Source organism: Oculina patagonica, chromosome 6, assembly GCF_052425735.1.
Source record: "Oculina patagonica isolate OP01 chromosome 6, crgOcupat, whole genome shotgun sequence".
Taxonomy (NCBI): Eukaryota; Metazoa; Cnidaria; class Anthozoa; order Scleractinia; family Oculinidae; genus Oculina; species Oculina patagonica.
Genome location: NC_135763.1, coordinates 3,717,952 through 3,859,773, shown reverse-complemented (window position 1 = coordinate 3,859,773; position 141,822 = coordinate 3,717,952). Strand labels below are relative to the sequence as shown.

The following is a 141,822-nucleotide window of genomic DNA, read 5'->3' as shown; positions in this document are numbered from 1 at the left end:
ACATGTGACGAAATTCCAACAATAAAAATAAAAATAAATCACAAATTGGACATATGTCAGTTCTTTGCGTTTTTCATGCGATTAACTCGTGTGCGGGGAAACATCTTGATTCGATGAATAATTAATCATTTAAGGTGCTTTCCGCAAAACAAAGAATATACGTTTTGAGTAACACTCGCATACCGCAAGAAAGGCCAAGATCGCCGGCGGTACAAAACGAAAAACCAAAACAAAACATTCAACCAAAAAGCTCAAGTCATTCTAACTCGATTAAACTCTTAAAATTTGTGTTTCTTACCTGATGAACAAAAACGTCCTCTTTGGCATCGTCTCTTGTAATGAAACCGAACCCTTTGACAAGGTTGAACCATTTTACCGAGCCAGTAATTAGCTTGCCTCCTTCGGTCTTCCCGCTCTCTGAAAACGGTCAACCGAAAAACTACTTTAGTTACTGCCGTTAGTCTGACAGAAAAATTCTTTGTTTATAAACTTTAAGTTCCTTTTGTAGCTGGAAAGTTTTACAGAATCCTGTGTATGATATTATGAACCTCGCTTTGTAATCATAATACAATGAGATTTAATTTTATCAAGTGGAGATCCAAATTGGGAAAATCCTTGTAAAACACACCTTTACTAAAAATCTCACTCGTATTTAAACATCACTTAGAAATATAGGAACTTTCAAAGAAAAAAAGCGGATGTTTTCGCCGTAAACCGTGAACAAATATTGTCCGCGATAAAGGTTTAATTTAAAAAAAAAACTGCATCTCGGTTTATATAATGTTTCAAATTATAAACCAAAGGAAAGCTATAGGAAAAAGAAAGCGGGACAACTGCAAAAATGTAATTCTATAACAACGTAAACAATGTACTATATACCTGTCATTTGAGCAAAGAACTTTGACGCAAACTCTGAGAGGACTCCTGGGTTTTTGTGAGCGACTTTAGCCGTGAACAAATTTAGAATTTATCAGCCACCGCAGCGTAAATCCGCGAAATGCTGTCACCCGAACCTCGAAGACAAGCAGCTAGTATTTTGAAATACGTCTTTATCTCTCAGTACAACGTGGTATATTTAATAACTAGAAGCCTTCAGGCTTGCGTTCAACTTTGAACCAATCAGATGGCTTGTGTATGCTCTCTAATTGATCTTATTTTAGCGCCACAAAGATAATTCTGTCAACAGTAATATAAAAGAATAACTGATTTATCTCATGGCTTGTGAAATCCTGCGTTCTATTGGCTTTATCAGATTCCGGTTTTGACCACGGCTCTACCGATTATTCAAATCTATTGAATGTTTTTCTGAGTTATTTCAAAGCCATTCTGTTTTTCACTCACAGTACATATATAAATATTGTTATTCAAAAACAAGTTGTTTTAAAACAATAGCAACAGAAAGCAAGCCTAAGATCGTCAATTCCAGTCGGGCAAAGCAAAACGGAATGACAAAGAAAATATATCTCTCCACCGTCCAAATTGATTAAATCAGTATCAACAAATATATGAATAAAGAAAAGTATGGTTGCTTGCTGGCGGTTTTAAAATTTCGATATAATTTATTACGCCCTACAAAATGATGGCCGGCTTAACCTCTTTTATGAGGTTCATACAAGGCACAAAAGGCGATTTTTAGAGCATATGTTTGGCAAACACAATTTTCCGCGAGAAAGCCATAAAAACCACTTTAAATTATCCAGGTGTTACGCGCAATGCTTCCAACAGATTATCGGAAATGCAAAGCAAAAGTAATTTTCCATTCTTTAGTTTTTACGGAATAAAGAACTCGTTGCCTATACATTATTGATTTTCAATATCTGTTCGATGTGCCGCCGGATTAGTGCTTTCTAAAATTGTTTAGAACACCTTTTTTGTAAGAACCTTTTTATACGTGAAGGTTGAGAGGGGCCCAATATTTTGGAATATGCTTGGAACGTATCGGGCCGAGAACTTTATTTTTTGGCCATTTGTTGTGATAATGACAAATTCGTGTATGTCACGAATCAACTTTTGTTCACAAATTGGATTCTAGCAGTAATCAGTGAGTAACACAGCCATCACCTCAAAGTGACGTGAATATGTTTTGGATTGATTTATCGCAACACAACTACGTTTTTAAATTGAAAAAATAAGGATATTTTCTTGACCGTTTTCAGGTTCAAATCGTCGAAAAATTTAGAACGTTAAGCCTCTGTAAAAAACAAAAACAAAGAAAAGAACAGAACAGTGTACAGTGTAATAGAAAAATAACGCAAAAATCTCACACAAGAAAAGGCAATAGATTGTAGATCACCTCGAACAAAGAGGACCTGAAAAGTTCAATAAAGTTCTGAAACATAACAGTTAACGGTGACGGGCAGGTTGACCCCAGAAGTCTAGGGCTAGCCTGAAACATAATATTGCCACTACGGAATTATATTTAATGAATAAAATCAATTGTTAAAAATAAGGAAATTTTGTTTCTTTATTGGTTTGTTAAATAGCGGTTTAAGCTCAGTGTTGTCATTTGATTTTGTCTATCAAAAGCCGATGCAGAGCCTAAAGTTGTAGAGAAACGTCGCGGACACATTTTCTGGAGGATCGAGAACAGACAACCCATTGTCTTCCGAGGCAGGTAGATATCAGAAATACACGCGATTAGGGGGGTTTCATTTATAAGTGCATGGGGGGGGAGGGGGGGGAACAAGATTGTGTGTGTGTGTGTGTGTGTGTGTGTGTGTGTGTGTGGGGGGGGGGGGGGTTACGTTATTTTGGGAAGCAAAATATGGGCGGGATGTGACATTTTTACCTTCCAAGGAAGGCGTTTTTTGGAAATATTTGGAAGCCATTCCAAGTGATTTTGCCAACTCCTCCCCCCTGATGCACTAACAACTGAAAGTCTCCTTAATTCCTTCGTCATGATGTGCTTCCACCCTCCCCAGTGAATCCTTTTAAAAACTTAAGTCTGTATTTTTCCAGCAGTTTTCGAATAAACATCAAAGTAACACTTCTTCGTTCATCTTTGTTTTCTTCACCACAAGAGCTCAGTTGAAAGTCATTGTCGTCCGCTGATCCATAACCATAGTTCTCTACTGTTCTGTTGACTTCCTTTTGGAAGCTTACATGAACTTTTTGTTTGTTTAGTATGGGGACGATCATGTTGAATTTATCGATTTTCTGGTTAATGATACGCAACTTCTCCTCAAATTCCTTCAAGTTCTGCTCCCATTTGATAGTAGCTTCCAATGTCAACGGACTAGGTCCGAGTTTTGCCCTTTTTCCCAGCAGGTTTTCTCTTAGTCGGTTGATATCTTGCCGTATTTCCTTGTCGAGAGCAATCCATTCCGGTGCAAATCCTGAGTTTATCAGCACTTTATTGAGCCTTCGAGTTGTAGAGTCTAAAAATGTAAAGAAAAAGAGAAGATCCAGATACTAAGATACAGTTGTATTATTAAACCTAAAAAACATTCTCAAAGACATGAAAGGTTGTGGTCTTTAACTGGAAAATATTTCTTTAATTAAAACATTTTGTCAAGGCTGATGAAAATTGTGATGTAATTATAAAACAACTGTTTTCTAGACAGCAAAGTAAGATGCAGAATAACATGTAGTGAACTGTCTACCAACCCAGACATCTGAACACTTTCCCTTCCCATGATACTCCACTCGCGCTTCATGCTCATTCCCAGATCAAGCTGGCAATTCCTGTTTTAGAAGAGCCTGAGAAAGGGCCAGTGCAGTCCCAGCAACCATACCAGGCTACACCCATTGCTGTCATTTCCATAATAATTCTGATTGGTTTTTAGTTTGCACTTACGTATTTCATCTTTGATCACCATGCAAAATTTTAAGAAGAAATTAAAGCATGAGTGAAAGAAATGAGATTAAATTTCGATAAACATTTCAGAATAAAAATAAGCGACAGAAATTTTACACAACTTTAAACGTTGTGTAAAATTTCTGTCGCGCACATTTTTATTCTGAAGTGAAAGAAATGTATAACAATTAAATTTTGTTTGCTGGAAATTGATCAGCCTTTGAAATAGGCTTGAACACCTCTCTGAAGTGGACATGTTGGGTAAGGTTCTGACAATAGTTATTCTAGTCCCCCATTAGATTATATACAAGCATCTGCCACCCCAAAGGTCCCAAAGGGTACTATGGCTTTTAAGATGTTTAATCTTAAAAAATAGTAGCAAAGGAAAGTCATTGGACTCAACAAAAAGCAACCTAGTATCCAGGGCTTTAGGAATGGAATAGAGTGCAAATTTTAAAATTAGGAGAATTATCTAATTATCAGATATTTTGGTCTGCAATGAGGTGAGGGTTTTGAGAACTGGTCTACACACTCAACCAAAAGTTCAGAGATCCCCCTCCATTGGTTTGACTATATCCCTCTGAAACAACACGCTATTGATAAATTCAGAATTTGACAACAGGTATTGCACTTGCCAACATACTGCTCGTGGTCAAGCTTAAGTGGTTTTCCACTACCAGATAAATTTTTAAATTCTCCCTTAGACATGGCTTCCTGGATAAGATCTTCTACCAGTCTGTCAATGACCTGAGAGTACTTTGATCTCCTTATGGCCCTCTTTTCAGGTTCAGCAATGGATGTTTCTTGTTCTCCAAATTGTTGAGTCTTATGCTCAATCACTTTGTCTGAAGCTCTCTGTACCCTGTAGTTTTGATACTGTTTTTGTCTTTTGGATGGTGAACCAAACCCAATACCTTCATACTCTAGGTATTGCCTACAGGAACAAACAATTAAATTAAATACCAGGAGACAGAGCCCAGGGGGGGGGGGGTGGGGGTCTCCCCAAAATACCTATACAGGTATGTTTTTAATTTCTAGAACGAGGTATAACATTTTTAATGCATGAAAGTTTTAAATTATTAGCAGCTAAAACAGGGTGGTAAAGAATTGAAATCTTTCTAGAGCGGGGTATCATTTTGGATGCTACTTTGAAGACCCGGGCAGCATATACCCACCCAAAACATACCTGGGTAACCCTCTCCCTGCAAAACAGAGCCATGGCTAGTCTCTTTCTCAGCCATTTATTATTTGGCTCTTCATGCAACAAAGCTGGGTTTTAGTTAAGTCCCCGGGGGGGGGGGGGGGAGGGGGGTGCTACTCAAAAACGTTTTGTACGAGAAGGATCCGCCCCGAGGTCCAGCCCCTTACCCTTTTATATACCATTTTGACAGAAAAGACACCCCTTTCATATAACTTTTACTGAAGAAAGGTACCCCTTTCATATACCTTAAAGACATGGCATAGGCCTAAAACAGGAAGTCTTGATGCCATCTTTATGTAGCGTTTAATAGATTTACATGATACAGCCATAAGGTGTGTCTGTTCGAAATATTTTAATTGAAAGCCCTTTTTAATACCTAAATGGCCGATATCCCTACCCTTTCATATACCAAAACATGGAGCCTCCCCGTATAGGCCATTATAGGGAGTACCCCCCGGGATATTGCCTTGGGTACCAGTGACACCACCCCACCTCACTCCTCCGCCGTCCCCATTCATGTAGTTACCTTAAGTTAGTCTGGTGGTGCTAACTTTTAACTATTTCATTGAACAAATCAACAACCGTTTATATGATTCACCCCAAGCTGTCACTGGGGCAAGGAAACTCAGGAACCCTTGCAGGCAGAACAATTTTTCTCATGTCTCTCATGGGTGTGTTGTCTTGTCTCGGCCAAAATCTAGTGTAAAGGACTCTGAATTGAGAGGTACCGTTCAAGAAATTTTTACTATCCCAGTGCTTTATTTCATCTGGGAGTGTACGTAAATTAATACCTGCTAATACTGTATATACAATATAGTGATATGTGTCAGTACCTATGTTGTGGAGCTGTGTGATGGATATCAAATACTATCTCTTTCTCAAAATCCTGATCGCTCACTTCTGCACCTTCCTGGGACGCAGTCGTTACATGATCCATGACCACTCTGTACGCCTGTTCTATTCGCGCAAATCTTTCAGCATCGGCTGTTTTTCTCCCACAATCAGGGTGATACCGCTTGGCTAGGCTCAAGTACGCTTCGCGAACATCCACAACAGTTGCACTCCAGTCGACCCCGAGTAAAAGATAACAGTCCTTAACTTTCATGCTAGGCGCTCGTGTACACAGCATACGGCCTGTGTATTTAAGGATGGGATGACTTCGTAATATTGTCATGGATTTACACGTAGCATTGCTCGACAAAATGTGATAAAATCTCTGATAAAGACAGGTCGCCATGTTTGTTGTGATGTTGCATTACATAATCGTGGTATTACACGAAATGACTTATGTATGTGAAAGAAACCGCTGACAATCCACATTGCCTGCGCGGTTGCGCGTCATCTTTGTACCTTTGAACGTCAATTTTTAAACAACCCCCCTTCGGTAGATGGTAATTGATGCCAATTTTGAGGTAACTTTATGCTTCTAGAGTTATTCATCAACTACATTGACTATTTTACTGCACCAATAAACACGCAAACTCTGTTCAAACGTTTTTCGCTGCCGACAACAACAACAAAACCTTTTTTTGAATGTCTGGGGGTCAATCTCCTTAGAAGGGGGTAAGGGGTCACGCGCCTAGTTCACGACTATTAAAAATGGAAAGTCACGTTTCACCGAAAATAACATCATAGACGAGGGATTCTTGCGCATTGTCCTGCAATGGCGATTTTACGAAAATAACAAGCAAATTGTGTCCAAAAAGAATCTCTTCATTGCACGGCAGGTCAGTTATCACGGAAAAAGTGAAGAATTCTTGTCAGGTTTTAAGATTATCAAAAATTTTCTTGCTTTCACGTGTCATACCAAAATGTCATTCACACTTCACGGGCAATATTATTTTATAATCACGAATCACGGAGAAAAACCGTATAAACACGTTTCATGAGAAACCCCCTTACAGCCCCTCTTCTAAGCGTACTTCAGGAAACGGAAGCTCACTTCAAGTTTTGACCGGTTCAAAAGGTCACATCTGTCGCTTGTGATTTTGATTTTTCCTGCTTTTCAAGGCTGTTGCCATAATTATGATTGACGGCAGCGATAAACGCTATCGTCAGACTTCGCGTGTTGTTAGGCGCTGTAAACCCCGATAAACATTAAACTTGTTAATTCACAGGAGTCGTGTGAATTAACAAGTTCATGTCCCTGAACGGAAAAGAAAATGAACGGCGCGCAATGCATGGAGGCAATGACGTTTTCCAAGGGAATGTTAATTTTTTTAAGGAAATTTGTCAAAAAATTAACGTTAATAAAAATAGCTGACGACTTCTATGTTAAATAACGTTACCTTATAGCGCGACATCAGAAAAACGATATACGGTACAGTTCTTGCGAGCGACGTAAGTCAAGGGCTGTTTTGTAATTGCTTACACAGACCGACAACACAGGCGCATTGTATTAATAAAAGTGGAGATGTGATTATGTCTGTTGACTGAATTCAGTAGAACTCCTCAAATATAAAATTTATCTCTTTCGTTTATACTTTGCATCAGGCCTTTCTAACCTCAGAAGTATTTGCTTCGTGTTTTCGCGGCGATTTATTGTCAACTTGATCTCCGTTCGAGTGACATTTATTGCTATATTTATTTTTTAACGACTCCTTGGATAATACATAGACAACTAAGTGTTTCACTTGGCCATTGGTCTTTTGCAAAACAGAACGTTGTTTCTTGCACAATTCGTGGGAGGCAGTTCGGTACAGCGCGAGGCGAGTGTGACACGCGTGCACTAGCCTCGCGCTCCACCGCGAAAACGCGTTAAGTGGAAATGCTCGATAATTAATTAACAGCGTTTAACATTCATTTGCGAAAAGAAAACAACAAGCTGTCTCTTCTATGAAAAGGGATAAACCTAAATCCGAGCGTCTGTTTTGACTATTACTGAAGTGTTAAAAAGTTTGAGAGCAAAATGCTGATCGAGTAAAAGTGAACGAACTGTATCTCGTACCCAGTCTTCGAACTCTGGTGCGCGTCGGCGACCAACCGCTGATGGCGGAAGCTGATCCTGGGTACAAGATTGCAAGAAGTGCAATTAAAAGTTCTTTGACCATTTTGACCATTTGACCATTTGACCATTTGGCAGGCCGGTGGATTTTAGAACATTGACTTGCCCGTAAAATAAAACAAAAGGCATGAAAAATGCGTATAATTGCACGTGCAATGTATAAAATACCTCAGTTATAAAATGTACATCCGGCAACTTAGTTATAAGACTGTAAAGCCCTTTTAAGAAGTGATACCTATATATGACACAATATATAAGAAACGTTTGACCATATAGACACTATAATAAATATTATAACTTATCAATACTAGATCTGGATAAAATATTAACACTTCTAAGTTTAAGATTGTTTCAACCAACTCTACCTTTGGAGAAATGAACTGGCGAATAACTTTACAAAATGAGTTCTTCTTTTTACAACGAACCTTAAAAACACTAGGAACTAGTCAGTATTAGGTTACGAAGTAACGGGATACGAGCTGAGAATGTACTTTTAGAAACTACTATCTCGTGCTTTCAGTACGTAAAATGCAACAATTTGTGCTCGATCTTAAAATATATGTACAAAAATGACAATGCCATCGCAAAACTGATTGCCAGGTCGTCTGGTTGGGGTCGGGATGACCGGTCATGTACCCTGTACAATGAAGTGTCCTCGCGTATGAGCAAGTATTTTATGTCTTCACAAGAAGCAAGTACCAAGACTGCCACTACTACACGTGCTCTTTAACCATATAACACATGACAACTTTGTTGAAAGAGACGAAGATACCTCGGTTTGGTTTACTGCGGAAATACAAGAGGATTACTTTTCAATTTTCAACTTCGTCAACTCATTAACTAACGATGAAAGTAGAACCTCGCAAGTTACGATTCAGCTTAACATCGCTTAATTAAAGGAGAAGTTCACTCCAGAATGACCATTTATTTTCTTTACGCCAATAAAAGGTTTACACAAAGATATGTTATTCTCCAGACTTTCAGCCACCTACGTTCGCTATAACCCTACGAAATCTTTCCCAAAACTCGACAACTGAACGCCGCCATCTTGGAGCTGGTAATGTGTGCGTGACGTCAAAGAGCTCAGCCTGAAGTTTAGTGGGAATATTTTAATAGTCGAAACTCCTTGTTTTTTGTATTTCTTGGAGCTTTGTTTGAGTAAAATGGAGCTGCACAAACAGGCATTCTGACAAACAAAAGCCACTACGAAGAAACAAGGAGTTTCGAGTATTTAAATTTTCCCACCAAACTTCAGGCTGAGCTCTTTGACGTCACGCATACATTACCAGCTCCAAGATGGCGGCGTTCAGTTGTCGAGTTTTGGGAAAGATTTCGTAGGGTTATAGCGAACGTAGGTGGCTGAAAGACTGGAGAATAACATATCTTGGTGTAAACTTTTTATTGGCGTAAAGAAAATAAATGGCCATTCTGGAGTGAACTTCTCCTTTAAAGGAAGAGCTTTACTACAGAACACTATCCCTTGGGACTTCTTTCACTTCTTGCAAGGTCGAGTATAATTCTTAACTTACCAAGTAAACAATCTCTGTCCATTCAAAGACCCGTCGTGCTTTCCCTCTGAAAGAAACCAAACGTGTCAAAAACAAAAAAACGGTCGAACCTCTACAAAAAGATGCGTTTTGTCAATTTAAAAATTCTCCTTAACTTGTTAAGCATTTTTTATTATAGTACCAGCTGGGAGAACGACTTGTACACCTGAAATAGGCCACTTGATGGACAATTCAACTTTTACGAGAAATTACAAGGCAATCAATCAAAGATAAAGCAATTTTCAGTTGAGAATCGAAAGTAATGTGGGAGGCGCGGTGGCCTAATGGTTAGTGCACTGGACTCCGGATCGAGCGGTCCGGGTTCGAGCCTTTGCCGGGGTCATTGTGTTGTGTTCTTGGTCAAGACACTTTACTCTCACAATGCTTCTCTAAACCCAGGTGTATAAATGGGTACCGCCCATTCAAGGGGGAATAAAAATAAAAATATTCCTAGCCGCTTAATGCTAATGGAACCGGGATAAGCTCCGGCAAGTAAGGGCCACTTGGCTCTAGGCTTCCCTTTATCGAAAGTAATCCGAAATTGTTTTGGTTTTGTTTTATTACGCTTTATTACGATTGGTTTAATAAACTCGTGCCACTTTTTCAGCCAATCAGAAGTAAAACCAAAACCAATCTCGCACGTTTTCCCGCGTTTCTCGCAGGCTATACATTTGCTTGTTGCTAAAGTTCACTTGTTCACTGTGTTGTTTACGTTTCTTGTGATTGGCCAGTGTAATTGCTTTTCCGTTGGTTTTTGACACACAAACGAAAACCTGCCAACCACTTTAATGTGGAAGCACTGCATTTGTTACCATTTCTTACTCTTAATTCCTACTCTCGTAAGACGGATGGCTTTGCAGTCTCTCGCAAATGCATAACTGTTCGGCCAGTACATACTAATGTAAAGTACACCTTACCACCTACACGCCTACATAAACAAACTGGGTATACACCAGTGATTGAAGAAACGTTGGCCCATGTAAAGAAAAAAAAAAAAAAAACGATGCGCCCCAAATTGTAACTGGGAAATCGGAAAAAAGAAACTGTCGTCTGTGACAGGATAAACATTGTAATAAGACAGGTTGCATAAATCATGCTCTTTAGGCTCTCAAAGAAAGAAAAAAACTAGATTATTAGTAAATGGATAATTACTAAGCTTACTAATATGTCTACCCAGATTCCCATTCGGTCGGTCAACGTTTCTTCAATTTGGTGTATACGAGTGTATACGCACTCGTGACAAATGTGAGCTCACCTTGACCCGACCCCAGTTCTACTCCGATATACAAATTGTCTTTGCGGCCTGGTAACGGCCCGACATACTTGACTATTCCGCGGCCGATCTGTCCTCCTGCCCTAGTTACCAGTACCTCCATACCCAACTGAATGTCGCTGCTTGAGGTAGGCGCAAATGGCTTGGTGAACAGTTTTGTACTTGTATGAGAAGTGGCGACTGCTGAGTGGTATGGAGTCGTGGTGAGCGACTGTGAATCGGTGGAATAACTTGACGATGAGGTAGAATGGTGACCGACATCACGCAGTGAATGAGAGTACGGCGAAGACTTGACGTGGTATGAGGACGTGTACTCGTCTTTGCTCCCGAAAACATTGTTGAGGGATCCCGATGCTGAGTGGTATGGAGTCGTGGTGAGCGACTGTGAATCGGTGGAATAACTTGATAAAGAGGTAGAATAACTGGTATCATGCAGCGGATGAGAGTATGGTGATGTAGGCCTTAATGGCTTGGTAAACCGTTCCGTACTAGTGTGAGGCGGAGTACTGATTGCTGGAGGGTATGGAGCAGAGGTTTGCGTTGACCAATTGTCTAAAATAGAAATTAATTAAGAACAATAAAGAAAGCAATACATAAAACAAGGGCCACTTTATTTTATATCCACCCCCTCCCCCCCCCCCCCCTTATTGGTGAAGTAAGTCAAAAAAAAAAAAAAAAAAAAAAAAGGGGGGGGGGGGGGGGAATATATATAGTTGATTGTCCAAACTGAGACAAAATTTGCATGGGAATATAAAATAAAGTAAACCTAGCAAAATATTAATGACCTTTATAAATGTTCTTCAGAATTTACCTTTCATTTTTTTGCAGACAATACCAGCAAGACGTATGACCCTTGAATTAATTTAAAGCTAATTCAGGGCTTGCCAAAGTTAAGTAAAAAAATAAATCAACTTTGTTTAACGACCTTTAACGAGGGTTGCACATATAGTAACAGTCTTGCAACTGACAAACCTGTGGCCCTCGGATTCCCGATCCAATTGGAATTTAGAAGTGTTGGTTTGTGTACATGTGGAGGGAGGAAAACCGGAGAAACCCAGAGAAAAACCCTCGGAGCAAGGACGAGAACAAACAACAAACTCAACCCACATATGACGCCGGGTCCGGGAATCGAACCCGGGCCACATTGGTGGAAAGCGAGCGCTCTCACCACTGCGCCATCCCTGCTCCCCTATACTTAATGAACGGCTAAAAGCTAACAAGCTGACATATAATGTAAATTAATCAAAGTCTCTTCGAGATACCGACTTTTTTGCATGAAGTATGAGTCGAAAGTTTATCCTGAGCATTGTTCTTCGAACTTATCATTACAGTTGCTTTGTAGTTTAATTCAGTTAACAATTGCAATATCCTATCTTAGCGGAGGAAATGCAGCCATAAAATTTTGTCAAAAATGGCTTGTCCGCGCCGGGTATTTAGACACATATTCCTCAATATTAAACAAATTACCAGTGCAAATTTTACCGAGATCTGACAATTCTAGGGTTTTACTAAAAGCAGGCCCACAGCCCCCCCAATTCTGGCCCGCGGCCCACAGATTTTTGCTAATGCGCTAATAAAGAAAAACTATAATTTCAGTTGTCGGTGACGAGGCGCGTGTTTACAGGATCGAGTTCTCGCTGTTAGGACTACAATGATTTTAAATTTTGTTACCTATATGGGTCTGTAGGTCAACTGGAGCTCTTGCCTTTCTTTCAAGAATTCATGCTATAAATGTCGGATTAATTCAACTTCAACTTCAACTTAGCTTTCTGTAAGTTGTTTATCCATTTATCACGCTGTTTCTTCATAAAACGTCATAGGGCACCGAATAAAAGGACCTATGAAGGTAAACTTGAAGCATATGAGGTAAGAACACCATAAACTGGAAGACTACAAGATTTTCCGATGCAAACTTCTTCTTTTAAGTGGTAAAACATATCGATCGAGTTAAAGTTAAAAGTGACCCCCGAGGAAGAATTTTTACGTTCAGATCCCCCCCTCCCGCCCGAGAGGTGGTCCGCGGGCCGCCAGGCCGCGGGCCGTGAAGTGGACCGTGGGCCGCCGGGCCGCGGGCCTGCTTTTAGTAAAACCCGACAATTCTATACTTTAAAATTGCAAGGACCTTTCGAGGCAGTCGATTACGGCAGCGAAATTACCAAATGAAACAGCAAAATATGCGTTCGACGCTTTGTTTTTGCGACGCCATACGGTATTTTATAAATTGTTATAGGTAGACCGCTGTTCAATGTGTTCACGGCCGTATCTTTACGATTGCTCCACGAAAAAGCACGAAAAAATACGGATATTTCCGACTACTGTCGGAGAAAACATTGCGCATATAATTGCGGCGTAAACAAATTGATACACATGACAAGCTGCGTTTCTGGGCTCTGCGAGGGTCGGGTATCAAGACAGCTTCTTCTTGGGCTTAAGAAGAGGCCCTGCCAGGGTAAATTCTGACAAGCGACATGGCCCAAAAAGTAGCGACAGCATACTAATAAAATCACGACAAACGACAACCCTTTTGGAAAAACTTAAATTCCGACAAGGACAAGCAATTTTCCTTCAATTTAATTACCGACAGCGACATAAAGAGCGATAAAACAGCGACACGGCACATTTTTAAATTTAGACAAGCGACACAGGAACTCCCCGGCAGGGCCTCTAAGAAGGATTAAACAAAAGCCATATATACAGTGAATGCTTTCGAATTATATTTGAAGATGAAATACGAAATAATTTTGCTGTCTTTGACTGAAATTCCACTCGAACTGCGTAGACACCACAGGCAGCCCAGGCGTGTTATGTGTTTTTCTTTTGGGAAGGCTAAACCGTCGAAAGAGAAAATCGCTTAAATGGCCTAATTAAATCCCACCCTAGGAACACAGAGTAGGCAAAATAATGCAAGAAATACAAGAGGTAATTAAGCCATTTTTATTTCAGTTCCTTTACAGATGTAGTATTTAGAGCAAATTTCGAAAGCTTTCTCATACATTGTTTCAAACGGCTGAACCAGACTTAGGCAATCAACAAAATGATATACCGTAAAATTCCGGTTATAAGCCCCCCCGCTTATAAGCCCCCCGTTATAGGCCATCAACCTGGAAACAAAAAAATACATCCGGTTATTAAAGCCCCCCCCCCCCCCGGATATAAGCACCCCTCTACCGGATGACAGTACTGAACACGGGCTTAATGTTGCTTTTTTGTGCGTTTTTAACTTAAAAACGTATTTCGATCAACACTCCCGAGGCTCGTTTCGAAACGGTTTTTTTTATTCCGTTTATAAGCCCTCCCGAATATAAGCCCCTCCACTTATAAGCCCACACAAAAACCTTACGAAGTTGTATAAGCCCAGGGCTTATAACCGGAATTCTACGGTATTCACATTGATCACATAACACGCCTGGGCCGCCTGTGTAGACACGATCACATGTTGTAAAGCCAATTCATGCAACATTGCTGTCAACGCGAGGTCACACCCCTAACGACCTAGGCTGATGACAAAATAGAATGGCGCTTGTAGCAACCAAATTTGGCTTACTTTTTAACCGCTCCTAAGCTAAAAGAAGCCCCCATCTCTTACATTTGTTTTAACTTCAATAATATCTTTGAAAAGAGCGAGTTTTTTGGTATGGTTTATTTTTGACGTTTGTAATTTTTAAACGATGTAAGTGCTAGTGATTATTTATTCGTGTTTTAGCGTTAGTTACGCAATTCATTGTTTGTGAGACGCTTTTTATAGATCGCCTTTCAGACACACGTACGTTGAGATAAGAAAGCTGACATGTCACTTTTAGAATTGTTATAATAACGTTTGTAAATGTGACAAGTCACGTTTTTTACACGAGATCGCAAGTGATCACCCACAGCGGAAAGAAATCCCTTGAGAAATTAAAACAGTCCCTTGAGAAATTAAAAAAGTCCCTTGAGAGTTAACAAGAATGTGGTTCCACATTTTACCTCACATAACTGCTATTTTCCTACTTTCGCTTGTAAACAAGCAAAAAAGTCGAAAAAAGGCTAAATATGTTATTTTTCGTCCTCATCAAGACTGCTCTTTTTCCCTTAAATTAAAATAATTTTTCAACTGCTAACACTTCTTGAAAGAAAAGACTGTCAAATATCTTGGAATAATGATTGATTGACAGACCTCTAATGGAAAAATAATTTGGGAGCACGGATGGGGCAGTGGCAATGTGGCCCGGGTTTGATTCTCTGACCTTGCATCATATGTGGGCTGAGTTTGTTGTTGGTTCTCGTCCTTGCTCTGAAATTTTTTTCATGAAAATATTTGCTAGACATTTACGCAAGTTTCTCTTTGATTCTCTGTCAATACCTGAAATTTTTTATTCGGATTGAAAACCAAAGGGTCTCTCACACCAAAATTTGTTTCACAAAAGTTCTAGTGAATCATAACTGATAAGGTAGTTTTTTATTGATCAACGAGATCCAATTGATCTGGTTATGCCAACAAGAGAATATAAAATAATTATATTCAATTCCAGAGAAGTCGACAACAAAATCTTACCACTAAGCTGTTAGAATTTTTTCTGTAGTTAGAATTTCTTCCTTTCAGTTATACTTTTAAACATAAGGATCAAGATTCGTGGCTAATTTGTGAACGGAATGCATTTTGCTGACTCACCATGCCCCACACGCTCATAAAAACCTTATAATGTTAAGGCGGTGAGGGCCCTTAGGCCTCATTTCCATGCAACCTCCGGCTTAAGGTGCATCCGCATATTATGTGATTGTGGTGTTCGATCATTAACAAATTGAATAACATTTTTGTGAGCGAAAAGGAGTTATTCATTTTTATGAGAAAAATGCAGTTAAATTTTAACGGCGTGGTTTTAAGTTCTCAGATCTTCTTGTTTTATTGATGCACTGAAACTGCTAAATCTTTTTTAGAGAAGCAACGCAGATAAAATTGCAACAACAAAAATACCCTGAAGAAATAAATTTTGCCTGCTCTTGCCTTATGTAGAGAACATGTTCAATTCAACTGTCACGCACTCTTGTCTAAATGTTTCATAAAAAAAGAAGTAAAAACAATTAATCAAGTCATGTTAAAGGAGGGGCAAAATTTTAAACTAAAAATAAGTAGGTGCACATGAAGAACAGCGTATATTTCTACAACCACAGGGTGCTATAGCTAAAGGCGCGGCGGTGAATAACCGAGACAAGTAATATAACACCCGGATACCTGTATCTATTTTAAAAAAACTCACCATTTGAAGGTCTCTTTAAAGATCCAATTTCCTTGTTGTTTACAATGTCAAACAGTTCTTGATTTTCCACGAAAACCGGAAGACACTCGGGGTGACGACTCACCGGCTCGCCGCTTTCAGAAAAACTCGCAAGGATTGTTGTTTCGAGTGATTCCGTTAGTCCAACGATTTCAGCGTTTGTACTTCGCGTTAAAACTTTTTCAGACATTTCCAGCGACGATTCGATCTCCTGTATTTGATGCTCGATCTCAGTCTTCCGTGTGGTTAGACTTTCAAGTGACTTCTTCCTTTCGTTTTCCACTGCTGCGAAAATATTTGTCTTTTTCCTTTCAATGGCTGCTGTTAAGTTTTCGACAAATCTTTGAACATCTTCTTTCACGTTTTCGCCTTGTTGCACAAGTTTAACATATTCTTGGTCAGCTTTACACGCTTCGTTAATTTTCTCCTGTAATTTGCTTTTCTGTGTTTCAACCAGTGTTTTCATCTGGATCTTCTGTCTTGCAGCTTCATCTTCGATTAGTTTCATAGTGTGACCGCTGTGGTCCAATGTGACACAAATGTGGCAAACAGCAATTTTACAGCTCGTGCAAAAGAATTTCAACTCTTCTTTCTTCCCTTGCGAATTAACGTGACTTCGCTTCGGACAAAAGGCAGGTCGCTTCAATACATCCTCATAGTCCTTGTCTTGAAACTCTTTGAGCGCCAGAATACGATGGCCTTTATTGCTGCGGATGATATCGTGTCCATTTACGCATTCTTTACACCAAAAGATACAGCACTGGAAACAGTAGTAACTCTCAGAGCTTTTCTTGTCGCAGTTTCCACATCGCACTTGACTGTTGTCGCATTCTTTAATGGTCAGTGCGTCTATCATGCCGTTTAGGTAAAAGCTGGTTGGGAGATCATCTAGATCACCACTTGCAGGTACTCTGCTTAGGACTCGACATTCCGGACATTGAATTGTGTCTCGACGATCACTTCTTCTATGCCATTTCTTCAAGCAATGCAAACAAAAACTGTGTAAACATGGCAGTTGTTTCGGGTCCGTGAAGGTGGTCATGCACACAGAACATGACACTTCTTCGTGAAGATTGTTAAGTAATGATTCTCACAAGAAGTAGGCAAAAATCAACAGGCCGGATCCAAAAACAACCGTTTGGCATCACAGTGTTAATCCTTTAATTAAATAAAAATCCCTAACAGTGATTGGCTAATTACAATTGAAGCGCGAAATTTGAATTTCAATTCTTGAATTATTCACAACAATGGCATTTTCGATCGTTTGAACTATACGAATCGATTTTAAATGTTAAAAACTACAAACATGTCAAAGGACAAGGCCTTACAATATGGGGAAGACAACTTTTTCAATCAATGTTCGAACACAATAGCAATTAGAGTAATGCGACACTGCGCAAGTAGCCGCCTTCATTGTTCTTCGTCACTGATCTGTCAACAAGCGCGCGTGTTGTTGCGCGCACCATCAAACTGAAACTAGACTAAATATGTATCCACAAAAAGAAAAGACAGCAAAAGCCACAATTTGTTTGCCATCACCTCACAAATGTTCTTGAAAAAATGTCAATAAAAGTTCTTAATAAAAGATTTCACGTTGAAATGAGTTCACGACGTCCATAGCATTGCATCCTTCCTCCATTTCAAGACGTAACTCGCCGCTTCCAATTGTGTAGAATGTCTTAGATAAAAAAAGAGTTCTTCTGCGCTGAACTCGAGCCCATGTGCTTCTATCGTCACAAGTTCAGGACAGGAGCACAAACACGCGATGGCGAGAATAGTCAATTGCGTATTCCCGGAGATCGCGATGTTCACCAGTTCTCCTATGTTTTCTTTGGCCTTGAAAATGGCGATTTGTTCCAGCGCTGGGCAGTTGGAAATATCCAGGTGCTGTAGCCCGGTCGCAGATTCCATCATTTGCTGGAAATGACGATTTGTAAGCTGTGTGGAAGCCATATTGAGGTTTGTGAGCGCTTCAAATGCTCTTATCGGAATTTCCCCACGTGTTATGTTGCGGACAGCAACACGAAGCGTTTGGAGGCATTCTTCACTTTAAATTACGTTTTACATTCCGAAAATTAAATAATATGTCTATTCAGCTTCTATTAGTTTTAAACTCAAAAAAGATACTGAAATTTTAGCGAAAAATGCTGATATCAAGGTGAGAACTTCACGCTGATGTCTCGATCCAATATGGCGGCCGATATGAAAAGACAATTCTTCTCGATTAGAGCCAGTTCCCCATATCCCATGGTAACGAAACTCGGTATATACAATGAAAATGATGCTGGGACCTAGTTTATCGCCAAAAATAGAACAAAATTTAATTTCAAAGCCATTTTTACGCCAATTTTGACTTTTCAGCCAATCAAAGGCCAAGAATTTAATTCAATTAATGGATTAGCTGTTGACAGCTTTGGATTTCGGATGCCTACGTCTTGTGCGAATCATTACTTAAGCAGGGTCTTGATGTCCATTTCGTCCTCTTCAGAAATAACAACCAAGTAAAGTTGAACGATTCTATTTGATGACTCGCCGTATTTCTTTTTCGTGCTGCTCTCTAACCGAACGCCTGGAACAGGCTATATTTGAAGCGTTTTTACCTTCACAATCACAACCTTGTTCACAACGAAACAGCCCCTGATTTAGTAAGATTCTTGGAATGATAAGTCCGGTAACGCCACGAATACGAGCCAATCAACTGAGTCATGGGAAAATCATTTGCATTGACGTCATATGTTTGCGTAAACATGACTGTTGTAGTCATTGTAGGAATGTTTCATGTTTGTCTTTTATCGAAAGCATGTTTATTTAAAATCTATTTTTCCAGACCTCCTATCCAGGTCAAATGTAGCCTGTTCCAGGCTCTCGGTAGTTATGGGAGAGCGAATAATGCGCGCGGGTGAGCGAGGAAAAAAATGAGGCGTCCCCTCTCGTTTTTTTTTCGCTCGCCAGCGTTTTTCGCTTTCCCCTTCAACTACCGAGAGCCTGGAACAGGCTAGGTCAAATGCAGCTGTTCTTTTGGCTTGTCACGCAATCTTCCTTCCAAGCTCTCTCTCCTCTCGTATTACCCAAATCTTTCAGATCTTTTTACTCTTCGGTGAGAACACATCTGGGAACGAGATTACTTTCTCATAAACGTTTTGTAAAACTTTGAAAACTTTAACAAGTCTTTGACGTGATTCTAAACGCCAACTTGTCCAAGTATAACCTTAAAGTATATTTCTTACCTCAGTATTGAATGCAACAGGTTTTATAGTAAGGTCCAAAAAAATCCTTGTACCGGTATATTAATTAATATTTCAATCCTACCAACGGTTCAGTTTCGTATTCGGCTTGACTAAATGTCTCATGACGCTCAAAAGTATTCTGGTTGCTGTACCGATGACAAAGTGCCGTTGTTTCTCAAGTCTCTTCTGCGGCTGCTGAATCTGGTAAAGCTAACAGGAGTACCTTTAGTGCGGTACCTTTGAAATTCACGATCTCTCGCGGAATCTTATTCAGGGCTCAGTTTCCAACTTCAAGGCAAGTTTCCCCAGGCAATGGAGAGACATGACGTTTTTTACGAATGTGAAATTACCCTCATGTTCGGTGTCTATTTGTAGACTGCAGACTAAAATTAAAGGCTAACCGGAGTGTCATTTAGGCTAACGGAAGAAAAATCTGCAAGTCTGCAGCCTGTTAAGTCTGTACACCCCACTACGTTTGGTACGTCAAAAGCAAACAAAAACACAACTTCCACTTCCATCCCTGAGTGACTTTTCCAGGCGCTTTTCTTTGTCGCACACGATATTGTATTCCCCTTTGAAAGGAATTTTCAAATCATTTCTCATAAATAAAACTACAACTGGGGGCCGGCTATTTCACTGGTTTGGTAAAATTGACCTTTAATTTGTCTGCAAGAGTTTACGGTACCACTGTTTACATGCTTTCTACTGCTTATCAACCGCTTCTCGATCAAGAAAGAATGTTTGAGAAGCGGGCCTGTACTTGATGTGTACTCGTTCGTCTCTTCGATAATATTGTCGCCCTAGCACGGGAATGCACCGTTCAGGGTAAAACCAGAGAGTCGGTTTTTAGAACGGAACGTGATGTCACTGTTTATTGAAAATTAGTAAAATCATACAGTTGGACTGTATAATAATTCCTTTTAACGAATAACTATAATGATATAATCAACTTATTTTTTTGCCACTCTTGGAATAAATGCAGAGTTTTAGTGTCCAAGAATTAAACTTGTCACGCATGTTACAAGAATACAATTTCACAAGCGTCAAACAGTTTGGCAACTAATCCATATAGTATTTTGGGCCTGTTTATACAGAGACAAGTTGTCCCTAGTAAGAAGGTTACCTTCCATATCGACCCACCCAAGGCGAGAGAGCTTTTCATACACTTCTTTTAAAATAGCCACGAATCGTTTATATGAGAATCACAAATCACAACGTCTCGGGAAGGAGGGCAGGATGACCCTGGGTGGAGGTCACTCCCTTTGAAGGTAATTAAGGAGACGGGGCGGGGGGGGTGGGGGAGCTAACTCGTTTCCCACGTTAACAATTTCGCTATTTTGACTCGACTACCAGGGACTCAACAGGGACAAGTCTGGAAATTTTGGAGGACCAATTTTAGGCAAGGTTGGAAGGGACAACTTTTCTCATATAAATGTTCGGTATTTAAGATAGCTCGGGAGAAGAGGGAAGCCCTCAAGCCAAGGACTACTTTTCTCCGTGTAAGATTCTTTTAGCTAATTATGAACTTGAAGCAACAAGGTGTAATACACTGCATGCTTTGCAAATGCAACAGCTGACGACGCTTGCTTTTAGCCTTTCTCGAGGAGAAGGGCTAACGCTCTGGATTCAGCCTAACAATGAGGGTAAAACTCACTTTTCATTGTTGCTATTATTTCGTTTGACAACAAAATGCGCATTTAGAAGTGATCGACTTACACCTCGTACCTGCATACTCCTTGGTAAACAAAAATCACAGAAATGTGTACGATTGCACGTGCACTGCATAAAACACTTGTTACCTATCCCTATTGCGACTAAGTGTCGCATAAGGCCTCACTGCATAAAATACATCCGATATAAAATGTACACATTCGGCAACCTACTTAGTAGTAAGACTATATAACGAACTTTTGGTATAAACACTAATAAATAATTATAATAACTTATCAATACTAGATCTGGATAAAATATCAACACTGATAAATGTAAGATTGTTTGGAGATAGCATCTACTTGAGATCACTAGCCTCCTTGGAGACGCACGGCAGGCCAGTGATCACCGCCCTTTGGACAAAATGAATCGTATTTATATTACTCGAAACGTTTTACAAATGATTTCTTCTTTTTACAATGAACCTTAAAAACACTAGAAACTAGTTTGAAATCAGAATATGAAGTAACGAGACACGAATTAAGAATGTACTACAGAAACTACCATCTCGTTCTCTCAGGATGTAAAATACAACAATTTGTGCTCGATTTCAAGTTAAGGGTTTTAAAATATATGTTTAAAACTGACAATGTTATCACCAAATTGATCGCGTGATCGTCTGGTTGGTGTCGGGTTCATAAAAGTTGATGATCATGTATCCTGTACAACGAAGTGTCCTCGCGTATGAGCTTCACAAGAAGCAAGTACCAAGACTCCCACTACACGTGCTCTTTAACCATAACACATGACGACTTTGTTGAAGGAGACGAAGATACCTCGGTTTGGTTTACTGAAGAAATGAAAAAAAGAATCATTTTACAATTTTAAACTTTGACAGAGCATAAACTAACAATGAAAGCACAACCTCGCAAAAGATTCGATCAGTTCAACATCGCTATATCGTGAATTGAAAACGCTTAATAAAAGGAAGAACTTTACTGCCGCAACGTCATTCCCTGGCTGTTCTTTCATTTCTTGCAAGGTCGAGTAAGAGTATAAACTTTTTAACTTACCACGAAAACAATCTCTGACCATTCAAAGTCCCGTCGTGCTTTCCCTCTGAAAGAAACCAAACGCGTTAGTAACAATGAAACAGTCAAAACTCTCAGAACATCTACTAAAAGATGCCTTTTGTCAATTTTTATTATAGTACCACTTGGGAGAACGACTTGTACACCTGCAACAGGCCACTCAATAAATAATGCATCTTTCACGAGAAATTACAATGTAATCAATCAAAAGATAGAGCGATTTTTAATTGAGTATCGAAAGTAATCCGGAATTGTTTTGGTTTTACTTTATTACGCTCAAATGAAAACCTCCCAGCTACTTAAATGTGAAAGGACTGCATTTGCTACCATTTCTTACTCTTATTGCCTTCTCTCGAAAGACTGATAGCTTTGCAGTCTCTCACAAATGCATAACTGTTCGGCCAGTACATTCTAATGTACAGTACACCTTACCACCTACACGCCCACACAAAAAAGCTGGGTATACACCTGCTTGAAGAAACGTTGACCCATAACGAGCGTCCGTCGGACAGTGTAGTGTTTGATACAAATTGCTACTGAGGAAACATTCATACCCACCCCCCCCCCCCCCACACCACACCCCCAACATCCATCTCCTTTTCTCATACTTTTATTTTACATTTTTCCCCTCCCCCCTCCCCCTCATTTCATCTCTGTGGGGGGGAATTACTTCAATAAAATATTCTAAAAAAAAGGGTCACGGTGAGGTTTCTCGAAATAATACTTTGATTTACTCTCGGTTAGCTTCGCTTCCTACCACTTCGATACCACTCAGCTACTTTCTCCTCAAAATACCGTAGGACAAATCATCACTGATAATCTCGATTCCCGTTATTTATTCAATTCCCAGTTTTTTCCTGAGGTGAGGAACTAGAATTTATTTTTTTTCTCTATTTTTTAGACTCGAGAAAACTAGAAAATTCCTCGTGACGGGATGTTGTTTTTAGTAATCTCCGCACCGGGGCATCTTTTTTTTTTTTTTTTTTTTTTTTCTCTTCTGTGTTTTTCTGCGAAATCTTTTCTTGTTCCCAATATTGCTAACCTTTCGCGCTCGCTACAATTTCTTTATTAGTTCTCTTTCACATCATGATGCGATAAACGTATGACGGTCTTTTTCTTTGCGCTCGATTTTTTCTCGCGGGGGCTATCCTTGGTTCGAGGCCCGCTCCTTTCCTCAGCTTTCTTCCTTTTTTCTTAGGTCTGCTGTTGCTCCTTCTGCGTTTCCGGAAGCTTTTTTTTACATATAAGATTAATAATAACTTTCGGTTCTGGGCTGCCTTGTATGGATGAATTAATTTTTTGTGCATACTCAACTCTCTTTAGCTGTCTCTGACGCTGCAAATTCCTTGTTATAAGGGGGGGGGCAACCCTTAGTGGTATTAAAAAATAACTGATACATTGTTTTCTTTGTACACCTTTTCATTTTGTGGCATTAATCTGGTGATTCCCCCTTATCTTAATTTCATTTGTGCGTTAGCTGCAAAATCAAAAAAAATGCCGTGTTCAATAGGTTGGAGTAGTGCTTCACTTTAAAACATTATTTCATCCAAATCAAGGCGCTCAAAATGGTGTCGGGTCTTGGCGACGTTGAGTTATAATTTTTTTTTTCGTTTTGGCTTTTGCTTTTTTCTTCGGTTTTTGGCGTGTGAGGCGGCGTTCCCTCGATTGCCCAGATTTTTTTTGGTTTTTCAAACTTAGAGAGTCATATAAGATGTTTTGATTGCAGTGTGAAATCTGCGCTCTTTTCTGTAATACAGTTTTATCCAATAGGTGTGTTCTAGAGTATCGCGCAAAACTAACGATAATTACATCGAAATATTGACGTGCATATTATTCTTCGATAATTCGGTAAAACGAGTGTGAGGAAATCGAGTCAGAAATGGTGAAGTTATTAGATTTGACGGCATACAGCACGTCATTTATTTCGATCGAGTGTATACGCACTCGTGACAAATGTGAGCTCACCTTGTCCTGGTCTCAGTTCTATTCCGATATACATTTCTTTGCGGCCTGGTAACGGCCCGACATACTTGACAATTCCGCGGCCGATCTGTCCTCGTGACCTAGTTACCAGTACCTCCATACCCAACTGAATGTCGCTGCTTGAGGTAGGCGCAAATGGCTTGGTGAGTAGTTTTGTACTTGTATGAGAAGTGGCGACTGCTGAGTGGTATGGAGTCGTGGTGAGCGACTGTGAATCGGTGGAATAACTTGACGATGAGGTAGAATGCTGACCGACATCACGCAGTGAATGAGAGTACGGCGAAGACTTGACGTGGTATGAAGACGTGTACTCGTCTTTGCTCCCGAAAACATCGTTAAGGGATCCCGATGCTGTAATGGAACAAAAGAGAACTGTAAGTAAACATGCAAAAACTGTGGAGAGCAGTTGATTTCACATTAATAGGGACCTTATGATCGGAGTACGAGAACGAGAACGACTACGAGTACGACTTTCGAATTTCAATGCAGTTTCGTCTCCCAAAACCCTTCTCCTCCCTATTGCTGACCGGTTGAAAAGAAGACTATCGGTACGAGATTGGTGTAAAATGTGATTATCGAAAACATAAGAACAAAGTTAAAAAGTCGTACTCGTACTCGTATTCCGATCTGAAGGTCCCTTATATTGGGCACGACAACAACCATACATTGCCCGGCGAGCGACACTTTCAGAGCAGAGCACTTTTCGAAATAGCCAAACAGCTTAGCCGACTAAAGTTGTATCGTAAATGCATTTTTTGGACGTTCGGAGCACGTTTGGTCAAGACGCACTTTATGAGCAGTTTTCAAGTGAAACTGGCAATCCAAGTCTTGTTTTCCCTTTAAGCAACAGAAGTGTTCACGTTTCTTATTATTTATTCAAAAAGTAGCGTTAGACCTCACATCACCATGCCGTTACAAGGTTACGTGAACTTGTTTAAACAGACATCACAAAAACCGAGGGCTTTGGCAACTTTCAAAACTGTAGTCTCCGTCACAGCCGTCGTCACGCAATTCTATGGAGAGGGGCTGCTTGACGATGCAAATAAAGGCTTCACAGGAGGCTACCTGTAGCGTGACAGGTTCACAAAATTCACTTACCTCCATGATATGAATGCGGCCTCCTCCTTCGCCCGCCGACCCTGTCATCCTCCTGATGCAGAGACGAGCTTGGATTGTAGGCACTCGCTCTTGGCTGCCTCGCCGCCGCATCTGCACTGTAGTCGTGATCCCACGAAACAACTGACGAAGTGGAAGACTCGGAGCTCTGTGTACGCCATCTTGGTTGAGTTCCAGTATAGTACCCCAAACCATGCTCAAGATCATCAGAGACATCGCTGTCTTCCCCTAACGAGCCTACACGGTGCCTCGGGACTGTGGTCATGCTTCTGGGTGGGTCACGCGAGAGCCTGTCCTGGAGCGAGGTGTAAGACGACGGCAGCCGTTTAACTTCGGACCTTGGCGAGCTGTAACCGTTCATTATAACAGGGGACGAAACTCCAACATCATGGGATCGGGTGTAATTCGTATCTGACGAACTAAACCGAGTTGTTCCCAGCCCCAAGCCCTCGCCTCTTACGGCAAAGCTAACAGCCTTGGTAGGCTCATAATCCCCGTACTTATGTTTGTCGTAGGAGGTGTATTTGTCGAATTTCTTTGACAAGTCTGTTTCGCTCTTGGCTTTGCTAAGTCTTGTGCCCGTTCGTCTTGTTATTGCCTTCATCGTATCTATTTCTTGCTCTGCCTGTTTGAGTTTCGTTTGAAGACGTTCGTTTTCACGTTCAAGCCGTCTAACGTGCTGCTCGAGTGTTTTTTGGAGCACTTTAAGCTCGATGATTTTTCCCTCGGCTCTGGTTGAATCCAGAGATCTCCGCTGTAAATCTGACAACTAAAAGACAAAAGGACACCACAGAAACGCCAGTCAAAAATACGGTTTTAAAATTGACACATTCAAATGAAAACAAAGAAATGAATATGTCAGACTAAAATAGCAGTATTATAACCATGTGGAAGGGGAGTCTGTCGTGCAAAACTCAAGAGTGCAAACTATCTTAAATCATCACACCGAAAATTATCAATGCCAAGACTGACTAAGCGAAAGTGCAACTACACACATGCCCCGGGACACATGCTCCAGCTAGGTAACTAATGAAATGCTAATATTAGATGTAAAAAGAAAGTTGCAAGAACCCTACTTAATAACAGTTTCACTCTTTGGACATGCTACCTCTTGCTGAAGATCAGAGTTGAGCTTGTTCATATCTTCAAGTCTCAGTTGATTGACAGTTTTCAAACTCTCTTGCTCCTCTTTCAACTGCTGATTGGTTCTCTCCAGTCTCCTCACAGACTCCTGCAGTGAGTGCGCTTCCTCGTCCTTCTCTTGCAAAGCTCTGTTGAGATCCAGCACCTTCTGCTCTAGCTCTTGAGTTTTCTCGTCATCTTGTTTGGTTAGAGTGGCAACAGTCTGAACAGAAAACATCAAGTTTACACACGGAACGAGCAGGTCGAAAGTCTTGAGAAGCGACTTTCAATGTCTACCTTCATGATGGAAAAATTGTATTAAGGGACGGATCATTATTTTCTTGGATGGGGGGGGGGGGGGGTATGAAAAATTTTCCTCTAGAAACTTTTTTTTTAGTTTATTCACCTCTGCAAACATTTTTTTCGATATTCAAACTATATTTGTTGTTATACATAACGTGTTTGCAAACAATTTATTTTGCCTTTCTAATTCTAGGCCCTGCAAGCATTTTTTTCCATATTTTTCATACCTCTTCAAAAATAATGGTCCGTCCCTTTAAGCAGAATTTGGTCCTTTCACGTTATTGTTTTGCAGAGGATGAAAAGTAACATACAAAGATTTATAAGACATGCACAGAGCCACTGTACTGCTAAATAAATCTCGTTTGGCGACGTTCGCGATCGCGTTGCCGTCGCAGTTTGCTTTACCTACCTCAATGCTCAGCATCTGCTGCTCAAGGTCCTCATTCCTGGACTTGACCCTCCTGAGCTCTGATTCATAATGAGCGGCCCTCCGTCTGAGCTCATTGGCGAGAGTGTCCCTTTCCTGTCTGAGAGCCTCTAGCTCCGAGGATAGTTCCATTACAGATGGCCCACGCTCACCATTCACAGTGGCAAATGCACTTTCACGGCTTGGAATAACCGATTCATGCAGCAATGGAGGAGACAATATACGTGGAGAGGAATGTTCAGCTCGACTGCGTACTGAAGAAGCTGGGCTTTGCCCTCTGGATACCCTGCTGGAACCACCGTGTGAAGATACTGGAGGTGTACCTCGCCTGTGTACTGTCTCTGCAAGGAGCTCTGATGGGCTTCCTGCCCCTGATGTCCTATGTCTTGGACTGTGTACCAGTGGTGTGTTATTCTCACTTTCTCGATGACTCACCCTTGCACTTGTTGGTGGCATAACAGGAGTTGCTGCAGCAGATCCATTACGGGAGGCTACTGGAGGCGTACCTTGTCTAAAAGCTGTTTCTGCAAGGAGATCAGACGGGCTTCCTGGTCCTGATGTCCTATGTCTTGGACTGGGCACTGAAGGTGTGCTGTTCTCACTGTCTCGATGACTTACCCTTGAGCTTGTTTGTGGCATCACAGGAGGAGTTGCTGCAGCAGATCCATCACGGGATGCTACCGGAGGTACATCAGTAGCCTGTCTATAAACTGTCTCCATGAGGAGCTCTGTGGGGCTTCCAGCTCCTGATGTTCTATGTCTTGGACTGTGCACTGAAGGTGTACTATTCCCACTTACTTCATGACTCAAAGGTAAAGTTCTTGGTGGCGCCACAAAAGGACTGGCTGCTGGTGGAGGTCCACCATGGGCAGAGAGTAGAGGAGTACTCCTCTGGCTTGAGTGTCTGCTAGCATCACCTGCAAGGTCTGATTCTCTTTGGGGATGAACGCTGGTGCTGTGATTGGACCCTGTAGGACTCTGCCTTAGAACAGGAGACACTGGAGACTCCTCTGCACCAGAAACAGGTCCACGACGACTTTCCAAATGTGATGCAGAGTTAAGAGTTGTCAGCAGATCCATTGCTGGGGCCCTTTCTGAGAGGTTCACCGAGCCACCCAGGCTTTGGGGTCTCAGTGGAAGTTGTGTTTGGATGTGAATAGATCCAAGAGGGCTTCCTCTAGAAGTCAATGGCATGCCTGTATCGGACTGGCTGCAACCTCTTGGTGACATAATAGGAGTCGGTAAACCAGATGAAAACAAAGAACTACTGTGGACAGATCCTGCCGGGCTGTGTCTTTCAGGAGGTGAAGTAGCTTCATGGTCACTTGCTAATGCATCTGGTGTACTGGTTACTACATTGGCATCAGTGACAGGAGCGGTGACAGCGTCCAGAACAGACCCCAGAGGGCTGGCTCTGGGAGAGAATTGGGCATGTTCTGTTGGGTGCTCTTCAGCAGTAGTCTGGACTGTAGAAGGTACATGCTCTCTTTCCTCTGTGGAGGCGTGGTCTCTGCCCGGTGTGGCTTGTGGGGAAGTGTATCGTGGAACAACATTGGTGTGTTCTCCTTCAGTAAATGGGCTTTCAGTGATAGGAGGTGGGCTGTCATGCCTAAGGGCCTCATCTAGTAAGGGACTTATAACAGAGTCATCTCTTCCTCCTGCCTCACTAGGTACACTATAGATACAAATGACAGAAAATATGATATTTGATATTCCTTACAGCAAAGAGCCCATTGGGGTGTGCAGGTGGTTAACAATACAGGACGGAAATGGATTACAATATGGGCAAATCTACAAACATAGGGCTACAATTTCATATTTTACTCAGATTCCTCAGATTCAAACTTTGCAAAACTTGTATTTTTTATATTGAAGGACCCCCAGGGGGACTCCCCTATAAAGATGACAGGGTGCGCGTCATACCTTTTAGGTGGTAAACTGTGTGGATTGGTATTGCTTTGGGTGCTAAAACCTAAAATGACCACTAATAGAGTTGTCTGGGGTACTTTTAGGGGCTTTAAAGGTTATCGATCTGAAAAATGATGGAAACAGTAACTGAATTTGTTATGCAAATAACTTTTACTCCTGAATTATTTACTTGAAAACAGCCATCCAGTCATCAGTCATTTAAAACTGGTACCTATTATGGGTGACAATAAATTTGGACTACACCCACAAAATGAGATTCTGGTACCTTTTAGGGGTGTTTTAAAACATTTCCAACAAACAGCTCCCCCTCTCCCCCCAGGGGAAAGGACCATGTCTGGCCATTATTACATGTAAGTCCAGTTTTAAGCTAAACACCTGGCAACAATAATTAAGACACAAAGTTATTACGAACCTATTAACAGGACTGTCTCTTGATGACACTCGGCTGTCATGCTCACTGTGGCTGCTTGGAACTGGAGAGGCAGATGAGGGTGGTGCTGGGGGCCTTGTACTAGAAAGTACTTCTTCTGCTTCATTTTCTGCAAGAGAGAAACATATGAAAACCTCATGAAACTCGATAGAGATCATAATATAGAAGCTGATGCATGGCTAGTGTTGTTCTTCATTGTGGCATACAACTTTAATTCAGTGATACTGCAGGGATTAACCGAATTGTCATGAAAAATTCTAACTAAAATTACGATGGTTTATTTTTGTCATCTTTGCTTTTAAAGACAAAAACTATTTACCACCTTACATGCAGCTTAGTCAATTTATATATACTGCATAGATAACACAAAAAATATGTTCTCTCTACAAGCTGCTAGACTATAATTATACAGTCATTTTGCTTTCCCATGTTTAAGATGGTAAAATGAAACAAGCTGTAATTTAAGGTTGGCTGCAGCTTCCTTAAAGGTGCTAGAGTATGGTCTTATGCAAAGTACCTTATTACATGAAATTTTCGCGACACGTTAATTTCGCGATTTTGAGGGGCGCAACGACACTTAAATTTCGATCGTTTATTTTGATCACTTTAATTTCGCGTTTTTGCGTGACAAATATCTTTCCGTGGCAATATTATTAAACATGTCCTTGAATTAAATAAAACGACTTCATCAAAGGAACAATAACGTCAAAATTAACAAAAAACAAGGGCGGGTCTAAACGGCAATAGCAAAAAAAGTTCCCACTATGTCTACAAGTAGGTCAGCTATACGTGCTGAGTATTGTTTTCTCGCGACAACATCCATTTAATGAAGATTCTTTCCTTCATGGTTCTAACCTTATTCTTTCTTGATTATTGACATAATACATAGTTAATAATATGAGTCATTAATTTTCACGTCTGGTGCACTTATTGTTCGCGTCACTTAATTTCCGGTTTTTTTGGATCGCGATCGTAACGTGTCGCGAAAATTTCATGTAATAAGGTAGGTGGCAAAATGTATTATATTATGGAATTTCACAGCATTTACCACTCTGATCTCCAACATCTCCACCATCAGGAAGCGATGGAATGCCATCACTTTCACCTGACAGATCTCCTGGTCGACTGTCTGCCTCCAGTCCTGGATGCAATGGAACAGGACTTGATGGCTGCTGCTCCTCTATGGAATCTGGCTGTGGTGTCAGTATGGGAGGTTCATCATCATCATCATCTTGCCGACCAGCAAGGGCACTTAAGTCCACGTCTGACATCACAGGCGATTGAACTCCACTTCCTGGAACCCAAGAAGGCTCACCATGGCTGAGCTGGATTGGGAAAAAAAGTGGTGAATTTTGGTTAATATTTTTGCCTATAGCAAAAACACAAATTTAAACACCTTATTACATGAAATTTTGGCGACACTTTAATTTAGCGAATTTAGCAATTTTTTAAAAAAATCACTAATTAAATGTTGCTAAATACGATTTTCATGAAATTTTGGAAAATTAAGTGACTTACGTTCCAAAATTTACGAAAAATCGCTAAATTAAAGTGTCGCTAAATACGGATTTTTCAAAATTGCTAAATTAACATGTCGCCAAAATTTCATGTCATAAGTTAAGTAGGGAAAAAACCTGATAAGGTCACAAGCACGAGTGTCTTCAGCATAAGAGGTGCTGCTGATTAGATCCTTGCCCCCCAGGTGGGCGATAGGGCCAGCATAAGAGCCAGTTAGAATAAAACTAACTTTTAAACTTCATAGCAGGCAAATTATTTTGTAAATGACTGTTGGTAATAATAATTATTTATGGAAAAAGATAATTTACATCTGTACATTGTATTGAGTACCACAAAAATTACAGTTTTTTCGCCAGGGAAACAGCTTTCTTAATTTATCAGCTCACACGTACCACATTAACATACTGATCGAGTCAGGTATAGGAAAATTGTCTCAATTCGATAGCTGTGCACGAGAAGCCATTAACATATATCATGTGTTAAGCCCAAATTCTTCTTCTCTAACCTTGTTGTGTGCTGGTCTAGAATGAAATGTTCAGGGTTTCAGCGAGAATTTCGCATTGCCCTTAATTGTCAATTGCATGATTTAATTAGTTTAAGTAACTGTAACCACTACTTTACTGAAATCCAAAAACATTGTTGGATTGATTACCCTTATTTTCTTGAAGAGGGGGGTGAATAGGAAAATGGATAGACAGATTTTTACAATATTTTTGCCCGGCTTTCAGATTCAGAGCAAATTTTTAACAGATTTGCAGATCCTGCAATTGAAGCGGTCGGGGGATTTGCATACCCCTATTCTCTCCCCTCCTTAAAGCTGTGCTTCCTTTTTTAAATCATCGATACCTGTAGTGACCATAATTACAGTTTACTTTGCTACAATGTCACAATCTCTTATAGAAAAATCAAAACCTTGATCCAGTTTTAAAGGTATTAGCTGAAATGTCAGAGAAAATCAATGGCAAAAATTAAATATACTCAGTCAAAAAATGTGTTTCTGAATCATGGCTGGCCACAAAATAGATGTTCATGAGTACGACTCAATTTGGAAGACAATGTGTTACCAAAATACATGTCAGACTATTGCAATTTGAAAACTAAAGTTTGAGTATTTAGTACATAAGTTAAATCAAAGAAAATATATAAAACAAAAAGCAATTCCCATGAGACTTACTATCGCATTGTAAAACAAGACATCAAAACTTAACTGAATGCTTCTTAAAAATTTTTCAAGTTTTCACATTCAATTTTAAGTCACTGAACATAAATTATTTTTTAGAACACAAAGAAAGAATAAAACATATTGAATGAAGCATGCTGGAGTTCACATTGTTTACAAAAACTGGGCACTAACAAAATCAATTTGAAAAGAAAATTAAGAAAGATATTTACGTATTAAAGAGTTGATTGAACATAGTAATGAGATCATCATATATAATTCAGTACAACATAGCTATGTTTCAACATCCTTGCAGTTGTTTTTTTCTCTCTCTGAAATAATATATTAAGCTATTTCCCCAATTAATAAATATTTTTATTTAAAATTAAGCTACCAAGAAATATGAATTCATCACTTGCTTGGAACACACAAGAAGCCCAAGGAGCCTTATTATTTCTAACTTCAGCATAAATTAACAGAATCAATGCTAGCACACCATTGTTAATCAATATTTAATTACAAGAAGTCAAAATAAAAATTGTCAGATATATTTATAAAACAATATTAAGACATCAAAGCTAGCCATGCTGTCTTACAGTAAAATTCACACTTCTAAAAACTCAAAGAAAAATTTGATCTTTATTGTACAAGTCAAGTTCTATTAGAAATATACATATTTTTTGGTTTTTTTAATTTTCTTTCATTTAAAATTTTTCAAAAAGTTTGATTATTATTACCTTTTGTTTCAGATTTTGATAATGAATATGAGACAATGAAAAATAAAAATCAAACTGGCTTGAAAATTTTTGAAGCAAAGAAAAATTTAAACAACGACATAAACACTCACTAATAATGAAAGGTATATTTAAGAGTTATTCCACACATAATAAAAATTGTACTGAGTTAGTGTTGACAATTAAGGGTGAATGGAATATTGTTTTATTATTATTTCTAAAATAAGTAACCCTTGAATATGAGAAACACTGCACTTGAAAGAAGCACTTATTTTTTTCCATGTAGATTTTATGCAACTTTTTTATACATGGGGATCGAGTGTATAGCCTAATAAAATTAAAAGGGACATAATTTATCCAAATGCATACTTGGTGATATCCTTGGGTTGCCTAATACATGAACAAATTCTGCAAAGTATCAAATATTAGACCAAAAGGTGATTTTTTTATGAGTAAATAGTTAATGAGGCAGTCAGCTAAGTTGACTGTCATAAAGGTCGCAGTCCAAAACCTACAATTTAGGTACCGGTATTCTTAAAGCAACTTTAAAAACAAAGAATCACTTTGCCTTCAATGCGCAATGGGTGCACAATCATGCTCTTTCAATGAAAGACACCCAGGAGGGGTACTTGCAGTATTCATGACGGGGGGGGGGGCCGACAGAGCTTCATATTGCAAACCCAAAAAATACATGAGCCTGAATTTTACACCAAAAATACAAAACCTGCACCTCGATACTGATTTATTTAATCAAACAGACTTTAAGTCCTAAAAAAATACATGAGAGATCTCTGACCAAAAAATACCGAGGGTGTAAATTTTCAACCCAAAAAATACGTCGGACCTCCCCTCATGTATACTGCAAGTACGCCCCCTGGGGAAAGACATGGACTTCCTCCAGAACATAATTGGTGTCTACTACTAAATCTATTGAATGTCAATAATCACCCAGTGAATTGTTCTTACCTGGTGTTGGAGTAGCTCTCTGTATAGTGGACTCATTTCATTTGCAGAATCAGTTTGGTTCTCCCTTGATTCCATGTCTATAAATGTAAGAAATGATTTCTGAATCAATGATTGACATTTTCGTTACCAAGGTCAAATATGAATTCCCAGGAGTACTAGATTTTTTATTTTTATTTCTTTTTATGTTAGTTCAGAAAATTTGGTGTTACATCCAACCCTCCAAGTTAAGAGCATTTTAGTCGCCATGGCGACGCTAAATTGTAACCAAAGTCGCCAGCCTGGCGACTAAAATTGAGAAGAAGGATTGAAAGCGTGAGCTTAATTTAGTGACTAAAATTTTTCACTGGCGACCAAACCTGAGCAGTCGGTGGCCAAATGGTCACTAAGGAAAAAAAAATAAACTTGTAGGGTTGTACATCAAGGCAAATTTGATCATTAAAGTGTACCAGTAAATTAAGTATGTTTTTCTCACTCATTCTTGAAACCTGTCTGCTTGACATTACATTGACAAGAAAAATAAATAAAAATAAGATAGTGATATCTAACTGGTATGTACTATCAATCAGAGGGTACCACAATAATAATTGAATATCTTTTTTTTTTTTTTTTTTTCTTTTTTTTTTTTCAGTCCATTTTCTCTAATTATTATTAGTATATCTCCCCATAATTTAGTTAGGTTTACAGAGAATACACCATAATTGCAGCTAGCAGTAAGGGAAATGGTCAAACCTATTGTACTCAGACAGGACCCACCACTCTGCAAAAAGACATGTGGTCTCTTCATGTACCCACCCCCCCCCCCCTTTCCCCACCTTAAAATTCCCCACCATAAAAAAATATGGTGTCTTGTTTGTATATAAGCCCCCACTCTATCAGGAGAAGAAACTAAGAAAAAGATTCAAACCATTTTTCCAGCAATAAAACTTCGTGCACACCGAATATGAACGTCTCAACTCAAATTTTGAGGCCAGTAAATTTTGTCTTTTTGGCTAATCAGACAGGTGGTGTCTTGCATAACCCCCCTACCCCTACATAACCTGGGCTCTCGTCGAGTACCCACTTATGACCACTTCACTAAGTCATGTACCTCACACTGCTGAATGTCTTACCAAGTGGATGAGGAGGTCTGTCATGTGTATCAACTGGCAGCTCTGGTTCACCATCAGAGCTTATATCATCAGTTCTGATCCTTGCCCTTCTGTTATCATCATCAAATGTCATGTATCCATAATTGGCTGTGAGAGAAACAAGACAAGGTTAGTGCACCTTAGTGTAGTTAGGCAATAGTGTGTTACTGCAGTAAAGGTCTTGTAAAGCTGTTCCGTCTCATATATGGACCAGAGAAGGTTGAAGGTAATGTTTGTGGGCCACACTGACTTATATTAGCTCACATTTGCGTGGGGACTGGGTAATTTTCTTGTCACGCATTCTACCAAATTTTGTAGTGATTGATCAAAACCTAATTTTTGGTGAATTATTTCATTTATTTATCTTTCCTGAAGAAAGAATATTTAAAGGGCCGGACAGGAATGATTAGGGGGGGGGGGACCCCCCCCCCCCCCCCCCGGAATATAGGATATTCTTCGTAGTTATCAATATTTAAAATTGTATATTACCTTCTTGAAGTATGATAAAAATAACATCACTGTCTTCATTAACTTCAAATTCTTCAGTAGGGACGACATCACCTCCAACAGCTAACTGACAGATGTGTGGTCCGACTGGAACACCGACTGCGTCTGACTCATACAGCCCTTCATCTTCTTTCCAGTGGAGTTTCACAGAACCAGCCTAGAAATGAAAGATTGATACACAACTTGATTACACTTTCAATAATACAAATAAATAAATGGCATGCAGAAGCGATGATGTTTCCCAACAGGGTCTTAAATAATTTTCAGGAAATTACAAGTAAAAAAATAACGTAAGCTAAATAAAAGTAGCTGACAGCTTTTGTATTGAATGATTGTTAAAAACTCAGAGACTCAAAGGACAGTGCAGAATGCAATATGGCCAAACAATTGAAGTCTAATTGACAGCATGATAATAATTTTCCAGGGTTATTTCGCTTGAGAATAAGTCAAATGAGTTCACCTTTCAGTCTGAAACAGCGTTTCAGAATGAAACTAAATCACACGACACCTTCATCCGGGAGAAAGATTTCCCTTATTGAAAAGTCACACACGCGGCCGACCAGTTGACACAATTAAGAGTCGATTTTTTTAGTAAAGGAAGTTTTCAATCATTTGAACCGTTGTGTTTTACGTTAACTTTCGTTAATTTGAGAGTTTTTAAGCAGCAAACATGATACTTTTACCTTTCGTGCAAACTTATGTAACATGAGTCTAATTTAATTAAGTAGGAAGAGTCTACAAGAATCCTGCCCCATTGAAAATCACGTGGCATTAGGCTGAGATAACATTTAACTTTCGTTGGTTTGATTTTCAGTTGGGTATGGGTCGCACTTGTAGCCTTATGCTCCAGTCAGAGGAGCGAAGAAGATGAGTGATGGGTCGCACTTGGGAAAAGTTTTCATCTTTGCCGGCTTAAAAAAAAGGAAAAGAAAAAAACAGAAAAAACTTCTTAGACGTCAAAACAGCAAACGTGATACTTTTCCCTTCTGTGTAAACAAATGTAACATGACACGTTTGTTTTTCTCCTAAATGTATGTAACGCATCACTTGTTTTTGTGCATTTCTAGGGCAAACAGGGCGACATCGTTTGAAGTTGTTTTGCTTCATTTGATAAAACTAATTATAACACAGATATCGATAAATCCAAGAAATAGTTTTTCAGATTGGGAAATATAAAGTCACCTTTAAAAGACTAGTCGGTATGTTTTGGAGTTAAAATCGAATGAACTACAGATCGATAGCGGCAACAGAATTAAGCTGCGATCAGGCGTTATTTTTCTCGCGGCCGAGAAGCACAGTTACAACAGAATAAGAAAGTGCCATTTCGTGACAATTTGATAATTAAATTAGTTTGTTTTATAATTGAATGAACTGATTTCTTTTGTGAACGAAACAAAATCTTTGTTGTTATAGTTCTGACCAATGAAAATGTGCATCAAAATTGTTTTGTTTCCGCTAAAGCAAATGTTATGAGATTTTTTTGTTTATTTGCGAACGATAACTTGGGTTCTGTTTTTCACGTAGGAGTGTAGTTTCAATTTGAACTGTTCCCGCAAGAATATTAAACAAACAGGAAGCGAATTCAGTGGTATTCTCAGATATTTTAACTGAAATGTTCGAATACTTTTTAGTGTGTCTCCATCAAACACCACTTGTGTTCCTTCCCGGGAGTTCCTTACTGTTATCTTTTCAACCGTAACACGATTGCTATTTGCTTGTAATAAGACACTTGTTTTCCTTTGCAAATGCTGTAACATGATACTTTTGTTTTCCTTTACGCGACATCGATGGCAGCTGTTTTGTTTTCAATAATTAAGCCAATTTTTCACTTTAATTTAATTAAGTTGCGGTTTCAACTGCTTGAAAGACGTTTCCTCGAAAAGTAAAGAACAAATCAAATAAAAAAACATCTCTTTTGAAAGGTTTTTAAAAGCGCGTTACAGCTTGGATATTTGTTTCCTGCTTATTAGGGGTTTCGTGTCGAAAATCACGGAGCAAGTTTGTGCATGCTTGATTACGACACCGCTGTGAAAGTCTCAAAATCCAATTTAATTAATTTGCGGTTTTAACTTGGCGTCACGGAGTCTGCAGGAATCCTACCGCAAACGCACGATGCACGCAATGTTCCTGAGAATAAAACATAGTCGAATCTGCGCATGCGTTTGGCGCAAAGTACTTTGCTATCGAAAGAATAGTACCACAAAGAGAGCAAAAGGTTTTCTGAAACAAACATATACCTTTGAAATCTTCACATGAAAGTAACGTAGAAATGCGCATGCAATTGGTGCAAAGTACTTTTACTCTAGAATAATACCACAAGGAGAACAAAGGGTTTTCTGAAACAAATATATACTTTGGAAATCTTCATATGTAGGTAAAGTAGATATGGTCCACGTTTTACCTGGGGCGTACGGTCAGGGGCTCCCCACCCCCTACCCCTTCCACAAATAATAATTAATTAATTGATATTAATTAATAAATTGCCGATTAAAAGTTTACACCATAGTGCTTTAACGCCTGAGGGGTTTATCACACGACTGCCCATGAAACCATCACAAAAGTGCATTCTGCACTAAAAAGTTGCGTTATCTTGATGCATGACATCTGTACAGCAAGAGATGCAGTCCTATGCCATGTTATCTGTTTAAAGGTTACGTGCTTGCAGATGGTGGTCGAGCTTTTTGGTCTGTGTACATTGTACATTAGACGTGGTGTACAGTAGCATGTGCAGCAGCATGGGTGACGATATGCGAAAGTTCCTGGTACTACTGTTTAGTACCTGTCAGAGGTGTGTACCAGGAGATCTCTAAGGCTACAATCATGGGGACCAAAGAGCTCAACCAATATAAGTTATATCTCTTAAATAACAATAACTTCTGTTTATCACCCCCAAAATGCGAAAATAAAAAAAAAAAAAAATTTTTATTCAAAAAAAAAAAACCGGGTATTCTAAGTTTACCTGTTTATCTCATAAAAAACCTGATGTGTCCCAAATGAAACTTCTTGTACCCGTGTTGGTCTATTATGTGGCTTTATAATTGTGCAATGATTTTCATAATTTTCTTGTTAATGAGCAACTAAGATGTCAGGCTTAACAAAATTATCTTTTTCCGTAAATTATAATCAAGCTTATTTATCTCGTGTTGTAAGCAATAGATTCGGAAAAATCAATTAATTAAGTTGACAATATTGCTCAAAACAATGTCTCGTTTAACATACCGTATATTCATCTACATTGTGCAGTTTACAGCTGAGTTTATACGACGACGAACAACCGGTTACCCCATTAAAATTTAATGAAGAACCTTCTTGTTAAGTTAAACACGTCTAGCCAAAAAAAAAGTTGTTTTGACTTGCCCATTTAAACATTTTAGCCAAGACTGTCCATGACTCGAAAGCGAAAGTAGAGGCAAAATAAACAGTCTTTACAGCGAAGTGCTAAAATTTATACAACGATCAAGCTTGCATAAAAATAAAATGGGCTTCTGAGGTAAATTGACACCAATACCCGTTGTATTCATTAAGCTTTTCGAGTCACAATATTTTCAATAACCTTTCCAACGAAAACCTTGCTTTTACTTGAGCTGCTCGACAAGACCAAAACGCGTTGTGAAAGGTAAACAAACGAAAGCACAATCGGTTTCTTCAGTTCAACTTCCGGATATCTTCCAAATCAGATTATCAAACTAATGTAAAAGACCACGAAGATTCAAACGATATGCTTCAAAAATCCTTAGCTTTCTAAAGCAATACTCTAGATATGTGCTATGTGTTGTTCTCGACTTACCAGCGAGCTTATGAGATGAACCTCTCTGTCGAAGCATGGCCTTGACTTTACCCAGCGAAAACGAACAACAACACTGTCCACTCTGGGAGGTCTCGGAGCGCTACCAGGCTCTGTAAACCAAAAGTAAGTGTTCATTAAAAGAGGCAATTGTCTTTAGGCGCCTTATTCCCAGCGGAGTCAACCGTCAAGCGTGCTTTTACAACTCAAAACATTGAACTTTTTACACACAGTGAGCAAAAACTTAAGTTAATTATCTACATGCACATCGCTACCTGCATAGGCCGACGAGCAGACCAAACAATGTAACTGCAAGTCATCTTCGCTTCCAACTTCTTCTCGGCAGAAGGGGCACTGCATCTCACAGCTTTAGATCTTCATCTGCTTTTACTACAAGAACATTTCGTGTGTTTGTTGAAAGAGAGAAATGTGAGCCATTACCCGTTTTGGCTTTGACAGGAAGTTTCGTTCATTTGCATGTAATCTGATACACTCGTCACCATGCCTCCCTATCCCTGCGTGACGTGGGAGGGGACAGGGACGAGCAAACGAGGGAAGTTAACCTGGGAAAGCGGGGGAAAACCCTCCCAAAAAAAAAACGCAAAAAAACATTTGACACACCTTATAAAATTTTTTAACCCTACGAAAAAACACCTATCTTAGTTAAGGCAAAAAAACAACAAAAAAAATTCCATACAGATCCTGAAGCCCCTGGTTTCACATCGCTGACAAGATAGTAGTAGACTCACTCTAGTCTACCTTTCTTCTTGTATAAAGTTTGGTTAGTTTTGCTGGAACTCATTATAGCCTGTGTACAGGCTGTCACAAAACAAATTAGGCTTTGTCGAACACTCATCCCGATATCCGATATAAAAATTCATGTGAAATTTAAAGGCTCGCTAAGAGCAGGATACTGGAACATCTCAATGCAGAAGGTTTGTTAGTTATTTAGGGGCGGATTTGGGGTCCACCATGGAGACTCAATCAGTCCACAGCCTCATCGATTTTCTCAACGCAAAAAAGAAGAGGGCGAAGTTAGCGCGAAGCGCGAGCGCGCGGGGGAGGGGGGCAGGGAAGCGACAAAAAAAAAAATTTTTTAACCCTACGAAGGAAATTTTCTAATTACTCCCCGCCCCCCGACCCTCTTGCTTCTTCCGAAATACTTTTGCGTTCTGGCGCTCCAGTTCTCTTGCCGTTCTCACCGCGCGCTCATCGATCGAAAAACACGAAAAAATTTAGAGGGCTGTGGGCAGGTCTATGTGGGGTCCACCATGCACCACATGACGCAGAGGACTTTTTGCTCGTAAGATTACCCACTTACACCTATGGGGGGCCCAGTGGGGGTAATCATCACACCTCCTAGGGGTAAAACCTCCTGGGGTAAGACAAAGAAAAACCAAGAAAACAAAAAACCTTGAAACAATGTAGTGCAGAAAAACAGCAGCTAACGAGAACAAAGAAAAACGTCACAGATAAAGAAAAAAATCCTCCTCGTTTTTGATTGGCTAGGATTTGCGGATCAATTACATAAAGGAAAACACATTTCAACGCTGCCGCTGCAATTTGCGCGGGCTCACGACGGCATGTGCAGCTTCGAAAAAGAAAGAAATATTGTACAACTCGATTGTACACGAAACCGGGGCTTCTCTTTATTTACTTAGCTTCGAAGGCAACATTGGAGACCAAAGCTGTATGCAGAGGCTTTTGATGAGTTAGAGGTTCGTTTTACAAGATGGAAAGGTACTTAAGGCTCATTTTGCCGTGGGCGACTCGCTGATGATGAGGAGATGTCCCTATAAAACATCTGCCGTTTGCTATTTAAACAGCAGTTCTTTAAGATATGCGGCTCGTAGCCATGGTTTTGTTTGGAATGGTATTAGAATTACGCAGTCGAAGTTGGAAAATTAGCTACGACTGACAGTGGTTAAATAAGCAGAAAAAAAAAAGACAAAACAAACACAGTCAGGGCGACGAAAAAGGAACCTTTTATTTAAATTCGCTTGTGGTATATTGCACTTTCCGCGTTTGCGGTCCGTATTTCATCACGTGAACTGAAAGAGTCGGAAAAAGGACATTTCTTGATGCAACAGTGGGAAGCAGATTACTCCTATCAAAGCCGAAAGCCTGCTGTTGACAGGTTATGGTGAACGACACAGTATCTTCCACATACAACGAGACGAGCAATGCGTTAACGAATGCAAGCAATACGTCGAATACAGATCAAGTTTATACCCCTGATTTTTCGCCATTCTCGACAGCATGTGTGGTATCGCTGGGTTTACTGTTTGTTTTGATGTTTCTACTCAGTATTCTGGGCAATTCTGTCGTTTGCTACATCGTTTATCAAAAACCGGCGATGCGATCGGCCATAAACATTTTGCTGGCAACATTGGCGATGGCGGACGTGCTCACAGCGACTTTCTGTATGCCGTTTGCTATCATCTCTCTCATCGCCCAGAAGTGGATTTTTGGCGATGTGTTTTGCCAAATAAATGCCGTTTTGTTCAGTTTCTTGGTGACAGAAGGAACTTTCGTGTTGCTCACGATCTCAGTCGATCGATTTATGATAATTGTTCAACGAAAAGACACTCTCACTCCACGGAGGGCAAAAATGTACATTGTAATTTCTTGGGTTTCGGCTTTTGTGATAGTTCTACCGCCGATATTTGGCTGGGGTAAATATGATTTTGAGCGCGGTCAAATTCAGTGCTCACTGCAATGGCCTAGCCGAGACGCTGTTGATTTATCTTACGGGCTGTTCTTCTTTATTTCGACGTTTTCCATTCCGCTTATTTTAATGGCATATTGTTTTGGATCTATTTTGAGAACGGTGCGAAGAAATTCGACGCGAATACAGAATCACCCGCCTGTACCTGGTGGTGTTATGACCAAAATGCACCGACCAGGCAAAATGAACATCGACTACAGTTTCAAAACAAGAGCTTTTACCACCATACTAATCCTGTTCATTTTATTCGTGGTCTGTGGCTTGCCTTACACAGTGATCCGGTTTCATTTACTTTTCAAAGGATATGCAGATTCGCTGTCCTACACTGCGGATGTTGTGGTTATATTAATAGCCTACTTGAACTCGACTTTAAAACCCATCATTTATTATATTCGGATCGGCAAATTCCGAGAAGCCTGCCTGGACATTATGCCTTCATGGTGTCATGTCCCGCATTGCTTGCCGGGAAGGACTATGCGGCGCATAAGGCCTCATGTAGTATATGAAGTGGATAAAAAATTCGTAACGTCAACACTCTAAAGGAAATTTCTATTTAAAGGTTCAGTTTATGTATTTTACAAGTGCCTATCTGCTAAGTTCCGAGGTTTGATATACATTTTGTGAATGTGGCTACCAAGCAGAGGGTGACAATCCGAGAACAATTTGTTGACACTCTAAGGCAGTCAGCAAACAGTATCTATATTTAAGAGGAATAATTAAACTTACGGCAGTTGTGAATTTTAAACTGTTATGAAATAATTTTTCACTTATGGTGTAAAATTAATGTATTGTTTTATTATTAATAGCAGCTTCAATCATCCTACATGGCATTTTAATAATTGATCACCTTTTTGGCTAGCTGTACTAATAGTTTTTTTTTATGTCAAATAATGACAAGGTTTTAATATAATTGTTATTTTAAAAGTACATTTCGATTTGCAAAGAGAAAAAGGCCCGGGCCAAAAGTCGAACTTCACATGAGTGGAACCTAAATGTAAATGAGCATTTGCATTGGGTTCGACTCATGTGAAGTTTAAAGTCTCGCCCAGGCCTGAGAGCAGATCAGCTTGGAAAAAAGTGACATAGTCCCGAGCCAAGAAAGCCAACAAATGCTTTGCTTAAATTAAATAATAGATGAAATTTTAGTGCCCAAGAAAAAATATATAATGGTTTAGTGGAATAACAGCATAAGGATTCTTGACAGGATTTTAAATTTAAAGAAAAATGTATGAAATTTATGATAAAAGGTCAAACCTCCTGTAAGTGGTCCACCCTTGAGACCCAAGTAATTTAGGAGAGGCATCTGTTAATGGCAGGCTAAATATGAAATGTTAGTGTGTACAGTCAACTCTCCCCTTCGGACACCTCGCTTTGCGGCCTCGCTTCGGCAATCCAGATCCCCGGTGAAGGGTTACTGAAAATGACTCCCGCTATTCGGCTCTCGCTAACGGACAAAAGGACACCCCGAGCGTGTCCGCTAAATGAGAGTGACTGTAACTGGGAGAGTGTCAAATTTAGGAGTTGTTTCCATTTACAGGAAGTTTGACTTGATTGTATATGAATTAAAGAATAAATAGTATTATTAAGTAATAAAATCAGGGAATATATTCCAAGAATGTTTTGCTTCTTGCCTTGTTTTTATGACAAACTGAAACAAAATAAAAAAAAATCTCACAAAAGTTAATCATTCTGATCATAAGCCCCTCCAAATATTAGTCCAAGAAGCTTCTGATCAGCGACGATTTCTGCCTTTTTCATGCAGCGTAAACAACATAAATTTATCTGCATTTACAGGCTACAAGTCCATGAGCTTAGATTATTTTCTTTGTAGCTGTAACTAGTCTCCCTTCAGTTAGTAGAGCAAGTGCAAGCAAATGCAGTAACAAATCATGTCTACCAAGCTTGTCTGGGCTGCAACACTACCGCTGCTTGATTGTTTATTTAGTGTATACTTGTGATGCCTATTATATAAAGGGTTGTGCATTTTCAAACAGTATACTATTATGTTTAGAAACTTGATGCTGCGAAGGGTTAAAGAGTGATTTTTAAGAGTCACACAGAAGTTTTCCTTCACTGCACCGCAACACGGACATTCATTTGTGAAGTGTCAGTTTAACGCAGTGCTACAAGTTCTGTAAAAGAAATAAGCCATCATAATGATTCCAATAAGCCATCATTCTTGGATGTTCAAATTTTTAATCTCCCCTCCCTAGTTGGAAAATCTGGAAAATTTGTAACAAAGAAACACAGCAATTTTACGCTTTCAAATTTTTTCGTCCACAATCTGCTTATAAAAATTTGTTGCTACTTTGTGAAAATGTGTTACAAAACTGCACAAAAACATTAACAAGATTTTTATTTCTTTTATGTGTAGCCTATCTGATACATAATTTGAAATAAACCTCCCCCCAACCTCAACAGGTCCTAAAAAGAAATATGCCCCTGGGATCTTAATAGATCTTTTTACAGTAAATATATACTGCATGTGCTATAATATATATCAACATAAAGTCTAAAACATTTGCATTATTTTGCCTCATTTTAAAATTCATCAATTACAGTGATGGACTGTTGGAACAACTCCCATTGTCATATAAAGTGATGTTGACATACTATAAGAAATGATAAAATTTCAACTTAAAAACACAAGTCAGTTACTTCTGAATGCACTTAACGCAAATGAATATCAAGACACTACAAAAATATTGAAAAGCAGCTTAAAAATATGAATAATAAAAATTTACTGTCTTAAGCAATTAGATGCAGGATGAGAAAAATAACGCCAAGCACAATGGATTGACAGGTGCAGGAACTAAATATTTGTTCAGGTGACATTTTAATTAAAAATCTTGCCCTCTAATTCTCTGCATTTCTACCTAAATAAATACATTTCTGTTTATTTTCAGACATTTTTCATATACAATATGTTATATGATATCCTTTTACCAAAAATACACAATTTTCCATTTGTAACAGTTGAGCCATTTACTTAGGTTAAGTAATAATAATGATATTTTTTTAGCATAGATATGTAAATTTGGCACAATTAGTATAAACAACACAAAAAAAAAATACTTCTTGGCTTCAATTCTTTACCCTTTGAAGGCTTTCATTCAAATAAGGTATATATAGTCTCTCAGTCTCAACATAGAATTTGGCAATTTTAATGGTGAATTATAATGATAAATCCCTGCAAGATCTGCTTCTTCTTTGTGTACCAGACACAGATGATGTAAAATATTAGAAACAAAAGACAAACAAACAACACTAACCAAAATACAATGACTTCCAAAACACTTTGCTTAAAGAATGTGTTCTCATTTGTTCTGTAACCCAAAGAAGCCACAAGATCATGATCGTAAATACATTTTTTAGTCATAATTTGCCAAGACCTTAAATTGTATGTTGATAAATCATTTAACAGAAATTTAAAAGCAATATTTTTTAATAACACTACAAAATTAAAAACTCAATTCAATTCACCTAAATTAAACAATGTTTTAGTAATTTTCCATTTATTTTGCAGGGAGAAGTTTGACAATAGTTGAGCTTAGGCTGTACACTGTCTGTAACACTCAAATTCTACTGTTCTGACAGTTTCATTATTTTTATTATTTGAGAAGAAAAATTAGCAATAAGAAAATGGAATGATGTTTCGATGATGCCAAGTCATCATTATCAAGTTAAATTAGAATAGAGGGTTGAAGCTTATTTTTTTATTTATTTTACAAATTATAGAAATTTTTTTTAGAAGTGTGGTTTTCTGCTGGCTGAGGAACGAAAGAGGCGAAAAACGTTTTTCTCCCACATGGCTGGGAGCCTGGGTTCGAGTGTATGGGTGGTTTCAGGTCACGTGAGATGCTCACGGTTCACTTTGCGTTTGCCATCCGCCATTGCCTGACAGCCCCACCCGCCCACCCATGGAGTAATTCTAGGGACAATTGAGTTGGTGTTTTCATTAAGGGACCATGTAGTTTCGTTCGCTTGATTCATGTCCTATTCCCATGTATATTCTTTTGCGAGTCTTTTTTGATTCAGTTATTTTTTCTTGATGTATTGGAGTTATTGTTTTAATAAAGGTCAGGCTGTGTGGTTCGGCTTGGCATAGCTCCCAGCTGTGTGTAAGAATAGACAGTTTTTTTAACCAAAAAAAAATAATAAAATCATACAAAATACAAATTGACAACTTACAGCAATGAAGTAACTAGTAACAAAAAGTTGAAGCTTATGTAGTGGAGTGAACATATTTAGTCAATTTTATACTAATCTCTTTTTGTCGGGCCGAAAGGGCGCCTCTCTTGGGCCCACAAAACAGTTTTACTTAGTTTATTTTTCTTCTCAAATGTTTCACAAAACATTTTGTTATTATTATTATTATTATTATTAAAAGCAGATTTTACATTTTAAGGATATTAAGGGGATAGAAATCATTAATAATTAACATTAATAATTTAATAATTAACATTGCAATAAAGCAAAATAATAACTATTTAATACAGTACATGATTCCAAATCAAAACACACACCTTAGATATATCTATTTATTTTTTCTACAACAGTCATCACTGACAAAAAGTAGAAAATAATGTTTAATTTAAAAGATCCCATAAATTAAAAGCATCTGTGGAAAGACTGGGAAGAGGTTACAAATAGTCCGGAAAAAAATTCTGGTCATAATATTATGTAATACACACCACAGAATTAATCTCTTTTGTATATTTTTATTGATCAGGTTCCAAGCTACTTTGAACCAACAAGCTCGAATTACAAAAGCTATATAACATGAACAGGAACAATAACGTGACCAAATAAAAATGAGACATTGTTATAATTATTACTTGAGGTGTATGCATTGAGACTCTCCATGGGTACTTTTTCATTCTCATTCCCAGTGGCTGGTACCTCTTAGCCGGCTGAGCCTGGGGCAGGAGGAACAAGTGGCTCTGGGGACACATGATTTGATTGGCGGGGGGGGGGGGGGGGGGGTGGGGGGGGGCCCCCCCCCCCATCGGGGGTTTTTCGTTGGAAAAAGGTAATTTTTTTTTTTTTTTTTTTTTTTTTCTCGAGGTTTTTTTTCTTGTTTTTTTTTTTTTCCTCCCCCAAAAAAAACAAAAATTTAAAAAAACAAATTTAATTGGAGAAAAAAAAACCACTTAGAGGAAAACCCACTAAAAATACCATTTATTATTATTATTTATTTTTTCCCATTTTATTGGCTTTGTTTTAGCAATCTAAGGAAGTTTACATCTAGCCAATCAAATCAACTGTAGTAAAATCCCTTACAACAAAAGGATTTTAAAACGGTTCCTTTGATTTGCTAAATTTAAATTTCCTTTGTTGAAGATCTAGCCAATCACATCAGTCTGTGTCTCCAGAGCCACCAATTGTTCCTCATGCTACAGTCTCAGCCGGCTAAGAAGGACAAACGGCTCTGGGGACAAGAATGGTATTTCTGAATAAGTTGAAGATGCGGCAATTACTGAAGATCTCAAGATTGAGGAGAAGATTTAAAAACTATGTGATCAGGTAGAATATTAAGATATAAAACGTGTAAAAACTTTATTGACATTTCACGAAATTAACAATGATGGCAACAAAACCACAGGGAGCCATTACAAGGCTAATAACAAACAAAAAAACATAAAACGAAGATCTTTAAAAATTTGAAGATTTGCAAACAAAATGTGAATTTGTGGGTACCCATAGAGAGGCGCATACATTAACCTTATTGTCTTGTCTTTTTTGCAGGGACTTGCATTGTTGATCCTTGAAAATTACCTTTTCTACACACCAACCTTGCACAATAAAGGTTTTCTCTTTGTTGTAAGGAACTGCAGGGAGATCCAAGAGAGCAAAGCCAGAGTAACAAGAAGAAAACCTTATATGGTCATTAAACTTTCAGATATTAAATCGACTCATGCCTTTGCATTTTAACTCCCCTGGTTTCCAACAAAGGGCCTCTGTCTGTATCAAGGGTAGAATATCATATTGTTTATCTTCATTAAAATTTTCTACCACACTTAAAAAAAAAATTAATTATTTTTATTACATCTTAAAGCATTGCAACAGTTTCAAAAAGAAACTATTATAAATCTTAAATCATTAATTTTCACTTTAAAAGTTATATTTGAACTAAAACTAGTAAAATGCAATAAAACATGTTAAATATATTCCATGTTAGATGTTTTTTTTTTTTCATATAATAAAAGCTCTTCATTTCATTAAAAATCAGACTGCTGGTACATTCCCCAAAACAGAAAGTAGTCAGTCATAAAATTGTCATTAAGAAAATTTGTTACAAACTGATAACAGGAACCGTTCATTGCATTGCTGAAGTGTGAAAGTTCAAACAACCAACCATCTGATCACCAATAACAAAAACGAAACAGCACAACAGGAGTACATTAAGGTCATTGATGAAGAATGACAGTTATTACACAGTTACCAGTGTCAAGGAACAAAAAGTATAGTTTCTAAGACTTTGTATTCTACAATAGCCTTTGTTGCTGTCCTTTGTCAAATCTACCGTTTTCTTTTTCGTTTAATTACATCCTCTACCATCTTTTGGGTCTTTGCCATATTTTCTGATTGCCTCCTTAGCTCATCCAGTTGTTCAGTGATTGTCCTAGTTCGTTCTTCCACTACCAACCTTTGAGCGGCCTAAAAAGGAACAAGCACTATTAGCAGATACACATAGTGATCGTGCGAACAAACCATGAAGAAAACCTGGGTTGGGTTGTTCAAAGCACATAAACTTCACGATTGGCATGATTTGATGATTTGATTTCAATTTTTTGACTTTCGGTTCAGTGCGGATTTCTATTTCGAGTCATTTTTGTCTTTAAGTTTTGACTTAAACCAATCTTAAACTAAAAAAAAAGATTAGCAGTGAAACACTTTTTATTTACGCTTAAAAATTAAAACTTTGATCAATTTTATCCTGGATTAGCAATTATCAGCTTTTGAACAACCCAGCCCTGGGCAGCACTTTTTGTGTTGTAGATCAGAGGATTTTCACATGGTACAGCAACATAGTCTTAAAGTGCTCTATGATTATAGTCTGTTGCAGTTTAAAACAGAAGAAAGAGACAAAACAGAACAACATTTATAGACAGTCGTGATTTAGTATGTCGATGTCCTCTTTCCTGTGTGTGTAACCAGACTTCAATTGTGTTTCTCCCAAAGTTAAAATGCATTTCTTAATCCTAAACGTCACATACCATTGCACCTAGGCGATCATTTAAGTCTCGTTCTTCCTCCTCTCTCTTTGCTTTCCTCTTCCTCGACTGTTCCTAAAAAAGAAGAGAAAACAGATGGCCCAGCTTCCAGACATTGTCTAAAAAAATTATCACTTCTATGAAGCCATGAGATCTGTAAATGCAAGACTCTTTCTTATTAAAAACAATCTGCCAAACCATTGTTTGATTGCATATTGCTCTTATATTTATTGCCATAGTCCACTTTTCAAAAGTCAATAATTTAATATAACGCATTGGAAGTCTTTATTTAAATAGGGTTACTCCATCAGCCTAACAATTAAAACTGTTATCAAATTATAGAGGCCGTAATAAAAATGTATCTTCAGTTGTTATAACTAGGGCCTTTATTATGAAGTTCGTGGCAAATCAAGGAGTCAATAAAGCAAACTGCCTTTTAACATGTTTAACCAGTGCAGAATAGTAAACCCGCCCGCCCCCCACCAAAAAAAAATTTTTTTTTTTTTTTTTTTTCCGAATTTTTTTTTTTTTTTTTTTTTTTCTCTTCTGACCAAAAAAAAATATATATTTTTTCTTTTTTTTTTTTTTTTTTTTTTTAATTTCATTTTCTAATAATTAAAAAATTTTTTTTTTTTTTTTTTTTCTTCTCCCCCCCCTTTTTTTTTTTTTGGCCCCTATATCTATCCCTACACCTGCCCCAAAAAAAAAAACAAGGGGCCCAAAAAAATTTCCCCCCGGGGGGCCCTTACGAGAGCTTCGACTGTACCATAGAGCTGATGAGATACTGACAACTTGGACCCTTGAGACACTAATACGAAGAGTGTTCTGGGTTTCCATAGAAATTCCTTTATAAAAAAGTAGACTTGTAAAATGCAAATTCAGACGATTGTCATATTATTTGCAATCCTATGCTCTGCCAGAGTATCAAAAAGGAACTGCAAGAAACATGTGTAAGGCTTTACCACTCAGAATATGGGAGTAGAAGACCAACTTAATGGTCTAGTTCACTTATCCTTCAACAAGGTACCCAATTTCCCGGAAACTATAATCGGAATTTAATTTCTTGACTCATTTTAAAAAGAAAATGTTATTTACATGGAAGTATCTCTATATTTTGGTAACAATACCTCTCGCCTCTGAACAGCCTCTGCAGAGAAGTAATGAGGGCATATCTTTGAATTTTTGTTGTGTCCTACTTCTCCACAGGCTCCACACTTTGGTCCCATAGCCTTGTCACTGCTGCTGCTAACGTGACATGTTTCTGTTGATTTTGAGGGTGTAACAGATGGTGAATGAACAACAGATGATGGCTGCAAGAAAAAAATACCACCGAATCAGACATCTACAGGAATAGTGTGCCAGACAATATTTCATTTACTTTTAACAAGTAACCAGATTGATTCATGCATTCATTCGACTTCAAAGATAACAATAACCAAGATTTCAGATTGTTACAGAAGATTTTCTATTAATGGTGTATTTTCTAATCTGCCCAGACTCATACTGGCTTAAATGAAGCCAAATACTTCCTTCCCAAGTAGCTGGGCTGACTGGCTTTCTCCCTAGAGGGTAACCTGATTCAAATTCACATCCACTGCTTTCCAACCCTTATAAGTAGAATTTTGCTCTTTCTGCCTTCCAAGGGTTGTGCTGCACTCCTTGTCATGTGGTCCAAGTTGGTGAGGCACCTGGCTCTTTGACCTTTTGGTAGTTTGAGGCTTTAAAGCCACCTCACTGTTTTGTGGGCTCCTCCCTTGCTGTCATGTCTCTCACTGGCGCCAAATTTGAGGGCATACATCATAGTGTGGTTTTCGACTGTTTTTGTGGTTCTGCTGTGTTGTTGTTATCTTTTAGCATAATACCTTTACAATATGTCTTGCATTTGTGATGTGTATCACCAGTTCACAACAGGAAACATTTTAAGGTTCCACGTCCTGAAAGCAGAACAAACTCTCTGATGTGGCACATGCTGCGAAGTGACACTCTTGACTACTATTATTATTATTATTATTATTATTATTATTATTATACTGTAGTAAGGAAAAATTATTCTCTGGAAAGTTCCTGGCACGTTACAGAGACCAAAAGGCAATACATAGAGTTCAAAAGGTGCTGGGAAGATTTTAATGCTGCCTTTTCATGGTAAGTGATTGCCATCTCGACAGACTCGTGGTCTGGCTTTGTGGTTGTGTTGGTTCTTAGTCCTGGCACCTGAAAATCGTCAGAGCAAGGACGAGAACCATTAACAAACTCTGGGTCCCAACAGAACAGGGGCCAGTGATGGGAAGCATGTGCTCTCACCACTGTACATACCCTTTGCTCCCTTCAAATTTATTGCAAAGTGGTGGTCTCATGCAAAGCGTCATGAAACCTATGTCTTAAAAATTACACAATATAATATCATATGAGCCATAACTGAATAGTTTATCGCAAGACACATTATTTATATCAACAATGAAATAATTAATACAATTGGCAAAAATATGAAGTTTTACGAACCGAATGAGGTCCTGAGAAAGTAGGAGGAACTCGCTTGTGGACTCTTTCAAAACTGCTGGAACTAAAATAGAGACGAGTTTACATAAGTCACATTGATAGAAACATTAAAAGCCAGTTGCATAAAACTGAATAACATAAGGGTAAATGTTTGTGTTCAAAAGTTATTGCTGTTTTCAGTGAAATGCGAACTCTGAAATTCAAAATCAACTAACGATTGCGTTTTTCGCTGCCGTCAATCATAATTATCCCGAAAGCCACGGGACCTTGAAAAACAGAAACAAACAAAATGGATCGAAATCTACCAATCACAACTGACAGAGGTGACCTTTTGACGCGGTTGAAGTGAACTTCTGTTTCCTGAGAAGTCCGCTAAGATAATTGATGGCAGCAAAAAGCGCAAACCGTTGGTTGATGAGTGAATTTCAGAGTTCCCATTTCACTGAAAACCACAATAAAAGAAACTTGAAAATAGTTGGCAGAAACCACTCTTGTATTTACGTTTTGTAAACCTGGAAAAGACTGCATAGTGTAACAAAGTAAGAAATCAAAACAACTAGCAACATTGCTCCAAAAAGAGATGGAAGGTGCGAACAAAGTTGCAAGACAAATGGTTACAAGTGTTCCTAGTGAAAGAGTGCTGTAATTTTCCAAAACAGTTGGGTTTTTTTGTTTAAGACAGATTGAAACATACCTGGCAGAAGATGGAATTGGCCTTGGAGATGATGTAGTTCCTGACCAGGGGAGAGAGGACCTCTCTTCATTTCTTTTTATCAAGCTTCGTGATGTTGAACCAGTTGTTTTACATGCTGTATCATCATCCCTAATATGTCAACAGAAAAACAGCCAAAATACATGTAAGAACATGATCTTAAACTTGGATAGTTTGAGAGAATTTAAATGTCTGGGTTGCTACGATAACATCAGTAAACCGTCAAGAAAGCATCATTTCTTTTCCAGGCCTTGGGAATGGCAGTATCTTGTTAATGAATATTAAGATCCAGGTAAAACCCTGCAATGTTTTGGTGATAGGTTGTTCCACTGATAGGAATCAGATTAAAAGATGCTTGTAGCCATGGGATTCCCCTTGAGTATAAATAACAAACAAAAAAAGGCAATGTGCCAGAATAAAATGAGAGGTCATATGCCACAAAACATCAAACTCAAAGTGCAAAGAATTTGAAACATCAACTTGGATGTTCTTGCTATAACTCTTCCATCACTTAAACTGTCAATACACATAATGCTTTTCCAGAGATTGTTCAGCTTTCTTGTACCTTTGTCGTTCTTCCTTAGTCTTCATATCACAAATAAAACTACTCAACAAGAATACTTAACACTGAAAGGGAATCTCTATTCATTTTGATTTAACAATTGAAACACTCTATTAAGCAGGGTTCAAAATAGCAGCCGGCTGTCGGCGTGCCGACGTTTCCCCCTCGGCGAGTTCACCGAGATATCGGCTATAAAACTAGTAATAGAAAATGGTTTGAGAATCGGCACTGAAGCAAAGAGAAAGTAAACGTTTATAAAGCTTTTGAAAAGTAAATAGTAGAAAGAAAATGGTGGAGAATTGAAGCGTGCCGAGGTTGAATCGGAGAATCCTCGCTCACCGGGAGCTTCTCGCGTTTGTAGCGTGAAACATGCAATTTGTATGAAATACCTTGCATAAACACTTTTTTTCTACTGTGATTTTTTTGCACAAAAATGTTTAGTGCCGGTGTTTGCATTACGTCAAAAAGTCATGCGATTTCCTTGGGAGTGAGGGCACAGGCTGAAAGCAAACTAAGGTGCGTGGAGTGAGCGCGGAATGACAAAAATCGTCGGTGCGATTTTGTATCACGGAAGTAAATCATCGGGTCGCGGCAGAGTTTTTCTTATTAGTGTGCGCGGAAAGTGAGAAACGTGACTTTGAGGGGGCTCATTATTATTGACAGCCGGTAAAATGTGAGCCTTGAAAATAAAACCACAATTAGGCCAGTGCTGAGATTTTATTTTGAACCCTGATTAAGAGAACTTTCTTTTGTTGCACTCTGCATAAACAGAACCAAATCTTTAATTGTAGTTATATTAGACCCCTACAGATAAGCCAAGTCAACCACTTCTGTATCAAATTAAGGGCTACGTTTGTCACACGCGAGTGTACCACTGCATTGTCTGACAAAGCTATCGCTCAAAATGTGGCCTGGGCCAAGCTCTGCGTTTTGTCCTACCTTAGGACATACACTTCGTCTTTGTGAAGACCTTGCTTTTTGGGGGAATTAAGTAAACCATCTTTGTCTCTATCAATTCTGCTAGAAGAAGATGGCTTGTCCCATGGCACCCTTTGTGAATCCTGCCTCTTTTGGGAAAGACCTGGCCTACTAATGGGACTTGCAATACCGATTTGCACTGGTTTGCCACAGGCAATTGCAGCTGCATTTCTCCTAAAATCAAGTCCACGTGAAGACTTGTCACCCTTTCCAGAGGCTGTACCATATTTTTCTTTCTGTGACTCACGATAACATGTGAGTTGGTCTTCAAGCTCAAGGCAAGTTTTCGTTCTCTTGCTTGGTAGGTTGTGACAATTATCAGTGGTCTCAACTTGTTTATTCAGCTCTTCTTGGAGTTTTAATGCGTATGCAAAATCTTCATCAACAGTGTTTTCTTCTTCCAATGAAAATAATCTTTTCCTGTTAGTTTTGGCAATGTCACCAACAGGAACATCTTGCGCATCCAAGAACTCATCATCGAGTTCCTGAGAATCTAACAAGATTGCCGAACACTTTGAGCTACCTGCTGGTGTTGAACGATCCAATGCATTAAACATGTCCTGATTTTCAAGATCTGGATCCCACTCAGAGGTTACACTAGACGGAACAACATCATCAGCAGGATCATCAATTAAACATGAATCCTTTATTGGAGTTGAGGAACATGTCAGTTTTAAAGCAGGTGCAATTCTTTTTCTTGGTTGAAAATCATCCACATTTTCTTCCAGAATGGTTATATCTGACTGGGAAACTTCTTGCTTTCCATCCAAACTGTAATTAGTGGATTGTGTGTACTCAATTCTGCTTAACTTTAAGGCCCTTTCAAGATCACTGTCCATGGTTTGGTCTTTGCTACCATGCACAGGTTGCAGATCAATGCTGTCGTCTGATTTTCTGCATTCTAGTTTGCTCAATTCCAATGCATTTGCTACGTCATCATCTATGTGCAAATCTTGCACTTTGCTCATTTTTGGACTGTTTCGTTTTGTCTCATCTAACACATTCTCTTTCTCATATTTATTTTTGGATGTAGACTTTTGTCTTAGTTCTTTGTTATCCAGAACGATTTCTGACTCTAGCTTTTTCTCCTCATTCAAAGTCATCAAAGTATCTGACTTGTATTGTTCATATTCCACTCTGCTTTGTTCTAAGGCTTTTTGCAGGTTATCATCACAAGCTATTGTGGTATCCTTTCTGCCTTCCTCCTGGCCTGTTATTTCTTTGTTCCGTGATTGTTCTACACCTGCTTGGATTGATATATCGACACAATGACGCTTCTTTTCCTTAGCTTCAGCCTCCAGCTTACTTAATTCCAATGCTCTTTGTAGCTCTTCATCCATGCCAGATGGGCCACCGGTGTCACCTTGTTGTTGCACTTTGTGGCTCATGGTGTTATTGCTTGACTGATCATATTCCAATCTGCTTAATTCCAAGGCTTTCTCCAGGTCACTGGCTGTATCAGACATGTTACCTCTGTCATCCTGTTTTTGTTTTATGTTTTCAAACTCTTCCAAACTTTGTTTTAGGACTTCTTCAAGCTCATCATTTGTGTCATCATTTTTTGTCTTGTTTACACAAACAACTGTATGAGTTGATTTACGGGCATCCATCTTAGTTCTTGGCTTAACAGGAGTTTGTGAACTAGCTTTGTGTTGCTCTGTTGCAGAACGTATAACTGGTGTTTTTGCAGAAGGTTCACCATGACCTAAACGGTGCCCACCGTGGATTCCACCCGCTTCATTTTCTGCTTTGCTGAGTTGCATAGCTAACTCGAGCTGCTCCCTTTCATTCATGGATTCCAGGGAATATGTCTCCAATCCATTCTCTGTGCTTCCCATAATCAACTGTTCAACTGATGGCTTTGTTGTGGTGCTGTTTGGTGGTCTAACCAAGGATGGGTGTACAATACCCTGCATTGCAAAAAGACAAAGGACAATGTTGCTTTAAGAAGTGATAGGAATAATGTATATTTCAGATTATACTGATGGGAAATACCGGATGAGGTGTATAAAGATTGCGACAAAGAAATACAGAAACAAAATACGAAGATAGAGAACAAATCTTGGAAAAACGATTACTACAAATGAAAGATAGCAATTAATCATTTTACTGGTCGGGTCCACATATCTGGTCTCTGGTCTTCTTTAATGTATTACACAAGAAAATGTTAGCTATCAAAGCTATGTGGACGATACATACCTCTGGCATTTTGTCTTCATACTGTGATGCTCTTAGAGCCTACAAAGAAAACAAAAGAAATTTAAATTTAGGTATTTGCACATTTACACATGCAAACACAAAACATTTGCAACTACAGAATGTGGAGGAAATGATGACAAATGATGCATGAGTTACATTCAAATAACGAATCAAACCTGACGGATCATTGCATCTTCCTCTTGAGAATCACTGGCAAACATAAGGTCATCCTCAGGCAACCTAACAATGAGCACAAAGAACAGAGAAGTGATTATTAGTTAATTAACGGTCCTATGGATAAGGTACAAAGCTACTTTTCACATGGTCCAACATGTGCAGTTTGGGCCAGTTGGCCCAGTATGGTTGCACAAAGAGCAATGAACAACACTATTACCAGTGGCAGACCTAGTGGGGTGCCTAGCGCCTTCTTATTTTTGGTAAGACATTTTATCTAAACACACAAAAAAGTGACCCTCCTTTAATAGTTCAAGATCTGGATCCACCACTGGTTACTCCCCCTAAATGCGATGCAAGTCCATCACAGGTTACCTCTTAGCATTTTGTTAGAATACTTTGCCGCTCGAATTACGACCAGTACGCACAAATAGGATCACATCACACCAGTTTTAAAAGAGCTTAAATGGCTACCAGTTGCGACTCAGTTATATTTCAGGAGCGCTATAATGGCCTTCAAATGTCTAACATCCCGCGTGCCGGAGTATCAGTCTTCCCAGTTTAGTAAGTGAGGAGAAATAAGCGGACGTGCCACAAGAAGTTCACAAATGCTGAACATTCCTCTTTTCAAATCTGCCAGTGGTCAGAGGACGTTTTACTACTGAATAGTCAGTATCTGGAACTCCATGGATAGCTCTCTAAAAACTCTCGAGAAAGTATCTGCTTTTAAGTTTTATCTTAAGCGTAAACTTATCAAAGATTTTATAGATTCTTAATCCTAGTTAATTAATTTTAAGTAAGAATATCATCTTAGAGTTTTTAAGTAGTTTTAAATTATTATTGTATTTATTTCATTGTCTTTGAAAAGCCTTTAGGGGGAAAGTCAATAAAGTATGTATGTATTGTATGTATAGGATACCAGACAAACAGCTCTAACATTTTTTGTTCATTTGACGAAAAAGGGCTTTTTACTTGGATTTTTGCTTCTTTCTTCTGATGTTTTTTGGAAGAATAAATTACAGAGAATCACTAGCACTTGGGATTATTAGTTGTACAAGGGCAGTTGTTTCCCTAAGTACCTTTCCGCTTTTTCTGCCCCAATATGAACACCTTCCTCATTACGTGGAATAAGAGCATCTAAACCGCCTGGAATGTACAAAACAATATACAGTTATTTTTCTAATTAATATTTATATATTCACATAACCGTTTTCCTTACAAATGATTATTGGTCTTTACAAATAAAATGGTCCTGAAAAATATACGATAATGGCCTGCCTTCTTGAATTTGTTATTACATGGTAAAAAATAAATTTCATTAGGACTTATCCACTACTTGGAAGATATATTGTGCACTTTGGCAAATACTTTTACTTCTAACAGTAAATTGTACCTGCTGAGGTTTGATAGAACCTGCCCAGAATTTCTGCTGACTCTTCTTCAGTGTCTGTTCTGCGCACTATCACTCCTTTAAAAACCTTAAAGGTAAGATAAGCAAAATTGTTGACTTCAAGAATTAGAGTCCAACTAAAATGAAGACCGCTGATAAAAAGGAAAGTCCAACATTTTCTTCTGTCTGCAAAATAGGTGGGAAGTATTGGGTATACGATTTCTTCTGTATATGAAATCACGACATGTAAACTTTGCCAACACGAAATGTTAAAGATGAATTCCAGTCCGTACTGCGCAGTCTCGGCTGCAATGTTTATTTGAGCCCACCACGAAGGAATGTTTACAAACAAAACTAAAAATTCCGCGACAAACTTACCTTTTTCTTCATTATTAATGCCAGATATCCTTGCAGAACAAATAATAATGAGTAGAAGAACCTTGACGCTATTTCAAACCGACGTTTCAGCTCATCGGAAATTCTTGAACGAAACGAACTGTAATGGCGGACTAAAAAACTTCATGTATGCTGTCACCGAAGTGTAACGTTTCAACGAATTCAAAACAAAAACAAAAACAAACCCCGAGTCTGCGCAGTACGGACTGGAAATCAGCTTTAACTATGTATTTTCCTGCTTACTGGATATACCAGGCACGTTTTATGAGGTCCGATAGGCGTAGAGATTTTCGTGGCTCTACGCTTCTACTTAGTACAGTTCTCACAGATAAGACAGTAGCTCTTGAAAATGCGTATAGCCGTAGATTAGTACAGGCGTTTTCATTCTAAACTTTTCGTTCTCTTACTTTCTTTCTACTCTTCCTCCTCTCTCTTCTTCGTTTCCTCTACGTCTTCTAACCCGGCTCGGCCCTCGTTCTCTACTCCTTCTCACCATTCTTCAAACTTCGCTCAGGCTCCGGCTCTACGTTCCTCTCTTCACATTTCTTGCGGCTCTCTCTCGCTCTACGTTTATCCGGTTGGCTCTACGTCTTTCTAACTCTATTCCTATTTTCTTAACTCTCTACGGCTCCTTCCAATTACAGCCCTACGGCTCTACGTTTTTACTCTCCTCTTTTCCTCTGTTCTTCTTCGCCCTACGGCTCACGTTTCTTAAACTGTACATTCCGGCTAATTTTCTAAACTTCACTTCGCTCAGTTTCGCTCTCGGCTCTACATTTAAACTTATTCTAGTAACTTCTCAACCTCATGTTTTTCTGTATCTTTTTAAATCTCGCTTCTATGGCCCTATTTCTTTTCCGTACTATTCCAACCTGTTGCTTCTTGGGTTCATTTTTTTTTGCCGGGTCAATTTTTTTAACTAGCTCGCTCTACTCTACGTTACATTCTATTATTCCTTGCCTGCGTGAGGCGCGAGGGGAGGGATGGGGAGTTTTCGCCTCCACGAGGTACCTTGTGTAATAAAATGAAAATAATTTGCCCGTTCTCAAACCTTGTGTTCATTGCCAAACTTTTATCATCATTAAAGTGCTGCAAAAGTGCAGTAGATGAAAATCTGTAGGTGACAATTAGAATGAAAACGTAGACAGAGGACAGTGTGTCTCTGGGGAGTAATAACGCGGAGGGCGCAGTTAGAGCATGAAAACGGGCTTGAAGAAAAAGTGGGACGTGGGCGGCACAGTAGAAGGAGGACGTGAGCGCCGGAAACGTATAGCCGTGGCGTATAAAAAAAGGGTGTCCGCTGTGTCTTTCTCTCGCTTCACTCTTGCTCGGTCGTGAGGTGGAGGAAACTGGTACAGAAGTGCGGAGCGTACATCGCTGTACTAACCCCACGGCCGAGTTCTTCTCTACGGTCTCGGCTCCGTTACTCTCGGTTCTCGGCTCTACGTTTTCATTCTAAACTCTTACCTTCTACAGCTCTACATTTTCATTTTAAAATCTACGCTTCTACGGCTCTACGTTTCATTTTTAACTCTTATTTTAAACTCGCATGATTTCCAGGCTACCCACTTATGGATTAGGAATCATGTGTGTAGAACGTACAGCTCTCAGAATTACGCCTATTTGGACCTCATAAAACGGGCGCCACTTGTTACTGGAGCAGATACTTGTGACTTGTGATGTGCTAAGACTGGACACTATAAGGTTTCTTTACAAATCTACCAACCTTTCAACCTCCCTTCCTAACTACTTACTTACCAGTATAGTATTTAATTATTAATTTATTTGATTGTTTTTACAGAGACCCTGACCTGTAGCCAGAGAATGTACCACTGTGGAACATCCTCCTGGATCAGCTGATCTGTGACACCCTGAAGATGTTTTTGAACACAAGCTGATGGTGGAACATTGTAAAACTAATTAGAACTTATTAAACCTTTATGTCATTGACACACTTTATTTATGCAACATATCACATACATTACAGTAATTAGCAAACAACAGGTGCAGAGTGGTTATGAGCAAACCCACGGTTGCCACAGACATCAGTTTTCAAAATTCCCTGACTTTTCCCTAACAATAAAAATTTTCTGACCAAATATATACAAGAAATGTCAGATAAAGTAGCAGCCTCCAGCCTCCACTTTCAAGGAAAAAACAATACTGAGATCCAATTGACCTGAAATGTTTCTTACAGCCATCAATTGTACGAAATCAGCGGTATTGTTTTTCAATTTTCCCTGACTTTTCTTCAAAATGTCAATTTTTCCTGACCCTAAATATTTAATGTCCTGACTTTTTCCTGACCTTGAAGAATTTTATTTTTCCTTGACCACTTCCTGACCTGTGACAACCCTGAGTTAACCTTTAGCCAGAATGGTGTCTGTGACAAGGCTCGCGACAAGCAGAGATTCATATTAAAGCCAGGAGCCGGGTAAAATACCCGCCTGTTGCATGAATTCTACTGCCTTTGGAGGCAGGAAAATGGGGCAGTTAGGTAGCTTTGAAGACCTCTCCTTGACTAGTACCCGCCTTTAGCAAAGAAATTTCCGCCAATTTTAAATCTAAGCCACATCCCTACCACAAAACAGTGGGGGAAACATTGTGGAGTCCACTCAGTCCATGAGAGTGTTGGAGAATTGAAGATGTGCAATAACCCAAATAGTAGTGAAGGGTATAGGGAGATTAAGAGTAGGTATGTCCTAAGTTGCACTTATCCTATATTTTGTTCAGTGTTTGTTATAGACCAATTATTACCAAAACAATTCAGTACTTTAACAGAAAAAAAGGAACGAAATCATCTTCATGCAAAGAATGTGGTTTTAAATTCCGTTGAGCTATACTCAAGATAGTGCTACCTTCTGTAGTTTGATGTGTGTTCTCCAAAATGTCAGCAAGAGCTTTGTCCAGTAACTTGTGACATTGCTGAAAAACGTCAGAATGATAGTTCTTATTAGCTTACTGAAGTACATGCTATTTTTTTTTTATTATTAATTTTTTTTTTTTTTTTTTTTTTTTTATTTTTATTTTTATTTTTTTTTTTTTTTTTTTTTTTTTTTTTTTTTGGTTTTTTATTTAATTTTTTAATAATTTTTATTTTTATTTTATTTTTTTTTTTTTTTTTATTTTTTTTTTTAGGCCCCCCCTGAAAACCAACTAGTGAGTGGAGCCTCCTGTTAAAAGATCATTATTATTAAAAGATCATTATTATTATTAAATACACATTCACCACAGGAAACTCGTGAAAACCTAGATGAAAGTTGCCATTTTTGCCTCACACGTTTGCAACAATTAGGTCAGCAAATAGAAATTCACCAAGATCGCTTTTTGAGAATGTCCCACCTTCAGACACCATGAGGTTTGCTTACAATAATGGGCGTTTGGTGCAATTCCATGGAGAAAATCTACAAGCTCATTAATCTTTGGAAGTTTAATTAGCATTATCCAGCCATAAAAATACAAATCAGTTATGGATAAAGTATTCATTTAATTCGACATTAATCCTGGATGGATCATTTTTGCATGAGTTTGCATCAGCTCATGCATACAGACCTCAAAAGCTAGCATCAGCAGCATGTGCGGTCATAAAACTAAATCTCCCCTATGGAAAATATAAAAAAATACAGTGTTGTATGTGGCTGGGAACATGACAAAGAGTCCACTCACAGGTAGTGTCCACTAGCAGAGGGTTTGACTGTATTTGAACTTACCATTTCCTTACTGTGCAGTAACAGAGGTTATAGCAAATAAGTGCTCTATCACCAGAAATCACTGGACTTTCAACCAGTTCATGTACATTTATTATGGTTGAGAAGAAAACGAACCTTATTATAAAGAGTAAGGCCTTGGATTACAATCAATGATCTATCTTCATTGAAGCTGGCAGGTAGATTGCGGAGTTCCATCCCACCATGGCTATGGCTTAACAAAAAGAATATTGAAAAATAAACAAAGATGTACAAGTGAGCATGATTTGTCTTCAATTAAATTATTTTGCAATTTTCAAGAATGACAATGAAGTACACATAACACAAACCAACAGGGTTTGCTGAAACACTGATTACCTGCGTATAATATCTGTAAATTCTGAAGCTGACCAAACCGTGGAGGTAGCTGACGAGTAAAAGCAACATTAATAACCACTTTTCACTACCACCTTATGAGATAAATATAGCAAATGTTTGCTCAAGATGTTATGGACGAGTCTTACTTCTACCCTTGAACACATATGGAGAGTTTCTATCCATTTAACAGTTTTACTATATGTTTGATGTTGTACTATCTGTTGTTTAATTTCTATCTCAACACTTGTAACAGTAAGTCATAAGAGTCATTTTCCTTATCTATGATAAAGTGGAAATAAACCTTAACTGTAAAAATGTCCCATTCAATTACTTCCCTCATAGTGGCACATGTTCGCAACAAAAATTACACCTTAAAAATATTGGCCCACTGAGCAAGAAACAGTTCATGGCTTGCTTTGATATAAAAGTGCCCTCCGAGATAGTGAGTTGTAGTGTCAGCTTATTTAAAGTTAAATAATTTAATTAAAACTCCTGGTAGCTCTATAAATTTAGGCTGAGCAAATGTCAAATAAAGGCTTGAAAAGTTTACAAATAACTGTGACCATTTTAACCATACCTGGAACGGCAGGTGCCATAGCTATGCTGGTTAGGTTCTTCTTGTTTAGTGTTCCTCTCCTTGAAAATTCACTGTATGTCATTAAACTCGGACTTCCTTCTGTAAAAAAATAACCTTTTATTTACTGCCAGATAGTGGGCATTTAAGCAACACTTGGATGATTTGAACTGAGACTAATTTTGACTGCAACAAGACTGATAATAAATGCAAATGCATAATATATTTTTTTACTTTTTGCCAACTTTGAGAGAAAACATTGTTGACAAATTTCCCTGTGCAAGCATTTACTAGGCAATCATGTGCTGCATATGATGGATGAATCAACCTTGACAAACTTAAACTCTATTTTCAAACCAAACAGTATACCTTTTGATTCTGTGTAGATTTTCACAAAGTAAAATGCTTCAAGGTTTTGATTTTGTATAGACTTCCAGACATTAAATTAAAAAGTTTCAGGAGGATTCAATCATGGCATAAAGAAGCAGCACACATGTGCTAAATGCAAATATTTTTATTAAGGGAAGCTTTGGTTAGCAGTTCTTCTAGGGTCTAAATTGAAGAATTGTAAACTGGTTAGTCTTATCACCAGAATGCAACAAAATACATGTCGCAAATCCCTCAGTGGATAGGTACCTTCTAAACCCTCAGCCCACAAGACAAGTTTATGGCAACTTCTGTTACTTACTTCTCATACTGGAACATGAATCCTTACATTAAGAGCTTCCATTTTTTTTCATCAATTATTAGCTTCCATTAAAAAAAATAAGGAACACATTTCCAATGCTGCGTACCTGACTGCAGAGATTCTATTGCCATGTTGGTTAAATGACAGAGCCATTCCACAGTTTTGAGCCAGGAGCCAGTGCGGTTTACAAGAAACTGTTCATCTATAAGCAGACTGTCAATTTTGTCCTGCCAAGGCATGATAATAATAGCAATCACCATTTTCCAACATCACAAAGTACTCTGTCTATCATAACTTAGCAAATACTTATTGTATTAACATTGTAGCTATGTCGTTTTATGACCTGGAAGGAATGCTACTAAAAGCAACTTAATCTGTTAACCAGTACTTTTTATTAAATCCTTCTCTTGGGACAGATTTTGTGTCTTAAAGACTGTCAACATACAAAAGTACCAAATAAAATTGAATTTCTTCAGCCTTACATATAAACAATTTTATTGATGTCACTCTTGCTCACTGTTGTAAACAAAAAATAAATTTTAGTTACATGACATCTTCCTCATAAATTGTGCATGTCACATTAAGTTGAGAGGTTTCATAATCACTGTGTACCTGTAGGAAGCTCTCCACCTCAGGCCCTGGGTTTCCTTTCAGGTCTTTAGGACTGCCCTCCACCAAATAGAAAAGATTCTCTAAACCACAATTCTGAAAAAGACTCAAGTTTATAAATACCTTATTATAACAATAGTGATATTGGTGTCAGTATAGTGGTTTCATTTAAAGAAGCTGACATCTAAATGTAATCAAGCTGCTGAACACTGCTTTGTGAACAAATTCATAGCCTCTGAGACTGTACTGTTCTGATTGACAAAGTCAAAATGTACTGAATGTACATGTACAACATGTATGTTCTATTGCTCCATGTATTGTTCTATTGTAGCTGATGTTGTCTCAATGTAAGAAAACACAGCTTTCTGTTAGCTTACCTTCATTCTGTTGACTTGGTTCACAAATCTTGTAGTCTTAAGACTGGACCACAAGTCATCCCATGTTTTTCTCTCCACAATCATAGAAAGAACCTGCAAAAAGTTATAAGTATCGCCATCACAAAACCTGATGGCGTGTGCAAAAACCTAAAGTTGCATTAAGTTGTTTTTGTTATATATAAGCTCCTCCAAAGATAATCAAGCAGAGCTCGAAGGTGACAATAACTTTCTCTTGATGTACCACGACCACATTGCTGTGAATGTTCAAAAAGCGGTGAACACTTTGACTTGATTTTGAAATGTGTACCCCAATCAGATAAACTCGTTGACTAAAAATATCATTCATTGCAGTCATAAGGCTGAATTACGCACAATGTGTAAAAATTGCACAATAAAAATGGCTTCAATTTTTTAAAATTAATTACAATTGTGTTACATATTTACATTGCGTGGCCAACAACAAAAGATTTCATAAAATGATTAGTGCGACAAACTGGAATGTCAGAGAGAACTGGTCATAGGCAGTAGCAGGTTAGCCAGCTAGAGACAAAATGAAACTGCAAGGAAAGCAAACAGATGGTCTATATTAATTAATTGAAAAGTCTTGGCTGTTACTCTGTAGTTTTTTTATTGCTGATTTAACTTTTTTATATCTGTGAAAGATTGTTGTTTCATCTTTCATCTGATTGGTGGCTACACAATATTGACATGTCACAAATCAAATCACTCCAAGTGTTCATGGCTTTTTAGAACTTGCACTGTAAACCACACACTGTATGTAAACGAATGTATGGCCATCACTGTTGACTTTAGAGCATCAAACTTGGAATGAAAAGAGTTAATAATAAAACAACATTTGTACATACCAGTTCCTGTTCTGGCATATCTCTGACTGTGTCAGGATTCACTCCAGGAGGTAGCAGAACCCATAGGAAATCCCCCACAGGGAGCTTTCTTGTCTTTGCTGACAGTCCTCTCTGTAGTGCCACCCTTACAAAACGCTCCCTCAATGGTTCTTCACTGTCAACTAATAAACACACTTGACGATTCTTGAACACAGGCCTGCAACATGACGATCACATTGCCCATTAATTTGTCTTCTAAGGTAGGGTCCAGGGTACAAAGCACTAGTTTCTATTAGCTGTATAGCTGTGCCATTCATATTAAATGCAATCTTTCGGGAGGCACAGTGGCCTAATGGTTAGTGCGCCGAACTTCAGATCGAGCGGTCCTGGTTCAAGCACTGGACGGGGTCACTGTGTTGTGTTCTTGGGCAAGACACTTTACTCTCATAGAGCCTCTCTCCACCCAGGTGTATAAATGAGTACCGGACATAATGCTGGGGGGATACCCTGCGATGGACTAGCATCCCATTCAGGGGGGAGTAGAAATATTCCTAGCCGCTTAATGCTACAAAAACCAGGATAAGCTCTGGTAGTAAGGGTCGCATGGCTTGAGGCTTCCCTTTATTTTCTGAGTAATTTGCCTAAGAAGTTTAGAAAAATAATAATGGTGATTATCCTTACTATTACTAGTCTAATTTCCTTTTCAACATTATGTAATGAAGTTATTTCGAGGTTGAGTATTGTAACAATGTTTTCAAGCAAACAGGTGATGAGTAAAGGTTAAAGTCCCTTCATAGGGATCGAAGTTGCTTGAAACAGCTGATCAATACAAATTACTTCCTGCCTTGGTGAGAGAGTGTTGCCCAAGGTTTTTTGACCACTGCATAATGCCTGGGAGGATTATAGCCTTGATCTATGGTCAAATTCTCAAAAACAAAATGTATGTCAGTTGGCAAGGAGAATTGGGTTAAATAACCAAAAGGGTGCCTGAGAATACAACTTGTCTCTTGTTGACCTCAGTGACATAGATAGTATTTGTGGTATTTTCATTGAAAGCGCAACACTCCCCTACACAGACATAATCCAATGAGCAAATACTACATTCTTAAACAATGAACTTAATCCAAACCTTGTCATTATTAGGATAATGACACAAACCTTGCTGCCATGACTGGTATGGTTGGAACTGAAGCTGCCTGAGTAAGATTCTGAACTGCATAATCAAATTCTGAACACCTTGCAGCTAAGGGCTGGCCTTTTTCCACAAGAGAGTACCTATAAATTACAAATTTGATTTAACTGAAAGTTTTAAAGATATTTATGCCATTTGAAAAGAGTTGGTCTGAGGAACCAAAGGGTACCACATTGTCTTCAAAGACCAGTAGTATATACTATTTTTTTCATGTAACACCAAAATTTCATCTGGTAAAAAAACAAAAGGGAATTCAATCTTTCTCATTAATATGCACTCACTGACCAATTGGGAAAAACAGATGGAAAAATATTAAGCCCAAGCTAAGGTCATGTAAGGTCTGCATTCAGTGAAAAAATACTTCATCATATTAATTACCACCATAATTGAGTTTTGACTTTGACTTGGTTGGATGGAAAGTTGTAAAAGTGTCTTGGTGAGTACAAAGTAAATTTTGAGCTGCCGGTCAGCTTTAATTTTCTGGACTGCCTCATGTGAACCTGTCGGGCTTTAGCACAGCACCTTGCAAGCCAATTGTTTCCTTTTTTCTGCCTCGCAATGGCCACAGTGGTCACAAGGTAGAGTTAGTAGTATAATGTGTAACAGCAGTAATAATTATGATAAGCACATTGGATAGCACATTAAAGTTCATTTACTTTGGCATTTTATCTTCCTTCTGTACAAGTTCATTCTTCATCAAGGCATTTTCCAGTGAGTCAAAGCCTCCAAACCATCTTCCTGTTGCAAAAAGCCCACATTGTAATCTTTTATATGTACCCTAACTGAGATACAAGTTTAAATATGCCCCTGTCTCTATTAAGCAGCCCTCCCCCCAAAAATGCCCTAAAAAGAAATAAGTCCCTGAGGGACTTAGAGATCAGAGAGCTTTTACAGTAGTTGAACCTAACCTGCTAATAGGTAGACAGTTTTCCAAGCAGAGATTCACCACGCCATTAATGTTCTGGTCTAAGCTTACACAGATTAAAGGGTTTGTACCCTTTTCTCAAACAATTTTCCAGGACTCAGATTGATTTTTCCTGGACTCCAAAATTCACATTTACCCTTTCGCCCTCAAGATCTCAAGATTATTTTATCTTTACTGTCTGCCATACATTTCATATAATGTTATTTCTGAGAATTCTGGTGTTACTTGAGTAATTGAGTTAACTTTGCAGGACGGTAGCCTTTTTCCAGGACTTTCCAGTCCAAGAGAGTGCCACAATAAAATTCCTGGATTTTCTTCTAGATTTATTTGTTTTCAACCGTTTGGAGCGTGAAAAAGTTACATTTACATCGTCTAGAACTTTCAACCTCTTCAGGGTTCTCTTCAGGACATGATAATGAATATTATATAAGTCACTACGTTAAATATGCTGGGCAAGTAAGAAAATAGCACATGAACATTGATTCCCTAAGGTGCTGTCTAAATTGTCTTATTGTTTGAGTTTCTTAGGATAATAGTATTTAATTAGGATATGTACGCAGTTCTATTCTTACGCTCTGGTGATTTGTCTTTGTGCGTATTTGCGTATATATACAATATTGAAATAAGAATAAGAATAAGATGAAATAATAAGAACGTTTCCATGCTTGACGAACCGCGCCAGTCCTATCATTCCGGTCGTAAAAATAACGTTGTTGCTCCGCAACTCATTGTGCTGCTCCTCGTTGGGTCCTGGTCTGGGGGACGGCTCCCTGCAAATATTCCAGTTTACTGTTCATTTGTAGTTGCTCCATTCCCGAGCATTTTGGTAGTCCTGTCACGATGTTGACTCCCTCCTGCACCTGCCGGGTCAGCGGGTCCTTGTGGGTGCTGGTGATCCACATGTCAAAGGTCACCTGCCGGCCGCTGTGGTAGTCAATCACATGTTTGCCCAGGGCGTTGTTTGTCTGTCGCTTCTTGGTCGCGTCTTGGTGATCTAGTGCTCGGGTGAATCCATTTCGCGCCGATTCACCGATGTAGTAAGAGACCATCGGCTTACCAGCTTCGCCCACCACCTTTTCGCCGCTGTCGGCTCTGTCGGGGATGGTGTCTGGCCCCTTGGTCCTACAGTCGCGGCATTCTATCAGGTAGCAGCAGCTATTTCGCGAGCATGGTCCTCCTCTCTTCCTGTCGGGCCTTGTCTCCACGCTGCGACACACTAGACAGTCTGCTCTGTTGCACGGCCCTGCCCAGGGATCTTTCATCAACCTTGAGCTCATCTTTTGACCTCCTCTTTCTACGATTTTTACTCGCCATCCGCGATCTGTCCCACTCCTCTCTTCAACCTCCCACAGCATGTTTGCAAGTCTGCCTCCGGGGGTGGCAGGGACGAATATGACGGTTGAGTAGCCACCGGTCTTGAACCACTGGGTCTTAGCCGACAGTTTCTTCTTTTGTCTCTCCTTGGCCTGGTAGGAGCGCGGCCTGTTGATTGGCCGGTCGTTATCCTCCTGATCTTTCTTCATCCTGTCGAATGCCATCATGGCGCTGGTGATGATCTCTTGACGGTATCTGGCGCCGTATCCGCTCGCTCGCATCCTGGCTGAGAATTCCGACAGCAGCTCGGCTTTCTTGCTGTCTGACAAGTCGAGCGAGGTGTTTCTCAGGATCCTCAGTGCTTGTTGCGTCAGTGCTGTCCTCTTCACCTTCTCTGGTATCGCCGATCTTGCCATGATCAGGAGCGGGTTGGCCATAGGCTTACGGTAGAACTGGTACATAACTTTCTCCTTCTTAGTTCCGTTTAGTTCTTTCTTTTCAATCCACACCTTAAGGTCTAGGATGGGGAGTTTCCCGTCCTCGTGCTGCGATGGCGAGTCTTCCTCGAGCTGGATCATCGGGCTGATCGAGTTGCCCATGTTCCTCAGCTCTCTCATGGTGCGGGTATCAGCCGGCGTCGTCTTGTCTGCTTCTACCTCTTCCGGCACTACGACGAGCTTCTCTCCGTTCCACCTAGTGCCCAGCGGTAGCGCCTCTATGATGATGTTCTGGTCGTCGATGTACCTGAAGTATAGGTGGGGGTTAAGGATGTTATTTCTGGCTAGGGCGAGGAACTGTCTGTCCCAGTGGAGCATGTACACGCGAGCGATGGTGCCGGACAGCTCTAGTCCAATCGGTCCTCCATCTTCCTGCTTCATGGTCTTGCCGCCGAACTGGTATAGATGGTGTTTCATCACGGCCACGATGACCAACTCTAGTATTTTGCCGAACAGTTTTTTCTCCTCGTCTCTGGTCGGTAGTCGCTGGGGCGGGGAGAACAGACTCTCTCCTTCTTCTTGGAACAATTTTCCCATTACTTCGGCAGTTGTTATTCTAATTTTCCTTCCTCGTCTTCCTTCTTTCTTCCTTCTGCTGACAAGTTCTTCCAGACCGAGTTTCTTGATGTCTTCTTTCTCGAGACAGATTGTTAGCAGTTTCCCGGCCTCAGCCCAGTTCACTCCCTCGATCATGATGTCCGCCTTTTCGAACTCTTCCCTGATGGCGGCAGCAGTCTCGTTCGCCAGCAGACTGGGGTAGAGCGCCTTGACGTCTATGCTGCCAATGACCAGGTCAGAGAGGTCGTTGCGCAAGTTGATGTTCTCGAAGGCGGCGATCATCTCCTCTGTGGATCTGCACTCAGTGATGTTTTCCATCCTGTCGGCGAGGTGGTTGAGGATGACAGAGATAAGGTGTGATAACTGACCGTTTGGAGATTCGGTGGCAGCGCAGATTGGGCGGCACGGGAGGACCACCTGGCCAGGCTGGATTTTCTTGTGGTCCTTAATGCTAAACCTGAGTTTGGGCGGCTCGAGGTTGGTGTTTGTGAGCGCCGTTTTGGTGCGGGTGCCTCTGTCCCAGTCTCGGCACAATCCAAGCACCCTGGCGAACTGGAAGGTGAAGGCGTTGAGGATTTTCTCGTTGTTGCGAGTTTCGTCTTCGCTGACCAGGGTGTCGCCCTCAATGTGTGGCGCTGCCATGGCTTTGTAGCTCTCGATAGTGTTGAGGCAGAGTCTGTCTGACTTATCCGTGACGGTGACAAGCTTGTCTCCAGTCTTGGTCAGCTCGGTCAGCTCTCTCAACCCCTGCCTTTCTTGCTCCGTAAGGTTGTCTTCTTTCGGGCAGCCCTTGGTGTCACATTCCTCTTTCAGGTACTGTTTGGTCTTGTTGATGAGCTCGCACTCCAGCGCCGCCATCTGGATCTCGATTTGGTTGGACGCTAAGGGAGGAATTGTGATTCTCCTGTTGGTCGGGAGATCAGTTGGCCTCGCTTTGTTAAAGTTGAGAGTGTTGTTATCTTCATCAACAATTAGGTGCTCTTTTCTCGCTCGTTCCTCGGCCTCTTCCTCAGTCTCTCCCTGTTCTTTCCTTTCTTCCTCAGCTTTCAAGCTCCACCTCTGCTTCACCATGGCTTTCTGGAACTCAACTTTTATCTCGTTCATTGTCACTGCTTTGGCGGTAGCGAATTTTGGTGGTAGTTGGAGGACTGCCTTTATATTCTCGGTGACGTCTCGCTCGTCGATGTTGTAGACTGATGGTGCCAGCAGGGGTTCTTTCGGACCCAGGGCCTCGTCTGAGATCTTGACGCCTCTGTAGGTGTCGACTAGAGCCACGTTATCGGCGAATTTCTTGGTGAGGTGTTCGATCTTATGCCGGTTTTTCTGCTTCGCCTTTGCCCAGTCCGCCTCTGCCTCACGCTTGTAGATCCTTCTGAACTCTTCTGCGACTACACAGTCAAAAGGAATTATCTTCCAAAGTTGTTTCTTGGATTTGTGCCAGCGGTAGTCGACGATGTTCAAGTCTTCCTTCGCGTCAGCAATCTTCATGTTCATGATGTTTCTTAGGATTGCTCTGTTCCTCTTGAATCCCGTTCTGAAGCCTTCCTTAGTTAGTTCCGCTGCGATTCGCTCTGCATTGTTTGTTCCCACTCTTCTTTTCAACAGAGTTTCTAACATATTCCTGGACTTTTCCAGGTTTTCCAGGATCCATATGAACCCTGAATTTAACAAAAACAAGATCATCACCTTGTTTGATTTCCAAATCTGTGTTTGTGAGAGGTTGTGCTCTGGATTTCAGCTCATCTGTAGTCAAACTCATTTTGCTGGGAACTTCATTGAAAGCCCTGTAAGTGCATAAACAACTGAATTAAACAACCTACTAAAGAAATTAAAAAGTTACAGAAACAAAGATACATGTAAATATATCACATACCTGTGAAATGCCACCAACATGGCAAATGGTGCTCTGTATGCCTGTAAGATGAATGGTAATAAGAGTATGAGATGAGAATGGTAAGTAGGAAGGCACCAAAAGGAAAGCAAGTGGCCACAAAAGAACATTTGAAGTACTGGTAAGTTTTGTTTATTTTCAATTTGAAAGTAGCCAGGTACTGACTTATGAGTATTCCTGGAGTGGTACTGGTACCCGGGTCCCGTCTTCTAATGACAACCCTGTAATCAACCCAGCTAGAACTCAATGTTAAGCCCTTTTAAGTGCATTTAATTACCTTTATTTTTCAAAGTCTTGGAGTTTTCTAATAACAAGAAGGAAACATTTAATTCCTGTATGAGACTTTGTCCCGCGACAATAGAAAAAAACTACATCTGTCCAGATTCAAAAGTTGTCACATCTGCATGACTTTCCCCCAAAAAACTTGATTTATTATTGATTTATTACATTTTTTTTAGGGGTTTTGTGAACGCCAGGGGGGTCTTGTTGAATTTACTAAATCTTTATGTGGTCTGAGGGCATTCCCCTAAAAACAAATTGAAATCGAGATGCCTTAAATTGTGCTGAAATGTTATGTTTTGCAAGAAAGAGTTCTGTACACTCTCTACATGTGACAGAGGTCTGATGAGGTTTTTAGGGGATCAGGCTAGGTGATGTCCATCTTTTAAAAAAAATGGAAAATAGCACCGACCTGGTTTGGAGACATTGGTTTTTGCAGTTGCGTGTCCAAGTTCCTTTTAACACTGTTCAAATTTTTTTTTGGGATTATTGTTTTTCCGAGTTTATCAGACTCAGATATCAAAATTGTTTATTGATGCTACACACTTAGGGTCAGTTCATACTTACTTTAGGGGTGTAACCCTTTGCTGGTACAGGTGCTTCTGAGACATCTGTTTAAACAGCGAAAGACCACAGTTAGGTCAAAGGTCATGTGTCAGGTAAGAGGATGAGTCCATGAGAATTGTGAGCAGTGGCTTTAACAATCAGAGCCATTTTGTTTACTGTTTTTGTCAACTAAGTGCAAAACTGAACTTGGTGGACATAGCTTGCCAAAATATAAAATATGATTGAATTTTCTTTACTATCAGCAGTAAGGACAACATCCAGTCTGAGCCCCCCCCAAAAAAAATGGAAACTTTTTTCAAAGGGCCCACAGTATGAATAAAAAGGTACCACTTCAAACTACTTTTAGAATCCTGATTAGAACCTTACCTTTCAACTGGTGATTTCTTCTTGTGGCTCCCCTGTGAAGCACAACAGCACAGTTATCGCAAAGAACCAGTGGTGGCTGGCAATCAACACAGAACTGTGTAGCTGCATTCTCCTCACAGTCTTCACACATTCTTTGCTTCTGAGGTGCTCTCCTACCAGCTCTGCCAACTCCATTGGGTCTCTTACCCCTGTTATTACCTCTACCTTTGCCACCTCTGTTGCCTGCACCTCGAGTCCTTAAAATGGTAATATAGCCATGAGTGAGATAAGGCACCTATAGTAGCCTCATTTACACATGCCAAGTGAGCCTCGCAGCCAGAATTTAATATCCTGACCTCCGCTGTGGGAGGGACAGTAGCCTAATGGCTAGTGCAATGGATTACAGATCAAGTGGGTTCAAGTTGTGTTGTGTTCTTGGGCAAGACACTTTGCTCCCACATTGTCTCTCTCCACAACCACCCAAGTGTCAGGGTGTTCATTAGGCATCGGAGATCAGAGAATTCTCCCGCTACTACGTAGAATTCTCCGGCTAAATTCCAAAGGCCTGTACCTATTTTTTTATTAAGATGTGAAACCTTTAGAAATCATTCTCCGGTTTAATAACACTACCGTCGCTTGCATCTAAGCGTGAACACGTGTCGCCGAAACATGATCTAATTGGGTATCAAACGTGGCATGATTGGTCATCAAACGTTTGAAGTTTAGCAGACCGTAATGGCAACTTTCGCGCCGAAACTTCAACAATTCCGGTTTCGAAACAGTCGAAATGGCGGAAAGATTGGATATCAAGACTTCCTTCGACAAATTGATCCTGATCTGTGTCGATATGCATTTGCAGGTTCACTTGAATCACTTCTGGTGCAAAGTTTCGCCTGTTCTCAGTGTTTATGGTGAGCATTTTGAGCGTGAAAGTTGTCGTTACAGTCTGCTAAACTTCATGTTCATGACGAAACATGCCATGTTTGATACCCAATTAATCATGTTTCGGCGGCTCATGTTCACGCTTAGATGCAAGCGACGGTATTCTCCTGCTATTACAATTCTTAATGTAAACCCTGAAGTGTATTCAATAAATAAGTGCTGATGGCTTTACAGTGATCAAAGGCTTTTTGTAGGTTCATGGCAATCAGAGCATTGGTGCATTTATATTAATAGGCCATTTCCGAGTTCCCTTTTGCCTCTGTTTCAATACGAGTCTACGTGCGAAACCACTCAAATGAAAATGAGTTTGATTTGCATGAAAATGGGCCTGTAGGTGAAACTCATTTTCATATGAATGGTTTCGCACCTAGACTCGTTTTGAGACAGAGGCAAAGGGTAACTCGGAAATGGCCCATTCTGATTAATCTTTTTTAATGTTATATTAAAAACTAAAGCATATTGAGATGTTTAATTTAAATTGTTTAGTGCAATGTTACATTACTTACTGAGGTTTATTGTCCTGCTGCAAGCTCACATTGAGGGAAAAACCACAAAATTAATGAAATTTCATCATTTTCAACCTTGTGTACGTACTGTAATAAGCTTTCCATTTTGTGCTACTTATTTTCATGCTTATTTGGTGTAAAGAGGGTGTTCTCTATCAAGCATCAATTGAAATATTTCTCTCCTCAAAGCTCATAATGGATGTTTCAATTGGCCTGCAGTAAAAGTCAAAATTTAATTTTCATTTATCATAAAGCAAGGTCATTTTTTTCTGGGTGGGTGAGACTGTTCTTACCTCTCAACTTCCCCATCTCCATCATTGTTACCTCCATTATGCTGTTCTTTGCCATTTCCATTTGATTCTTCTATAATAAATTTTGTATTAATGAAAACAATAAATTAAATACTAATTAATTATTTCACTTTGTTGGTAATTTGAGGTTTTTTTCTTTATATTAGATTAGATAATGAATACTGCTAATGAATATTTGAATACATGTACACCCTGGGCTTTTTATCTGAAGGAATTTTGGAATATATGGGTTTCCTTTCTACAGGGATGTTGCATCTAAACAATTTTAGCTGTAAGAGTTCCACATGAAACTCTTAACACAACAATTTGAAACACAAACCAAGTTCTGCAGTCATTAACTTATATCATGTCTGAGCATACTGTATGGGCATAACATAGTCATAACTGAAAGGAGGGGAGGGAAGGGAGACCCAAATAATATAATCAAATGTTGATTACATAATTCAATGCCCCTTACTTGAAGTAAGTCCTAATTTCACAGCCTGTCTACGAACAAAATGACCAATAGAATCTCTTTCATGTACATCATTCTGTTCATAATCGTCTTTCAGCCGCTGCAGGGTATCTAAGGTTTGTTGGGACATGTGAACTGGCTTTTTGCCAGCTGTTTGAAGATGTTCAAATAGCTGATCCAGCTCTTCAAAGTGTGGAGGCTGCTGTCGTTCTCGACTAAAGAAGGAAAAGGCTACACTTTAGTTTAACATTATTTAGGATTAGGATGTGATCTGTTAGAGATGCCGAACAGTACTAATATTCCTCATGAAATGCATGCCTTTATGGAAGATGTGCCCTTGTGGAGGGTGTGACCTTATAAAAACTGTGCCTCTGTCCTTGCATACATGTATAGAGGGCATGTCTATATGAAAAGGCAACCCTCATGGGAGGTATGTTCTTTTGAAAATAGTGTGCCCTCGCAGATGGTGTGTGCCTATAGAAGGTGCACCCTTGTGGAAGGTGTGCTCTTGTGAAAAATGTGTCTTTATGGAAATGATATTCTTAAGCAAGTTGTACATGTGTCCCCATAAACAGGACTTCCACTGTGGAAGGTGTTCTCTTTTTAAAGGTGCACTTTCAAGGTGTCCCATCATATTGGAGGTGCCTTTTTATTGGTGGACTGTGGCTATAGGTGTGTCCCATTGTGGGAGGTGTCTCAAAGTTGACTAACTCACTTGTTTCCTCCACTAAAGAGAATACCCAATGCCATGTACTTCTGAATCAAAGATTGTTCCAATCCTCTAGCAGCCCTTGGATCATCTGCACGATTGGCGGCATCTCTTTCCACTTCTCGCAGTCTATAGTAGATGGCAGCAGCCCAAAGAGGGTTGCTTGTTGTTTCCAAAATAGCATCATTTTGTATATTGTAAAAACCCACAGTCCTGTTATAATTCCACACAATGACATCATTATTACTTTATTTATGGTATCTATAACAAAATTTATGATTTCAGTTGGCTTTGTGCACACCTATTTGTCACCTACATAATTACCGGTAATGTGCGATGTTGGAGTGTCCAATTTGAGCAACTTAAAATTGGATACCTATAATTGGACACCTACCCCATTTGCAGGTTTTACTCATTAAAATCTATACACATGTCAAAATCACCGGTTCTGATTATCTTCATATTAACTTGATGAATTATTAATGAGTTTGAGCAGTAACAATCTATAACTTCAACAACCACCCACCTCAAAATTTTTACCACTTCTCTAAATTAAGTGAAAATTGTGCTATATCTGTAAGGATACTAGATATAAGAAACAACAACTTCCAAGATACCGTCAATGGGGACAGCTCTAAACAAATCTTACCTATCATCAGCTAAGACCTCGTAAGAGCCATCCTCTTGACGAAAATATAAAGAATCGATCTTTGCTGCCCTGGCTTTCTTTTTAAACTCCTGGCAATTAAAATACATAGATCTTACTGTAAATCAGGGAAAGAGTATCGTTTGACATAACGGTACACATATGTGTAGGATTCAGCCCAATGATCCTTAGTTATTTCATGTTGGGCCACAAATGCAGCAGACACTAGAAGACTCAGTATTTGAGAATAGTTGATTCTATATTGTTAGTCTTGTTTTATTGTGGTGTTCCAGAAAATATCCATATCCCCCCACCCCTGCCAGGGAAGGTTTTTTGGGTTTGAATCCCCTCACCCCTCTGGAAATTCCAGTTTAGCCCCATACTTTCTTTTAAAATTTGTGGACCTCCTGTCCACCCCACAGCATGGGAAATTCTCATTCCATGCAGAGTGGAGAAGGGGTGTAGGATGGGTCTATGATGTGGAAACCATACACAAGCTTTATATGCGCTACACTTTAGCTCACATTCAGAAGTATTTAGTGTAAACAAGGTAATGTAATGCACCTATCAATGTTTGCCCCAGGATGGGGGGGGGGCGGGCAACCCACGGGAATTTGACATTGTAAGTTCTCCCAGGGTAGGGATTTTGACATCTAAAATGGTCGGCTGGGTTAGAAATTTAAGAGGAGATATGTGAAATTTGACATTCACTAGGTGCCCAGGGGTGGGAAATTCAACTTTGGATTCCAAAAAATTTCAAATTCTCCTGAGGTTGCTCCCCCCTCCCCCCCCCCCCATCCTGGGGTAAACCATTGATAGGTGCACAAGTCAGCCAAAATTTCTGTCAAAAATTGTAGAGACACAACCTGTGATTGAACCGTGGCCTTCTTTTATGGCCTAATTTGTAGCAAGCTTGCGTTCACTTGCATTTTGTTATAATTTCGCTGGAACAAGTTGAATATTTGCAGGACGTAACAATCGATAATTTCGATATCTAATCGGTTGCATACTAATCAATCGACAGATATCGAAATGATCAAAGTGTCACACAATTTCTTGTATTATCGACTTTGATCGATTTAAATCAATTTTATCGACTGCGATCGACAAGTATCGGAAATACAAAAAACTGTGGCAAGACTACAGTTGCCGCGACATACTAATGAAGCAGGATTGGTTATGCCAAGACTTTATTTTACCGTTTTAACACTGTAATTGGAAGCACGAAACCTAAAAGAAATTTTAAATTTGGTTTTGTATTTGCTCGTTTTGTGTTTCATTCGTACGTCAATCTTTGTTATCGACTTTTTCGTATCATTCGGCACTTGATTTCGACTCTTTCCGTTCGACTTTGATCACTTTTACGTCCTGATATTTGAGGAGACCCTACTCGCCAGTTGATGTGGGTGCGCGCTTTACGAAAGAAAAGACCTATCCTTGATTTTAAACATCAGAAAAAGGGTCTTAAGAAGTGTTTAACATTTAAACCTGGGGCTTTAAATATTTTCTGATCTTCAATTCAGCTCAGTGTTTTTAATGACAAACAGCATCAAGCCCAAGCTCACCTCCTTGACTTGGCCAACTGAAAACACGCGAGGATCTGCAAATTCCACAAATACCAACGCCTTCCCAGCCTTTGAAGGATCGTATTTTTCTTTGTTACGGATGTAAAGTCTCATTTCTTCTTTGTCCTTTCTCACATTTCAAGCAAAGCTGCCTTAAACCTGTGAATTTACATTTCCATAACAAACAAACTGCAATCCCTTCCAAGTTCCCGCTCCTCGCTGTGAAATTCAATATCCGCTTATCATTGGGTCTTTTCTTACGAGAATTTCAATTGGCTGTTTTTTCACGCTTCAACCAATCATATGTTCTGTTAGAATATAACTCATCCCCAGTCTTTCTGGTGTGGAATCCTGCCTTCCATTTTGTTGAAAATTACCTAATCGCCTGTATCGACAATATTTTTACCACACTGTACGTAAAATGAGTGCAGTAAGGGTAATTTGGGTGCGATTTCTAGGGCAGATCGAAGCAGCATTACCTCGTAAACTCGTTCCGTTTTGGAAAGCTCCGGCCGGTAAGTATTTCCTTTAGACATTTGTAGTTTAGTTTGACAAAAAAAATTTCGCACATCCTGCAGCGATTTCGAAACCTGCGTCAGAACGCGTTTCACGCGTACGTCGGATTTTGGAAAGAAATGTTCGGTTCGGGTTCTAAAACAACGTTTGTCCTTTGTCAAACATTAGGGTTTCAGTGATGTAAATTACTGCCATAAGTCAATTTTTTGTCTGCGTTAGCGCTATGTTGTCAGTGAACTTGCGACCCGCAGCCAGGTTCCACCACTGATTGTGGAATTCGGTAAATTTATAGGATTAGGATCTAAACATAAGTGTACTGATACAATGCATGTGATGTGTGCTTAAGCGTATTTGTTCCTGGTTGTATTTAAGTTTTCTAAGCAATCAAAAAAATCAACTCTAATATTTTCTTGTGAAAAAAAAAAAAAATTGCCAACCGCACACATTCACATATGTCTGAAGGGCAAAGTTCATCAGTTTGATGAACTTTTCAGACACAGTTTCAGTCATATTTCTAGGTGAATCGTGGATTAGCATGACTCCTTTTTATCGGCGGAAACAAAATGTTCGGTTATTTTCTATTGAAATAACTTAGCATAAAAACAGCTAGAATCAAAATATAGCAAATCAAAAGCCCTCTGGGCTTAGTGTCTTGTGACTCTTTTCAGAGTTTAATTTATTTGAAAATAAACCGCTTTTCACGTCTATTTATTGCTTGTAAAGATGTCGAAAATTAAAAAGCGTGCATCTAACATAAAGAAACATTTAGACTCCTCACCCCTAAAATTTAAACTAAAACTAAAGCTACTTTTGTCGCTCGATAAAAGTTGTGACATTCACAACACGATATACGAAACTCTTGATTCACTTGTCAATTCAGAAACCTTTGTCGTGAATGCTTGCGCTGAACTTCACGATTTCACAGTTAAAGATAAAAACAAAGGTTTATTCCAACTACAAAAGGTTCTCACGCGGAAGGCTTAAAATCAAACTAAAAAATATATATAAGATTTGGGACCTGAAAGACAACAACACCGAATTTTCGATCAAGTGGTTCATTGTCACGAGAGCAAGCGCTTACAGGGGAAACCCGTCACGCTGCAATTTGTGTCTGACGGAGAAGCTCTGCATACTATCAGCTGACAGATCCACCTTCTTGAACAAAAGATCTGAGTTTGTTACCAAGTGCAGGCACGAAAACAAGTACTACACGGCCAATCAGAGACAGGATCGTTCCAACCGTCCTCTATGAACGTAGTTTAAATTGTATTTCACCGCATCTAACGACACAGTCTGATGATCGCTTCGTGCGTGAAACTCTGAGTAACTGTCTGTGAAGTTTCTATCTTTAATTATTGTATAAGATTACATGCTTAAAGTTTTGAAATCGATGCCTTAATAGTATCCATTCCGATCACAATCACGGTAATTAAGCGTCCATTTTGATTCATACTAATTGATCGTTGCTATTTCTGTCAGGCGGATAATGTTTGTACTTATTATTGTCACGCGACTTGTTTCCGACACCTTATCAAAAGCAGCCGAAAGTAGGCTTGACTTAAATTCAAAGTACACTCCAGCATGTAGCCGTTGAACAGTTATAGGACTCCGATAACAGCACAAAAAGAATACAGACACACACAGATTCATAAGCATTTATCTGTCACAGATAATTCTTAAATATCTTAAAAAGGTCAACAAAGTCACAGATTCTCCTTTGTTGTTTTGTGCCTGTGACTGATAAGAACGTTTTCAGCCTCACGTTTCAATAAACTCACGCACACTACCAAGCAAAGTTTCATGGTTGACCTGTTGCGTGTGTCTTCGAGTAATACTCAAATTGAAGACACACAAGGAAAATAATGTCCACGGGATCAGTTGTTTTGAACTAGTTTAATCAGCACAAATTCTAACTTGCCTAAGCTAGCTAGTCAACTGAAGTAAAGGCACACATGTGGTTCGACTACTACGGTCTATTACATCTTCGAAATCGGATCTAATCAAAAATGGAAACGGCAAAAAAAGGTTTTCCTGACATATTGTCGGTCGACATACCTACAGTTCTGTACGGCGCAATCCTGTTTAAGACATGCTTTTCCCCTATTGCTGTACCAAAATCATAAAACACATTGTTCTCACGAAACGGTAGCTATTATCTGATTGACTAATATGACTAGAATGGTGGGAATCTCGTGTGATTGCTTTTATCACTAAGAAAAACAAACAAAAAGCTTAAAAATAAACGCAACTGTCAGTGTAAACAGCATCTGCAGACCTCTCAAGTCTCACGATTTTGTCCTGAGACTCACGGTTTTCACTTCAATCTCACGACGAGAAACAGAAATCTCACGAAAAAACAGAGTAACAAGTTATTTGATTAGCGCCTGGTTTTAGGACTCTTTTAGTTATTTTTGTCCGTCAGTTGATCAATCTCCCGGTTTTTACTGAAATCTCCAGATTTTTTTACCTCAATCTCCAGATTTCCAGTGCTTTGAGGTTGAGAAGTCTGCATCTGTTTTGTTTAAATCTGATGATCGCATTTTTCGGCATTTACTAAAAAAAGAAAATTTTGACATGGCGGGGAAAATATTGACATGGCGGGAAAATTCCGCGGCCTCAGAAAGCAAATACGCATGGAATGCACCTTGTCCCCTGTAGTATTATCTTGTGTCGTCATGACGTAGTCATGACGTCACAAGACAAAAAGGGATGACAATAAGAAATTAGTAAAGCATCCTTGTATTGCTATGCAGTTGGGAGGATGAGCATCCAGGCCACATTTTAAAAAACCTCCAGCTACATGTACATACAGGGACGGCATAACATTTTTCCAATTTGGGGGATTGACTAGTGACTTAAAGTTGGGGGGTTGGGCTTAAGAGACTCTACTCTTAGTAAGTCTTTATTTTTCAGAAATATTTGATGGGCTAAACCACTCCCCCCGGCTCCGCCCTCCCTGGCATATCTGACATTTTGGACTGATGTCTCATAACAGTAACATTTTTTACAGAGCTTTAAGGTAAATTATATGTTTAATTTCTTTTCAGGGCCTCAAACCATCTTTTTCTGGGCTCCAGCTTTCAAATGGGTAAGGATTGCATTTCTATAATATACATCAATATTGATGTACCAGTATATATCACCTTATGTCCAGAAGATTATTTTTAGGCAAATTAAAGTTTTTTCAATTTATAATTGTTTCATTAAAGGGTCTTGTATTTGCTGGAATCGCCGATCTTGCAAGGCCAGCTGATAAACTCAGTCCTTCGCAGTCCACTGCCCTGGCAGCTACAGGTAAGTTCAGAGTTCAGACAGTCACACACATACATACATGGCTGTATGGTTGGTAATTCTAAAGATTTTAATTAAATTTTACATTTTCATTCTCGACTGCAGTTGATAACGCAATCTGAGATGAGTTTCATCTTGCAGTGACGTCTCAGTTATAGGACAATACAGGTTCTCAACTTTTGTCTTGTCCCCAGTAATGATCCCACAAGTTATTACAACATGAGAGTTGTCCCAGACTTCTTGTCATTCTAAAGTCACTGTGGTGAATGAAAATTGGAGTGGAAGCAGCGGTGGTGCAGTAGAGAGTGCTTGCCTCTCACCAGTGTGATCTGGGTTTGAATCCTAGATCTGGCATCACATATGAGTGGAGTTTGTTGTTGGTTCTCATCCTTGCTACTGGGGTTTTTCTCAGCGTTCAATGGTTTTTCTCCCTCCACAAAAATCATCTCTTTAAATTCAAATTGAATCTGGACCAGTGTCCCGGATAAGTAAAGCACTTTTTTCTGTGCTTGTCTAGAAGCTTGACACTCTAACAACGTTATATTATGTATTTTATCCAAACACTGCATCAGCATGCAGCACAACAGATGCCAATTTAATTTGTCATTTTGTTGTTGCAGGATTGATATGGGCTCGATACTCAATGGTGATCATCCCTAAAAACTGGCTGCTGTTTAGTGTTAACATTGGTCTTGGAATCACAGGAATAAATCAAGTTTGTAGAATAGCATAGTATGTATTGTATTGCTGCATTTTTAGTAACTTAGTTTTAGCAACAACCATGTAGTTTTACTGTGGACATGACATTCATATTGATCTAGATTTTTCTTAGAAAGGCAATAATAATCATGTATACATGTACATGAGTGCATACCATACCAACCAACCCCATCTTCTACTCCACCACAAGTTATTAGGTAAAGAAAGTTGTCAACTTGGAAAATTGATGTACATGTAGCACCACACACGTGTATACACCTGATTGAAGAAACGTTGACCCATGAAAAGCATAAACCATGAACGATGCGACCCAAATGATCTCTGGGAGTCGAAAAAAAAATCGTCGCCTGTGACAGAATAAACATTTTAATAAGACAGTTTGCATAAATCATGCTCTTTAAGCTCTTAAAGAAAAAAATATATTATTTATAATAGGATGGAAGTATTACTTATGCTTATTAATGCTGTCTACCCAGAATCCCATTCGGTCTTATCGTTCATGGTTTTTGCTTTTCACAGGGTCAACGTTTCTTCAATTTGGTATATGTACTCTGAATTCAGACTAGTTGAAATTATTGGGTTTTTTTTGTTTTGTTTTTTTTTTAATTATTATTATTATTGCAATACTGACATTACTTACAATTTTACTTACAACTGCTACAATACTAACGTTATTTACTAGCGTTACTTACAATATTGACGTTATTTACAACACTTATCACTTAACTATCAACACTAACTTGCTCACAATACGAAAAAATCTTACAATACAACATAGCTTACAATTGATTGTAAGCAATTGTAAGCTAATTGAAATTATTGTTGATAATTTTATCCTTTTATATTTTCAGTTACAGGTATTCACAAGATAAATTGAAAGAATCAAGTGAAGAGTGAAAGAACTGTTGTACGACAACAATTAAATGAATGGGTGTGGTGGTGTTAGGGCTTGAGAGAGGCATTGCAAACTACTGGCCTTGGTTGTTTAAAGGATGGATAATAGGGAGCTTTAGCAAACCACGACGGCAACGTGAACGAGAACGTCACCAAACAAAAGGTTTACTGATGAGCAGAATAAAAGCCCTGCACGTGCGTTTTATTTCTCAACGTTCTCTACAAAACAACAACGTCAAATAACAAACTGTTCTGCGTATTTTAAAGAGTGTGAACGACGTCGGCTAAATTTTCGATTTTCTTTTTGATGATGAACGCTTTCTGACATATTTAGCTCCAGCTTGTTCCTAAACCAATAGATACACTGAATACATTTGGATAACAGCGAGATTTTCAAGTAAAATATAAATTCATCTTGCACCAGGCGTTGTCATCGGCGTCGCCGTCGTTATTGCTAAAGCTCCCTAATGCTATCCACCAGATACATCACTTTGCAGTGGATAGCACACATGGATGTAGCTAAGAAAACGCTAAGCTGCCTCATCAACAAGCCCAGCTGGCTTTTCTGGCCTTGGCAGCTATAAACGTTTACCTAAGTCTTTGTTTTCATGTAAAATGTCAGCCGGATTTAAGTTCTCTTTCAGCTGGTGAAATAAGCCGGCAGCCAGCCCTTAGCGACAACCCTGAGCACAGTGTGTCTTATAACAGTTATCCACTGGATAGCCAAGTTGTCCAGTGGATAACTTGATCTATTCTTTGAACAACCAGCCAATAAGCAAATTATGTATGGGATTGATCAAGAACACATAATTGCTAATAATGTAGGAGCTCCATAATATTGAAATGTACTGCTAAATAATTATCAGCCTGTCTATGGGCTTTCACAGACTAAGTAAATTTTTGTCACAAATATTCCTCAACTTTTCTATTTCTCACCAACGTTGTTACTTTTGCTTATTCATCTTTGCGCTAACCTACCGGTATTTACTTGTAAATAGTCACTTCTGACCAGCCACTGAGATCATCCATTTGCATTTATCAATAACTACCATCCTTTACTTTAACTTTGTTGAAATTACACATAGAAAACTTCAGTTTTTAGAGTAAAAATACCTCCCCTGCTTTGTACTACTTCAATTGCTGGGTTGTAGCTGACGTCACAGCGGCCATGCTTGTGGACAAGAACGAAGCGTTTCCCTCCCCTAACTAAACTAAACTCTTTCATCATGCAAATTCCACAAAAACATTTTTTATTGTTTTGTCCACCAACATGGCTGCCTTGTCACGTGGTTACAAGCCAAGAATAGCAAGGAATGACGAACTCGTATGTAGGAAACATTTTTGAAAACAAAATGGTTTTTAAAGTTCATTAGGAATAAAATTAAATTTTTATTTAACATAATATATTTATCTACCCTGAGGGTTATATTATCAATATAACAAAAACAAGACTTTATGCAAGTGTATCGTGGTTGCAATAAATATAAATTGTCTTTCAAAAATAAATTTGTTATGGGCAATTCCATGTCATGGACGTTACAATTCAGACTAATTTTTAGAACTTTAAACTTGCATTGTCTAAGGATGAAAACAAGTTTTAAAACTTTTCATTGATGTACAAGTCTGTGCACCTTAGTGTGTTAATTTGATTATTTCTTTTTTTCAGTTGACTTATTTGTGCCAGAGAAATATTGAGAAAAACGACTCTCATGGACGTTACATAAAAATCAACCACGTAATTTAGTGCATTAGCATTACTTTAAAATTCCTGTGAACTTTCAAGCATTTTCAAAATATCTTCTCCATGTCAATGTAGTTTAGTGATTGTGTTAACTGAAAATTTTGTTTTCACCTCCATTATCTTTCACAGTTTTTCTTTGAGACTAAAAATGTCACGTCATGGACGTTACAAAAATTGTCATGGACGTTACACTATGTGAATTCTTCTTCAAGTTTACCAAATAAATTAACTTTTTTCAATTGTTGGGCTCTATCATTTGAAGTAAAACAATATTTCTTGGCAGTTGGAAATGAAATTATCTTGCTAGTTAATGTAAAACCTGTGGAATGCTCATTTAAATTTTTGAGGACATTTCACGTTCCTTACATGACATATTAACCTGCATTTTCAGCAAATTTCTTTCCACAAGCTTGCTGTTTATCAATCCAAACCTGTTTTTTGGAAAAAACTACCCACTGCTATACCGCCTAACTATTTTTTACCTTTTCCAAAGACTTTGATAAAGTTTTGCCTTTTTTTCAACATTTTTGCAAAAAGTGTAACATCCATGATATGGCGTCCATGACCAACTTCAACTGCACTTAGTTAAAAAATGTAACAGTTTACCAGAGTTTTGTTATCATCAAAATGTTCACTTTTGATAAGTTACAAAGCAGCAGAATTTTTTTAAGAATCCTTCAAATAATAACTTAAGGAGAGAAAAAAAATGCACAAAATTTCATGGACGTTACGTAACGTCCATGACAGAACTTCACATCGCTGTTGCTATTTTTTAAAAATATTTTGGATGAAGTCTTTATCAGTCATTTGTCAACACAAATGAGGGAATATTCCTAATATAATTGTTTGAATTCATAAGCATTTTGAAAGTATGATTTTTGTAAGTTAAAAATGTGCATCACAGACATTGTAAATTATTAAGAAGGTAAACCCGTACTTTGGGGACCCCCCTAAAAACACTGTTGTCACAGACAAAGTAAAAGTTGTTTTTCTGTATACTATAACATGTCTACAATGCAGCACAGGTAATTATTCCATCTGAAATATCTTTTGAAAAATCTTGATTTTTACACCTCTCATGTGGAATTGCCCTTATACAGACTCCTGCATGTCTTTCCTTTCTGGTGGTAAGAAATGGGTGATCATACTGTTGAGAACTTAGTAAAGAATAAAGTTAAATAAACTTTAAGTAGGTATGTTAAATTCAATTTGTTTTGATAGCCAAACTGCATGCCGGAGGTAAATTTATGAGCTTGCTTAAGGGAAAAAAATAATTATGGTTGCCACAGACATCAGTTTTCAAATTTTCCTCACCAAATAGATACAAAATGTCAGATATGGTAGTGGCCTTCAGCCTAAACAAAAACACCACTAAGATCACACTGACATAAACTGTTTCTTCCAGCCATCAATTGTTTGAAATAAGCAGCCATATATTCCGATTTTCCTAGACTTTTCTTCAAAATGTCAATCTTCCCTGACTCAAAATAAAATTTCCCGCCTTTTTCCTGACCTTGAAGAATATTATTTTTTCCTGACCAGTGGCAACCCTGAATTCAAGATGAAGTTCTGCCCAACACACTTGTAAAAACCAGCTTTTATTAGCTTAAGCCACGCTCAGTTGATCACAAGACCACCTATTTGTGGAGTGTTAAATTCACTGTAAAATGAAAGGAATCACACAGTCACAGTGTTACAAGGTAGATTACAAATACTGTCGCAGAAAAAAAAAAAACGTATGTGATTTTCATAGGTAATGGCGGAAGCCCTTTTTTCCCAAGGGGAAGTGGATGTTGACTGTAAAGACTACTCCATTTCCATCCTTGCCACTGTTTTATTGATAGTCACCCACATTTCCTAATGCAATGGGCTTCTTTAAAAAAATCATTCTGAAATCAGATGACAATATTATCATCCCTCCCCTTTAATATTGTTTTCTCTAAATAACTTAAAGTGCAGCTTTCACCTTGCACGAAACATTTATAACAGTTGCTGTTTGAGCTCCAAGCAAACTTGTACTGTAGTGGGATCCTCACAATTTCAAGACTTAGTGTTCCAACTTGACTTGAAATGAGCATGAGTTTTAATTTCCGGCTGTGAAGCTTGCCAGATTTTCAAGTTACTCCAGCCAGTCATAAGCGCTGGTATTTCAATTTAAAACTTGAACCAGTACACCAGCTTCATTTTTCTGCTGTTTTCTGACTTGCTGATTCTGAACTGGAGGAAAACCACTCATCATTCTTCCCACCACCCTTATTTCTTGGTATTCTCCAGGACTCAAAATAGGACACCAATTTTCCATCCTTTGTGGGAAGAATGCTCTTCATTTTTACCCCAAATTCTTTTGCCTAAGGAAAAAAAATTGTACAGGTAAGTTCTTACAGTATCCACCAGATACCTGTTTTGCAGCGCTTGACATTGGTTCCATGTCACACACCCCCCCCCCCTACCCTGGGGGGACTCCCATACAAAAGGGGCGGGGATGCTTGTCGTCTCGCTTAGGGGTGGAAAATTCGAATTTGGTTTCACTTAGGGTGTTGCAGACAAAATACCAATATTTTTTAGCAGTCAAGGTCCCGTTTAAGGTTGCACACAAAGAAATATACAAATATAAATTATATTTTCAGTATTTAAGTATCTTTTAGGGGTTCAAGGGAGTCACGCCCAAATTGGTCTCTTTTCGGGGTTCTTTTCAAAATCTTCAAGCATCCCATCCCTTTTACATGGGAGTCAACTCGGGTTTTCCAGTCTGTGGCAAGTGAAGCAATTTGTGCCATTTGCTGCTGGGGTGCTTGAGTAATGCTTGCTCTATTTGGCCAGTGAACCATAGCCTACCTGCAGCCGTCCCATATAACCTTTATCGGATAATGGATTAGTTTGATTGACAATGTCACGTGACAAGACTGGTGGTTGCAAATAGATCTGCAGCATGAAACAAAGGAATAGCATTTTTTCTTACATCCTTAACTCCTAGAGCAGTCTTCACTCCTAATACCAGAAGGCCAACGCCGCTCACAGCAAGAACAGTGCCCCAGCCAAGCGCCCTGACAGCCAACTTTACCCCTTCTTGTTGGCGCTGATCAAAAGATCCTGGACTTCTACGACGCGCTTGTCCGATGGCATAACCAAAGCCACCAACCATCGACGCCAACGTCACTCCAGTTAAGAATAAGGCTCCTGGTAGCACATTTGCCGTGCTAACAATTTCAGACGAAGGACTGTTCTCAAGCAATTTTTTGTCACCTTCGTCCGCCATTTTGAAATTTTTATCGCGGGCTCATGAAAGCATGCGCGCTAATGTATTCTTCGGTGTGGCGCCTGTGCTCGAAGACATCTCGTTCCGCTTTGCAATGAATATGATGGGAAGCGAGTGTTTCAGGTGGAATTTTACCCGTTAATATTTGTCTCTGTACTTCGGCACACAGGGACCAGTGCCGGTGATGCTTGTTTTCTCGACGAGGGAAACCTGCACTTGTCCTTGACCGCAGTGAACGAAGGAAGCCTTCATGACTGTAAAGCAATACACACCCATCATGTCAAATCGGAATTGGGAGGTTTTTCCAGGGAGAAACAAGTTTTACTGCGATGGAAGGATTATTATGGCGAGGAATAACGGCGTCTTTTATTTTACGGTGGTGCTCATTGTTGTTACAAGCGGACTTTTCTTTGCATTTGAGTAAGTATGGAGTTGTTCTTTAACGCCGGTCATGAGATCATGTTCTTTATGTGGAGAAAAGTTACAGAAATTAAACATTTAGCTTAATCTTTATGCAGTATATCACCAAGTCAATAACTTTCATACCCAAATCGCTCACTATTTCTCCGGTTCCATATTGTCTCACACCTGTTTAAAAAGTAAAAAAGTATACAACTTTTTGTCTCAAGGTTTATACGAATTACGAAATATTTCCCAGTCCAAGTTGTTATTAATTGTTTTGTGTTTACTCAGCAAGGTAAATACAATAATTTCGCGTCGCTTGTTGTTAATTGGAGTTGCTATTGTTCAGTATTGCTTTCGTTCTATTTATTTACTCATTTAGACAGGTCTGTATCAAAAAAAAAATATTTTAAGGTGTAGTTATTATGTATATAATTATGTTGAAGGCAACATACATTGTACACTATGTAACTTGCTCTGATGCATTTGAAACGTCATTTCAGAGTATATAATGTGAGCATAATTGTGAAATAATAAATTTATCTGACACCCATATGTGATACATGTATATGTGAAATTTGAAGGCAACATTATACATGTGACCTGCTCCAATGTATTTGTAATGTTATTTTAGAGTATAGATATATACCGGTAAGTGTTGTGTTTTAATTTATTTTAAATCTTTGGTTTGAAATATTTTGAGCCGGTTTGATTTTTGATTTTTATTGTCTCATATACAACATCATAATCTGAAACAAAGGGAAAGAAAAATCAAACTGGTTTAAAAAAATTTTAACCAAAGATAATTTAAAAAACACAACATTATGTAGTGTTGACAGGGTCCGAAATTAACTTTTTTACTCAGGCGCCAAGTGGCGACTAAATGTTTTTTTTCGGTCGCCAGATGGAAAAATCTGGTCGTCAAAAAGTGTCTGTAAATTTTTCCTTGACAGAGAAACACAAAAACACAAAGTGTTTAAAGATGCTACTATTCCTACTTGTGAACGATCACAAGAGTCAGAGTCTCCTACCTACAAAATTATCGTGTAGCTTACATTTTAGTTAAAAGGAGTTTTTATCAAATAGAAAACTCTCTTAGTTTAAAGACTGCTCACAACGGGATTGCCAACCGAGGTTTACTGCCAACATCGTCAATATCATCTGGAGTAAATTTAAAAATAAAGAACGTTTTTGTTAATGTGAAAGGACCAACTTCTTCTGACTTGGAAGCCCCCGATATATCCAAACCTTGAATGAGTTCTTTAGCACTTTCAACTTCTTCTGACTGCAAAAAGTTCTTGAAGATTTACAGCAGAAACTTCACGACGTTCCAATGGCGAAAGGAAAGCACATTTTTACGTTATGCGCCCACGGTATACTTTCAGATAAAACCGCTGAAAACATGGTGGCCGCTTAATGTCGAATACAGATCGTGGATTACAACTGTTTTGGAGGTCATTTAACAGGAAGCTTACCTTCATTTTCACCGAAATTATATTCCCTGGCAGCGCTTCAAGCTGCGACCATTTTGGTCGCCATGGCGAGTGAAAAGAAAATTTGGCGCCTAAATTTTCCAAACAGGTCGCCAATTTGGCGACCAGTGCAGTGTAAAGGGCTGGCTAGGCATCATTTGTTTTTGCAGTATAATTACTAAGCAATTTCACCACAAAATTTTCCATTACAACTATTTCAGTCGTGCGTCTTGCTTATCTGTTTGGCTTGGACTGTGCTGTTTGATGTCTTTGATCGTGGAGCCACCATTAATTTGAACACCACATTTATGTTTATTATTTTACTGTACTGCACAAGAATTAACTTGTTTTGCATGTTTATCTTCCTTACCTGTTTCTCTTATCATTTATTTACTATTCTGCACAATAATTAGAACAGATCAACCAAAAAACTTTGGAATGCAAGCGAAAATTACCGCGTCGAAACGTTCTCCAAACGATTTCTATTCGGCTCATCATGGTCAGCAGTATTACTCTATGTAAAGCGACATAAAGTGTCTTCTTCTAAAACGTTTTTGCTTTTGGCGACCAAAATTTTTCTAGTGGCGACCATTTTACAAAAGGAAGTCGCCAAAGGGCGACTTCTTAAAAACTTGAGCTTGAAGCACTGCCTGGAGGTTAAAAACTTTGAAAAGACAAGAACAAAGGAATAATTTTCTTTCTGGAAACCTGTGAATTTTTTCGAATCAAAACAGAATTCCTTGAGTGCTGGTTCAGAACATATAGACAAGACACTAAACGCTAGTCACCTCCTGGCAACTCACCTTGAAATTCTGGTCACCAACACTCAATTTTCAGTCGCATTGGCGACCAGCTGGTCGCAATTTCGGACCCTGGTTGATAATGTGAGCATAATTGTGACTAATAAAATTGTTCTGACACCAAGCTAACAAAATTTATTCAAATATCATAAATTGAGTGTGAGCCAAGGCGAGTCACAATATGAGCCACATTGTGAGCCATTGTGAGCCACAGTTATATTTTTTCTAACTGTGCAGATGTACATGTACATGCATGTATTTGAAATAGCCCTGGTAGAACTCCACTACATCTAGGCAATTTTGTGTTTAATAATGGTTGCTTGGCCATTTGGTGAGTAGCAAGGATGTCGCTAAGGGCCGGCTGCCAACTAATTTCACCGGCTGAAAAAGAGCTTAAATCTGGCTGAAATTTCACATGAAAACAAAGACTTAGGTAAACTTTTAGAGCCTCCAAGGCCAGAAAAGCCAGCTGGACTTGTTGATGGTTAGTGTTAGGTTAGTGTTTTCTTAGCTACATCCCTGTGAGTAGGCATTGTGCTGGTCCTGTGAAGATAGCCTAGCCTCATTTTCATGTTTTTGGCAATATAAATGTCCCTGTTACTTCCCATTAGATAAAAGTATAGCCTTCAAACTTCATACACTGATTTACTTTGACTTGATCTTCAATTTAAAGTAATTTAATTTTGTTGACAAATGATTCTTCTGAAGGCTGAAAATTCATGGGAGCTATATACAAAAAACTGTTCTACCACTGTTTGCACTGTTTCTGAATTTCCCCGTAGAGATAATACAGTATCAATGTGGTGAATACATTTCCCTAGCCAGTCACTACATTAACTGTGTTATGCAAAAAAGGGTGTAAATTGTAATGTTGCATTTTCATCTCTTTTGCAGTTGTCCATACTTGTTTGAAAAGGTATCCCCAGCTGCCCCATTTGTAGCAGCATGGTTATTTATTTTTGTCATGGCGACACTACTACGAACAGCATTCAGTGATCCTGGTATTGTACCAAGGGCATCAGCAGAAGAGGCGGCATATATTGAAAAAACCCTCGGTAAGAAACTTAACAGTGTGCCTTCTCAGCTTTTGTGAGCTAGCCACTTACATGTAGTATCAGCTTTGTAATAGTTTATTGTGTTAGACTAAAAGGACTTAGTACAAGCAAGATGTCTGTTGGGAACTAGACTGAATTTCATCTACATTTTCTGCTCTTCACACACAAACTCTGCTTACTAATGCTTCCCATGTGCTAAAGCTCTGGCCAAACAGTAACGCAAGTGAATGCAAGTAGTCGCAAATTTAACTTGCAAACAGACCTGTGTTGGCTGGCCAAACGGACCCACAAGTTTAATCACAAGTGCATGCAAGTTGGCTAAAAAACCATTTTAATGCTACTTGTGTGCTGCAATTCAGTACTGCATTGACTACTATAATTTTGATCTCGACCAAAGTGCACGCAAGTCCTGGCCAAATGGAGAGGAAAGTGGACACAAGTTGAAAACTTGCGTCCTCGTTTGGCCGGTCCTTTGCATTACAAGTCTGAAGAATTTGTAGTATCAGTTGAAATGTGGTGTTTTGCTGGGGACCAGTTCACACTTTGTTTCACATGACAAAAGATTCCAACATTGCTCTAAAGAAACACCAAACTTTATACCGTAAAAACCCGCAGATAAGCCGCACCTTTTTTTCCAAAAATTTCCGCTCGAAAGCGGGGTGCGGCTTATCTGCGGGAACATTCGGAAAAGGTGCTGTAAATTTTCGTGAACTGATGCTAATTTATGGAAAATTATGTAAATTAATATAACATAAAACTACAAGAGAGTACCGTTCATTGCTTTTGCAAGTTTGACAGCTCCTACTACTGTTTGCAGTGTCGACAATGGCCTATAACTTTAACAGTAATATTGATACTTTACGAGCGAGAAAATACCACAAGTATTCACAAGTAAGATGGCCAATTGTTTCTTTCTCATTTTGCACTTTGATGGAAAATTTGTCGAACTGATTACGAAACTCTCTTCATGCAACAAGTTTATCTCCAATAAATGGCTCCCAAAGCTCTTTAATTTGTCGATATCATTGCCACGAAACCCGAACGCCTCCATCGCCATCTTGTTTTGCTTTACGTTCTCGCCCTAGTCCCATATTTCGCGTCCGATCAAATGCCTGGTTACTAAGCTACGAACGTTCGGCAAACGCAAGTTCTTGTTGTTGTGACACAAAAATCTATGGAAAAACTGCGTTGAATGAAGAAATACCTGTCAACAAATGCCAGAAGAAGATCACCCATAATATGTCAAAGTTGGTTTTCATTATATTAAAGAGCTCAAATTGTGGGTAAGACTGAAGTATTTTCTGTTTCAATGTTCATTGAGTTTACATTCGATGAAAAAGACTTCCTAAAGACTCAACTTTGGATTTTTGACTCGACTTTGGATTTTCTTAATTTACTTTCAAAAAACTTTTTTTCCAACATTTGAGTTGTTAAACTCAGGGTGCGGCTTATCTGCGGGTGCGGCTTATCCGCGGGTGTTTACGGTAATTTTGGCAGAACTCAAATGTATGCTCAGAACTTTTTTGAGGTCCCTTGACTTGTTTTTTGCATTTTATTTCAGCCAGATTGAAATATTGACTATAGTTCTCTTTTTCTTTTTTTTTTCAGAAACTCCAAATCAGGATCCACAAACATATAGACCGCCTCCTAGAGTTAAAGAGATAACAATAAATGGACAAACTGTCAAACTTAAGTTTTGTTTTACTTGCAAAATATTTAGACCACCTAGAGCCTCACACTGCAGTATGTGCGACAACTGTGTAGGTGAGTTGAAAATCTCTCTCCCAAATAATTATTTTAGTTTGATCTGTATAGATTTTTACTTGATCCTTGATCATTGTGTAAATTTAGGTTTTATATCAATTCAAGAAGAAAGTAAGCATTGCATACATGTATTTTTTTGTCTGTTTGCCTCCCCCCTCCCTGGTCAACTATCTTCAAACCTATTTCCTTGGCCAATGCATTAATTGCCATGCCCAAATTTTGATTCTTCCCTTACGATTGATTCAAACACCTGAACAAAAATCACTCATTAAGAAATACAGTTTTTTTTTTTTTGGGGGGGGGGGGGGGGAGGATGGGGGTAATGTGGAGGGCAAATTTTCTAAGAGTTTATTTTTACATGTATGTGAGCATGTATTATATCTCTTGAGAAGTTTGTTTGAGAAATCTGCAGTTAAAAGTATAATAAAATCAACATGTTTTCTTGTTTTCAGAACGGTTCGATCATCACTGCCCCTGGGTAAGTACTTCAAGGATGTTGTTTTTAGTTCCTGTATCTGAATGTATAAGCGATCTTCAGTCATTATTTTGTACTCATGGTAGACATTGTTTTTTTTGTTCTAGGTTGGTAACTGTGTAGGAAAAAGGAACTACAAGTTTTTCTTCATGTTTCTTGTTTCATTGTCAATCTACTGCTGTTATCTCTTTGCTTTTGTTGTAACTCATCTTGTAATGTGTAAGTAATTGAGAACCTTTCTACTTTTTTTCTTTTAGTCATTCTCAATCTTATCCAGTAAAATATGATGCATAAAATTATTGCAGTTTTCAGTGATATGCAAACTCTGAAATTCAATCCTCAACCAACATTTAATGCTTTTTGCACTGCTGTCAATCATCTCAGTGGACCAGCAGGAGGGCATTTTGCGTACGCATGCGTCGATATGGGCTAGTGCGCACGACAAAGAAGTTCTGCTATCGATTTTTTACATATTTTCACAATTTATGGCCTAATTTTCAGCTCAAAATAAAAGGTGTTTTAAGTTTTATTTGCTGTATACGATACTAAGAGTCCGTGCTTTATCTTCTGACAACAACAAGCATACTTTGGTGTCGGTGTGCCGTTTATCTGATCGACTTTGGCTATGTGTATTAAACATTGCCCGTAGACAAAATGGCGATCGAATGTCGAGAACCTAAATACCTTGCCAATGTTTTTAATAGCTGGGAGATCTAAACGGACAAAGCGCTACGGCTACTTAGTACTAAAATATAAAACAGCAGTTTTAACTATACGATGTTATAATCAAGTATCCCTGGTTTGAGCGAGTGGTCATGATTTTGTTCAGATTTTTCATAAAACTGCAATTTCATCGTTCTCACGATGCAAAAATCTCAAAATCTAACTTTGATCTCCAGCGTCTACCGATGATATATGGAGCCTGAAGTACTTGAACTATCGTCTAATGCTGCGAAGGTAGCGGTAAAAAATGGTCTATTGTGGTAATTTTTAGCTTTCTTTAACGTACGTTCTCGCTGGTTTATTCTAACAGAGAAACTATCGTTTGTGATTATTTCCTTAAACTTAAGCATTGGTCAAAATAACTTCACATTTCGATGTACCACAATTATTCCGTTGAACAAGAAAAGAATTACTGAGATCGGTCTTAATTTTAAAGTGTTATGGTAATTCTTTGCTGGTAGACTATTTGTTTACATTTTACTATGTTAATTAGTACATTTTTGGCTCCTTTATCAAAATCTAGCCTTGATCACCAGTCAAAAAATAGCATGAAACGAACAAGCGATATATATATTTTTGAGAAACGTTCTAATAACTGCTGAATAAAATGTCTTAAGAAATAATTTTTAACTATAAACAATGTTATTTTCAAATTTTCATTCAACGTTTGTTTCTTTAAGATTGATGTTCGTTCTGTTATAACGACTGTTTTACTTCTGTTTCGCCTAAATGTGATTTAAAGAACTGCAGTTCTTGTTCCAGGAAACCCTGTTTGCCAGTTGAGGGCAAGTTGGCTTTGCTTTAGAGTCCATATCATGTGCAGAACACCCAAACATGTCTTTCCCCTCAGGGAAAACCCTTTTCTTTGGTGGCCGTCCCTTAAGGCAAAAAATCTCCCGACAAGCTATAATATTGCTCGCACTCTGCCTGTATTACAGCAATTGATTTGATGTGAAGTTTTGATCCTAATATATCACAATCCAGCACACGAATAAATGTTTTCCTCTTTTTACGGCCTGTTTGATTTTTGTCGGTGAAGGCTTTCCTACCTGTCCCACATATTTTCCCATTATTTGCAACAACGATCCCGAAGCAGGCCAGAAAATCTGCTTTATATTAGCCTTGCCACACACAAAACACTTTTTCTTAGCGAAATTTACGTCTATATTAAATTATGTTACGATAAACAGTACAAAAAACAAAGTTTGAATCTTCCGCGCCATTTTTATTCCCAAGATCACGCGGTCTTTGTACAGCGGTTGCACGCATGCGCCCGCAAAATGCCCTCCTGCTCAGTGGACCTATCTGGAAAGAGAAGTTCACTTCAACTGGGTTAAAAGGTCACGTCAGTCAGTTGTGATTAGTAGATTTTGATCCATTTTGTTTGTTTTGTTTTTCTTGGTTCCTTGAGCCCTGTCCCCATAATTATGATTGACGGCAATCATTAGTTAGATTTTGAATTTCAGAGTTAGCATATCACTGACAACCACAACAAGAAAATGTTGATAAATTGTAAGTGCTACCCTCGTAAAGTAAAGATGATTTATTTATTTGTGCAAAACTGCTGCATGCTCTCTCCCTCCTCCCTCCCCCACGCCCAAGCAAACCTTTTAGTATCCTTGGCGACCCTGAGCAACCACCACCAGGCATCATCACAATAAAAAGATATTTTCTGCAATTCTTACCAACCTACATACTTACTGAATCCATCAATGAGGGAGGGGGGGGGGGGGGGAAGGAGCAAACTGCACCAAACATCAACAAGCCTGTTTTGAAGCTTGAAACAATTGCACAACCTCACACAGCTGGGAAGGCAAAAAGTAAGCCCTGCAATACCCCGCAACATGCCGACTGCCGCTGACCAGCATTGTTTGTGGCAAACACAAGGCGTATCTTTTGGAAAACAATGTTAATTAAAAGTGCATTACACAAATGGCTGCTGGCCAATAGTAGATCTCTTATTAGATATGATAAATCGTTGTTGATTATGTGTCTGTTTTTTTGTCTTTATTCAGTATCTCAAGGAAAGGAGGAATCATTTATTTCTGCTATGAAGCAGTCACCTGCTAGATATCCTTTACCTGAAGTACATGTATATAATATATTGTTATTGTCGTGCTCTTCCTTTTTTTTTAATTCAGTAAAGTTAGCTATACTGATCATGTTAATTATTAGTAGAATACTTGTAATATGTGATGAACTGTGTAATAAGTCATAATTACAATCAAACTATAGATCAAATGTGGTTATCTGGTGGTGGTTATAGACATCAAGAAGATGGTTAATAAGAGACATCAATCAAATTCTTGCAATCTGCTTTGCAATCATTTTGTTTGACTCCTTTGTCTTTATACTTTAATACTTTATTGTGAAGTTATCATTTGCAAACTTTTGTGCAAAATTTAAATTGGAGAATTCATACAAGAAATAGTTGCTAACATAGAAAAAATACTAATAAAAGTGTTGATGACAAACCAAAAATGAGCAGGATTTTTAGTATAAGGAAAAGGTGCAACAGATTCATCCTGCAAGAACTGAGCATTAATTATTTTTTTGGATTAATTAATAGAACTTTCTTTCTGAATCTTTACATAAATCTTTAGCATTTTCCAAGCAGTTTTCCTTAACTGTTCTTACTATCTTAGAGGCCATTATCTGCTTTTTTTCTATTTGGTCAATAGTTGGATTGACTGGTTTTCACTCATATTTAGTTGCTTCTAACCAAACTACAAATGAAGATGTAAGTGTTACTGTAAAGTTGAACACTCTAGCTTAATGGAGACTCTTTGGAGTCTCAGTTGGTAGAGCGCCAGACTGCCGTGCGGGAGGTCTCCGGTTTCGAGTCCCAGACCGGACCAACACTCAGGGTCTTAAAATAACTGAGGAGAATATGCTGCCTTTGCAATGACATCTGCAAATGGTTAGATATTCTAGACTTCTCGGATAAGGACGATAAACTGTAGGGCCCGTCTCCGGCATCTTCAGTGTTATAATCAACAGGGGACGTTAAAGAACCCACACACTTATAGAAAAGAGTAGGGCACGGAGTTCCCGGTGTTGTGGTCTATCTTTGCGCATTGTGTTGTATACTGTGAAGTGCTTGGTTTCATTAGCATAATTATACTTGCTAGAGCCCTAACACGGCTCATAATACCGAGGGTAAATAAAGTTTCAGTTTCAGTTTCAGTTGGAAATTGGATGTCTGTATTGAATATTGGTCATCATTACCAGATGCTTTTAAAAGACCTTTGCCCTATGGCATTTTTAAACAGAAAATTAAGAACGTTTTAATAGCAAAGTACTTTTCGTTTTTTTATTGATAAAATTTTTAGAACATTATTCTTAATTTTTATAACATTATACTTGTAATTTTATATTTTTACCTTAAAGTTTTTAACTTGATTTTTAACCTTGTAATTAAAATAAAAAAGCGCATATAAATTCATTATCATTATCATTATTATCATAAATTACTTTTAGTGGAGGCCGACCTCCCAGACCTCCCATATGACAGAAGCCTCCTCTTGAAAAGTTATTTATTATTTATTATTATTAATAAAGCATAGCCGAAACTTGGAGGAAAAAAGGTTTAGCAATCACTTTGCTTCAGATAATCTGAGGTGATTTGATTTTTTTGTCACCCTTCACCAGTGAACGAAAAAAAAAGGAGAAGACATATCAAAGTGGCTTTGTGTATTTAGCAAAGTGCAGCAAAACATTGTTTTAAAAAAGCCTAGGCTAGCACACTGTAATAAGTATTTAGTATTCCAAATTTCTTTTTGTGTTAGTTATTAAATTTTAATTGACTTTAACAGCATTCTGTTTGGTTTGACAGATTAAAGGATCATTTTCCTCACGGAGTGGTCAAGAAAATGCTAATCCCTACAGTCAGGGCTCAGCTTGGAAAAACTGTGCTGAAGTTCTTTGTGGGCCACTACATCCTAGGTACAAACTAAACTAATTAAAGCTTATACTGCCTTTCTTAAACTTTGAGGGGAAATCTAAAAGTGCTCACAACAACTTGGATAGCTAGAGTTTCAGGACACAAAAGTAGCTTTAAATTTCAACTAGACTACATTTAATGTTGAAGGGTATGTACTTGTATCATTAAGTGTAAACTAGTAGGACAAAAACTGTTTTGAAATGTTCACGATTTGATCTGAGTCCTAAAAATTCTGTCAGTTTGAAATCAATTCAATAAATTTGTTTTCTTTTATTGGCCTTTCAATATCAATACAGGGTTCGTACGCATCTTGAAAACCCTTGAAGACCCTTGAATTTCAGGAATTCGATTTCAAGGCCTTGAAAGTACTTGAAATTGGTTTTCGGCCCTTGAAAGTCCAAGTTTTTATTGAACATCAAAAGGCTTCAAGGCAATGAGAAGTGATTCTGTATTTTTATGATTGTTACTGTTGTCTTTATATGTTAGTTTAATAAACAGACGAGGAGTCATTATACCTGAACCTCCAGAATCAGACAAGTATGGAGCAGTTAGGACAACAGCGGCACCTATGGTGGGTAACATAAAGGCACATTGCAAGTACAGTGAAACCTCAATTTAACAAACTTCTACACTGTATATAGCGAAGTCCTTGATATAATGAGGGATATACTTCACCCCAGTCATAGTAACATAAGATCCTTGATATATCAAAACCTTGTTATAACTAACGGGACCTCTACTTTCTCTTTTGTTTCATCAAAACTTTGGGAAACTATTCCAACAGATTTTAAAAAATTGCCTTATACTTCCTTTTACAAGCACTATAAACTATACCTCCTAAATACCCAATCTTACTCTTGTGCATAATTTCGTTGTTTTCTGCATATTAGCTTATATTCTGATAAGTAATTTCTTGGATATAGATTTTGTTATGAAATTTAGCGATATAAAATCACGACGTTTCGACCTCTCCGAGGTCATTTTCAAGTGCGAATAAAAATATAAAATTAGCATAAATATATTAAAATAGTAAAATAGGCAAAATTGTCACGAACGCTGAAAAGCGATAAAATATGTAAAAATAAGTGACAAAATATTAATGAAGTTAAAAAAGGGTTAAAAAACTTAAAAATACAGAAACAATAAGAGTAATTAAAAAGAAAAACCGACCTAAAAAATAGTTTTGCGCGGATGGAATCGCATTGTTTGTTCAGAGTTGGTTTCAGTTCTTTGATAAAAAGCATTTGATAAATAAGGCAGTCAAACTTGCTCTGATACTTCTTCAAAATTCTAAAAAACTGCGCAATGTCATCTGGGGCCATATTGTGTTGTTCCTTTAGGTGAGTACCAATGGCCGATCCCTTATGTTCTTCAATCCGTTGGTGAAGATGTCGGCACGTGTATCCGACATACCCTGCATCACACAGGTTACACTGAAAATTATACACAACGCATTGTTGATTCACAAGGGGTGGCTTGTCTTCCCTCACTTTGATTTCATCCTTGATTTTCCGACTCGTGTACACGGGGCTGATGTCTACCTTGATCTTCCGGCTGAGGTCTCCAAGTTGTCTGCGGACCGAATTTGCAGATTTCTGGTCTTTGAAAGGCAGCACGATTCTGATTGGGTCTTGCTTCTCAAGATCGTTTTGTTGGGTAGGTGCACCCTCGGACACTTTAGACTCAATAAATTGACGGATGGTTGACTGTACAAGTTCGTCTGGGTAGCGCAGACGGGAAAAGGTCACTTTGAGGCGTTCACACTCTTGATGAAACAATTTCCACGAAGAAGAGAGCTTGAATGCACGGTTGAGCATGGTGTTCAATAGTGATCGTTTATATCTTACATCCACATGGCTATGATAGTGTAACAATAGCCCGGTGTCCGTAGGCTTTCGGTACACCTTCGTGTCTAAATGGCATCCATTCCTGATGATATCCATTCCCAAGAAGGGGAGTCTGCCATTTTCTTCAAGCTCCATTGTGAAGTTGATAGAAGGATGACTGTTGTTTAACGTAATTAAGAACTCAGAGGCTGTTTCTACATCAGGCATTGCGCTAAGCGTATCATCGACATAGCGTTTGTAGAAGGCAGGCATCTCGTTTCTGGTTTCTAATTGTTTCTCGATGTTGCACATGAATGTGTTAGCCATGAGAGGTCCCAGTGGCGAACCCATAGCAACACCGTCCACCTGTTCGAAAAGGCTTCCTTCGAACTGAAAAGCTGATTTTTCGTCGCAACTCGTAACAACTCAATCAGATCCGACTTCGTGATGTTAAGACCCTTGTCCGTCAACGACCACACCGTCAGTGACATTTTCCAATTCGCCAATGAACTCCATGGGATGGAATCACGACCATGACATCTTAGTGTCATATGACGTATCTTCACTTTTCACCAACGTACCTGTAGATGAAACCATTGAAAACATCGCAGAAAGAGCCTTTGAAAACGACTGGTTTAACAAAGAACACAATCTTAACATCACGAAGTCGGATCTGATTGAGTTGTTACGAGTTGCGACGAAAAATCAGCTTTTCCAGTTCGAAGGAAGCCATGTGGATGTAAGATATAAACGATCACTATTGAACACCATGCTCAACCGTGCATTCAAGCTCTCTTCTTCGTGGAATTGTTTCATCAAGAGTGTGAACGCCTCAAAGTGACCTTTTCCCGTCTGCGCTACCCAGACGAACTTGTACAGTCAACCATCCGTCAATTTATTGAGTCTAAAGTGTCCGAGGGTGCACCTACCCAACAAAACGATCTTGAGAAGCAAGACCCAATCAGAATCGTGCTGCCTTTCAAAGACCAGAAATCTGCAAATTCGGTCCGCAGACAACTTGGAGACCTCAGCCGGAAGATCAAGGTAGACATCAGCCCGTGTACACGAGTCGGAAAATCAAGGATGAAATCAAAGTGAGGGAAGACAAGCCACCCCTTGTGAATCAACAATGCGTTGTGTATAATTTTCAGTGTAACCTGTGTGATGCAGGGTATGTCGGATACACGTGCCGACATCTTCACCAACGGATTGAAGAACATAAGGGATCGGCCATTGGTACTCACCTAAAGGAACAACACAATATGGCCCCAGATGACATTGCGCAGTTTTTTAGAATTTTTAAGAAGTGTCAGAGCAAGTTTGACTGCCTTATTTATGAAATGCTTTTTATCAAAGAACTGAAACCAACTCTGAACAAACAATGCGATTCCATCCGCGAAAACTATTTGTTTAGGTCGGTTTTTCTTTTTAATTACTCTTATTGTTTCTGTATTTTTAAGTTTTTTAACCCTTTTTTAACTTCATTAATATTTTGTCACTTATTTTTACATATTTTATCGCTTTTCAGCGTTCGTGACAATTTTGCCTATTTTACTATTTTAATATATTTATGCTAATTTTATATTTTTATTCGCACTTGAAAATGACCTCGGAGAGGTCGAAACGTCGTGATTTTATATCGCTAGCTTATATTCAGTATGATTTATTCATCTTTTAATATGTTTATTCTGCATACGTTAGTCATTCATATTCTTATATTTCTAGTAATTTATGTGTCTTGTCTGTTTTTGAGTTATTTTTTCAAAAATAGCTCTTAGTCGGCATGATGTTCCCGTGTAATCATTCAGTCAGTCAGTGGGTCAGTGAAGTATGTTTGTTTGTCACACCAATCAGATTTCAGGTACTATCAGAACAATCAAATTGTAGTTTATAAGGGGGAAGCAATCTGACACAGTTGTAGTGGCGATTTCGTTCGAAGATTTTAGATTTGTAGGAAGCGGAATTGGTGAGTTGTGAATTAACCCTGGATTAAAAACGTTTTTCGTAACGCTCCCCTACTTACAACGCACACGCCGTGAGCAAAAGGCCCAACACTAACTTGTTATTCTTCTTATTCGAGCGTACGTTACATATAACATTTGCGCAATGTAGATTTGAAGAATAATGTTGTCGTTACTTTTGCCGTCCGCTTTGCGAAGTTCGTTGGGAAATTAAGTTTGTTACGAAGTTGCCAAATAGGTTGCGAGTTCGCGAATCAAATTGTGAGCTTCGATACAAAGTTCCCAACTTCGGCCCGAATTTATTAAAACCTTCTGTAATTATGTTATCAAAAAGGGCTTTGCTACGCTAAACTGTTGGAAACAAATGTCATAAAAATGAAAAACGTTTATGTTCCGCGAGCGGTAAACATGTCTCGAACAAATTAGTCTTCCCTGTCGCGTCGCGTCGGCTTCGATTAAAATCAATTTTATATATGGGTAAACCATCCAGTTTCATCCGGTTTACAAATGCAGAAGACTTGAAATTGAAGACAGTGAAGATTATGCCTTACAGAAATCGTTAAATATGTGTTTTCAAAGAAAGTTAAAATTTGAAATTTCTACTGCATAAAATTTATTTATCGGAATCACTTGCGTGATCGCTGATGCGAAACGTGTCTTGCACTTCAAGCTACTCGAACCTTCCTTGACCAGTTCTAAAATCATCTATTCAAATCGCTGACTTTCGAGCAACATGTCTTGTTTCTCCTCTACCAAACTTGAAAAGTTCAGTCGGGCGGAAGTTAGGAACTTTGTATCGAAGTTCGCAATTATATTCGCAAAACTCGCAACGTAATTGACAACTTCATAACAAAGTTTCAATTTCCCAAAAACTTCGCAAAGCGGGCGGCAAAAGTAAACTATAAAAATCAACTGTAAAACATCTCGTTCAAACATTTAATGAACCGGTACAAGTATTAACTTTGCTGTTAAAAGCAACTACGATCGATAGCAAAAACAGACTAAGAGCGTGCCATTCCGTGACAATTTGATAACTCAATTAGTTCTTGTTTATTGAATAGAATTTACGTTGTGAATGAACGAAAATCTTTGTTGAACAGTTCTGACAGGAAACAATTACTCCAGGTGTAGTGCGCTTTAAAGAACTTTCCCGAAGAAAGTGGTTTTTGATTTGATTCGTTTATTACTTCGTTTATTATAGTACTTTTCGTCATGTCTATATGGAGACGTGGCTTTTTTCTAAAAAAACAAGGGTATCGTGTTACGTTCGTTTTAAAAAACAAAGGTGTCATGTTACAAAAGTGAGAAAAACAACAATATCATGTTACAGTGTTTGGCAAAAAGCCAAAAGTATTCCGTAACAAACAAAAGAAAGGAAATGGTTACTAGAAAGCTAGCAACAAAATAACCCCTTTAAACAGAATAAGAACGTGCCATTTTGTGACATTTTGATAATTGAATTAGTTTTGTTTTTTCAATTAAATGATGAAAATTTACGTATTGAATAAAACAGTTCTGATGTATCAAAATGCACGTGAAAATTATTTTGTTTGCAAGCAAATTTTGTGCAAAAAGTGACTCCGTGGGCTGCCATACACAAATAGCTCAACCCTTGGCATAAACCATCCCAACAGGACAATCACCCAGTTTCACCCCAAGCCACCCCATAAATTGAAAAAATAACTCCTGCACGCTTAGCGTGCCTATGTTTTTGAACGTGTCAGTGACCAACACGATAGCATATGCTTCTTTGGTCACTGAGCACATTTTATTTTGGTTTGTATGTATTGTATATTTTCCTTATTTTAATTAATGCATTTTCTGTAAGTAGTGTTAATATTGTTTAATTGTTGTACAGTAAATAGTGTGAAATAATAAAAATCTGAATCTTATAGCAAACATATTTTGCCAGTCCACTGGCCCTTTGTTATATCAAGGTTCCACTTTATACTGCAGAAATTCAGATACAAACTGGACAAAAAAGTGAAAATATGCGGCCCAGTAAACTAGTCTTGATAACGAGGCAACTCTTCTATAACAAAGTGTAAATTGGCTACTTTTCATTGGATTACAACATAATTACATTTTCTAGTCAATAAAAAGCTGAGGAATTTTTTTTTATTCATACTCTGCAATGAAGACAGTCCGACAGACAGATGGACAGACGGACAGAGCATGTCCCTTTTTGAGAGCATTGATTATTCACATGACTGTTTGCTTATTAATCATGAGTCTTGCTTTACTTTTTCAGTCTCCAACACAGTTAAGCTCAACAAATGGTGTCAAGCATGACGCCGGGAGAGCAGTAGAAGAACAAAACAACTTACTTCCAAAACCTCAGGAACAAGACAGTCTTCAGGCAGACAGTGAAAAGGGACTTGTTAAACTGAGCAGTGTCTAAGAAATCATATTCCTGTCAATCTACAGCTCTAGACATTATAATATTATTATTCAGGGGAAGAGTTGTATCAGAGGCAAAAGGGTGGACAACTTGGAATAGTAACGTCAGTACTGACTGCTTCAACTATCTTTCTTTCCTTTGCTAAAATATGTGGCAAATATAACATTTGTCAAGAGATGATGGGCAGAACCATTATCTGGTAGTAAAATAATGTATCATGTACAAAAGACAATCCTAGCCCTGATCACAGAACACTGAATTGTATTTCCATCAGCCTCGTCCCCAGGCCATACCGCGCTGTGCGAGTGAGCGGAGGAGGACTGGAACCGAACAAGCTTGGCGGGTGACGTCACATCTAAATTCGCCGGGGACGACTGGGGACGAGGCTGTATTTCCATTGTATCTGATCCTCAGCGTAGTCTTCAGGGAAAGGGGTGTCACACTTGCATGTAAATAATAATTCTCGACATAAGTCAAAGTAAAAAGAAGCATGGCCATGTATTTGGTGTCGATGAAAATCCAAATTTGGCTTCAATTTTATTGTTTTACACTGTTTCGCACCATATTGTTGAATTTTCTTGTTGCTTCCATGTACATTGTTATATCACACAAACTAACGAAGTAGATCATTGAGGAATTTTAATTCACGGCAGCCGACTGGTCATTTTCACCTACTGATTCCACATTATCATCCACTGAGATAGTTTTTTAAATTTATCCCATATAGTAGATTTCTTTTTGTTTTACCAATTATTATAGTCTAGCTGTAACAGGTCATCAGGCTTTGAAAACAAGTTGCCGTATAACTAATTTACTTAATTCTGAGCAGGCTTAGAATGTGTCAAATTTCTAAGCTTAACCCCTTTGACTGGTTAAGGCCTGTTGTTTAGCATTGATAGCAACTTAATTTTAAAGTAAAACGTGCATGTATTGGTAATGTGCTTGTATTTGCAAGCTTTCTATTTTACACTATGGCAGGGCTGTAGCCACTTTAAGGCATACCAGGGCACTTGCCTCAGTATTTTTGTTTTGTTTTGTTTTATTGAAGGGAGGAAAGTAAAATTTAATACTTTATTACCCCGGTACATGAAATTTTCGCAACACTTTAATTTTGCGAATTTCGCGATTCTAAAAAAATCGCGAAATAAAAGTGACACGAAAAATAAGTGTCGCAAACATAACATGACGCAAATATTAAGTGACTCAAATTATGTCAGTAAATGGATGTTGACGTCAATTGACTTGTAGACATTGTAAGAACTGCTCTGTTGTTGCTATTGACGAGATTAAGTCCCATTGCGTTTTTGTTAATTTTGACGTTATTGTTCCTTCGATTAAGTCGTTTTATATAATTCTATAATTCAAAGGCATGTCAAAATATATCGACAAGAAATTGTAAATTGTGTTTCACTCAAAAACGCGAAATTAAAGTGATTCAAAATACAAAATTTTCGCAAAATCGCAAAATTTAAGTGTCGCGAAAATTTCATGTAATAAGGTGCCTAAGAAGAGAATTTAACCATGGACATTGCCTCAGTCATAATGTTTTCTGGCTACAGTCCAGGAAGTGAATATTTATTTAACATTATATCTACTTTTTGTACTAGAAAAACAGTGTTATTTTTCCCACTTATTTGGTTTTCTTTTGTAAAATAGTTTTCTAATTTAAATTTAAAGTTTTTGCCACTCTTATTAGTTTTGAATTTAAGGACTGGCTTAATATTGTAGTTATAGAAATCTTGTGCACAGATGTTTTCGAGCCACAGATGTTGACCAGAAGGCAAATACTATAGCTTTTGGTGCTCTTCAACCCTCACCAATTGATTGGGTAGTCCTGGTTTTAGCATTTAAAACTCGACACCATGGACGAAAAATTGGTAATTGGTGCCAGGGAAAGAACATTCAACTTTTTTTTGCCATTAAGGGTTCCAAAATGTCTGTGCTTAAGCTCTCTTATGAGGTATGAGCAACTTGGTGAACTTTATTTTGAGATACGCGTATTATTTTTTATAATTTGATTGTTAGACGAAGTGGTGTATTTTTCTCTAGATGTGCTTATTTACCACTTTGTCAAGGAAAGCCTTATTCTTGACAATGAACATTTAAATTCTGTTTACTGATCTGCATACATTTCTCATAGAAACTGTGGGGAAATTCTATATAAAAAATTATGTACTAATAAATTAACAAACTTCCCTGTGGTGATTGATAAACTGCATGCATGATAATGTATTGATATTATGATAAGAAATTAGGCACTGGTCACTTTTCTCGGGGCTTATCAGGTTTGGTTTTCTATTCAGGGTTTGATGTTCACAGTAGACTACGTAAGTTATAGACTTGTAAAACTTCTTGTCTTGCTACCTTATTACAGGAAATCATGTTTTGTGACATCTTGAAAGGGTGATATTTTGCAATGCTTATTTTTTGTGATATGCATAACATTATTTAATTATTACAATTCAATTGTACAGATGAAAGATTCCAAACAAGAATTGTGTTGTTTTGTTTAAAGTCGCATGCAAGTTTAAGTTGTTCAGAGATGAATTCAGCTAATCCAATCAGTACCAACAATGTGGTGAATCCAAAAAATAAATATGTATGACGAAAATGAACTATGTTAGAAGTGATTTGATTTAACCTGATGTGTATTTGGCATTTAATCTTGTACATACTATATTTGACAGCATCTTTTGCAGCATGATCAAAATAAAGTTTTATGATTTGAAAAAGAATTGATGTTGCAAAAATTTCCTGTGATAAGGTAGAAGGTTTTGAATTTCCACTTTCCATGTAGTGAAAAATAAAACTGGTAGTCCAATCAGTTGAACTGATGTGAAACAATTTTTTTCTTTGTATAATAATAAAACTGGATTTTCTGAGTGGGGAAATAACCCTATCGACACTCCTGTGACTATATTGTGACTAGTGAAATTTGATTGTGACAACAAATTAAAATTAAGTTTTGACACCCAGAAGTTATAATAAAAGTCTGTCCAAAGTCATTATAATCAATATTAAACTTGAAACTCAAAGAATTCTTTTATGTCTGCTATTAATAAATAACATTAGATACCACAAGTCTTGTTTGACAATTATATTGTCAAACAGAATCTCAACCATTAATTTTTGCTTTCATCATGTTGTGCATTCGTTAGTGTTTGTTTTGGAAATTAAACTTCTATACACTTCAAACACTTTTTCATTTGTTACATAATGAACTGAAAACGACATGCTTCTTTCTGATCACAAAGTCGCTTCTGAGATGGTGTAAGTGAACTTTTAGGAACAAGATAAAACCATGAGATGTGGGGATTAAGGAAAGAAACTAAGGACTTTTTTACATAAAATTTTGATCAAAAGTATGAAATCTGCAGATGGACATTTCGTGACATTTTCTCCTTCTGAAGTATCTTTCCCAGGTTCTGTTATGACAGAAGTAAATTTCTTCACCCACTTGTTGGGAGATTTACTGAGGGGGTCTGTAACTGGCTTTTCTGGACAGCATATCAAATTGGTAACAAACTTAGAAAAGCACCGCTGGGTTCCCTCTGTCTTGCACTCCCAGATCACATTGTACACAGTTACTGGGTTGTGTTCTATTCGGATGAACCATTTCAACCACAACCTGTTTTGACTGATCTGGTGTAAGTGTTGGGCTTGATGGAAGGCAAACATAGTGCAAGTGTCCCAATAGCACTTTTCAACAGTTTTCAGTTTCTATTTTTGGATTACCTTATTATAGGAAATTAACGTTTGTTTTAATTAAGGTATTTGAAATTAACGCGAATTAAAGCAAAATTTACTTCCCAATAAAGGAAATTAACGCGAAAGAGGGGGTAACATTTCAAAATGAAGGAAATTAACGCGACGTACACAACAGGAACGGGTTTATTTCAACACTTGCAAAACAATGTTCGTGGTACTTTTCCCACTTTGAGCGTTCTTCACAGTATCAATGAGAGTGTCCGATAAAATTATGCTTTTTCCTTGGAGTCAAGAACATCGGGAATGTAACGAAAAACTGGGGCCAAAATAATGGAAATTAACGTCATGGAAATTAACGCTCCACTTAATCAACGGGGCGGAAATTAACGTTAACAAAAATTAACGCGAAAGTTTGAAATTCGCGTTAATTTCATGACGCGTAAATTTCCTATAATAAGGTAATTGACTGGCTGCTCGGTTGAAATTTTAAAGTTCTTTGGGCTAAACTGCTTTAGGTCAAAAAATAGAAATATTGAAAAAAATATATTGAAATATTAGAATAGTGTTTTATGTTATAGTAAACTTTCAACCAAGTTAGATGCCAGTGGAAAGACTTCATCAGCCAAAAAAGGTTTTCCCAAATATAGAACACAAAGAATAAGTAGTTAATCCTAGTAGAACACAACACAGCCTTGCAATGTTTCATAGATTCTCAAAGGACAGTGCAGAATGCAATGGGGTCAATCAATTAAAAGTATCATCTAAGTAACTAAGTAACTGTACATAGAGTAGTTAAGAATAGTAGGGTAATTTCTAGTTTGTGTTTAAGTCTGCGTAGTATGTAAGTAATTGTATTGTTGTGTGTTATTAATAAAAATTAAAAAAAAAATCATGTTTTATTTTTCATGTTTATTTGATTTATTTTACTTTCAATTAGACAATGAAACACCGCTTGTGTTCCTTCCTGGGTGTTCCGTATGCTTATCTTTGCAACCGTAACACAATACTTTTGTTTTCCTTGCAAATGCTGTAACATGATACTTTTGTTGTTTTTTTACGCAACATCGATGGCAGTTGTTTTGTTTTCAATAATTAAGCCAATTATTTCACTTTAATTTAATTAAGTTGTGGTTTTAACTTCTCAAAAGACGTTTCGCGAAATCAAAAAACGTCTCTTTCGAAAGGTTTTTAAAGCGCGGTACATCTTGGATATTTGTTTCCTGGTTATTAGACATTTTGCACTGAAAATCACGGTGCAAGTTTTTGCATGCTTAATTACGAAACCGCTGTGAACGTCTCAAAATCTAATTTAATGAATTTGCGGTTTAAACTTGGCGCCACAGGTCAGCAGGAATCGAGTATAGCTAACTGTCGTGGGTCGTGGGTGGAAGTCGTGGGTGTGGGTAAAGTCGTGGGTGTTGGTAAAGTCGTGGGTGTGGGTAAAAGTCGTGGGTAACAAAAGAGCATAGCTAACTGTCATAAAAATACTCAGAGGTCTTTCTGCTTAGCAAACTTGTTGGGGTGTCTGTAATACCAGGAACACACTGGAACACCGAAAATGTTTAAACGCAGATAAAAAATGATTTGAATAATAAAAAAGTAAACTGGATTAATGAAGACTTTGGATGATATACATCCGTGTCGTCCGTTCCATACCCGAATAACCCAACATTTTGAGAAAGCTGCCGAATTTCCGAAGTCCCGGACGCGGTTTTCATCCAGAGACGGGAAGAACATGGGCAAAATTTTGTATTTTGTCTGGATAATCTCTATCATAAAGCGGGTACAGGATTCGTTACCCGTCTATGAGTTACCTTTCTTGGTCACTAACGAGATATTAACCTATCCTCAGCCCGTTGCCCGCGTTTCACTCTTAAGTCCGTGAGGTGAAAAACAAAAAACAAATAAAATTAATTAAATATAGCAATATACTACCTGTGTACAGCTGTCCCCCTCCTTGTTCCCGATTTTTTTAGGGGAGGGGGGGGGGGTTGTATGCAGGCTACAATATACATCTCGTATAAAAATAAGACAAAATCTGGAAAAAGTAGGACAGAATTCTATGCATTCGCCGGGGTCGATTTAAAAAGAAAGCTCTCACAAAATCTCTCACTCAACTCTAACAATTCCAAGTGTGTTATGGTTTGTAGTAAAAATGTTGGCTGCAACATTTCCGCGTCCGAATCAAACATTTTGTCGTTGCCAACAGGCGAAGCCATTGTATCTACTTTTAAATATTAAAGCGCCTTTTTGTAACCGCAAACGCGACTTAAAATTTCCACGGTAAAAATGTCGTTCAGTCTGTAATGCACAATGTCACGCAATATTTTTAAGTCGCGGTTCTTGTGGGGTGGGGGGGGGGGGGGGAATGGCGAGGACGAAATCCTAATCGCAACGAGAAATAAAAAAAATTCTATAAATTTTTAAATTTAATTGAACTGTTTTGTTGATATGTGTTTAAACATTTTCGGTGTTCCAGGGGTGTTTCGTGGTGTTCCTGTCCTGGTTTTACAGACACCCCAACAATTTGTTGAACAGAAAAGCTTCTAGGGGTCCCTTGACTGGGTCGAAACTCTTCGTCAGACTAGCATGCACGAACTATTTTCCTACAAATTTTGTTATCCTCTCGATTTTTTTATTTTTTTTTCCCCGACTTTTACCCACACCCCACTTAACCCACACCCACGACCCCACTTCCCCCCCCCACGACCCCTCTCCTCGGCCCGGTTTCTTTGTCCGGTCCACTCCTTTCTGCCTTCCTTTTTTTTTGCGCTCTTTTTTCCTTCACACGAGTACTACGAGTAACATACAGTACACACGGAACACACGGGTACATACGGGTACATACAGATAATACGAGTAGCATACGGATACCTACGAGTAACATACGGATACATACGGGTGCATACCAGTTCCTATTTCATTTCACTTTATTTTATCTTATTATTCATTTTTATTTTATGCTCCCCCCCCCCCCCCCTCGCTTCCCTCAACAAGGTTGCAAGCCAGCCAAGCCGACTTAAGTGAAAATATAGAAAGTTACAGACCAAACACGGCCCCCGGACTTATTGATCTGTTTTTACTTTATCATGGCGTGACAGTGAAAGCCAGCAATGCTCTTTGTCCTTTGGGCTCGTCACGCAATCTTTTTTGGCGGGGAAGGCGATGGAGAAGCGCGTTACATCATGACCATTATTTGATTTTTTCGATTTATATAGATTTGTTATTCGTATGTTACCTGTAAGTACTCATATGTTTTGTTTGGTTTACTTATGTTGCATAAAATAAAATTGAAAAATAAAATAAAGTGAAGTGAAATTAGAACTGGTATGCACCCGTATGTGTCCTTATGTTACTCGTATGTTACGGGTAAGATCGTAAAGATGAGCTATTGATCTTATAAATTTCAAATTCTTGACTATTTTCCTATATGTTTTTTTCTATATGTTTTTCTATATGTTTTTTTCTATTCGTATGTTACCTGTATGTACCGTATGTTCCCGTTGTTCCGTGTGTTACTCGTATGTTACCGGTATGTACTTGTGTGGTGTATTAGTCGTGATCGATATGCACCACGTTTAACCTGAGGCGTACGGTCAGGTGCTCCCCACCCCCACCCCCTCCACAGGAATAATTAATTAATTGATATTAATTAATAAGTTGACTATTAAAGTTTACACATAGCGCTTTAGGGGTTTAGCGGACGGCAGCCCCAACAAACCATCACAATAGTGCATTGTGCACTTAAACTCATCCTGTTTTGCATGTGGGATGCAAATTTTAGAGACATTGTCAATAATTATATCCTACTTAGCTAAGTACCAGTGTGCATATTATTGGGTACCTGCATAGGTAAGATAATATTTCTTGGAAAATAAATATGCAAAATTTCCCAGTACAATTGAGATCTTTGAAATTGTTTCCACACTTTGCCCCTTCCTACCCCTGTGCCTACTAAAGGGGTTGGACTGAAGGGAACATTGGAAGATTCATTTCAAATTTATACTTAACAATTAAACTGAGAGCCTGAATTTTTTTATGAGCGAATAGTTGACAAGGTGCAGCCGAGTATTGCACATAGAAAACGAGGGCAAGTAGTTTAATTTTGTTTCAGTTGATACCTGCAAAAAATCTGCAATTTTATGTATTTTTTAGCCACAAATCATGAATAAGAGCAACACATGCGCAAACTATCAGCAATATTTAGTAGAAACTCGGTTGTGTTCTATTGGAAATCGGATTCATGATTTTTTCGACTTTTTTGCTTGTTTACAAGCAAAATGAAGGAGAATAGCAGTTAAGAGGGGGTAAATGTGGAACCACATTTTTGTTAACTCTCAAGGGACTGTTTTAATTTCTCAAGGGAATATTTTAATTTCACAAGGGATTACTTTTCGCTGTGGGTGATCACTTGCGATCTCGCAGAAAAAACGTGACTTGTCACATTTACAAACGTTATATAACAATTTTAAAAGTGACATGTCAGCTTTCTTATCTCAACGCACGTGTGTCTGAAAGGCGATCTATAAAAAGCGTCGCATAAACAACGGATTGCGTAACTAACGCTAAAACACGAATAAATAATCACTAGCACTTACATCGTTTAAAAATTACAAACGTCAAAAATAAGCCATACCAAAAAAACTCGCTCTTTTCAAAGATATTATTGAAGTTAAAACAAATGCAAGAGATGGGGGCTTCTTTTAGCTTAGGAGCGGTTAAAAATTAGGCCAAATTTGGTTGCTACTTGCGCCATTCTATTTCGTCATCAGCCTAGGTCGTTAGGGACATGACCTCGCGTTGACAGCAATGTTGCATGAATCGGCTTTACAACATGCGATCGTATCTACGCAGTTCGAGTGGAATTTCAGTTAAAGACAGCAAAATTCTTTCGTATTTCATCTTCAAATATAATTCGAAAGCATTCACTGTATATATGGCTTTTGTTTAATCCTTCTTAAGCCTACGAAGAAGCTGTCTTGATATCCGACCTTCGCAGAGCCCAGACAAAACGCAGCATGAGTGTATCGATTTGTTTACGCTGCAATTATATGCGCAATGTTTTCTCCAACAGTAGTCAACCGTAGTACAATGATCCAGTATAATGACTGTACTTTATTATTTCACATGTGTTACAATAACTATATACTCTAAGCATATTTTTTGCAGCCATATCTTAATAAAATCTTTTGTTTTGCTCTTCTTTTTTTAAGTTTTTAATATTGATTTTGTTTTATAGATCCCAACCTCATTGGCATAGCTTGTGATCTTGTTTTCAACACTCATTTACTGTTAAGTAAACAGCAGAGTATCCTATCACTCATATTTGACCAATGATTGACCAATAATGGCAGAAAAAGTATGTCGCAATATTTCACCCACTCGGCAAGTTTGAAACTCTACAGACTACTGCAACTCCAGTCCAGTCCACGCAAACATAAATACAACAATTTGTTCCTAAAATTTTAGTCCCGTAAGTCTACTGGCAGTAAACTCAAAACTCTAGCATTGGAGAAATGGGATAGTAATCATTCAACAGGCACACCATCACAGCCTATGGAAAGAGAGATGAAAAATATATCAATTTTGTACAAAAAATAACTTAACTAAACACATGCCCAGTGGGGCTTTTCAGGGAATGTATACAAACACTGAAATAAATATTGAAAAGTTTGTGTTCAAAGCCTATGTTGTAGCCCATCAGCTTATCTTTTTTAAGTTAACAGGAGCATTAGGTATTTTTTACTCCTCTTGGATGGAATGCTAGTCTGTCACAGGTTTACTGCTAGGGTATCATATCACTCTCATCTGGGCATTATTAATTTTAACCAACGATGATAGAAAAGTTAAACCCACCATATACCCTATATGTTGCAATATTCTAAGTCAACGTCAAAGGAAGCATAAAATTCTCCAGTATTACTCCTGTCCTGTTTCTGTGCTGAGACAGGAACTTCATCGTGCAAAACGGGATTCCAGGTCAACTTGAGGGATGCAAATCTGTTCTCTGCAAATGGACTTTCTTTTCCATATGAATCACTTGGCAAATTGGCAATTAAGCAAATAAGAAGAAATAATCTCAACACAAGATGACAGTGGAAAATGTCAGTATATCGGTATTATTATAAAAGGTGTGTACCCATAGCAGACTGTACAGTGCAATGTATGGACAGTAGATCTTACCATTGTCGTCCACTTTCTGTTTTCTGCTTCTTGCCAAACAAGGGATTTGTCAGAAAGGAATACTTCATCTGTCACCTCTTCGGGTTTTCGTGGCAGACAGTGCAGGAAGACAGCTTCTTTCTTGGCAAGGGACATCAGCTGTAGGGCAAATATAGGTTAACATCTTGCAAGATCAAAATTAATTGCATTTTAAATGGGCTGCCATATTTCTCCAAGCTGTTATCATTTAAGTGGTCATGGCAACCATTATGATTGTTACAAACCAAACTTTCGTTTAAACGCTTTCGGCTTCCGTTCGATAGATGATCTAGCATCGTAGGTCTGCAATGTGTGCAGAGAGAGATAATCAAACATCATAGGTCTGCAATGTGTGCAGAGAGATAGTTGATCTAGCATCGTAGGTCTGCAATGTGAGCAGAGAGATAGATGATCTAGCATTGTAGGTCTGCAATGTGTGCAGAGAGATAGATGATCCAACGACATAGGTCTGCAATGTGTGCAGAGAGATAGATGATCTAACATCATAGGTCTGCAATGTGTGCAGAGAGATAGATGATCTAGCATCGTAGGTCTGCAATGTGTGCAGAGAGATAGATGATCCAACAACATAGGTCTGCAATGTGTGCAGAGAGATAGATGATCTAACATCATAGGTCTGCAATGTGCACAGAGAGAGTTGATCTAACATGGTAGGTCTGCAATGCATGCTTGACAGACGTGATTTGTAAGACTGAAACAAGCATTACTCACCTTACTATCAACCTGGTAGCCTGCAAAGGATTTTAGTCTACCAGCCTTCTCCTCTTCCTGTCCCATACTGATCCATGTATCAGTCACAATCACATCAGCATTAGAACACGCTTCTCTTGGGTCATTTGTCAAGTTCAGGGATGTACCATGCTAAGGTTTTAAACAATACATTTCAAAAATTTAGCTTGTGAAACTTGTCAAGAGGCAGGGAAACTCTAAGTTGTGATAATGAAAATATTAAAATAAGTAATTCACTTAATTCAAGCATCAAAGTATTTAGCACAATTGTGGACACTGTCAATAAACAAAATCCCAGCTGTTTTTGACCTCTAAAACAATAGTTACACTTGTAAATTACACATGTAAATGTTTTATTGAATTGACCCCTGTTTGGAGGCTGACCAGCTGGCTATTGACAAAGGGTTCGGGAGTTGAATTTGGGACCACCAAACACAAATCCACCTAATGGTATGGAAGAGGATAATAGGTCATTCAGTCAACAGCTTTCTAAAACCTATCCCACCCACTTAAACCAGCTAGTGACGACTGTACAAAGCAGAGATCATAGGCAGATACATATTAAATATTTTTAATAGGTAAAGGTTAAGTCTGTGTCTATAGCCTAGTGGCCCATACAGGCTGGAGCTTATCCTGGTTTCTGAAGCATGAAGTGACTTGGAGTATTTCTAATCCCCCCCCCCCCCCCCTGGATGGGATGCTAGTCCATCACAGGGCTTTCCCCCGCCCCACCCGCCAGCATTAGTTCGCTGGTACCCATGTATACTCCTGGGTGGAGAAAGGCACTATGAAAGTAAAAGTGTAATAATAATAATTATAATAACTTTATTTAACGAGGGTAAAAACACTTTACAGTTAAAAACTGAGAAACTAGTGGCCCTCTTGCCCAAGAACACAACACAAGGGCACTGGTTAGGGTGTTGAACCCAGACTGCTCGATCCCGAGTACAGCTCACTAACAATTATTAGGCCACCATGCCTCCCACAAGTATTATTTTAGTACTGTGGGCAAAATTTAGAACAAAAATGAAACAGTTTGAAGAAGGCCACGCATTGTTTATTGGCAGACTAATCAAGGTAATGATATAGCTGGGCACTTTCTGTCAGCTAATGTGTACATCCCGGGGGGGGGGGGGGGTACTTGGGTAAATTTTTGTTGGGTATGTGCCGCTGGCCTCTCAGAACCCCTACCCCATTATAGTCTTATTCTATGGCCAATTATAAACCCCATCTTAGTCACTTTTGGGTAAATTTAATTTTTACGACCCCAACTTAGTCACTTTCTGGGAGCTGTTTGTCAAATATTGAACAACAGCAATAAATACGGTAACATTTTTTCGGCGAATATTTCCGTTCATAAATCACAACTTTCCAGATTTTCGTACTCTGAAAATCCCGGAAAAGTGTGACCCCAATCTAGTCACCCTATAAAAAATGCTTGAAATGGCGACCCCATTATAGTCAGTCCAGTCGTGAAAATGCGACCCCATCCAGCGGCACATCTCCATTAGCCCATTTATAGGAAGTGCCCCCCCCCGGGGTGTACATGCACCAATCCTGACAAAGATCTGGTATAGTAGCAGAATGTAACAGAATGTAAATATGTAACCTACCTCTTGAGCAAAGCCTTGGGAAACCTTTGTTATTTCACTGTCTGGCTCATAGCCCTAATGGAGAAAAACAAAAGAACCAACCACTTAGATGTGGCCTAAACTTGATGCAAGTCATGAGTCTTCTGTCAAGGCATGACGAGCTTCAGTCGGGAAAAAAAATCGCAGCATGCATTTTCTCGAGGCGTTATAATACGCAAATCATTTCTGTCAGCAACATGAAGAGTTTTATCACCACGCGTAGTTAGCGTGTGATCATCACGTACAATAGGTCAGGTTTCATTTTAAGCGGCGGAATAAATTATAATGTTTTGCGGGAAACTCGTGTGGCGGCAAATCATGAGGATTTAATGCTGTACTCGATGTTGCATTAAGATTCGATTTCGGGAGATAAAATGCTGTTCAAGTGTGAGTTTTCGCTTTACAAGAAGACAGTCACAGCTAACAGATTGATTGAAAACAAAGGCTTGTTCTGGCGAAGTCAACGAGTACACCGACTTGACATCGAACCGTTGCATAACATCCATCGAGAACGGCTCTGCCTTTCTAGGCTTTCTAAACGTCTCGAGATCTCGCAGATAGAGTACGCGAAATGAGCTATTTTGTCTTCGGTAGTGCAGGTTCCTTTTTCCCTGAGCTGCAAAAGCACGCGCTCCTAAAAGCGGCTAGCATGCAACAAGAAAATGATGTTTCAGTCGCGTTTGATGATTTGGGTTCAGGCATCATGGATCATTTCTTATTGACCTTATTGGAATCGATCATGAGTCAGGCGGATTCCAGGTAAGTCTGTTCCATATATTTTTACCGCCGAGAAGGTTATTCACAAAGTGTAAGAAAAGAAACGTTTACCGCTCATGAGTAACGGCAAATGAAAATAATTCATTAAAAAGAATTAAACGAAGCTTCAACTTACTACTCCCCTCCATTAGCTACAGTAACAGTTACAGTTAATTGGCAAACGTTATTGATTTTTAAATCAATTCAATTCTGGGGCTAGCAATACCTGCAGGATAACAGTTTCATAACTGATAACTTGCGCAAATATTGCTTTAATCAATCCTTTACTGTCTAGGGTAGCAATACCTGATGGTAAAAGTTTAACAACTTGCAAGAATATTGCTTTAATGAAGCCTTTACTGTCTGGGGTAGCAATACCTGATGGTAAAAGTTTAACAACTTGCGAGAATATTGCTTTAATCAAGCCTTTACTGTCTGGGGTAGCAATACCTGATGTAAAAGTTTAACAACTTGCGAGAATATTGCTTTAATCAAGCCTTTACTATCTGGGGTAGCAGATACCTGATGGTAAAAGTTTAACAACTTGCGAGAATATTGCTTTAATCAAGCCTTTACTGTCTGGGGTAGCAATACCTGATGTAAAAGTTTAACACCGTGCGAGAATATTGCTTTAATCAAGCCTTTACTGTCTGGGGTAGCAATACCTGATGGTAAAAGTTTAACAACTTGCGAGAATATTGCTTTAATCAAGCCTTTACTGTCTGGGGTAGCAATACCTGATGTAAAAGTTTAACAACTTGCGAGAATATTGCTTTAATCAAGCCTTTACTATCTGGGGTAGCAGATACCTGATGGTAAAAGTTTAACACCGTGCGAGAATATTGCTTTAATCAAGCCTTTACTGTCTGGGGTAGCAGATACCTGATGGTAAAAGTTTAACAACTTGCGAGAATATTGCTTTAATCAAGCCTTTACTATCTGGGGTAGCAGATACCTGATGGTAAAAGTTTAACACCGTGCGAGAATATTGCTTTAATGAAGCCTTTACTGTCTGGGGTAGCAGATACCTGATGGTAAAAGTTTAACAACTTGTGAGAATATTGCTTTAATCAATCCTGTACTGTCTGGGGTAGAAACAAATCGTCCCAATTTGAAGTTCTTTTAGTATAGACGCTGGATAAAATACTGTACTTTGTTGTCCAGCAGTAAAGACAGCTAAATTTTGCCAGTCGTTCCTATTTGTTATTGTTTGTTTAGTACTTTTACCGGGAAATTAATATGGGATTTGTCACAGATTTTTAGGTTTAGTTGAGCTTGCTACAGCAGTGGAAAGCGTTCGAGCGATAATATTAATTCACGGTATATCGTTTTTCCTTGCCTTAGCCTTATTATATCTTGGTGCTGAAGAAAGGAGTTCATGCTAATATCCGCCCAAAAAACTATTATATTTGCCGTTTTGCGAAAAAAGAAGAAGCCGGCGCAGATTAACTTTAATTGTGGAAAGCGCGTGCATTGTTGCCGTAGAAGCGCATTTAAAATAAGTTTGCATTTTGTCGAAACGGAGATCTATAAACATGACAGCTTTATCGGCTTTACGTACGAGTTTATATTCTTCGAATTTGTGATGTTTCTCCGATCCTCCTGCGAATAAAACACCGCCAGCTGTATTCGGTCCACTTATTGAGGAGCTAAAATTACCTTTTTACCCTGTAATGAATTGTAACCATCTGTCAGCAAAGATATTTCTTGGGGCGCACAACTAATTAAAATAACACTTTGTTTCTTCTGGTTATTCTGCGAGGTGCTAAATAACTTGATCGAGTTACGTATGCAAATGAGCTGAGTGTGCATTGAGTGCACACTCAGCTCATTTGCATAATCGGTTTTTGCTGGTCAAAGATCGTCATGACAGTCATGTTTATAGTCATGATCACAAGTCTGAAGGTCTTAATAAGAAATAATGACTAAAAGCATGTGTGCAGTAGATTCAGTTGGTAAATCCTGTCTACCATTGAAAGAAAAAACTACCTTATTACATGAAATTTTCGCAACACGTTAATTTCGCTATTTTGGGGTGCACATATTTCGCGACACTTAAATTTTGCGATTTTGCGAAAATTTTGTATTTTTAATCACTTTAATTTCGCGTTTTTGAGTGAGACGCAATTTACATTTTCTTGGCAATATATTTTGATATGCCTTTGAATTATATAAAACAACTTCATCGAAGGAACAATAAAGTCAAAATTAACAAAAATGCAGGGGGGGACTTAATCTCGGCAATAGCAACAACAGAGCAGTTCTTACAATGTGTACAAGTGAGTCAATTGACAACAACATCCATTTACGTTGATTACTGATATATGCGAGTCACTTAAACTTCGCGTCATGTTATGTTTGCGACACTTATTGTTCGCGTCACTTTATTTTCGCGATTTTTTTAGAATCGCGAAATTCGCGAAATTTAAGTGTCGCGAAAATTTCATGTAATAAGGTAGCTGACCTTTGGAGTTGCAATATTTAAATGAATTCCAAACTTGGGAGCTGCCATCATCAGTGAATGAATAATATTGTTTCCATCTCCAACCCAGCTGATAGTGCGGCCATACAGACTGCCAAAATGCTCCTTGGACATGAAAAAAAAATGGGTGAACTGGTTCTTCTTTCTCAAATTATTAATAAACATCAATCAGTTGTCCATGTAGGAGACATCATTTGAGAGTCTGAGACCTAGCTCTCTTGATATCAATAATAAATACGAAATACCAGTATTGTATAAACAACTCTATTTACTGAGGGTGATACATAACATCAGAGGTGATGAACCAATGGCCCTCTTAAAAAGCTAATTAAAAATAAAATATTACCATGATGACACCATAAAATCTTGAAGTAAAAGATTATGTTCTTAATCCGTATTAATGGCACAGGCACACTTGGACAAAGATCTCAAGTGCTCCCAGCAGGAGTTAAACCTATAACCTTCCTATATTTAGTACTTCGGTAGCTCTACCACTGAGCTATTACCGATAATATGACTCATGGTAGCTAAGCCATTAAACAGTGATCATGTGACAAAGATAGATCTTTTTAAAATACATTAATTCCAGTTACCTGAAGAGTCAAAAAGTCTGCAAGTATCTGTAAAGGGTGGTACATTTCTGATAAACCACTGTGCAATTAGAAATTGACAACAATCAAAAATTAAAATACAGTGGAACCCTGATATAACAATATGCCAAGGGAGCAGTAAAATTATATCATTATATCGAGGAATCGTTGTATCGAAACTTCCGATATAACGATATGGCCATATTTAATAACTGAAAATATCGTTATATAGGGGTAAACCTAACATATACTTTTTCCCTGGTCAAAGAGGCTTAGAATACAGTCATTTTCCTATATCATCGTACAAAGTTGTTGTCAGAAACATTAGAGATTACTCAATTACTGTTATGTTATTGGACTAAATTCAATATTTTGCTTCAATTGTGACTATGTAGTGATAATATCGTTATATCGGGGAATATTTTATGTTCAGTCCGCTAAATTCACATTGTTATATCAGGAATATTGTTATATCGAAGATCGTTATATCGGGGTTCTGTCTCATACATTTTACTGTAACTTATGCAGGGACATAGAATATTCATTGTTATACAGGGAATGTAAGAAGCCCTAAATTAATATGTAAGTAGTTATGTAATTCACCAAGAAAAGAACATACATAATGTCTTCAGCTATTGCTTTCATTGTTCTCTATCAACCTCTACCAACTTATTTGCAAATTAGAACTGAGATAAATGTTACTTTTTTAGCAACAACCGACAGTAACTGTGACTTAATAGCTACAAACCAGTTCACCGTGAAATCCCAATTTCTCAAACCTCCAAGGGAAACAAAAATTGGTTCAAGAAACAGGGTGATTGACAAATTATGGGTAAAATAAATTGCAGTGTTCGACTGAGGGACGGGAAACAACCTTAAGTTCAAGTTACAAGGGTTCGAAAAATCAGGATTCCACTGTATTTGGTTAAGCAAAGTCCTGGTAAAAGATTCAGGGGTGGGACTGGATCAGAAAAGGTTGTTGTTATCAGGGTCTGAATCTACCCACCTGATGACTGGTATCGTGGCTGATTCTGCCATCAGTTCCAGATCTTGCTGTCTGTTGACTCGGGCCAAAATGAAATCACAAAACCCAGAGAGCACTCTGTATATAGAGAATTAAGAACCGGTAAGTATAGTCCGAGAAGGGGGTTAAAAGGTTCCCAGATCGTAGATCAGCTGCCAAAAATTTGTCCGCAATTTTGGACTATGTTCATCTGATCGTGGACCCTTAATGAAGTTTGCATCACAGATCTTTGGTCCGTATGTTGGCCTTGTATCCATTTGTTTAATTTTAAATAAGATTTATTTCAACTTTATGACCCCTGAACTCTCTTAAAGGTGGATCGCATTATATTGTCTTTTTGAGATAATACAGTAATGTTACTGCTTTACTGCATACCTGGCTGTATCTTTAGTTGATTCATTGACTCCGAGATGAAAATCTTGTTCTGTGAGGAAAACACAGTGTCCACCAAGCAGAGCAAGTCCTAAATAGAGAGATTTTATTCATAAATTTTCACTGACTGTTCCTCGTGTTTCTTTGTAGTAAAAGCACCTGTTGTCAAACAACTGTGTACAAGGCAGCAGCCACATGGAAATTTCAAAACCCAAAATGTTTTTATTCCTAGCCATGTTTTGCACATTCTTGTTTTTCAATACCTGAGCACTAGCCTTAACACATGGATACTTCCAAAACTGAAAAATCTAAAGTTATGACACTTTTAAATGACCAATTTCTATCAAAAAGTTATTCAAAAAAAATTAAAAAAAAATTAAAATGAAATGTTAATCCATTTGAATTAGAAAAATAATTGACTATATATCAGAAACTAAAATGGTTTGTTCCTAATAAATTATTAACTTGGCAAGCAAGACAGTGCATTTTTACCAGTTTCAGTTGACACTCTTGTTCTTGTGCTACGCTTCTGGAAAATAAGGGCAGCTGATTTTCCTTCCAAGAGCCGGACTGTCTGAAAATTTAATTTTCATTATTTCACTTCTTTATAAACAATTATTTGGTGATCATAATGTTATATCTGAATGCAAAGGGTATAACTTGGGAGGGAATGTTATACTGTTCTCTGGGTTGGGGGGCTAAAATCACCCGCGAGAGGTGATTATAGCATTTGAAGGCTTGGTAACAAAGCCCTGTCACCTTTGACATTCTGGCAAGTAAACATAATAATAATAATAATAATAATAATAATAATAATAATCATTTCTATAGCGCTATTTAGCTAATCTTTCATAGCGCTTTACAATCACTATGCTATATCAACATGGCCATTTTTGCTAGATGATTTTTTTTTTCATTTGAAAGAAACCACTCCAATTTATGGATTTTTAAAACACTGGAAATAAATTTTGCAATTATTGACTTCCAAGGCTTTTGGACAGAAAACAGTTTTAAGAGATGGTTCTCAAGGCATTAGAATAGATCGTAAACTAAAACATGGTGGTTTTGGAGATTGCACATGGCCATGAAAATCAGTCAGATGGATTGAGCAAACATTATTCAGTTCTCTTCTGACAGGAGTTTCACACTCCATACGGCTGACCATTATTCTGCATTCTGCCGGCATTCTGCAAAATACCCAGGCTGCCAACACGATCCCTTCTCCCAAAGCCTGGAGCACTGAACATGTATGACATGGAACAACAAAAATGCTACAAACAGCTTTTTTTGAACAAGTATACGCCATAAAATTTTTTGCCTACCTCTTTTGATTTTTTCACTCTTTCCTTCAAATCAGCAGCACTCCATAACAGGTATCCAATCTCGTCACCAGTAAAGTCTTTAAGAGTGAGTAGATCTCGCCCAACAACAGACGGAAATCCATGGCTAATGGAGTTAACATGACAGAAATTTGATTCATACATCCTACTGACTAAGCGCAAGGGCCATACCAGGTGAAAATCAGTAGCAGATTCAGACCTTCCAATAAGTGGGGGGAGGGGGGGGGGTGATCATCCAGACCCTGCAAATCATATGAGGGGGGGGCGCTTTCAAAAATAATTATCTTCAGCCCTACAGATCTCTATTTGGCCTAAATATAAGGTGGAGACCCAGGCTCCTGGGCCCCACCCCTAGATCGGCCACTGATTATCAGCCTGAGGTCTTGATAGCACGGACTGAGCGCAGCAAAGTCTACACAGTGAAGACCAAGGGCCGATATTCTCCATGTTTGGTCCTGAGCAAGCTTAGTTAAGAAGACATTTATTACATGACTGGAAAATATTTTCATAAATATGAACATAAAAGGAAAGGATAAAAAGACCATGTGCTTCAGTTGGACAACAACTCCCTAACATTTGTTTTACAAACTAATAAAAACAACACAAGGGTTTTCCAAGTGATTGTGTTGTTCCAGAAAATGTCCATACCCCTCCCACAGAAGGTTTTTTGGTTTGAATCCCATCCCTCCTGAAATTCCAGCTAAGCTCCATGAGGCCCCCCAAACTGCACTGGAACTGCCCCGGGGTATTCAATCGAACGTTCGGTAATCAAACTCAATGGAACACCAATCGTTCGATTGGGTTCGGTGATCGAACATAATCGAACTCACAATAAAATTTGGTCAATCGAACTCAATTAAACGTTCGATTGCCGAACAGTGAACAATCGAACTCAATCGAACGTTCAATTACCGAACAACCAACAATCGAACTCAATCGAACGTTCGATTACGGAACTCCTGTTTGTTTATACTGCGTACATATTGTACGGTGCACCGTTCCCCTAATCCTTTTTTGGTGATTCGCCATACCCCGGGATAGGACGATTGTCTGCACAATAGCCACGGGCACACCAGTCTGCCACGTGGTTGGGAGAAATTTTGCCAAATGTGTTTTCTTCACAACACAACTGCCTGTGTTGCAGTGAATGAAATGGTGCAACTTCTGTTTGAGTGTAACGGTGAAAAGCAGGGCAGAAACCATATCCTTCCTTCTAATATAGAAATGTAAACAATAGTGCATTTCAGTTATTTTACCGTCGTTTTGTTCTCATCTACCAAATATATTTTACTAAACATTGACATTCAGTTCGATATTTGGACATTTTTATATTTATTCCATACAATAAAAGTTGATTTTGATTAGTCCTGCGTGATTCACTTATCAAGAGAAAGATTCCGAACAAAATCAAACCCGATTGAGTTTGATTGTGTTCGATTGGTTCGAAAATCAAACTCACAGCAAAATAGATGTTCAATTTTGTTCGATTACCAAACCCAATCGAACGATTGGTGTTCGATTGGGTTCGATTGATTTTTGGTTCGATTTTGTTCGATTGGATACCCCAGGAACTGCACATTCAGGTGTTTTTTTTTTTAATTTTGAAAGCCATTACAATGCATGCAGAGTCATTTGGGACAATACCTAGAAAATATTGGACTGGCAATGGAACAATCTGATTGGTTGATTTTTAGTTATTGCCCCTCTGACGACCTTATGGAGAAAGTGACAGCAAATGCAATAAAACGATGAGTGGCAATTATTATCGAATGATACTGAACATATGAGTTGTGTTCCAGTTATTCTGGTTTAAACACACTTTTCAGACAGCTTACCCATCGATAAACCGATAATCAGAGACGAAGGACATAAATATGACAAAATAACAGATAATTACTCCAGTTGTTGAACGGTATTTGTAGACAGCCACCTTTACCAAAAGGCGTTAATGTAGCAATTTAATATTAATATTAATGAAATTTTTATAATTGACTGAGAGATCAAAAGGTGTTCTAAGAACAATTGACCCGACAGGACTCTTTTGATTTTGGTATTAAAATCCTGATTAATCATTACCTTTCACTGCAATGCCGCTTTTTAATAGAAGGAAGAGCTCCTGCTACTTTATAATGACAAAAGAAAGGTTCTGTTCCTTTTGCAGCTTTACAAATTGAAGATCTAACTCGATAGCATCCTCGAAGTACACGAACGAAAGCCATACTTGCTTTTCGTGACTTCAGTTCACGCAAAACACCGGCCGAAATCATACGAGGAGTCACGAAGTATTTCCGAGTAGTAACGAAGATTACTTTGGCGGGAGCAACGCAAGAAACGCACTGATTGGTCAGCAGGTTTCTTCCGTAGAAACCAAGATGGCGTCGGACGACGAGGATGTGCCAGGTTGTTTATTTTACTTTTTTGTCTTTATTTCAAAAATTGTCCTCAGCTGTTCAAGATTAGACAGCTCATGATGTAGGCGAGTATCGAAATGCTTGCCCTGTTTTGTGATTCCGTTTCGCGTTCTTGCAGATTCTGGCGCCGTGTTTACGTTTGGCAAAAGCCGTTTCTTGGACAACAAATTTTGGATTCGCGATGATGCGGTCATCCATCTCGCTTGTGGAGACGAACATTCCGCTGTCGTTACAGGTAGCCTTTACTATAAAATTTTATTATTTAAAACTTTCAAATCCTTGTTGCATTTCATGTAGAATGAATTCCATACATAAAATAACAATCTGCGGGAGCTTACAATGATGCACGTAATAAAATTACAGATCCCGTACATCACTGATTTGTATTACAAATAAACTTACTGTACGCTTAATAACCTTATTGTACGCTTTGTAATGTTTCACACAGAAAACGGAAAGCTTTACACATTTGGAAGTAATGACTGGGGACAGCTCGGCCATGGAAGTACTGTACAGTATCCGAGTCCAAAACTTGTCAAACGTAAGTCTCAATTCATTGCACTTACAGGAACTCAATCGCCGTGAAATTATTAACTAAAATTGGTTTGATCGCTGCAGCCAACGAGAAAATACGTTGCAGTTTAAAGGTTTCAACTTGTATGAAAAAATTAGAAAAGAAGTTTACAGTGATTTTTCCATTAGTTGTATTTTTATTCAGCAGTTCTTGCCCAAAAGTAAGCTAACTTGGCTAATCGAGTTAAAAATAATTGCATTATTTAATTATGGAAGGATTTGTTTGATTTCCTCCCTCATCCCATCACCACCATAAGGGTTTCCAAGCAACTTTTGACAATAAGTACTTAAGTGTCTTAAATTTTAGTCTCAGTTTCCCCTTCTTCACCGTTGATTGTGTGGACCACTAAAGCCAACTGGGACTAACATTAGAAGAGTTAAATGAAAATTGATATCCATACTAGCTGAAGTAAAACTTGACTTTAGTTGGTGTCAAAGATTTCACTGGTAAGGTAAATTGAAGTGATGTGCTAAAAAAAAGCACAAATTAATTGAAGTTACTGTGTTGTGATTTTTAATGTTGTCAATTGGTATTTTTTTACAGGCTTGAAACCAGAAAAAGTTAAGTTAGTTGCTGCTGGAAGGAATCACACAATTGTGTCAACTGGTCAGTAAACAAGAGTTGTACCCTTTCGTCATCTTTGTCACTAATATTGAACTAGCTGTAGGGCATGCTGCTTTTTGGCAATACATATTGCCACATTAATGCAATAAAATGTTGCGATATTGCAGGAGATTATTAGTTTTAAAAGTAGATTATATTTATTTGTCAGGAATTGTTAGAGGGATGTTTAAACTTTCAGGTGGTCGCTAATTATAGAGGACATTTGAGAATTTTAGGGTTAAAAATGTTTTTTTTTTTTCTCCCATTCAGAATCTGGAAAACTGTACAGTTTTGGTTGTGGAAGTGATGGACAGTTGGGTCATGGTGACTGTGAGGTATTATTTTTCAGCTTGACAGTTCTTCCATAACGGGGTTCTCAGTTGAACCCCCTGTAACACCTGTCACGAATGTCACTAGAAAGTGTTTTGGTTGCAAAAGTATTGCTGGCAGTAGATAGATTCAAGTTAAATAGCCTTTGGCCACATCATTCCCTGTTATGGGTGAAAACCTCACAGCAATGGCATCTAAAATGTCTTAATTGGGAACCCTGCATAATTAAGCAGCATTTATTGTTGTGTGGGGGAGGGAGAGTTTGGTAGACAAACTGCTCTAAGAATAAAGCCAAAGAAATTATTATGATGATTCTTTAAACTACTTTGCAAACCCAAAAACCCTACCAAGGACTAACACTCAAAATATCAGCTTTTCAAAGTTCACTAGGGTGGATTATTTACCTTTAACAACTTCAAAACAAAAAAAAAATACATGAAGTTGCAGTGTCAGTGGAAAGCTGTGTTTCACTTGTTTGCCAACACAGCTGAACAGTTTCTTTAGAAACTAATAACTTTGTCTACGTTTTGTACCTTACTTAACTTACAGCTTGTAAATTTCAAACTCTGCCAATTACCCCAGTAGTAAAGTTTTTTTATTGTTCGGACCTGTAGAATGCCAATGTTCCTAAAGCAATTGAGTCTTTACCTGATCAGCAGTACAAGATGCTTGCTTGTGGATCTGACTTTACTGCAGCAGTTACTGGTAATATATTATTTAGATCCCCAGTAGAGAATTTAATATTCCTAATTTGTATGTTATTGTTTTACAACAAAGCAAAGTATAGTGTAGGTCAAATTCTGCAACAAATAATAATTATTAGTGTATCAAGTACTTAAGCTGTTACTTTATTCTTCAGTCTTTTCGCTTATTTCTTCAGGTTTTTTTAATTGCACTGTGATTTCCATCTGCACAATACACAAAATAATTTCTGGTTATGCTTCTAAATTTAAATGAATCTTAATTGAGCTTTTTTTAGTGAAATGCTATTCGATAATTATTTTCCTTTTTTTCAGTTATGGTAGTGTAGTTCTGTGTGGGATGTAATTTTGTTATTACTTGTACTATTTTCTTAGCAATTGGCAATTAATATCTGGCAGGGCCTCATAAGTGGAAGGGTCAAGTAGAGGGGGGGGCCTATAACTGGCATTTTTCTATTTAAGCTTTTTTTCCTTTCTGTAGCTGAAGGAAAGCTGTACACATGGGGTTCTAGCAGTGAAGGTCAAACAGGTCAAGGTGACGAGGACTGTAATGTACCCACACATGTGCAGTTAAGAGGAAAGGTAGTGGCAGTCGCTTGTGGCTATTATCACATGGCTGTAGTTACCGGTAAGTTATGACTAAGTTTGTAATGGTTCATTAGAATATCAGAGCCAGTGTGCATGACTTGTACAGAGAAGTATTGTAACATAGCTCTTTGCACGCATCATTTGCCTATAACGCCAGGGCTGTCATTTAACTTTTTATTTTTTAGCAGCTCTGCTGTTACATTAAAGTTATCACCTGTCGCATTTCACTCTGTATGCAACTGTAACATAACACCCAATCAACATCTTCACCCATAACATCAAGTGAACTCAGCCATAACAGGTGTTATGGGTGACAGCCCTTAATGACAGCCCTGATTATGCTGATAGTGGATAGAATCATAGGCATGTTATTGCTTGCCGATATACAGCTACACACCCCTTTGCACACATAACATGCTTACATGTTGATGATGCTTTACAATTAATCTAAGCAGAAACAACAGTTTTACTAACAGTATACAGATCATTAAAGGATTTAAGTTGTAATAATTTAATGCTATTATAATATATCAATAACATTATAACTGCAGATGATGGTTCTTTGTACACGTGTGGAGAGAATGAAAGTGGCAAGCTAGGACTGGGTGAGTCACAACTCAGTGACACATCGCAACTTCAGAAACTTTTAAGTATAAATGAACAAGTCATCACTGTTGCGTGCGGTGGAAATCATACTGCGGCAGTCACCAGGGATGGGAAATTATATACATTTGGACTAGGAGATCACGGGCAGCTTGGACATGGATCTTCATGGTTAGAGTGCCCAACTCCTAAACCAGTGACTTCTCTAGGAAATATTCATGTTCGATATGTAGCCTGTGGCGAGTCTCACACGGCAGTAATAACAAAACATGCAAATCTTTACACCTGTGGAGATGGTCGACATGGTAAACTTGGAATGGGAGAGGAGTCATTCTCCAATCTTTTTAAACTTGAAAAAGTGACTAGATTTGATAAATTCACGGTACAAAAGGTTGCCTGTGGGGGATGTCATACACTTGTTACTGCAGTTAAAACAACTGAAAACAGTGATGGGACAGACAGTGAGGCTGAGGCCGAGAAGGATATTCTTGCATCTTCAGTTTCGTCAACTAAAAGTCTGCAGGATGCTGTGGATGGACCATCAGGTTTCAGGGGTGGTCTTGCTGCTACTTTTCCTGCAGGAGGTGCAGCAAGGAATAAACGTCGACAAAGAAACATAGAGGTAGAGTCCATACAAAACAGATAGCGTGGCTTACATCTAAGCTTGAGCACTCTCCCCGAAACATGATCTAATTGGGTATTAAACGTGGCATGATTCGTCGGCTACTTTGGCACTCAAAATATTCACTATAGACACTGAGAACGGATAAACTTTACACTTAAGAAGTGATTCAAGTGAACCTGCAAGTGCATATCGGCACAGCTAGATCAGGATCAATTTTTTGTTAGAAGTCTCTATATCCAATCCTTCCACCATTTCGAAACTGGAATGTGTTGAACTTTTTTCACGGAAGTTGCTGTTAGGGTCTGCGAAACTTCCATGTTTGATGATGAATCATGTCATATTTAATACAAAGTTTTTTTTTTTTTTTTTTTTTTTTTTTTTTTTTTTTGGTTGTTTATTAAAATTTCCAAAAACACAGCCACAACAACCCCCACTGTGGAATAATTGTAAAGATCATGTTGTAAGTTTTAAGTTACTGAAATAAACAGAACATGCCTTAATACCATTAAAATCCATTGCTTAAAAAAATTATCCGCTGGTCAACAATCTGTCATAGGTATAATTCCATTCTTTACTGTTTAGAGCTCGTTTGGCAGTTTGATAGGAGAGTCACTAACTTAACCTTGTGTCATTGTTACTAAGCCATTCTTTGTTATTTAGAGCCTTGGTAACTCGATAGGAGGGTCACTGCCACCAATCAACAAGTCCACTTTACCTCCTTTGTCTCGGACACTTCCAGCCCTAAAGAAGGAGGTGTCTAAAGAGGAAAAGATGCCTGTCAACCCTCTTGACATGTCTACATTGCCTAAAATATCACGAGAAGAGCAGGGTAGGTGCACACCATGCTGCAGCAATTTCCCAGATTTCGCACAGCATTTTTTCCCACTTGCCGTTTTTTCACTTTCCACTCAAAAGAGCGGCTGCTCATAATCTATTGTTTCTCTTATTTGTGCTCATGCACACAATTAATAGTCGATGTTAAGTGTTGAGAAGTCTATAAAGCTGGGTGTTGTCATCAGTAAGATCTAGTATTCATGCTTTTGCATTAGGGATTTGTGTTTCACTATCAGTGCTGATACAAATGGAGGAAACATGTCGTTTAAATTGATTCTTTCTAGTTATGGATTTATCGAACATACACAGACTTAACCTCAGCTCTTCTATTGAATTGATTAATAGCAGAAAAGGAAAAAAGAAAAGATGAATCAGACAAAGACAAGTCGTCTGCAAGCAAAGAAACAAAGGTATGTAGGTTTCCAATCTTGTTGACATCCCCAAGTCTGAAGTCACATGCTGAACTGTCTTTGCTGTTAATGTTGAGGCCTTCAATGCATGAAACTTTGCATCAAACATACTTCTTAAAGGTATTGATCATTTTCCAAGCTAATTCCATCTTTGCACATTTTCTCTACAAACAAGCTGCTATTGTATGTTGTCACATTATTCTTCGCCAAACCAGCTTTGAAGCTCAGTCAAAATCCACTGCAGTTCGGCCATTTTGTATTTTTTATAAACTGGTTTCTTCCAGAGTATGTTCTATTGGCCCAAATCTGTTGATTGGTAGCTCAACCCAGCAATGGATCTGAGGAAGCACTGTGAATTTTTCAATTTATTGCTTTAATACTAAGGAAAGAGAATGAGTTCTTTGCAGTTGTAGTTTAACTTGTATGTAACTTAAGAAAAGAAAACCTATGAACTTATTCTATTCACTATGATGCATAGGTCACTAAACCGGCTAGAAAAGCAAAGGATGCTGAGAGTTCATCTGGCATATCAGAGAGTGAAGACGAGGAAGACGAAAACGAGGAGGAAGATAAGAAAAAGGCAAGCAAAACAGCAAGTTTGAACGTGGAAGGGAAAAAAGCTGATACTAAGAAAACAGGTAGGCAATCAAACAGCTTGCCCTGAATAATTTTCACCACACTTAAGGTTAAGTCTGTGTTCGAGCCTAGTGGCCCATCAGGCTGGAGTGTATCCCAGTTTCCAAAGCATGTAGCGACTTGGAGTATTACTACCCTCCACCCCACCCCCCTTGGATGGGATGCTAGTCCATCACAGGGTTACCCCACCAGTGAATATGCCAGTATTTATACACCCTGTTAGAGAGAGGCATTCTGAGAGTAATGTGTGTTGCTCAAGAACACAGCACAATGACCGCGGCCAGGGCTCAAACCTGGGCTGCTAGATTGGCAGGCCAGCACACTAACCATTGGGCCAGCGTGCCTCCCACATACACCACATTTTAATTTATGAAAATTGAAGTTATCGGCTTGTGCATGGTTGGAATTGAATTGGGTAATTTGCTCTTTATCAAATCAGCCCGGGGACAAGCACAATATTTTGTCATCATAGTCACTATAAAGATGTAAAAACATAATGAGAAATTTGGTTTTAGATGGGAACTTAATGCACTCTGATCAGCTAAGCGTGAATTTTTATTAGCACTCAGCCTTGATGTACTTATCCCGTTAAAAACATTTTGAATAGTTTTCTAATTTTAACTACATTCCTGTAGTGAACTGCAAGGCTGAAAAGCGGGAAAGTTTTCATTTTGAACTTCACCTTCACCTATCCTCCTCACGACCCGTGGCACATAGGCTTCCGTGGCTTCACAGAGCTTTCGTACCCACCCCGATCGGCTGCTGGGGTTCACACTTTCTTCCTTGAGCTCCAACCTGCCTCTTCCCTTTCTTTCTCCACTGTTGGTCTCCCAGTAGTTTTTGGTCTTCCCGTTCTCCTTCTATCTTCTAGTGCCCAGCTCAAAGCGACATTGCAATCGTCATTTCGATCTTTCCTTTCTTGACCAAAACTGCCAATTGTACTAATGTTTGTTTATTTCCTTGGTTGGTGATAAATTGCAGATGAAGAATCCGAGGAATCCATGACTCAAGATGAAAGTGATAGTGAAGAGGAGAAGTCGTCAGACACAAAGAAAGCAGCCGCAGCAAAGAAGCAAGGAGAGGCGGCTACAACTGTCACGGCATTGGCTGACAAGAAAAGTAGGGTTCCCTCGAAGGAAGAAGGAGAAGAGGAGGAATCTGACGAAGAGGAGAAGACGAAGAAAGTGATGAGGATGAAGAAGAAGAAGATGATGATAGTCCAGAGGAAGGAAAGAAACGCGAGAAGAGCGAGCAACTTAAAGTTGTGGGAAAGAAAATTGAAGTTACAAAAGTGAAGAAGAAGAAAGATGAAGAAGAGGAGGAGGAAGAGGAATCGGAAGAAGAGGAGAGTGAAGAGGAGGATGAAGACGAAGAAGACGAGGTAAACAAGAAGAAGGAGAAGCAAAAAGGGTCTGATAAGAAAGCTGAAGTTAAAGAAAAAGATAAGAAAGCTGATTCCAAGAAAAAGCAAGAAAAGGAAGAGGAAAGTGAAGATGAAGATGAAGATGAAGATGAAGATGAAGATGAGGATGAGGATGATGATGAGGAGGAAGACAAAGAAAAAGAACAAGATCAAGCGAAGGATGCTAAAAAAGGTATCAATAACGTCATGTCACAATTACTGGCTCGTCCCTAGTCTCATAAGAAAGTTGCAAGAGACTCCCGTGACAGCGAAATTGCTAACGCTAATTCAAATTGTTCTATTGAGGAAGCCCTTAAGAATAACATTATCACAAATTATAAATAACATTTCATTTTCTAGCGTACTGTTCTTATTTATTTAGCGACTTAACAACATGTAACCAACTAACTTAATCATTTGTAGTCAAATTAGTTTAACTGGGGAGGCCGAACCACATATAAGATTTCTAGTTTCGGTCTCCCCGCCACTTTTCCTTGGTAACTAATTTAAATTATTTTATCGTATCAACTATCCTGTTTTTGTAATTTCTTTTTGTGACAAATAAGATATATAAAACGAATAAAAAAGACAAGATGTTTTCTAATTGTAAACAGCGACCGGCAGTTGTCTTAAATTTTCAACTAACTGTACCTTTCTGTTGTTTAGATAAAAAGTCCAAGGAAAAAACGGAGGACAAGAAAACGAAAGATAAAGACAAGAAGAAAGAAAATGAAGATGAAGACGAATCCGACAAGAAAAAATCTGATGATAAAAAAGACAAAAAGAAGAAGGACAAGAAAGGAAAGGTGAGTATTCTTATGTTTCTATTGGTCTGTAATCGACTGCCGTTTGAGGGGAAATCTTCGTAGAATCAATGAAGGCGATCTCGTACCTCGAGTCTTCGCTCCTTACTGCGCAAGCTTGACGAAACGAGCGACTCTCGAAATCTCCGTTGCAGGATCGATTTTGACTGGTTTTGAAAACATTAAAAATGGCCAGAAGTTAAAACCAAGAAGTTCGTTGAGTCATGCTTTTGAAAGCTTGGCATGCGCAATTCAACCGAAAGTCCGATAATTTCGGACTTCCAATTAGGACTTTCCAGGGTCGCTCGTTTCCCGACCGCTGAAAAAGGGGTCAAACATACCCCATTTTGACGTGTTGAAACTGATAACTTACACCCGCTTTCAGTGTTACGTGCATAGCGGCTTTCCATCGACATTTATCTTTCGACGAGCTTAACAAACGACACGGATCGAAATCCGCCAATCACAGACAATCACAGCATCGAAATCCGCCAATCACAGCATGACCTTCTGAGCTTGTGGGCTCATTTGCATGAAACCAACACCGGTATGCATCGGTTTTTATTGGCTTATTTCAAACAGCACGTGGAAAGACGATGTCGAAAGATGGATGTAGAAAGATAGCTATGCACGTAACACTGAAAGCAGCCGCCTCTCATTCGCTCCCGCTACTACGTGCGAAAGTAGTAGCGGGAGCGAATGAGAGGCGGCTGTATTCGCAGGCTAAATCAACTTGGAAGAGATGATCTTTTGACATACGATTGGGTTCAGAGCCATTCAGTATTCTTTCGTAAATTTGATGTAGCTCCGAATCCCTTCGACAGATTTTTTTAAAAAAATTGTAAATATATCCGTTTCGTGGATAACAGAAGAAAAAAGGAAAACCTGTGAAAACAGTACAGTATCAGAAAAGAGAGAACAGCCAATAATATTTAGTTGTATTAATTTCATGTGTAGGAGAAAGACGAAGAAGGCGAAGAAGATGAAGAACATGCTGAAGCCGACAAAGACGATGAAAATGACGAGGAAGAAGAAGGAAAAAATAAAGACAAAGAAGATAAGGATGAAAAGAATAGCAAAGATAAAAAGGACAAGAAAGAGGATGGAGCAGGAAAAACCAAAGAGAAAAAGTCTGGCATTTGTGGCATTTTGTAGATAAAATAAATTTTAAAACAGCTTTTAATTTCCAAAGACATTAATTTTACTGTTGGTGGTTGTTGAAATTTTACTTTGTTTACAAACCAAGAAGGGAATATAGATTTTCTAAGAAAACTTTAAACTATACACCTGTAGCTTGTTGTAGCGTGAATGAAATACGACTAACGCTACGCTCTCATGAAACCGCAAGCCAAAGGCTGAGTGATTAAGGCGTTTTATTCAGTAGCTTGGTTCCACATTTTAAAACGCTTTTGTGGCTGCCAAGTGTTAGATTTTGCCAAGGATTTTTTTAAACTTGTTTACTGCTTACAAGACTTCCAAGATTGAATTTAATGCCAACCTTGTTCAGTGGGCGGTGCAAATGATAACCAAGCAGTCATAAAAATCTAGCATTGAACAGATTTGCAATTTGTTTGTACAGATTTTATTTAGCTTCTCGAGTATTTGAGAGTAAAGGACTGTTAAATAAATGATTATTTTTTATTTCTTTTGTTCTTTTATGAACTCATTTTTTTTATTGTTCGCCAAAGAGAAGTTTTTCCAATTGAGCGTCGTTAAACTAAAACCAATGCAATCCCATGGCCAATCATAGCAACGCAACGAACCAATGAAAACTCGAACAAATACACGTGACCGTCACCAAGCGCGTGGAAATGTGTGTTCAAGTTTTGATTGCTTTTTTCTTTGCTTTTGATTGGCTGGGAAGAGTGGCGCGAGTGTTTTTTTAAACCAATCACAAAGCATAGACTAGTAAAGAAAAACCAAAGCAATTCCGATTTGCCTTCGACGCTCGCTCTAATTAACATCAGTTTCACACACTGCAACAATGATGGCTACGCTAAAGAAAACTAAAACAGTGTCCAGCCCACTGGTAGCTACAGTGATAACGCTTTCCAGTGGCTACATATATTTATAAACACTGGGCTCTCACTCGCTTTTTTTTTGTTTTGTTTTTTTTTTTTACTCGGTTGTGACTGCACATTTGGAACAAGATTGTCGTAGGCATGGCAAGGCAAGGTCTCTTTTAATAACAGACATTTCAGCAAGATCAAATACTGCACAGTAGCCTGGTCCCTTGAAGACCCTTGGTCTTCACGGCTCAGGGGACTCCGCTGGACTGAGCGTTGGACCACCCGCCGCCGTCGGGCGTCAGATGTTCGTTCAGTGTTGGGTCCTTTGTGTTTGTTAGAGCTAGGGACTTTTAGCATCATTGCGATTCAGAAAAGGAAACTTGTTGGGCATTCTGCTGTTTTTGTTGTTTTAAAACATTACAGATTACAATAGAAAGTAATTAAATGGTCATAACAATAACTAAATTACCTACCTTATTATAGGAAATTAAAGGTCCTTGAAATTAACGCGAATTTTGAGAATTAATTTTCGCGAGCGTTAATTTCCGCGACATTATTTAAGTGGAGCGTTGATTTCCGAGACCTTAATTAATTTCACCCAAAATTCTGGATACTGTCCAAACACAAAGCGTCTAGGAAACAATAACCTTCTCTCTTCTGCACACCGGCTATTTCTTAATGTTTACAATGTAAAAACCTTAAAGATATGTCATCTGCAGTATTTTCAGTTCATTCTTCCTTTCAGAAGAGCGATCCGTTTTTTGTACTACAGCCAAAATATCTTTAAAGACGTCATTACTCGCGTTAATTTTCTTCAGTTTGAAACTTTGGCTCCCCTCTCGCGTTAATTTTCCTTTATTTAAAAGAATTTTCCCCTCCAATTCGCGCTGATTTAAATCGCGTTAATTTCAAAGACCTTAATTTACTGGAGCGTTAATTTCCTATAATAAGGTATAACTAAAATAATTATTTGGATTCCACAGAAATCATCGCCATCGTTTTATATTTTTCAACTTCTCTTTGACATTGTGTGCTCTTTAACACTCTATCATTTGGTTTAGGCTGATATTTCCTCTCAGTTTGCTGCTTGTTATTTGTAGGTAGGCCAGCAATCTTCATATTACGACGGCTTCTTTTCCTTCGGCGTTGTTTTGGCCAATCAGGGTATTCTTTACATTATTTCATCTCTTTTTATCACTTGCCGAGCAATTAGTATTGATTAGAATTGTGAGAACGTAAATAATTCGCTTAACAAATCAATTTGCTAAAATAATATAGTATGTTACCAGAACATTTTAGTATGTATCCGACACGAGTGAAGGACATTAAAGATGGAAAAGGCTAAAGTATCTCGCTGGAGACGTTGGAAGTCCTCTTTACACCGAAAAGAAAGATCTGAAAGATTGCAAATCCCGAAATGCGAGAATGCAGAAAGTAATGGAGACAGGACGGAAGGAACACCACGTTCGACTGGTGCAAGGAACATCAGCAACCAGCCGCCCAGTTTAACATCGAGAAGACGACCAGGAATTTGCGCTGTGATAGAAGAGGAATACCAGCGCCATGGAATATCACTCGCAGAGTCGAGAAGACGGCTGATGATTGAGTATTTCTTGGCCGAGTCCGGATTGTTGTGATGAAGAACTGAACTGAAGTCTCTCGTGTGTTTTTTTGGTCGCTACTATGTAGAAAAGATTGATTAAAGCGTGTTTTCCGTGTTAAGCCCAATGTTGTATTAATTTCTGTTTGTGTTACTTCATTATTAGGGCAATAAGATGAGGAAAATATTACAAAGAGAATACGAAAGAACGGAATATGAAGAGGGAAATATATGGTCCATTGCTTTTCCATTGTTATCAAGCATTGTTTTCAGCCCCGCCCTCGCCTGTCACAATCAAGGTCGCCGTCAGCGTTTTGCTTATCTGAGATCAGGCGCGCGTTCTTTTTGTTCGCTGCGGGAGGAAAGAGTAAAAAAGAAACGCCTGATACATTTACATGATGAGTAGTCTGCCACCCCCTATTGTAATTAAAGTATCTGTCAACGGGAATGTCAGCGATGCTTCACCAAGCCCCCTCACCCCCTCCCCCTCAATTACCTAGTACACAATATTCCGTGAAAAATAATACAGATTACCAAAACAACTAATGAAATGGTCATAACAATAACTCAATTACCTAGTACCCAATATTTAGTGAAAATAATACAGATTACCATAGCAACTAATGAAATGGTCATAACAATAACTCAATTACCTAGTACCCAATATTTTGTGAAAATAATACAGATTACCATAGCAACTAATAAAATGGTCATAACTAACTCAATTGCCTAGTACATAATATTTTGTGAAAATAATACAGATTACCATAGCAACTAATAAAATGGCCATAACTAACTCAATTGCCTAGTACATAATATTTTGTGAAAAATAATACAGATTACCATAGCAACTCATTAAAAATATTTTGTCAACTTATAAAGATTACCATAGCAACTAATTAAGATCACCATAGTAAATAATAAAAATATTTTGTCAAAATAGGATGTAATTGATAACTAATAGCAACTTATTAAATGGTCATAACAATAATTAATTATCTATTACAAAATACTTTGTGAAAACATTGTAGCTAGTATTATGTAATTGACACGAGTGAAGGACATCGAAGAACTTGTAATGAAACAAAAACAAGGCCGAAAAACCGTTTCATTTCAATTGGAAAAGGCCAAAGTGTCTTGCTGGAGACGTTTAAAGTCGTCTTTATGCCAAAAATATTTACCCAAAAAGAACAAAGAAAACCGAACCAAGTGAAAATAATACTGATAATGATAACAACTAATTAAGATTACCATAGCAACTAAAAATATTTTGTCAAAACATTGTAGGATGTAGTTGATAACTAATAGCAGCTAATTAAATGGTCAAAACAATAACTCAATTACCTATTACAAAATACTTTGAGGAAACATTGTAGTATTGGTTGACACGAGTGAAGGAAGTCGAAGAGCTAGTCATGAAACAAAAACAAGGCAAAAAAACTGTTTCATTTCAACTGGAAAAGGCCAAAGTGTCTCGCTGGGGAAGTTTGAAGCCTTCTTTACGCCGAAAAGAGAAACTGCAATGCGAGAAAACAGAAAGTGATAGAGTCAGGACAGAAGGATCACCACGTTCGACTGGTGCAAGGAACATCAGCAACCAGCCGCCCAATTTTAAATCGAGCAGACGACCAGCAATTTGCGCTGTGATAGAAGAGGAAGACCAGTGCTATGGAATATCACTCGCAGAGTCGAGAAGACGGCTGATAATTGTGCATTTCTTGGACAAGTCCGGACTGTTGTGATAATGAGAACTGAACTGAAGCGTTTGGAGAATGTTGGCTTGTAATCTAGAGAAATGATGCCATTGAACAAAGTGAACAGTTTATATTTCTAGTTTCCATCGAGCATGAACTTGGTAGTTTTGAACTCAGTCGGCTTAGATCGACATCTAGTAAACAACCACGATGACATCACTGATCCATTTCACGATTGTCAAGATCGCTTAGTAGCCTAATATGTAAAAACAGTGTATATATATACGTCCAAATAAACCTTGGGAATTTGGGTTTATCCTCTTTAGAAATCCGATTAGAATTCTGAAACTTAGAATTCTGAATGATAGGTTTGCCGAAAAATGCGTACGCGTGTCAGTTCACTGTATGCAAAATGAGTCGACGGGTAAATTCTGTCACAGCGTTTTCCCGAGATCTTCTCACCTATGCAAAACACAAAACAACAACTTGCTAAAGAGAAATTTTTATATTTTATAGAGAAAAATAATTTGTCATGCTTCTTTCACGACTTTAAAGCTGCTTTTCTAGATATTTAGCTAAAGAGCAAACAGATCTTAAGGATTACAACAGAGAATTTTTTAGGCCTTCAACCTTAGCGCACGAAATAAGCGAGGAATATAGCAAAGATGCCATTCTTAGCAATAGGTTGATTGACAGCATTTCGTCACTGTACCCAGGCCCCGCTATGAGGACAAAGAAACATGCCGACTTGCTCCAGCCCTATCCGCCTTATATTTACTGCGCGGCTTTGTTGAAGAAATTGTTTCTAATCGAAGAGCAGAGGCTCACACAGTCAGCCATTTCTGAACGTGGTTCCGTCGGAAGGCCACCTTCCACAACTTAACCGACCTTCTTGTGACACGTACAGTTTTTCCCGTGGTCGGGAGCGGGTGAATTTGATTGGCTGACGAACAAAGAGCACAGTTTAATTCAAGCATGCGCGTAACGTATTTAGTCGAATAAGCGCCGCCCCCGTATAAGCGCTACGTTTGGGACAAAATTTCCTGATGTGGCGCTTATTCGAGGAATTCCGTATAATTAAAAATAGCACTGCAAAGCAAGTCTGAAACAGCCTCGGAAATTCCTTTTCATCAAAAAGCTTTGTTTCGCAGTTCACAGTTATAATGTTTTATTGCTCGCCCATAATTTTTTCATCCAACATGCTTACAATACGAAGTTCTGTTAACGTTGTGAAGGCCGTGAGCTTTGTCGGGACAACAAGCGAAACTACTCTCTTCTGTGTGACAATCAAAAGACCCTTCTTTTTTTCCAACCTATATACCAAAAATGTACCTTAATATCTTTAATAAATGACAGAATGAGGAGAGTTGATATCGGCGGGCGTAAATATGATTTTGGTCCGACTCAGGCTGATTTTAGTCCGAGCCGCAGGCAAGTGCTAAAACTTATCTAAAGGTTACTATTTTTAGCGGCTACTAATTTTAGTTGCGGGTTGGGGAAGCATCGCTGACATTCCCGTTGACAGATACTTTAATACGGGGCTGGCAGACCACTCGTAAAGTAAATTTGTCAGGCGTTTCTTTTTTTTTCTCTTTCCTCCCGCAGCGAACAAAAAGAACGCGCGCCTGATCGCAGGTTAGCAAAACGCTGTGAGGCGACTTTGATTGTGACAGGGGACGGGACTACGGCCATTTTGACAATGGACCATATATTTCCCTCTTCACATTCCGGTCTTTCGTATTCTCTTCTTCATATTTCCTTCACCTTATTATTGCCCTAATTATACGGTTACACGACTGATACACGACTGAGTTAATTCGAAACTGAGTTACAACTGTGTTAATTCACTGAGTTAAGTCAAAACTACTAAGGTCATGCTCGATGTAAATACGAAAAAAGGAAACTGTTCACTTCTTCTTCGATGGCATCATTTCTATGGGATTACAAGCCAACATTCTCCAAACGCTTCAGTTCAGTTCTCATTATCATAACAGTCCGGACTTGTCCAAGAAATATACAATAATCAGCCGTCTTCTTGACTCTGCGAGT

The 141,822-nt window shown here is 38.5% G+C and overlaps 11 protein-coding genes and 1 pseudogene across 14 annotated transcripts in view; 4 read left to right on the top strand and 8 right to left on the bottom strand.

Annotated features, from left to right (window-relative positions):
• LOC144658961 (uncharacterized) overlaps positions 1-1,045 on the bottom strand; it is a 5,137-nt gene extending 4,092 nt beyond the window's left edge. Inside the window, exons 1-2 of the mRNA XM_078519485.1 lie at positions 880-1,045; positions 299-417 (exon numbers count right to left, since the gene is read on the bottom strand). Of these exons, the coding sequence (XP_078375611.1) occupies positions 299-417; positions 880-886 (126 nt within the window). The 5' untranslated portion in view covers positions 887-1,045. The remainder of the gene's footprint in view (positions 1-298; positions 418-879) is intronic.
• Positions 1,046-2,857: 1,812 nt separating this feature from the next.
• On the bottom strand, positions 2,858-6,244 carry LOC144656522 (dnaJ homolog subfamily C member 28-like). Its single transcript, XM_078516746.1, has 3 exons — positions 5,831-6,244; positions 4,432-4,730; positions 2,858-3,377 (listed from the first exon to the last, which is right to left on the bottom strand). Exons 1-3 carry the CDS (start codon positions 6,232-6,234, stop codon positions 2,896-2,898), a joined length of 1,185 nt encoding a protein of 394 aa, XP_078372872.1. The 5' UTR covers positions 6,235-6,244; the 3' UTR covers positions 2,858-2,895.
• A 1,346-nt stretch (positions 6,245-7,590) lies between these two features.
• On the bottom strand, positions 7,591-17,148 carry LOC144658939 (E3 ubiquitin-protein ligase TRIM45-like). The gene is made up of 4 exons (XM_078519449.1): positions 16,056-17,148; positions 10,804-11,373; positions 9,531-9,576; positions 7,591-8,787 (listed from the first exon to the last, which is right to left on the bottom strand). The coding sequence occupies exons 1-4, from the start codon at positions 17,113-17,115 to the stop codon at positions 8,715-8,717; spliced, it is 1,749 nt and encodes a 582-aa protein (XP_078375575.1). The 5' UTR covers positions 17,116-17,148; the 3' UTR covers positions 7,591-8,714.
• Positions 17,149-20,582: 3,434 nt separating this feature from the next.
• On the bottom strand, positions 20,583-39,614 carry LOC144658931 (uncharacterized). 2 transcript variants are annotated; one of them, XM_078519439.1, is made up of 13 exons: positions 39,422-39,614; positions 39,150-39,259; positions 35,345-35,519; positions 34,838-34,963; positions 33,729-33,805; positions 30,400-30,676; positions 29,334-29,460; positions 26,975-28,667; positions 26,249-26,485; positions 25,123-25,909; positions 24,007-24,375; positions 22,024-22,069; positions 20,583-21,800 (listed from the first exon to the last, which is right to left on the bottom strand). In XM_078519439.1, exons 1-13 carry the CDS (start codon positions 39,504-39,506, stop codon positions 21,743-21,745), a joined length of 4,167 nt encoding a protein of 1,388 aa, XP_078375565.1. In that variant the 5' UTR covers positions 39,507-39,614; the 3' UTR covers positions 20,583-21,742. The 2 variants fall into 2 exon arrangements, with proteins under 2 accessions (XP_078375565.1, XP_078375566.1); XM_078519440.1 differs by lacking the exons at positions 20,583-21,800; positions 22,024-22,069 and adding an exon at positions 22,111-22,509 and having other exon boundaries at positions 23,982-24,375.
• A 1,093-nt stretch (positions 39,615-40,707) lies between these two features.
• On the top strand, positions 40,708-42,697 carry LOC144656620 (high-affinity lysophosphatidic acid receptor-like). The gene has a single exon (XM_078516866.1). The coding sequence runs from the start codon at positions 41,287-41,289 to the stop codon at positions 42,412-42,414; it is 1,128 nt and encodes a 375-aa protein (XP_078372992.1). The 5' UTR covers positions 40,708-41,286; the 3' UTR covers positions 42,415-42,697.
• A 4,394-nt stretch (positions 42,698-47,091) lies between these two features.
• Positions 47,092-78,072, bottom strand: LOC144658928 (uncharacterized). Of its 2 annotated transcripts, none has more exons than XM_078519432.1 (30): positions 77,857-78,072; positions 76,295-76,383; positions 75,652-75,858; positions 74,940-75,151; positions 74,465-74,534; positions 72,745-72,980; positions 72,379-72,422; positions 71,515-71,555; positions 71,328-71,425; positions 67,004-67,085; positions 66,314-66,430; positions 65,177-65,372; positions 64,311-64,403; positions 63,937-64,029; positions 63,431-63,551; positions 62,640-62,738; positions 62,063-62,111; positions 61,823-61,919; positions 60,857-60,923; positions 59,810-59,892; positions 57,606-57,690; positions 57,292-57,358; positions 56,215-56,278; positions 56,039-56,077; positions 53,801-55,749; positions 52,282-52,410; positions 51,591-51,651; positions 50,219-50,401; positions 49,095-49,166; positions 47,092-48,534 (listed from the first exon to the last, which is right to left on the bottom strand). In XM_078519432.1, the coding sequence occupies exons 1-30, from the start codon at positions 77,968-77,970 to the stop codon at positions 48,397-48,399; spliced, it is 4,995 nt and encodes a 1,664-aa protein (XP_078375558.1). In that variant the 5' UTR covers positions 77,971-78,072; the 3' UTR covers positions 47,092-48,396. The 2 variants fall into 2 exon arrangements, with proteins under 2 accessions (XP_078375558.1, XP_078375559.1); XM_078519433.1 differs by having other exon boundaries at positions 74,465-74,531.
• A 138-nt stretch (positions 78,073-78,210) lies between these two features.
• LOC144659024 (mitochondrial pyruvate carrier 2-like) lies at positions 78,211-84,788 on the top strand. Its single transcript, XM_078519557.1, has 5 exons — positions 78,211-78,371; positions 81,420-81,460; positions 81,582-81,666; positions 82,284-82,395; positions 83,235-84,788. The coding sequence occupies exons 1-5, from the start codon at positions 78,278-78,280 to the stop codon at positions 83,278-83,280; spliced, it is 378 nt and encodes a 125-aa protein (XP_078375683.1). The 5' UTR covers positions 78,211-78,277; the 3' UTR covers positions 83,281-84,788.
• Positions 84,789-86,840: 2,052 nt separating this feature from the next.
• Positions 86,841-88,274, bottom strand: LOC144659023 (transmembrane protein 242-like). Its single transcript, XM_078519556.1, has 2 exons — positions 87,978-88,274; positions 86,841-87,366 (listed from the first exon to the last, which is right to left on the bottom strand). The coding sequence occupies exons 1-2, from the start codon at positions 88,272-88,274 to the stop codon at positions 87,199-87,201; spliced, it is 465 nt and encodes a 154-aa protein (XP_078375682.1). The 3' UTR covers positions 86,841-87,198.
• Positions 88,275-88,337: 63 nt separating this feature from the next.
• LOC144658951 (palmitoyltransferase ZDHHC14-like) lies at positions 88,338-107,297 on the top strand. Its single transcript, XM_078519463.1, has 10 exons — positions 88,338-88,694; positions 91,843-92,003; positions 93,612-93,767; positions 94,220-94,245; positions 94,350-94,461; positions 96,981-97,035; positions 97,603-97,705; positions 98,801-98,910; positions 99,395-99,479; positions 104,947-107,297. The coding sequence occupies exons 1-10, from the start codon at positions 88,525-88,527 to the stop codon at positions 105,094-105,096; spliced, it is 1,128 nt and encodes a 375-aa protein (XP_078375589.1). The 5' UTR covers positions 88,338-88,524; the 3' UTR covers positions 105,097-107,297.
• Positions 99,535-101,132, bottom strand: LOC144656244 (uncharacterized). Its single transcript, XM_078516484.1, has 2 exons — positions 100,079-101,132; positions 99,535-99,556 (listed from the first exon to the last, which is right to left on the bottom strand). Exons 1-2 carry the CDS (start codon positions 101,083-101,085, stop codon positions 99,535-99,537), a joined length of 1,029 nt encoding a protein of 342 aa, XP_078372610.1. The 5' UTR covers positions 101,086-101,132.
• Positions 107,298-113,899: 6,602 nt separating the features above from the next.
• On the bottom strand, positions 113,900-126,196 carry LOC144656191 (ornithine transcarbamylase, mitochondrial-like). The gene is made up of 11 exons (XM_078516430.1): positions 126,027-126,196; positions 123,933-124,056; positions 123,103-123,184; positions 122,614-122,701; positions 122,221-122,316; positions 121,218-121,275; positions 120,607-120,729; positions 117,369-117,422; positions 115,738-115,887; positions 114,988-115,125; positions 113,900-114,358 (listed from the first exon to the last, which is right to left on the bottom strand). The coding sequence occupies exons 1-11, from the start codon at positions 126,167-126,169 to the stop codon at positions 114,299-114,301; spliced, it is 1,116 nt and encodes a 371-aa protein (XP_078372556.1). The 5' UTR covers positions 126,170-126,196; the 3' UTR covers positions 113,900-114,298.
• Positions 126,197-126,317: 121 nt separating this feature from the next.
• On the top strand, positions 126,318-136,115 carry LOC144658981 (uncharacterized; annotated as a pseudogene). The gene is made up of 14 exons (XR_013571827.1): positions 126,318-126,350; positions 126,480-126,596; positions 126,810-126,902; positions 127,479-127,541; positions 127,809-127,873; positions 128,483-128,573; positions 129,051-129,197; positions 129,709-130,382; positions 131,046-131,214; positions 131,565-131,629; positions 132,108-132,267; positions 133,247-133,860; positions 134,334-134,473; positions 135,428-136,115. The product of XR_013571827.1 is annotated as an uncharacterized LOC144658981 (transcript).
• The last annotated feature ends 5,707 nt before the right edge of the window (positions 136,116-141,822 follow it).

Excerpts from the sequence above, each read along its gene's own strand:
- LOC144658951 (XM_078519463.1), top strand. The coding sequence starts at position 88,525 with ATGACTGTAAAGCAATACACACCCATCATGTCAAATCGGAATTGGGAG. Across the intron at positions 92,004-93,611 it reads ATATATTGAAAAAACCCTCG|AAACTCCAAATCAGGATCCA; the intron begins GTAAGAAACTTA and ends TTTTTTTTTCAG. Across the intron at positions 98,911-99,394 it reads TGTGGGCCACTACATCCTAG|TTTAATAAACAGACGAGGAG; the intron begins GTACAAACTAAA and ends TTTATATGTTAG.
- LOC144658928 (XM_078519432.1), bottom strand. The coding sequence starts at position 77,970 with ATGAGACTTTACATCCGTAACAAAGAAAAATACGATCCTTCAAAGGCT. Across the intron at positions 66,431-67,003 it reads AAGGAAGATAAAATGCCAAA|GTACTCTCTTGTGGAAAAAG; the intron begins GTAAATGAACTT and ends TGTAATTTATAG. Across the intron at positions 50,402-51,590 it reads CTTTCTCAGGACCTCATTCG|CCATCATCTGTTGTTCATTC; the intron begins GTTCGTAAAACT and ends TTTTTCTTGCAG.
- LOC144658939 (XM_078519449.1), bottom strand. The coding sequence starts at position 17,115 with ATGACCACCTTCACGGACCCGAAACAACTGCCATGTTTACACAGTTTT. Across the intron at positions 11,374-16,055 it reads TTTAAAGAGACCTTCAAATG|ACAATTGGTCAACGCAAACC; the intron begins GTGAGTTTTTTT and ends TTTCTATTTTAG. Across the intron at positions 9,577-10,803 it reads AGAACTGGGGTCGGGTCAAG|AGGGAAAGCACGACGGGTCT; the intron begins GTGAGCTCACAT and ends GGTTTCTTTCAG.
- LOC144659023 (XM_078519556.1), bottom strand. The coding sequence starts at position 88,274 with ATGGCGGACGAAGGTGACAAAAAATTGCTTGAGAACAGTCCTTCGTCT. Across the intron at positions 87,367-87,977 it reads CTGCTCTAGGAGTTAAGGAT|GCAAAAGAATTTGGGGTAAA; the intron begins GTAAGAAAAAAT and ends TTTTTTCCTTAG.
- LOC144656244 (XM_078516484.1), bottom strand. The coding sequence starts at position 101,085 with ATGGGTTCGCCACTGGGACCTCTCATGGCTAACACATTCATGTGCAAC. Across the intron at positions 99,557-100,078 it reads CGCGCAAAACTATTTTTTAG|GACTTCGCTATATACAGTGT; the intron begins GTCGGTTTTTCT and ends CATTATATCAAG.
- LOC144659024 (XM_078519557.1), top strand. The coding sequence starts at position 78,278 with ATGAGTGCAGTAAGGGTAATTTGGGTGCGATTTCTAGGGCAGATCGAA. Across the intron at positions 78,372-81,419 it reads GTTTTGGAAAGCTCCGGCCG|GGCCTCAAACCATCTTTTTC; the intron begins GTAAGTATTTCC and ends ATTTCTTTTCAG. Across the intron at positions 82,396-83,234 it reads CAAGTTTGTAGAATAGCATA|TTACAGGTATTCACAAGATA; the intron begins GTATGTATTGTA and ends TTATATTTTCAG.
- LOC144656191 (XM_078516430.1), bottom strand. The coding sequence starts at position 126,169 with ATGGCTTTCGTTCGTGTACTTCGAGGATGCTATCGAGTTAGATCTTCA. Across the intron at positions 122,702-123,102 it reads AAGAGTGTCAACTGAAACTG|GACTTGCTCTGCTTGGTGGA; the intron begins GTAAAAATGCAC and ends CTCTCTATTTAG. Across the intron at positions 120,730-121,217 it reads CAGACTTTTTGACTCTTCAG|GAGCATTTTGGCAGTCTGTA; the intron begins GTAACTGGAATT and ends TTCATGTCCAAG.
- LOC144656620 (XM_078516866.1), top strand. The coding sequence starts at position 41,287 with ATGGTGAACGACACAGTATCTTCCACATACAACGAGACGAGCAATGCG.
- LOC144656522 (XM_078516746.1), bottom strand. The coding sequence starts at position 6,234 with ATGGCGACCTGTCTTTATCAGAGATTTTATCACATTTTGTCGAGCAAT. Across the intron at positions 4,731-5,830 it reads CACACAGCTCCACAACATAG|GCAATACCTAGAGTATGAAG; the intron begins GTACTGACACAT and ends TTGTTCCTGTAG. Across the intron at positions 3,378-4,431 it reads TGACCACGAGCAGTATGTTG|ACTCTACAACTCGAAGGCTC; the intron begins GCAAGTGCAATA and ends TTACATTTTTAG.
- LOC144658931 (XM_078519439.1), bottom strand. The coding sequence starts at position 39,506 with ATGCAGTGCCCCTTCTGCCGAGAAGAAGTTGGAAGCGAAGATGACTTG. Across the intron at positions 35,520-39,149 it reads TTCATCTCATAAGCTCGCTG|GCTGGTTCTGTGAAACTCCA; the intron begins GTAAGTCGAGAA and ends TTTCATTTCTAG. Across the intron at positions 21,801-22,023 it reads GGTCAGAGATTGTTTTCGTG|TAAACCAAACCGAGGTATCT; the intron begins GTAAGTTAAAAA and ends TCATTTCTTCAG.